Source organism: Triplophysa dalaica, chromosome 24 (assembly GCF_015846415.1).
Source record: "Triplophysa dalaica isolate WHDGS20190420 chromosome 24, ASM1584641v1, whole genome shotgun sequence".
Lineage (NCBI taxonomy): Eukaryota > Metazoa > Chordata > Actinopteri > Cypriniformes > Nemacheilidae > Triplophysa > Triplophysa dalaica.
The window spans coordinates 12,859,127-12,988,249 of NC_079565.1; the positions used below are offsets into that span (position 1 = coordinate 12,859,127).

General features: G+C 37.4%; 6 protein-coding genes and 2 non-coding genes across 8 annotated transcripts; 3 read left to right on the forward strand and 5 right to left on the reverse strand.

Moving 5' to 3' along the window:
- Positions 1–5,184: 5,184 nt before the first annotated feature.
- Positions 5,185–43,757, reverse strand: banp (BTG3 associated nuclear protein). Its single transcript, XM_056739924.1, has 13 exons — positions 43,662–43,757; positions 41,939–42,017; positions 41,774–41,853; positions 41,479–41,675; positions 40,563–40,667; positions 36,165–36,334; positions 34,713–34,952; positions 34,440–34,601; positions 32,143–32,270; positions 26,308–26,379; positions 23,305–23,355; positions 15,852–15,992; positions 5,185–7,520 (listed from the first exon to the last, which is right to left on the reverse strand). Exons 2-13 carry the CDS (start codon positions 42,009–42,011, stop codon positions 7,398–7,400), a joined length of 1,542 nt encoding a protein of 513 aa, XP_056595902.1. The 5' UTR covers positions 42,012–42,017; positions 43,662–43,757; the 3' UTR covers positions 5,185–7,397.
- Positions 43,758–45,090: 1,333 nt separating this feature from the next.
- pdcd2l (programmed cell death 2-like) lies at positions 45,091–48,799 on the reverse strand. The gene is made up of 6 exons (XM_056740112.1): positions 48,279–48,799; positions 46,969–47,132; positions 46,432–46,854; positions 45,661–45,774; positions 45,340–45,497; positions 45,091–45,256 (listed from the first exon to the last, which is right to left on the reverse strand). Exons 1-6 carry the CDS (start codon positions 48,381–48,383, stop codon positions 45,126–45,128), a joined length of 1,095 nt encoding a protein of 364 aa, XP_056596090.1. The 5' UTR covers positions 48,384–48,799; the 3' UTR covers positions 45,091–45,125.
- On the reverse strand, positions 47,740–47,812 carry trnar-acg (transfer RNA arginine (anticodon ACG)). The gene has a single exon. It is a non-coding gene; the product is annotated as a tRNA-Arg (tRNA).
- Positions 48,744–48,816, forward strand: trnar-acg (transfer RNA arginine (anticodon ACG)). Its single transcript has one exon. It is a non-coding gene; the product is annotated as a tRNA-Arg (tRNA).
- A 2,108-nt stretch (positions 48,817–50,924) lies between these two features.
- Positions 50,925–83,817, forward strand: ces2b (carboxylesterase 2b). The gene is made up of 37 exons (XM_056740288.1): positions 50,925–51,061; positions 52,325–52,505; positions 52,587–52,725; positions 53,091–53,224; positions 55,049–55,202; positions 55,403–55,507; positions 56,574–56,672; positions 56,794–56,940; positions 57,020–57,097; positions 58,531–58,678; positions 58,797–58,946; positions 59,144–59,216; positions 61,067–61,227; positions 61,327–61,516; positions 61,594–61,732; positions 62,028–62,161; positions 62,850–63,003; positions 63,956–64,060; positions 64,201–64,299; positions 64,405–64,551; positions 64,642–64,719; positions 65,115–65,262; positions 65,397–65,546; positions 68,118–68,190; positions 68,373–68,533; positions 73,435–73,624; positions 73,786–73,924; positions 78,704–78,837; positions 79,074–79,227; positions 80,375–80,479; positions 80,578–80,679; positions 80,838–80,981; positions 81,138–81,215; positions 81,370–81,517; positions 82,891–83,040; positions 83,174–83,246; positions 83,333–83,817. The coding sequence occupies exons 1-37, from the start codon at positions 50,989–50,991 to the stop codon at positions 83,514–83,516; spliced, it is 4,821 nt and encodes a 1,606-aa protein (XP_056596266.1). The 5' UTR covers positions 50,925–50,988; the 3' UTR covers positions 83,517–83,817.
- On the reverse strand, positions 71,934–73,073 carry LOC130414411 (uncharacterized). Its single transcript, XM_056740289.1, has 2 exons — positions 72,724–73,073; positions 71,934–72,681 (listed from the first exon to the last, which is right to left on the reverse strand). The coding sequence occupies exons 1-2, from the start codon at positions 73,071–73,073 to the stop codon at positions 71,934–71,936; spliced, it is 1,098 nt and encodes a 365-aa protein (XP_056596267.1).
- A 2-nt stretch (positions 83,818–83,819) lies between the features above and the next one.
- Positions 83,820–99,570, reverse strand: fbxo31 (F-box protein 31). Its single transcript, XM_056740290.1, has 9 exons — positions 99,016–99,570; positions 97,061–97,132; positions 93,620–93,696; positions 92,162–92,329; positions 91,955–92,029; positions 91,753–91,862; positions 89,559–89,712; positions 89,076–89,425; positions 83,820–86,137 (listed from the first exon to the last, which is right to left on the reverse strand). The coding sequence occupies exons 1-9, from the start codon at positions 99,404–99,406 to the stop codon at positions 85,915–85,917; spliced, it is 1,620 nt and encodes a 539-aa protein (XP_056596268.1). The 5' UTR covers positions 99,407–99,570; the 3' UTR covers positions 83,820–85,914.
- Positions 99,571–100,676: 1,106 nt separating this feature from the next.
- dynlrb2 (dynein light chain roadblock-type 2) lies at positions 100,677–101,528 on the forward strand. The gene is given in 3 exon segments (XM_056740707.1): positions 100,677–100,782; positions 101,036–101,203; positions 101,296–101,528. Coding segments are annotated over 3 exon segments (315 nt in total). The 3' UTR covers positions 101,337–101,528.
- Positions 101,529–129,123: the final 27,595 nt, after the last annotated feature.

Sequence of the window (129,123 nt, forward strand, 5' to 3'; positions counted from 1 at the left end):
ATAAAACAGAGAGATTCTTCGGGTGTTTAAGGTTCTTTGTGGAACCATATATACAAACAATGTTGTTCTATGGCATCGGGTAAGACAAAGGGCATCGCCATTGTTCAGTTACCAACAATCTTTAAAATTCTTCAATTTTTTTGAGTTCTGTAGAGAGAAGAAAGTCATATGGGTCTGAAAAAAAAAAGAAGTAAATGATGTAAGCATTTTCATTTTTGGGTGAACTATCTATCTAATGCTTTTATCTTTTAAATGAGAATTTTGTGCTTTATTTGTTTGTTTCATGTTTTCATAGTGCATTTAAGTATTTAATCTAAACATCTGGCTATTTTGAAAAACTAAATATTCTCATGGTCTGAACCTGTTAAGCTTCAATTGTTCTTCTGACTTTATTGTTGTTTTTTTAAATGTGGTAAAATTATTGAAAAAGCAATTAGAGAGCAATTTAACCTATAAAAAAGAAACAACATCCCCCCCAATTAAAAAAGGTGGGATGTCAGTTTAAACATACTTGTAGACTTGCACGGACAGCACTTGCTGTTGGCTCTTAATGTATGAGTTTTTGCTCAGATCACACATTTACAAACAATGCTACATTAAGGGACATTGTGTGTTCCCTAACCAACTCTCCTAATGGGTTGGACAATTGTTATCTAAACAATTGTGTTAATGAGCGGACTGAGTCATATCGCACATGCTTTTGGTTAAGATGCAAGTGTTAACAATGGATATCAACGGAACGTTCTGAGAGCCCTGGGAAAGTCCCAGTTACAAAGCTTTTATTTAGGTCAAGTAAGGTACAGCTGGTGTCTCTCAGCATCCCACAGATTTGAACACAGGCTACACTTTAAAGACAAAAACGATACTTATGTGTTTATTAATCGTTGATGCAAAAACAACTTCCAAACGCTTCATCACAAAATGTTTGAGCCTGGGTACCAGATGCAAGAATGGTGAAAGGTGGTCTTTTCCCACTTAAAATCTTTAACCCCGGATTATTCTTAACCCCAGGTAAACAGAATCCTGGGTTATTTATTTCACGTTTCACACTGCTCATAATTTACCAGGGTTTAAGAAACAACCCTGGGTATTCATAACTTGACTATTCGCACTGTACATCACTTAACCCTGGGTTAACATTCTTATTTGCATATTTGCGGTGTCATCAGTCATGATTGGATAAATACTGCAGCGTCAAACTGACTGAATAAAAATTGTGCGTGGACACTTTAAATAACTGAAAACCTTGTTGTTCAGCATCTGGTAAAAATGATGCCTCGCAAATCCGTTTTGGCTGTTTTAAGCCCCCTAAGACGTTACTTGCTCAAATAAATAAAAAGTCAAAGGATTGTTTACACAGCGCACAGAGTTTATGTGACTGTGGACAGCTTGTGAAATGAGGTAAGTGCCGTTTAGTTTTTGATTGGGTGTCTGTTAACCCTGCAAAAGTGGTGCTAACCCAGTCCCGGGTAAAATGTGGGCTAACCCGCTTCAAAATTTCAAGTGTGAAACGTTCATTTACCCGGGGGTTTAGAATGAAGATAACCCGGGGTTTAGCGCAGTGTGAAAAGCCCTATAGACTGCAAAACTCTAGGCGAAGTGATACAATCATAGGCAATTATAATTTTTTAAACTGTTAAATAAAGTTATGTGAAGAGCAATGTTGGACCAATTAAGTGTATGACACAGCATAAATAGAAACTGAGTTAAGTTTTAGGAGCACCTAGAGTTTTTTTTCTAATAAGTTTGATTTTAGTTATTTAAAAGACGTGATAAAAAGAGGCGTGGCAACACGATTTGTGTTTTGTGATCGAGTCTGCAGGAATAATGGGCAGGACCATCATACCACGGCTCCACCTTACCATTAGTACTGCACAGATATAGAGTAGTGCTGAGATTTTAACATTTCAGCACTCAAAAAAGATCGGTGGCTCTAAAAAAACATGGATGGGGATTCATTCACAGGGTAATTAATTACAAGGAAACATGTTTTAAGAAAGTTTGAAAAAGTTGTCGCAATTAGCAGCAGCCATTTTTTTATATATTGGCTTCATGGCGCCCATGTTTTTATGGTATGGTTTTATGGTCTATCTACTGTAGCACCTTTGCTGTTTGTGACTTAACATGTATGGTATGTAGTTTCATACACTATCTTATTTGACTTTTGAAATTATTATGAAGGTACCCAAAAAATCCTCCATCTAAAATAAGGATTATTCATGCCACCAAAAATCCCATCCTTGGGGTAACATTATCCTTTACATTAAAGGATTATAGACCCAAATTAACAATTTACCAAGCAGATAGTAGAAGGATAGACAATTCAATGGTTCATTTATCTGAGAGATAATATATAGATGATATCAGATATTAATTTCATGTGCTCTTTAAACATCTTTAGTATGTTGACAACATTAACATTCATTCTGTGCGCTTTTACAAAGTTGATTGATTCACTTTCTTGAAGATTTGTCATGTTTAACAGCTTCTAAATCTACCAAACTATTTGTTTTCACTACAAATTCATCGGAAAATAACATGAAATCTCTTTAAAAAAGTCCAAGAAACGGAACATAATTCACTACTTTAGTATTTAGGCGGAAACGAATGTTGCCATGGTAAATCTATCGGCTGCGGTTGCTGTTCATCTTATCAACAGCATGTCGATAAAATAGTCCATAAGTGTGCTTTTATAGACATCTTTAGCTTACTCATGCACACATTCAAACAACTTTCTTGCATAATTTGCCCGGAAGGGTTCAGTACTCTGCCATTAAATAAAGTAAATCTCCAGTCATGACTTTCAATGAACCTGTCAGATGAGGATATAGGCTGCACGTGAGGTCCGGCGCGCGGACGCGTTTGTAACACTGACGTCTCATTGGAAATGTAAGATGAAGCACCGGACTCACCCGTGTGGTAAAGTTTTGCTTCAGAGTACCGGGCAAACTCACAGCTGTTGGCAGGAACACCGGGGAATGCTCGGCCAGGACAACGGTCTTCTCTTCAAGCTGTTGCGCATCTCTGCGCGTTCCATCACCGCGCGCAGCGGCTGCGCGCCTGCCCCAACCACCAGTACGTAATTAAACCAGTTAACCTCTGACTGACCAGAGCTTCAGAACTCACCAACATATTATTTGGGTATTTTTTCTCCACTGTTTTAGAAACGTTTTAATATTCATTAATGATATAATGTATTGTAATAATATTAATAGAAAGATCCCTAAAATACTATTTGTTAGTCGCTTTGGATAAAATGACTTAACCTATATGTAAAATATACACAGCCCTCTTGAACTATTTTTTTGTTTATTTTTTTGACCAGATATGATCGTTCTCTGTGTTTAGTGTCTAGCTTCAGAATTGTGACAGTCTCATGTTATGTGTCAGTGCGTAATGTCTGGATCTTAACTCTCGTCCTTGTATTGGATTTTGTCCTTAAGGGAATCATTCTCTGGATCTTGTCTGGCTGTGAGCCCTTATATCGCCATGGTGCCATGTGCTTCTTGTCTTGTTGTGATTTATGTTGAAGCATGGAGTCTGGATTTTCACCATTCTTCACTTTTGTTTTGTTTCAGTTCTGTACACATTATTTTGGTTTTGTGCACTGTTCCTTTATTTTAGGTTTTATTAAGCTTTTCATTTTGTTTAAATATGCTGCATGTGCTTTAATTCTTCCCTTGCCAAATAGTGATAACATTTCCAAAAAACGCGTTCTTCACGGATGGTTTGTTTTAGTGAACCGGTTCAAAAAAGTGATTCATCGGTTCCTTACATCATCACTTAATGACATCACAACATATTTGTACCGCTCAATGTTATGCTGTATCAATGAAACATGCACATAAATCTTTTGTGTATGCATATTGCATATTATTGGCTTTCGTTTGTGGTCAAAGTTTGACCATGAACTTCCTGAAAACCAGCATAAAATAACTATTTACTTAAGATTCAGACATAGTGGCGAAACCTGACCGGCTAAAGTAATGCATACTTTTATTAAACTAAATTAAGCAAGGCTAAACGTTCTACTCATAAACCTGAATGGATTATTATTTTATTTTCATAATTAGGAAACATATTTTAAGTCATTTTCGATGAAGGAATCGGGTCGCCACAAGTACTGCCTGTCAGAACATCTCTAAAATGATGTAATGCGTTTTGTACCAGAACAGTAATTTCCTGTCACCACGTTATTGAAGTTTCAACACAAGGTCTAATCATATTACGGGGTGATATTATAAAATTAAAATATTCCTCTGACATTGCTCAAGATATATATATATCTTCATATATTCTTATTCACATTATGCCATGTTTGTTTTTTCAAATGTTTGTATTTTGGGACTTTTTTAAGAAATCAAAAAAGTTCTATCTACAAAATCGAATTATAATTTGGTGCTAAAAGTTTTTATCCGTAAAATCCAATTAGCACTTTGAATGTACACAAGAGGACCAATCAGGATCAGCTTTCTTTGTCATGTGACCGGGCTCCTCAGTGACAGGAACATCTGAGGAAACAGTGCAACACAAAACAATGTTTAAAAGAAACCTCAAGGTTGACTGTTTTATTGATACTCTTGTAAAAGAGAGCAGCTGTAACGACAGTATATTTTCTTTTGTTTTAGACACCAAGAGTCTTCATTACTAGAATAAATGTTTCGGCCATACTCATCTCCTAAAAGTAATTGATCTGTCCCACCTTCTGTGGATAATGCATTACCACGGCCTTTTATGCTTAGTTTAAACAAGAAAAAAGCATCCTTGAATATGAAATTAGAGTCATAAAAACTAGGGATGCACGATTAATGATCGGCCATATCGGTATCGGCCAATAAATGGTCATTTTTAATGTTATCGTATAAAATCAATTTATGCCGATATAATAAAGCCAATAAATCTTCTGAAATAAAATTTATCATTTCCTCTGGTTAAACTACTTTAACTGCACACTCCTTGCAGGTAAAATACAGTACAGTATCTTTCGGTCTTGATCATTCCCTTACTGCTGATGTAGGTACGGTATGTAGATAGGCCTACAGTATTTATGATGTGTATACATCATTTCAATGTGTAAATTACAAAAACAAAATCATGTTTTTTGAATCAGACTGCTGTCTGGATGCTTTCTGTCTTGAGACCTGTTTGACGTGTGGCTATTGAAATTTTTTTTGGAAGAACATCTATAATTTGTTAATTTAATTTACCAGAAAAGTACCAAATACAGAATCTGAGGGAAAACAAACGAAAAACAAAACAGAACAGACAAAACTAGAGAAACATGTAGGAGGGTGAGAAAAACAGATTTATGAAAAAAAAAAACATTCCTAAGGGGGGATAGATGGATGGCGTACAGATGAGAGCTAATATGAGACTTCGAGACTCTAAGAAAACAAAACGAAATGGAGAAATGTTTTTATCAGCGATTATGCAGACTTCTTTTCACACACACTCCAAAATACACCATTGTGTTACAGGGTGCGTGGGAAAACTCAACAAAGTTCCAAAAGCACTTGGTTTTCCTGCATAAGATGCAAATAATCGGACAGACACATCTGATTTAAACTCACCGGAGCAGCAGGACCTGATGAGTTAGCAATTTCATCTTGTACTTTTGCCATGACAACCACCCAGCGGTGCCTGTGTTGTAAAACCTGAAACGTCTGTTACAGTTCGGGATATTCCGGCCATGTTTTGATATGGGGGAGAGCTTTGCTAGGTCCCATTAGAAGCAAAGGAGTCAAAGTAGGAGTTTCACAGAGAATGTGTTGCGATGCTAGAGAACTACAACAAACTCTGAACTAAAAATACGGTATAATTCAAACACATCGGGGCAGAACTCTTTTAACAGCATCCAAACTTCTTTCAGTCGAAGGCGTTCATTAGTTTGTAACCACAACACCTGATTACTGTTCAATCACCAAACACTGAGTCATATAGTATAAAATAAATAAATCCCTTTATGTAAACCATAACACATGCTTTCAATATGTCGTTTTTTAGCATGTTGTGCTTTTATGTTTCATTGTCGCTGCTTGTTCTTTTATTAATCTTCTTTATTGGTACTTTGCAACGCCATAACCACATTAGAAAAGTGCGGTCTATGGATTTGCATTTAAAAGGTTAGTTCCCCCAAAAATAATCATTTAGGGATAATTAACTCAACCTTGTGTCAGTCATGTCTTGATGGTTTTGTTCTTCAGAATATTTTTTTGTACAATTCAGGATTATTAAAGGGACAGATCACCCAAAAAATTAAATTCTGTCATCATTTTCTCGCCTCCGAGTTGGTTCTAATCTGTCGGAGCATTGTGGGACGTGGAAGGCAATGAAGGATACATCTACCAACAGCTGTAAATTGTGGCAAATGTATTAGGTAATAAAACTATTCTATGCATAACAAAATATAAGCACGTAACAGTTACACACTTGCCCATAATCTCATACACATACACATCATTTATCACCAGACACACAGGAAGAAAAATTACACTGACCTGCCAAAAACCGCGTCTTACTAAAGTCTGTCTGGCAGATGGTGTCTAGTTGATGTCATAGTCAACTCAGGACACAGTGCATGAAAACAAGGATCATTTAATAATCCTGAAACAAAATTTTCATACACAAATATATTTATATATGTATTCATATATATGAAAAAAGTACATATTTTATATACTACATAAACACGGTGGTTGTCATATTTTTCTGTGTTTTTAGTAAACTGCCCTACAAAGCATCACAAAACTTTCAGTAGTTTTTGTATGTACGATAAAGGTATTTATTCGAACTAACCATTATGAAAACAAATCTCATATTGATGAGGGAAGAATGGGCGGCCCTTAAATATTGTCCTGGCACTACACCCGTTCACACAGCAAATAAAAAAACATCATAAACAGAGAGCGGAACTGAAAATCTAAGGTTATCAATTGATGCATTCCCTACAACGATGCTGGTTTGTAATATCAGTTAAGCCAATACGAAGTCACAAAAGGAAAGTCTATTTAAAACGTTCAATTGCTCAGTTTTAAAAAGATCATGGAAGCATCTTAAAGCTCAACCGCTCGACATGCTGTTCTTCAGAAGAAAATATCTTTCCGTTATGCTTTGTGACAAGATCCAGATAGATCCGATAAGCCAGCAAGGAATCCAACATTGCTTATAGGTTACCAAGAGGACTGGATGACTGTCGAGTAGGGGACTGCCAGTAGTTTTCAAAAGAGAAGACAAGTTAAACCAAATTGTTTTTTGCAGTACTTGGGTTGAGCCGATAGCTTGTTTTCATTAAAAAAATTGAGAATTCAGGTGTTGGCTCTCCTCGGCTGAGAATGCTTCGAGGTCCTGCTGAATATTCACGTTCGCTTGTGCGTGAGAAGGTCTGCCTGATATACGTCTCATGTGTTCACGGAGTTGACGGGCATCTGGATTTGGACCACCTCTCCGTTCTCGGCTTGCTGGAGCTGAATGGCTTCCTTCACGTCAATCTCCGCCTGCAGCGCTGGAGTCAAACCTTCTGCCTGCAAACAAAGAGAGAGTTTTATTTTTAACCGTCAGGTCTACTTGTAATGTTAGAGGTTTCTTAGCGGAATTTCGCATAATTGTTGGTTCAGATGACACAAATTCAGCCCAATTTTGGCAATATTCGTGTGTCAAAATCGCACCGTGAGCACTAGAAGCATTAAGCTAGTAATTCATTCATTCTGATAATGCGACACCACATCGGTAGACATTATTACGTTTTTGTTTGTAGAAGTTATTCAACCTCGATGACATCTCACACGTCTTTCGGGAGGGAGGAAAGACGAAAAGTTATTACTCGACAGAAAGCAATGTAAAATCTGACATTGTTTCTTTAAAACGATGTGACAAGAATTTCTTGGTCAAAGTCAATCACATAATCTGTCAAAGAGACTGTTTTAACAGACAAAATATTACATTAAATATTGCATATTACATGTGCCTTTTCTTTCAAAATTTGTCGTTAAATCATTGGCTCTTCATAAGAATCGCGATTATGCAGTCCTATCAGGAATTTCGATTTTTTTATTGTGATTTTTGTGATCAAAATAGCTGTATTTGCAGCGGTAATTTTCAATAATTTGCTGGAAAATTTGCAATGTTTTTATAACTGTAAATACTTAAATACTTCAAACTATTTATATAAATACAAATACTTAATAACAATTAATTACCCAACTTCTCTAATTAAAATAAAAGTTTTAAAGTATTTTTTTTAAATAATAAAGTAAACCACTAGTAGGGTCCTATAGCAATTCTATGATGCAGTAACATACTTCCCTAACAGTTTTCCCCTCATAATGTTTGTTCACTTTATATAGGCACATGCAGAAGGGGGGACAAGGGAGCTTGAGCTCCTGTCCCTTTGCCTAAAGTTTCATTTTTGACCCCAAAAGTACCCTTTACGTGAGCAGACGAAGGGGAACCCAAGGTTAGGAGTTTGAGAACTACAAACCAGTTTTGCTCCACTAAGTTACCCTGTAACATCAGGATATTGCTTCAACCGGTCCTTCGCCCGTATGTGAGACTGAAGGTAAGAAAGGTTCATACAAATCATTCACTCAAGTGTGCGACAGGCAACATTTGTACAGTATCTTCAATCAATCAAATTAGACAATTAGACAATTTTATGTCAAATCTATTACAATAAAATAAAATATTGCCCGAACATTAATTGTAAAACAAACTTAATTCAGTCTATTTCTGAAGCAACATTAAAACTTTTAATTTAGTTTAACTCAACTCAACTTTATTTATATAACGCTTTTTACAATTTCCATTGTTACAAAGCAGCTGTCCATGAGACATATTGACTATAAGCAAAACAACTAAAGTCATATACAGTGGGTACGGAAAGTATTCAGACCCCCTTAAATTTTTCACTCTTTGTTATATTGCAGCCATTTGCTAAAATCATTTTTCCTCATTAATGTACACACAGCTCCCCATATTGACAGAAAAACACAGAATTGTTGACATTTTTGCAGATTTATTAAAAAAGAAAAAGTGAAATATCACATGATTTTAGCAAATGGCTCCAATATAAAAAAAAAGCTAAAATTAACAAAAACAAAAATATTAAAAACAAAGGCTAATTTAAAATATTAATAAAACTACAATAAAATATAATAACTATTTATCAAAAATAACAAATAAGGAAATTTTAGGGTGTTTAAATGGTACAACTAGTTCAACCAATGACATGAATTCGGGGTGGGACGACAACTTATCCAACCAACTAGATGGTTTAGGAAACCTGTAATTTTCTTTACAAAATACTCATCAGGATTTTTGTTTTAATTTTTTCCTCATAAACAATTGCTGGGTCACCAGTGGACATCCCATGCAGAATCCTGGTCCTTCGTCTATTATTTCTGCATAGTATGTGTAACAACGCCATATTTATGGCGGCATGTTAGAAACAAATACAGCTATATGGATTGATACGACCAAAACAAAGAGTGGAAAAACAATGCGTTAGAAAGAGTGAACGAGGGGTCAGATGAAGGCTACGCTTCATATCAGGCAACGAACTTAAAACACTCCCTAAAAAACGCGGAGGGGGTGATGGAGGAGTTAGACAACGAGGGATGAGTCACATCAGAGTATGTGGAGTGAGTCATTCCTTCCTCAACGGCTGCCAGGGGAACGCACACCTGCACGCTTAAGAGATTCAGGAGTTGTGCCTAGAAGTGCCAAGAGTCTTAAAACATGTCGATTTGATACAAGACACTCGTGAGGTGCTGAGCGCAAGGCCCTCGGGACAATTCCTGTGTGCAACTACAAGAGGGCACTTATTAGTAAGGTCAAAACAAACAACACAAGGTGGATGATCATGGTTATCCGGTGCCTCCTGTGATACTAAAATCACTTTAAAGAACAGATAAGCGTTTGGTCTGTCAAAGCGTACAAAGAACAGACGTTTCTGGATGGAAACATCTCTTTATTTTGGTCAATTTTTATCAGTGCTGATCAAATGTGCAACATGGAAACTATTAAATAAAGAGAAAATCTGAAAAAATGAAGGGGTGTGAACCCAAAAAAGCATGCGTAAACGCTACCACATGTACCAGGTGAGAGCGATTTAAATAATCCTGAAATTCACACACAAAGAAGAGCTGTGACCTCAGGACGGAGGCTGGGCGCCAACTGGGGCATCTGAGCATCATCTATCTGAGGCACAAGCAGACTGTCAGAAATCATTTTGGTTTCAAATGAATGATCGACTTGCTTAAGCTTCTCTATAACTTAAAGCCAATTGCTTAAAGGAACCTAGTCATTAAGTAATATATATGATGTCATTTCCTGGATTCTTACCTCATCATGTGGTTTAAATGGATTATGCCATTCATTTTTTTCACCTCTCATGCTCATCAAGCTTTCTTGAAGCAAAAACACAGTTTAGTTTTACCATAACGGCACACCCTTGACACCATGTGCGACCTCATTTTTGAACAAAAGCAATTTGTCCACAATCACAGCCAATCATAATGTATTCGTAGCACTGCTCATGTTGAAATCTCATTGGTCCATAATCCATGAGTAAAATACAGCTATGAAGCAGATACGTGGATCTGTGAGATTTCAATATGGTTGGAAAGACTTCACAGAAATAAAAGCCAGTGTTGCGAAACAGTCTCAGTTCTGTTGGGCCCTTGTGTTCATATTTAAAAGGACAGTTCCCCTAAAAAAAATTAAATGCTTTCATCATTTATTCACCCTCCCTCAAACCTGTTTGACCTTCTTCTGCAGAACACAAAAGACATTTTAAAGAATGTTGGGGACCAAACCACACTGGCACCCATTGACTTCCATAATATGGAAACAAAAAAAATTCTCAAAATATCTTCTTTTGTGTTCCACAGAAGAAAGAGTCATATACAGGGTTTAATCCAGAAAAAAATATTTGTATTTTTTGGTTAACTGTACCTTTAACTACAGCAATGGTTCTCAACTGAGGCTGTAAGGGGGCCCACAGATTTTGTGGCATTTTTTGAAATATAGAAATTAATCATACATTTTATTCAATCAAACATCAGAAAAATATGACCATAAACCAAACTAAATTGTACTACTGAATATGTTTTTGGTTTAACAAAAATTTGAAGTTTAACATTCTAAGTCTTATTTGGAGGCCGGAAAAGTATTGCACCCTTCAAAAAGGGTCCCTTACAATGAACAAGTTTTAGAACCACTATAGGAGAGAACTGGATAATCAAATTGGTGATCACTGCATTGCATTGCTGCTTATTTGCAAAAAAGCTCTAAAATTACTCAATTTGATTTGCAATAAGGCTGCAAATTAAATTTACAGAGACAAATTCTGCACATGAAACCATCTACTTGTTTCTCACTTGCCTCACTTGTCTTCTCTTTTTCCATCTCGTCATCTTGTTAAAGTGATATTTCAACCAAAAAATAAAATTCTGTCATCATTTACTAACCTTCGAGTTGTTCCAAATCTGTATATATATATTTGTTCTGATGAACACAGAGAAAGACATTTGGAATAATTCCTATAACCAAACATATTTTTCCCCCCATTGACTACCAAAGTAGGAATAAATACAATAGTAGTGAAAAGTGCCCCAAAACTGTTTGTTGTCCCATATTTATTCAAAATGTCGTCTTTTGTGTTCAACAGAACAAGTCAATAAGGGGCAAAATCTGATCTTCCAAATATCTTTCTCTGTGTTCATCAGAACAAAGACGTTTAAAAAGATTTGAAACAACTCGAAGGAGAGTAAATGATGACAGAATTTTCTTTTTTGGGTGAACTATCCCTTTAATACTTCCCTCACTACGGAGAATCCTCATGCCATAATGGTTTATCATTTCCTGATCTGAACAGCTGTTGGATTTATTCCCTGTGACACAGCGACAGGTGTTTTGTCACAAACTTCAGTTATCTCAAATCGATTTGCAGAGATTTCCTTTGTTGGTTTGTGCCAAAGCCTGTTTACACAAGGCTCTGCTCAAGCATCAAAGTCTTTATTATCATTAACAACCTTCCCTGACAGCTTTGATGTGTTCTGCATAATTGCAGCGCCGATTTGGAAGACGTCCAGACCACCAAGGAAAGCGACAAGTGGGGCTAGAAGTAAATTTAGGATCCTCTGATGATGGGATGTCTGGGTAAGGAGGCACTCATCAAACTTTTCCCACAAGCTTGTTTCCGGGGTTTGGTGAAGCACGCTTAGATGAAGATGTGATGATGCATATTTGAGGGATGGCCAAAATGCAAGGGTGTAGTGTGTGTGTGTTTCGTGAGAGAATGGAGAGTAAGATGCTGGCCAAGCAGCACCGAAACTATACAATCAGAAAGATGAAGAACACAAGGACACTGGAAAGAAGAGCAGAAACGCGCAAGACCAGCGAGCAGGTATTAAGAAACTAACAAAGGTCCATTTTGAATTCACTTCCTGATTTTTAAGCAGGAAATTACCTTTAGGAATATTTAAACCATAAGCGCCCAAAGGTCTCTTGCTATAAAAAGGTTTTGATTGAACCTTGTCTAACCACTTTAAAGAGCAAATGTGGTGAAGGCCCAGTTCTCCTCCCTGTTACCGAATAGCTGGCATTCCCCTGTGTGCAAATGACACGCTGTGGATGCGTGTTAGCGGCGGCACTGTTTGGAGGGATGGTCCAAAACAAAGAACATTGAATTGGTTTAAAGGGAATGTCTTTAAACACAGCATCTATGCCTCAGAAACTCAAGAAGCACACTGACTCATGAGAGGAATAAAAAATAGGAACTATTTTAAAATAATCTGTTGAACAGAATCTTTTAGAAGGTGTGTTTTCTGCTTACATAATGGGTTTCCACAGAATGGGTCAATTGCAAAATTAATGTCTACTTTCAACTCCAATATTTATTATGACGTGACAAATCCAGAATTTCATTTGATTAATTACCGAATTGGGCGGTTTAAAGCAGATTTTCATCTACTGAATTGCTCTTGTGTGAATTCATAGCAGGTTAAATCTAGAAAGAATTTCAGAATGATCGGTGACTTCTATTTTTTCTGCAACCTTAAGAAAAATGTATAATTATTGACTAAGGTTTGTTTTACCCTCTATGAATCATAGTTGAAAATATGATTTTAGAAATTTTAGTAGGTAATTTTTTTGCATATTTTGCACCGTGTCTTATAGGTGGTTTCAGCGGCAACAACATGAACAAAATGTAATGTGGTCCAAATTTAACTTCCGGTTGAGTATTTTATTCAATAAAATATTAATATCTATTAAATATAAAATGAACTGCAATATTATAACCAAGCACAAATCGGAAGTTAACGAGTAAGTAGCATTTGATTTTTAAGATCCTACTTTGGTTTATGGAGTGTTCAACAACAAGTTTGTGTTCATAGAAGGTGTAAAAACACTATTATGTCATAATAATAGGTAATTATTCTAACTTTACTTCTTGACTGACTCTCAAATGATTCGTTCCGCGATTCATCCGTCTAATCCCCTCCTATCCACTAGCCTAGTGTCATGTGACTGGTCAAATGGTGTAGTCTGCTGTGATTGGTCAAACCCGTTTGTAACCAGCAAGGCGGGACTAGAGCCCTGAGGGAATGACGCGAGAGATGATAATGAGTGTCAGCAGTGTTGCACGGCTATCGCATCTCTTTGGAGGAGATTGGAAGTATAAATGGACGAACGACCGGAGTGTACAACTAGAGAGGACCAGGCCTAGATTTTATGTTATGGTTTATTATGTTTGTGTGGCATTTTACTTTCGTTTTGTGGTTTGTTTATATTTTATTAAAAGTTGTTGAACGTTCGCTGGTGACCACCTCCTTCCCATTCCTTGAACTTGTTACAGCGTTCATCATACGCCTACCATCATTGCTGGATTACGGTTTACAGGCTACATATTATATACAGCGCATAACGTTAGCGTTAAATGCGTTGGCTAAACACAGACATAAGGTAAATAAACATATCTTGAAGTTCGGACAAAAATCAATAGTCACACTTACAGGTTGTGATTCGGTGGAGCTAACAGGTCCAAATGAGGTTGGTATTTCCCCCTTTCAAGGATAGTCTTTTAACATATCCTGCAGTGAACGTGCCAAGATTATTGAAGCAATCTTCCAAGAAATGACGAGCACACAGTAAAACCCTGGGGTTATACTCCTTTGGTGTCATTTGAAAATGAATTAAAACCATTGTTTCCTCAGAAGTTCTTCCTTTGGTAGTTTAAATAAGACGCACTTAGTTTCACAACGCAAAAAACAGTTTTTTTTAGAGCGACAGTGTTTTGGGGGAGGAGATAACGAAGTTTTTTGCGGCAGTCCCAGCAAAACGTAGGTGGGGACTATGTCTAGTGATGTAGATACGCGGTGGTACTCATTCACATCTCGTTTGGGTGATTTAGAGTCGACTCCCTTTTTTACAAGCCAATAAACTTTGTTATTTATTCACCTTCGGACTTAAAACTAGGCAGACTGGTTACTTTCAAACAGGGTAACATAACACACTGGATGAAGTGTAATTTTCATGATCTAATGCTACTTACTCTTTAAAAGGAAATGTTTGTCATCATAATCTCACCTTTGAGCTGTACCAAATCTGTATAGATGTCTTTGTGCCCCCATTGACTCTCATCCTAGAAAAAAATACTTCATCTTTTTTTGTTCTGTTGAGCACAAAAGACGACATTTTGACGAATGTAGGACAGCAAACAGTGCTGGGGCGATTTTGACTACCACTGTATTTTTTCCAACTATGGTTCTCAATGGGGGTCAAAATCGGTCTGGTTATAAGCATTCTTCCAAATGTCTTTCTCTGTGTTCATCAAAACAAAGACATTTTTACAGATTTGAAACAACTTGAAGGTGAGCAAATGATGACAGATTTTTTTTTGGCCAGGCGCGTCCGATCTATAACCATCTATAAAACAGTGAGCAATCGGCGCCTGTTGCATCCTGCATGTCAGAACGTCTGTCTGTGTTTATCTGAGGCCCGTCAAACGACTGCCACAAATTCTTGCATGAATGAAACATGAGTGACCCGTAATGACTGTCGAAACTTTTAGTGTGCTCGTGGACGTTTGCACGGCATGTAGCGTCTCTGAAACGTGATGACAGCATCATAGGGAAGTGATTAGGTTAAATATACAAAACAAGGAGGGCATGAACGTCGCAAACTTGACAAGAGAGCATGAGATGAAAAGAGAGATAAAATCAAGCGAGAGGAAAAAAGGACAACTAGAGGCAATATATTATTTAGATAAAAAACAAACAGATCTGGGATACTGATTGGAATAAACTAGAGGTGCACCGATTAACCGACCACAGACCGGAATCAACCGTTTTTCCTTATGATCTACCAGGACCGATGACTGGTCGGTCAATCTCATGTCTTGCCGATTCCAAGTCGATCTTCTGTTGCCCGCAAGGCAGGCAATAACATCACAGCCGTCAGAAGTAGTTCACCTCTCGTTGCTCCATCTACTTGGGGTTTGAATGCTAAACTGATGTTTAGGAAGGCATTTAGAGACATTTGGGGAAATTGTAATGTTCAATAATTTTCAGAAAATCTGAATTGGCAGGTTTCACTTTAATATATAATCGGAAACCAGAATCATCAAAGAAAATTGCAATCGATGCATCTCTAGAAGAAACAAGAGCGAAGTAGATTGACATCGCTGTCCAGGGTTTTACATCATAAGGACTGCTCACTAAAGACCACAGTAGAGAAAATACAGAAAAAGTACAAAAATACCTGTGCTATTGGTGGTCATTCGGAGACAATAAACATTAAATAAAACCGTTAATTGTTATCTGTGTGCGTGCGTGTCTTTTGTCTTATCTTACTTGTACTCCTCCAGTGTGGTCGGTCACTGGCCCAAGCTGCACGTATTGGACCTGAATATCATTAGCCTGGAGAGGAGACGAGTCAACCCCGCCGTTCCCATCGGCCGACGCCACGGCTATCAGTTGCGGCCCTCTCAGAACCTTAAGAAAAAGCAGAAAAAAAGGGGGCTTGAATGGTCGATTTACAGTAACACAGTTGGAAAGCATTCACACAGTCATGTGTTTGTTTATGTACGTGTTTTGTCTGACTCCAAAGCTCGAGTTCAAACACACTACTGTAGTTTCCCATCATCACTGAACGTGCTTCAATTAGCATCAATATTTCTATGTGAAGACACGACTTATTAAAGTAACTATTGCTGTGTAATTTAAAAGTAGGGAGACAGTCACACTTGTTTTTGCAAACTGCAGCAACTTTTCCGTAAATGTGATGCAACGTTTTCAGGAATGTCATAATGTCTGTGCCTTTTTTTTCACAACTGGGACGTTTTCAGGAATGTCATAATGTCTGTGCCGTTTTTTTTCCAGCAATTATCTACTCACTAATATTGCAATAGTAAAAATAAAAGTAACAGCTTGATGCCGAGATTGACATTTTGCGATACATGGGATTTGACTTTTGATTGCATGGGCAACCCCAATTTGCTTTTTTACAGAATGCTGCATGCACTTATCCACGTGATGCTGATTTCTTCCCTTAACTGACATATGAGGTACGTTTGCCCATGTGCTATATCATAACACACTCCTACTCTAATCTGAAAACAGGCACATGCAACAATAAACACAATGCATGAGCGCATACTCTTGCGCATCATGTTCAATCTTTGACTCCACATCGTGACCACTTAAGACTTTCTGTTGTGGTCGCGATGGTTTTGGAACCTACGATTCCTCATCGATTACTGGCGCTGGTCTTAAACCTTAACACGAGTCAGTAATTTCTCGCTCTTAGCAGTTGACGGTTTCCACTTGGTCAACATTCATTCAAACACGGTCATCCAATATCGAATTTGAATTTCAATGAAACGTGCATATTTAGACTAAACCACTGCTAATCATTACGGCTCCCACGAGCAACATCCCCATGGCATGACACCTCTCCGCCTCATATTGGCAACATCAGCGCCTTTCAGCACCAGTGTGGCATAAACTATCGAGACTCCTCAACTAGGAACAGGATTGCCATGCACTCCCAATTAAGAGAAAGAAAATCTGATATACTGCACAAAATCCCACACTAACCCCACTTTCAGATCCAGTTCGACACCACCCGCATCCTGGTTTCAACACCAGACGTTGGCTATGAAGTTGCAGGCCCGTGGCATGCCTGAATGTTGTGTCGAACCCATAACCATTATGTCTCCGGAGGCATGGGGAAATGGTGCAGATTTCGCTGCAGCGTCTCCAAGACATGGCTGCCAGTCAAATCCTGCGGTAATAATTAAGGGCGTATGGTGACGGCTCGGTTTATGTGAGACGACACGTGATCGCATGAGACTAGAGGAAGGCCCGGCAGGTCTTAAACACAAACACATGCAAAAGTACAGAGATATGTGCACAAACATCATATGGTAATTGTGATGAGGGTAATGCACAGTTCAATCAGAAATCACAACTTTATAGATAACATGCTGGAAATTTGGATCACATCTCATCCACACCATTGTAGACAATCAAAATAAGTATGTACTAAGTCTGTATATCAAGTATCCTTAGTCCATTCTGAAACCATCCATCCAGCCTAATAAAGATAAGGAAATGCTCTTTATGCGCATTCAATTGCATGTTTGGGGATTTAGCCCTTGTCCAAGCAAACATTACTACGACAGCGGGAATTTTAAATCAGCAAGTGAGACTTTTTTACGTGCCCAGCTGTGAGACTCAAACACAAGTTTTATTATGCTGGGACAATGTCTGCGATTTTAGCAATGAAAGACTGTTCTCATTGACTGGTTTCAAGAAGACTCTAGGCTCTCTTGCCGATATGGAGAGCATGGAAACCTGATTTCAGAAGAAAATGTGAAGCTAATTCAAAACACGCATCCCACACAGAACGCACACAAACCATCATCCAACAGGTTTTGTCAAAGTGTTTTATATGGGACTTCGCTTGGATGGAAAGAAGAGGAATCCATTTGTGATGTCACAGCATGCATTTCAAATGGTGTGATTGCATGAGGCCTGCTGGCTTTGTCAGAAATGAAAAGGCTGGGTTGAGCCATCAGTTATCGATGTTCTGTTTGTCATTAACGTATAAATCAAACTCGCAGTCAACAGGGAGAACAGAGTAAATAACCAAACCGGTTGTTTGCCTTCTTCCTCATGGCTGGATTGATTTCATATAGAAAGGTAGTTGAAACTGAAATGGATCGTGCCCTTTTCTCAAGGCTTCTCCAAGATCTGTCAGCTCACAAACACCGTGCCCAGCCTGGCTTCATTGGAAAACAGACCAACTTCAAGTCTGCTATCTCTATACAGGCGAAGCTCCAAACAAATTGGCAGAGTGAGCTGGGATCCGCTGTCAGCTCGGGTTGATGGGACAGAAAATAAGCTCCGGAATAAATCTCTCGCTTACGTCGTAATGCTTTCAGCAGCAGAGCGGGACGGCGAACACATTGAGGAACTGGAGCAAAGACAACAAAGAACAAAACAACAGCAGCCTAATGCGAAAAACATTTTGTTCGGGCCCTCGCCGAAACATAACAATCAACTGTGCAAACAAGTTCTCCTCCCAAGCTCCATTTTTCATTACTGACGTTCGAGTGTCGTATGGAGTGCATGAGTAGATTAAAGTAGATAATAAAGACATGAAACCATACATTCAAGTTCCTTTTGATGTAGAACAAGAAACCTGATTTCAAGACAAACACTATGAGTCTATAGAATTGAGTGCGAGAAACTAGATGCTTCTTTTGTACAACACATCTGGGATACAAAATGGGATAGGACAAGGGATATTTCTTTTCACAGTTCAACAAACCGTGGTGTGCGAGAAGACAAGCCAGTTTCTCACCAGTAAAGCCTCAAGAGTTGTTAGCATCACAAAATAAGTCTCTTTGGAAAGGTAAACACTTCCGCCCCGATTCCAACAACACTGTGCATCTGGAGCAGGACAGACCTAAGCCAGGACAGATGTGGCCTAAGTGCACTGAGAAAGAGGGAGCAAGTGAAACAGAAGAGAGAGAGAGAGAGATAGAAAGAAGGCCAAGAAAGCATTGCACAAACTGAGTGAACTCCCGAGAGATCTACATCGCAAACCCTCTTACAATTCTACCATCAATTCTAACGTGCCGCCCATTGTAGACAAAAGATCCACATTTATAGCTCAAGTCAGTTTATTTCACCCCAAAAAACAATGCTACAAAAAGAACATCTGAACAAATGTCTAAGAATAAACAAGCAAGTATTATCAAAAACACACATGGATAACAGCATCAGCGTTGTCTTCTTAAAACCTAAAATTTTCCTTTCATTTCATCCTTTAAAAGTTAAAAGGCTTTGGTTGTCATCACCAACAGTACCGTATTCACAAAACAGTCAGCGTAGCCTTGAGTCTTGGAAGCAGAGCTACGTTCTAATGGATATGTTGGTCTATGCAGTTCCAAGTAATTATGCATTGCATTACTTCACCAAAGCTGCAGCAAAACAGGGATTTAGCGAAGCCATCCCTTCAATTTGACAATCACATGGCCATTGATCATGGGCTCCACATGATGTTCCCCTCTGGTGATGGCTGGATGAGCATTTTTGACAACTGCCAAGAGTATCCATGTGCTTTCGGTCTGCATCATCGTGGACTCGGATTAACTGTGTATTAAGGGTGCAAAAAAGCGACTATGTGGGTGTTTGCATGGTTCTGAAACTTAGCAGTTTCATGGATTTCATGTGTACGCGGCAGCCATTGTAAGACCTTAAGTGCGCATTAAGTGGGCGGAGCCACTTAATATGCCCCACCTCAACTGTTTAATAGAAATTTTGTCAATTGTATGACACCACTTCAGTATGATTTATTCAATAGACAGGCGCCTGATTCCACATTCAATGGCCAGCCAATCATGCAAAGGCAAATGCCCAGAAATAACAACTCTAATTTGCAACAAATTAAACATGCAGATAAGCCAAGCTTCAACGCTTGATCTCAGGAACGAAAAAACTGCCATTCGTCTTTGTGTCAAAGCACTTTAACCACAGTACCTTGTCTTTACTATGTTTCTAATAAGACTGTTGATCTGACAGGCTACGGTGAACATCTCCATGTGTTGTGACCCTGGAGCAACCTCCGAGTGGGAGATGCAAAGTCCAGTCTCGCCTTCAAACCTTGTTGTTTTAAACGCTTCCAATGTTAGATGTCTAAAAACGGCTATTCCTCGTATCACATGCATCAATGAGGTGAGACATAAATTTGTTGGTGTACCAGCATCCATCCATGCCATTACCACATAAGGTTTAAAAACTTTGCGATCACAAATTTGTGATGGCATAGTTCTAGAAACTAATACACTTGTGAAAGCATCATCATGCTTTTAATAAAGCCCCTTCCATAGAACGCAAGGATCGTTGGGATCACAAAAAGCCTTGGACCATTTTATTTAGCATTCTTCATTTTATACCTTGGAGAAAAACCTTCCCCCATTGTGATGGAGGTAAAAGGGTAAATTCATTTAGGAGCATGAATGTTCTTTTGTGACAAAAACTGATCGCAAATCAAGTCCTGGAAACATTAGATCCTACAGAAGGTACTTAATGGATACACGCTCTGCTCATATCTGGTTTCAATAATGGGATAAAGAAAACATGACGTTCTGGGTTGCAAATGGGCATAATTGCATACATACCAATATAAATATACACACATTTACAGAGAGAAAAAGTTACATCAACTGAACGCAACTTCAGCTTACAATTCATGTGATCATTTTTGTGAATGTAAGAAGAACAATATGATGCCTCTAAACCCCATCACTTTCATTATCAGGGTCAGAATAAGCTGCAAGGTGGACCATGCTTTCAAAGATCAGGCTTTGCGTGAGCTCAAAAACTACTTAGATACAGCCACAGCTCCTGTAAACATATTGACTGCGTTAGCTGGAAGATCCTGGATAATTCAGCACTTCAGGCACTTCACGTTCTGACCATCCAGTAACGCACCTGGACCCAACAAGAGCCAAACCTTCCTCCCCTCCTAATTCATTTCTTCCTATCTACCTACCACAAAAGTAGCCAAGGTATAGACGGCAGAATTGTGCAGAAGGCCAAACTGGTGAACAGCTGTGTAGCGTCCCCTTGTGGAAGCGAAGACTCCAAAAAGACACAAGGCCTAAAAATTCAGCAGACCTTTGCCATATCTGTCTGGAAGAATTTGCGAACGAAAGAACTCTCTGACAGGTTTAGGATTGACAGAGTGTTTAAAAACTAAGTAACGTAAACCAAAGTTGGATATAGACAGAGTATCTGCGCTGATTATAATTGCAGCAATCTAGCTTTGTTTTCCGCATGTCTAGACAGACTAAATTGATGTTGTTCTCAAAACATTTTGTGGTGAGGACGTTATTTTGCCCATGGCAATCGATGTTAGCGGTTCCTGGTTCAAGACCAGCAAGTTTAGGGAACAGTGCAAAGTCTGCTTTTCAGCCCAAACGCCAATTTCCACTTTGGAATTGAGTGAATAAGGGGAAATTGGGGCAGGTAACTGATGCACAATGAAATCAGTTTCGTGAATAATAAAGCAAAGGACTGGAGGTAGCTTCTTGAAGCAGGTTCTCAAGCTGTGCCAACAACAAAAACATCACATCTCTTCAGTTTTCTTGCCCTTATCTTTTCATTTCTACTTCTGTTGCTGTTTGGGTCACATCAGAGAACAGAAAGGAGGGGGCATCAGATAAGAACAGCCGAGTGGTCCTGACAGACTCTCACTTTCTCTCACGGAACAGGACGTCTTTCATGTGCTGACTGTGCTTACTTTAGATGGTGGGGATGAATGATATGGCTTGCCGTTATATACAGACAAGCTATAAATCACAGGCTCTTTTTCTTTATGGGGTCAGAACGTCAAGCTCCAAAGAGGACAAACAAACAAAGAAAAGCACCCTAAAATGAGCTCCATATTATTTGCCCTATGCCATCTTAAACCCTACCAAAGGTTTCAAAGAGGTGATGTGAGATATAAATAGATTCCACACATCTCTTATTCATCTACAGACGTCTTTAGTTACTGTCCCAACCATCCCTGCTGAAAGCTTTGAGGTGCCTGGAGAAAAACTCTGTTCTGAAGATCTCCTGACCTCAGCCTGAATGAAAGACAAACCTCCAGCTGGACAGGACAGAAACAAATCCAAGACCGACGAACTACAACAGATGAAAAGATAAAGGAGGGACCTGTGTGAAGAAATCCTTGGAAGGGACAAAAAGACCCGATGCAGAGGGAACTGTGGAAGTGATCCAGAGCCATCATCTGAGCTCATTTTCTTTCACTCTTTGCTTTCTTTCCTTCAAGCACATATACATGACCCATCAAAAGACAGGTCTCAAAATAATAGCCGGCAATCGGCAGCCAACACATCTCATGCGTAATCACAAATGGATGATGGGTAGTTCATATTACAGCATTGGACGTTTTTGGAAATGCTTACAAATTGTGTTTATGTGCGTGCACTGGCCTAGCGGGTACCTTCATATCTACAGCCATCTGGCCAACATCAACACCACAGGCAAAAAGACAGGAATTACATTCTTAAAAAATTGCTTACTGCTTCTGTTTAAATGAAAACCATTACGTTATGGGCTTGTGGGTGTCCGTGCAAAAGCTAGAAGCAACATAACGGCAATAACCACACAAAGTCCATACACACAGCCGAAGCCATATCATTAATAGCGAGGTAAAAATTCAAAACTCATGTTATTGTAAGTGAAACTTTGATGTTTAAGTCATGTCAGGCAAAAATAAGCATTTTCAATAGCAAACTCAGATTTTGGACCCCACAATATACACACCTCAGACGTGCACCACACAGGAAATAATTCAAAGCGATAGTGAAGTGTTTACAGCAGGCCTCCCAAAATGTGGTACGAAGAAAGCTGTTATCTCTCGCTTGGTCGCAGGGTCAGAATTGAAATAAAATGTGTGATTTAAGGCAAGAGACAGCAATGCCAAACATACCGACCTCAAACACCGGTCACTTTCTCGTCTTAATACGCAGGCCATGCAAAACCAAGTTGTAAGTCAGGGAGTTACATAAACGTGGATGCAAAATTATGAGTTTGAGAATGTGTTTGGATGAGCAGCTTTTGATCTGAAGTTTCTCTCTGATCGGACGGAAAAGAGATGTGAAACAGGAAGTGCCCTCTGTCCCAAACATCACAATCTCAGATCAAAAGAAGAAAAACACGAGGACAATGAGAAAGGAAGCAAAAAGACTCACATGGACAGAGAGTGATGATAAAGGGTACTTACGTTAACCTGTCCATCTTGACCGACGTGCACTTGGTGGATCTGTAAATTGCCCTGCAAGAAATAAAAACAAATATAAGATTTTCACAATTATTGTTATATTTTAAATTAAATATATGATTTATAGTTGTAACTATGTCAAAAATTTTGTCTACACTGAAATTGAATGCTCTTAATGTCTTAATGACGTCTGAGAAGATATTTATTTATGATTTTTTATGATGAAGTTCATTATTATGATAAATATTAAGAACTTATACTAATAATACTACAAAACAATAATACATCGTTTTAAAATATCAAAAATCCCATATGTTTTTAACAAAATGTTTGAGTTATTTGAAAGTTCATTACTGTTATAATATTAACAACGTGAATAATAAAACATCAATACGAACTACTATTAAAATTATTTTAGAAATTCCAACAAGTGTTACATCGATTAACAAAAAACAAAGGGAAAAGATTATCACTTAAACATGGTTCAGATTAGAGATACACCATATATCGGCCGATAATCAGTATTGGTTGATACAAGCGTTTTTCACACTATCGGCTACCATCACTAGGGATGAGTCACGAATTTCGATGTTTTTGGATAGTATATTTAATTATCGAATTTCGAATAGTGTGTGCGACCTTAAAAGATTCGCCATGTTTTCACGTGTAACGCGTTCATGTAACCAAAGGGTGGCGCTGCCAATACGACGCACCTAAAACCTAAAGGCTGTCAATCAAGAGACAGTAGAGCAAAACATTTTCGCACAAGAATTGGTAACGAAGTTACGCACACTGTAGACCCGCGTGGCATAACGGAAACGGTAAATTGATATCAAAAATGAGTTCTGTGTGGGGTCCTTTAATAAAATGAATGAGAATAAAGTGCAGCGCAAACTCTGGAATGCAAAGCTGGCTTATCATGGATCAACAACTACGATGCACAGTCTTCTGAGAGCGAAGCACCCAGCAGGTCCATCCACAGGTCAGCAATCAGTTGCTAGTTTTATGGTCAGACCAACCAATTTGGATCCCAAACGGGCGGAGCAAATAACGGCTCTAAGTGGCAAGATGATCGCTAAGGATCTGCTTCCGATCGGCTTTGTCGGAGGAGCGGGTTTTATAAATCTTATGGAGTTTGAACAGCCGGAGTTTACTGTTCGTCTAGAAAAACGATCTCTGCCAGACTGGAGAAACTTTTTCATGACAATAGAAACTGAAGCCTTATGAACTATTAATGCATGAAATCGCTCCAAACTGTTAATAAATGCCTTCATTCGGTTAATATGTTTTACGCGTGTTAAGTCTTGTCTAAAATCTTTATGGCTTTATTATATTTTCCTTGATTAATCACACTGCTGTTTTTAAGTTGGTATAAATGTGCATACTCATATTTAACAAGGAAATGTTCTAGCATTATGAGCGGTTGATGCTGATCGACGTACTGTTAATAAGTGCCATTCGGTTGTTAATATATTATTGTTTCAGCACGTTATCTTAATGTATTGCTTAATGTTAGATTGCATATTCCATAATACATAAAGCAGTGTGCCGTCATACTGATTTGAAGCGTAAATGTCCTCTCTCTCTCTCCGTTTGTGTGTGTGTAATACTGTAAATGCGTCCATGTGGGGGAGGGGTGCGAATTTCGAATAATTTTCGAATAGTTCTCATCGATCGTCGAATATATTTTTTGCTTTAAATGCCCATCCCTAACCATCACCAGTTTGATGTTTAATATTAATAGTCAGTATATGAAATAATAACATTCGGAAAGTTATTCAAGTTTAATGTAACCTTTAGAATTTAGATGTTGCGACCAAACTCTCGGTATTGGCAGATATCACTCTAAACGACTATCTGTATCAGTGGAGAAATTTTGTATCGGTGGATTTGTGGTTCAGATACTGAACTGAGTCGATACCTTGTTATACCATTTTTGTAGAAAGATACGTACACAATTTTTTTTATTTCAAAATCAACTTGGTAACGAAGAACTGATGCTTTTAATATCCCCACTTGCATAACAAATAATCTCAAAGCATTTCAAAACAAGCATTAAATCACCGCAGTGCAACAAAAGTTACAGACGTTCTTCAGCTCTGACCCTACACTAAAAATACACACCCGCCAAAAGTTATGGACAGAGAGGAAATAATCGTTCGATGTCTCATTTCCTTCTCAAAGCCCCCCAGATAAATAGTTTTGATGAGTCGGGCCAAATATATTACAAAGACAGTCTTTGTGAGTGGCAGTTTGATGTAACAGTACACTGTTGCTAAGCTCTGGACTCAAAAAACAAACAATGTCATTGAGAAATGACCAAAATATTTGCAGCGAAGAACATCACTACCCTTTCAAAAAGCTAGGATGCGTTCTGGAAGACTCATATTCTCATTGAATGATGGGTGGAATCGATCAAATAATGTTCACATATTTGTGAGTGCCTTTTCATAATCCTGTTCAAATCTAAGACGCAGTGAACTCGATCTTCTCAAATAGGTGCTTTGGAGGATTTTCTCTGCCAAAGGTCCCCCCAACAATGACGTTTAGAAAACTCATGGATAAGTGGTGTAGTTTAATGGACCACTTGAGATCTTCATTTATAAATAATCTTTCATTCCTCCTAATCCAAATACAAAAGGATTTGTGTTAATGTGTGTGGTTCTATAGGGTGTATTATTCTCTCTGCTTTCCAAGGTTAAATTTTTTTTCTTCTTAATGTGCTCCCCAACTAGCCAAACAAAACAGGATGCCAGTGTTTGAAAATGGGAGTTAAAGGAGAAATCCTCTTGGCATAATCAAAGATCTGCCTCTCGGTAAAATGCGACAGTGTGTGGCGTGTCCAGTAATCCTTCTATCACTAACATTTACGCGATAAAGAAAACAAAACCGTTTGGACGGAAACAGAAATATAAAGCAATGGAAGAGAGGAGTGGAGCATCTAGGAGAGGTCAAAGTGGACAGAATGAGGGCGAGATGAGAATCTGAAAAGAACAAGACGTTTACCTCGCTGTCCTGAGTAATCTGCACCTGTTCACCCTGTGGCACCTGAGCGATGTGGAGGTGTCCCTGTGGAATCTACAAAAACAACATAAAAAGAGTAAATGATACAGTTGAGAAGTGTCGGTCTGAGCTTCCCTCAAACAAAAGCCTTTATTTTAAACGGCAAACTAAGTGTCACCCTTAAAATTGCTTGTTGGTGCTTTTTCTTGCTCTTCGTGTTTGTTATGACAAGAATGGAAAAACCATGAATGCAATAAATTGACATCTCTTATATTTGTACTTCTTTCACACAACAATTTTTTGACTTAAACTTTGTATAAGAAGTCTGCGTTAAATTTGGACATAATAATCAAACAAAAATTATGACCAAGACAAAATAGTTTAAAATAAATTTGTTTGTTTAGAATTTATACTGCATTATATCCGGCCAGCAAATCTCATGACCCAAGTAACTGGCAACCAATAATAAAAAATAAAAAAACATGTTTAAACAAGTTTAGCAAACATTTACATCATTCATCATAAAAGCATCTAAAAAATTATACATTTATTCCCAACTATATTACAATATTGATATTAAATATAATACTTACACATAAAACACTTAAAAAATTAACCTTTACTAAATCCTTCTCTACAAAAAAGAAAATACAGTGACTATGTAAGCCTCCTTGTTCAATTCCCACGCTGCTACACATTTATCATTTTGTAATTAACAATGATTGCATTTCTATGTAGGATATGTATCTAATATGGTTCCATTTTACAATGAGTTATTAAACTTGACCTATTAAACTTATTAAACTTGACTTATTAAGTCTTTTCTATCATAATCACATACAAACTTCTTAACATCACCTATAAAATACATGCAACTTAATGTCACTATTATAGTAACTCGGGCGTGGGAAAATCATTAATGAAATATGATTTGGCAACATTACTTCCATCATGTGAAGTCTGGAACACCCTTTGTATTTATAAACACATACACTTACAATATTTATTATTGTAAATATTTAGGAATTATGTGCGTGTATATATAACTATGTTTAATTAATTTAAATTATAGATTGACATTTCTCTATTTTTAAACTAATATCAAGAGTGCACACATTTTTATTCTGGATATGATGAATTGATAAACAGCCTAAATGTACTTTAATACAACTGCTAAATATGAGGTAGACGTTTCTACACATCGAGTGCATTGTAGCTGAATCCTGGATGACTTTTCTATGTTTATTCTAAGAAATCCGGTAGTTCAGTGCTGCAGAGTAAAAACAGCAACGCTTCCATCATATTTATTGTGACACATTCCCAAACATTTAACATTTTTGCCTTTAATTACTCATTAGCATTTGCTGTTCCATATATCGCAAATACCACCAGATGAAAAGTTTAATTAAGGAAAGTTTGTAATGAAGTGATCGTTCAGGCCCTAGAAGCACTTATTGTTTGCCATATTTGACAGGAGAAAATTATTAATTACGTGCAAGTGATGAAAACTGAGCTATTGAGCGGCCAACGGGGCTCGACATAGCTGACCAATGAGTTGTTTCCTTAGAGTACGACTATTATGGTTCAGTTCAGAGAGATGATACACAAACAACAAATGATAGATCCGTTTCTAAGTCCGGCGGTTGCCAAGAACTCCTCCGCAGCTTTAACTCTCTTGATTGTACATTGTGTATTCTGAGTTTGGACTGTGCTGACACAATGTATGCAGCTGACGATTGAGATGGCGAACGTGTTGTGCGTGTATGGGTGGAGATGACCTCATACAGCTGTGAAAGTCAAAGATCACGCTTAGGTTCTCAAGAGAGAGCACATGATTGGGCAGAGCGGAAGTTGTTTGCAAATAAAGCTCCATTAAACCTTTCTGAGGGATTGAGCGCTTGCACACGAGCACACAAAGTTCAGAGCCCCCCCGACCACCTTACAGAGTGAAAACCAGGGGCAGATTCACAAAACTGTTGTTACGACAAAAAATAAGAGTGCGATTCTTATACATTTCTTAAGACGATCTCAAATATTTTCTTAAGAACATCTTAATTTTCTTCATAAGAATAAATGAGATGCTTTTTCAATGTTTGCACCCGTCTGCTCATGTGGTAACTGTATATATACTACATCTATACTAGGGCTGGGCAAAAAAACAAATCGTTTTTTAAAATGTGGTAATTTCAATATCATTTACATTTACGTTTAGTCATTTAGCAGACGCTTTTATCCAAAGCGACTTACAAGTGGGGTAGGTAATGGAAGCAATTGGGACAGCACAAGTACAAAAAAAGCATAAGTGCAATCAAAAAGAAAGACTGGTCTCATATAGCCTAACACAGTATACAGAATCATTCATTCATTCTTTTTTTTTTTTTGGGTAGAGAAGAAAAGAGTAGAGAAGAAAATAGGGTCAGAACAGATCAGTAAGATGTTGGCGGAAGAGATGTGTTTTCAGACATTTCTTAAAGATGGCTACAGAATCTGCAGATCTTGTAGTAGCAGGCAGATCATTCCACATAGGTGGAACAGATCGGGAGAAGGTGCCCGAGAGAGATTTTTTACCTTTATGGGATGGCACCACAAGACGCTGTTCGTTTGCAGAGCGTAAGGATCTGGAGGGTACATATGTCTGTATTAGGGAGTGAAGATAAGGTGGTGCCGAACCAGTAGTGGTCTTGTAGGCCAGCTGCAGAGTCTTGAATTTGATCGATTCTCAAAAGCTATGAATTAATTTTATTTCATATTTCCGCAAGCGCTGAACATTCATTAACGTGAATGTTATTGCTACTACTATCCACTAGATGTCACTTTTCATTTTACAACAGGTGGATGTTAAAACAGGGATCATATGGTTCATTCATTGCTTAATTAACCAGATAATGAAGGTATCCTCGAATTTAACATCACCTTCATATAAAACCCAGCGATTCATATGATTGCAGTCCCTTTTTAAAGCTAATTTAGTGAAATATCTATAGGATTTGTATTAAATCTTTAATCGTTGACTAGAATCGAGAATCGAATTGAGAGCTTGTGAATCTGAATCGAATTGGAACATCAGAATTGATACTCGGCCCTAATCTATATAATAAACATTTTTGAAAATTGTTACAATTATATTTGTTATCATACTTTTGTATGTTACTACACCAACACACATTACATTTGTGGCCCTCTGTTTCGAGTATCACTATCACAGCTAGACCTTCTCATTATTATATCACTATGAAAATTCCACAATGGTAAGTAAATGTAAAAATTACTATTCTATCTTAACACAATATACAGTACGTCACATTCTTTATGTAAAAAAAAAACAAATAGCTGTAAAAGATTATATTGACGACAGCTTTTGTTTAGAAAATGTTGGTTCTTCTTAATTTTTTACTTTGATCAATCCGATCACACAAAACGCGTTTTTCATGTTTGATAAAACCGAGGTGCGGTGTGCTGCTTTTTCGGTTGGCTTTTAGAAAAGAGCGGTACGCAGCATTTTTTTATGTTACAGGCAACAACCGAACAAGCTGTCCTGTCAGTCATGGAATATAGCGTGAGGTCTCTAGCTCTGACCGTCATATTAGCAGAAACTTTAAAACAAGTACAAGCTGAGGGTGCTCGCTCTGACCTTGCTCGGTTAACCCGCGATGCCACCACAAGTTTCTCCTCCATCATTGCAGTCTCTGGACGTTTCAAGCAACTGTAAATTTCCGTCACCACAACGGAAGCCCCGCCTCTCCATTAATTCGATTGGACAAGGGGAAAAAGGCGCATGACTGTCAGCAACCGCTTTTCTACTCAGAGTGGATTTTTTTCCTTCAAAACGCGAGGTGTAGGTGGCAAAAGCTAACTGAAAACAATCCAAAAGAGGCGTGTCTAACAGCAAAAAACGCAGTCTGTCTAATCGGCCCCATGAGAGGTTTTTCAGGAATACATAACATTTGTAATACAAAACAATACACATTGTGAAAAGCGCTATATAAATAAACTTGAATTTGTAACATTTTCTTAAAATAGAATGCAAGTCAAAAATACGTTGACAGTTGAGAAAATTTTTGTGAAGTTTTGTCAATCCGGCCCCAGGAACCTCAAAGTTTATGCAACATTTGTTTACGTTATTCAAAATAACTACAAATATGAATTAATATGTTTGTTCAAATCTCTATAGTTGGTAGTCTCTAAATGTATATGCACGGCTCTAGAGTGCGACTAATTTGGTCGCAAATGCAACCTTACTTTTCAATGGTGCGACTAAGAATAATCAGAGGTCGCACCGGTTCGACCAGCCGTTCGAGGGAGAAAAAAAGTCTCAGCAACTCTGAAAGTCTCCCTGTGATTCAACAACAGACATGCCTTAGGCCCATCTCGTGGTCTAAACCAATCAGAGATAGTGAAGGGCGGACCCCCCCTTTGATTGGCCGTGGTCCAGATATTCCTTCACATGTGAATAACAGAGGTCGCGTTAACCATTGACAGATTTTTTTTACCAGTGACGGAAAAATCTGAAGGCCGTCCGTCATTTTGGATGATTACAATGAGGGCAATTTGTAAATCCCCATTTCCCTTCAACGTGATATGCTCACGAAGCAACCTGCGTGTTTTCACCTGTCATTGTTACAGACTGTGATGCGATCTTGGAAAACCCGTTGGATGTAGCGTGGGGACACGGGCAAGACAAAAGTAAACCACATAACATGAAAAATGAAGGATTATCAATGCACATTTCCCGCCAGTCCTGTATTAACTATGGTATGCAAAGTTTTTTATACAATGTTTTCGTGAGATGACAGAGGTCCCAGTCTGCAGCACCGAGAGTTATCCCCGGTAAGCTGCTCACGCGAGCTTGACCGCTATCGCAAAACATACAAGGGATGATCAAAAGTCCAGACACTATGCACATGATAAACAACGTAAAACTTGATTCACTGCTTACGAGTTGTTGTCCGTAATGTTTGTTAATTTTCTTGTGTAGTGATAATGGCAGAGGTCTCGTTCTTTAAGTGTGCGCTGCACCATTTTCCGTTCTTTCGTTTTATTCAAACGGTTTTGTACTCTATTTTTAGGTTTTAACCAGGAAATGTTTTTTTTTTAAATTGTTATAAGACTTAGTCTCTTACCACTGTAAAGTGATTTTGCTTGTGATACTGCACTGTTGTGCTTTTATTTTCATCACTTAACTTTAAACACGGTTCATTCGACCTCAGACATAACGTTTGTTACGTACACAAGGTATGAGCAAAATAAAAACTGATTTTGAAAGGGCTTAAATATGGTATCAGAAATTGTAATAGCCTATATAAATTTGCTCCATGTGTTCGGTTTTCCCAGATCAAATCACATATGAATATAAACATTAAAAGATTAAATATATAAATGAATATAAACAACAACGGCTTTATTGGGCATTCGGTTGTATTAAAAAACAACAAGTTCCTAGACGCAAGTACAGCGTGATGACGTCCCGAACATACTTATTACCACCTAACGCCATCTTGCACCATAGTGCCGGGTAATAATAGATTATGACAGATTTTTTACCAGCCTGTCAGTCAAAATGACGGACAATAAAGAAGTGAAGCCAGGTTGTAAGTTAATCATTTACAAGTCAATTTTGCCTATATGGACATTTAAAAAAATGTGAACTGGTAAAACCAGTTAAATGCGTTAAATGCGTTAAATTCGATATTGTCGAAAATGTGGGTGCACCTTACTTTTGTGCTGGTGCACCTAAGAAAAAAAGTTAGGCGCACCAGTGCAACCAGTACAAAAAGTTAGTCTAGATCCCTGATATCTGTGTGTGTGATTTCCTCTTATAAGATGATAAGATGTACTCACGACTTGCACCTGCCCGTCTTCTCCTATGCGGTGGATCTGGACCTGTTGTGTGGCCCCAGTCAAAGCGTAATGCAAAGCCTGCTGGGTAGAGGTCTCAATAGCCGACGTCTCTCCGGCCGAGACTCCATCTGCACAGAGACACAGATAAACAAGTTCACAACACAGCCCGACTATGTGGGTCAAACCAGAAATGAGAAACCAGGTCAAACAACTGGTTTCAATAACAAAGATACTCAATTGGAACTGCCAAAAACGCACACACTTAAGCCAGACCACACTCTGTTCTCGGTCATGACAAATCTTAAATTTCTGTGTTATCAGACGAACGCCCTCGCGTTCATGACCATGGGTCGCAGGCCCTGCAGGATTTGTACGAATCTGTAAAATCTCGAACCCAAACAAATGCAAGAGCAGAAGAAGTAGTTCACATACACACACACCCTGAACTTTAGGAAAATCCCTTCCGACTTCTCCTGGACTTGATCCAGTGCATCTGCCAGATTAGAGCTTGTTTATACAGTGTAAATGGTCTCAAAATACACAACAAGGGCTCTTAACCTAGCAGCCCAAACACCCTCGTACCCCAAAACTGTACGTAAACCAACCCCCCTTAGTCTAAACAATAAGCATCGCCAACACACAACAACAGCCCAAACACTTAAAACACACGCTTACCGCATTTCTGATTGAACGTCGTCAAGTAAGCTCTGGCAAAACATTGCGGTGTTCATTTACAAAGTGGATGTGAATTTAAATCATAGTGAAAAGCCAATATGCAGGATAAAATTACTCTAAAGAGCAATGTCACGTTTTCAATTCTTTCCTCATTTCGGACGAAACATGATCGTTGACAACGTGTATCTTGGCTTGACCGCTGTTTAAAACTATGGCAAATTCTATTTTATGCCTCTGAAAGGCTCCTCCCACTAATTTGTCCTGATATCACTGGCTATTACTGGAATTAAATTCCAGTGTTTAATGACAGCGATGTTCTAAAGACAATAACGTTAAATCTTCACACAAAGTACAAATTCCATTAGCGCCTCTTAGTGGCATCAAATGGAATTGTATAAGGAAGGTTTACAAATATTTCCACAGGTGTTGTACTTCAGCCACGGAAACCATTAAAAATATCTGTCAATTAAAATCAAATAAAATATCTACCTAAATATTGTTCTAAAAACAAAGAAAAATTACACTATGTCTTCACCGGATGCAGCCCAACACAACAAAAAACAACACAACCCATCATCATTTCAAATTATGTCATGTCGCGTTGCATCAGTTGCATCCTGTGTAGACACGGTGTTAGAAACATTGCTTCAGCAATAAACTGAAAATGTTAACGTTGAGGAACTGAAATGAAGTGAAAAAAATAAAACTAAACTTAATAAAATGAAATAAAATACACTGAACTTAAATAAAAGGATAAATAAATAATGAAATAATAAAAAAACTAAATATTTTTATTTACTTATTTTTAACTAAAAATATAAAAATAAGATTTAATTCAAAATATTATCAAATCTACAATAAACTGAAAAGAACAATGCCACTAAGAAAAAAAACTGTAAAAACCAACAAAAATGCTACGGCCACAAGAGTTTTATTTACTGCCTACGCATCAATAATGAGTATTTTCTGATGCAAACACTTTGTTCCTCGCTCAGTTACAGGCCACATGTTCCTCTCGCCCTGGTCGTGGTTTTGAAAGAAGGCCAAACACCAGGTGGCTTATTCGTAAACGAGTAACAGTTTGAGCTACTGCGCAGGGAGGCCTGATACAGCTGGACCGAGAAAACTACACAAGGTGAAGCAATCCTAAGTCTATGGACCATTGTAGTGGACTAATACAGGATATTTGGGTTAGTCCGAAGCGGGTCAGAGGTGAAGATCCTTGTATCTCTGTGAGGAAAGGACAGGAAATGAGGCGTTGTCCTGTGATTAGAACCATCTGTTACGTTGGACGCATCATTCGTTACATATTTTTCCCGCACACAAACACAAGTGTGCATATGTATCCAAAGAGGTGCATGTTTACATGATGTATACATTTTGCACAAAACGCACAATCAAAGTAACATCAAGTACGCATACGCGGCTACTGCTGTGCCAAACTAACACACGCTCAATCTCAACATGTGTTTATATTTGTTTTTCAGAACACAAACCCGCTGGGTTCCATATGTTCATGAAAGATATTAAATATACTAGAAATGTCAAAGTACAGGTATTTACTACCTGTGTAATTTCAATAGCCTGGTATCGATAACCAAAAACATGTTATTTTACTGTACCTGAACTATTCTGCGAGGAACGGGTCCGTCGCGAGAAACTCTTAACCGCCAGACTCTGGCCTCGTTGTTTTCGGCGCCAGGCAGTGCGACACTTGGAGTCGATGCTCTGCTTGATGCGGTACCAGTCGGACTCCGTTATGCTAAACTTGTGAAACAGGTGACCTGGTTGCACACCAACACAAAAAATAAAGTGAAATGATAATACAGCTTTGGAAAAACGCTGATGTAATGACATTTAATGCAGCAAAAAGGTAGACAGACAGAAAGACTAACATCGAATGCCGTAGATCATGAGAGGGTCCAGCTGTTTTTTGCCATGCTTGCCCTGTCCGGAGAGGTTGGAGACAGCTTGCACCTCGCGGTGGAACAGGTAGTCCAGCAGTGTCAGCGCCATCTTCTCTGCAGTGCGGCAGTTGGTGCTGATGTGCAACATGTCGGATGAGGATACAGGGGAGCGCACGCGCATCTCAGGGTTGTTCTCATCACCTAACCACGTTCCGGTTGGAAAGTCCTCTATAGGGATAGAAGAGAGATATGGAAACAGGGAGAGATGTAAGTATGTGAACTCTGTATTACACCTGTTAAGTAGTTGCTATTGCAATTTTGAAATAGAATGTAGATGTTTTTCTGTATAAATTGGTCAGTAACAAATGTATAATACAATGCAAATGTCAATCACTTTGGATAAAAGCCTCTGCCAAATGCATAAATATAGAAAATATATATAAATATTTAAACCCAGTCGTGCCACTCGCATGAAATGCAAGAGTGCCCCCTAGAGTCCATCTCTGGTCGCTCCACCAACAGTTTACATGAGAATACTACTATTGATCTGCAAAAAAAATCTGATTGCATATTTTGTGTCCTGTACCGGTGAATTTCTTATTAGGGCTTATCATAAATGCACATTACTGCATCTCACCAAGGAAGATATAGAGGTGGAGCTCCCCGGAAAATTTGTAAAACAAAGGTGGGATCACAACAAATCACGAAGCACTGCTTGATTGACAAATCCAAAAACATGAGAAAACAGCACATTTGCAAATCGCTAAAAGCACACACGATCAACAAGCAGAGTCCAATTACAAAAACCAGGGAATGATGACAAGATTAAAGCGAGGGGAAAATGAGTAAAACGCAGAAAAACAAAAGCAAAGCCTTTTAAAAACCAAATGTAGTCATTTGATGACTGAATGTCATCACAAACAGCTGTGAATGAGGGAATATTTGTAGAGGAACGTCTTTGAAGTAACCGAGCTAACCCAGACGCTACTCCAAAACAACCCAGTCAACAAATAAGAAAAGCAAAAGCAGAAGTTAAACAATCAAAACAAAGCCTTTAATCTCAGGCCTCTTCCAGACTGGAGATACAGCTCTGAATCAGATGGCCAGACGCTTTACGCAAGACACTGGTCATGGGAAATGGACTTTGATGTGCCCAGTAGTGCCTTATAACTTAAAATAATGAAGTGTCAGAAATGTTCTTAATATTAATCAAATGGAGCTTTGGTTCAGTATACTTTAGTTTAGATTTCAATGCAGATGAAACTGTCTAGTCTCATGTTATCACATGGTTTTAAATCTATGACTATATACCCAATGCAGTGAGCATTTTATTGTTTGCTGTGTTGCCCCATTTACTTTCCTTTTGAATTACCTTCAGTATTGTTTCTTTTAAATTTTTCCAATAAAAGCGTTAAAACACACAGCTCTTTGGAATCGTACCTTCTGAGTTCAGTGTGATGAGTGTCACGTTGTTGGTGTTTTGTGATGAATGCTGACCACTGTTAGACACGGAGTCACTCGTTTCAGAGCCGCTTTCCTGATCATCATGAATCTCTTCGTGGACCGGAACCTTCAGTACGATGGTCTTCTGTCTTCCTCTCCCAACAGTACTGGAGCAAAACATTAAAGTGGCATTACATTTAAGATAAAAATATTCTCCTCACCCAAAAATTTTAATTCTGTCATCATTACATTATTTTTTCCGCAGAACACCAAAAAAGATACTTTAAACAAACCTGTTAAACGAACAGTGGCGGCACCCATTCACTTCTATTGTATGGACACAAAACTAATGCAGGTGCCAGTTATCAACAGCTTACAAAATATTAGTGGTGGGCATAGATTAATTTTTTTAATCTAGATTAATCTAGATTAATTCCAAAATTAATCTAGATTAATCTAGATTAAAATGGCTCATTTGAATTCTGCCGAAGGCACTCAGAATATGTGTGCTACCCAAATAATGACTAAAAGTAAGTCTTTGAGAACGGGTTTCTCAAGCCAGGTGGCGCATTAGACCAGGGGCTCATCTACTGTTTCCAAAATGCATCACAAACTGCTTGAGAAAGCTGTTCTACTATGATAATTGGTGATGAAAATTAAATTATGTTCAATAAGATGAACTTGTGTTTACTTCCGCATTAGCTAAGGGATGATTTCCATTTAGGTGGTACTTGAGACTGGAAGAGCTCCTATAGTACATTTACATTTAGTCATTTAGCAGACGCTTTTATCCAAAGCGACTTACAAAGAGTGAGGGAGCAACAAGCGATATGTCATACAGGAGCCATAATACATTAGGTGTCAATACAAAGTTACTGGTTTCAACTAAAGCTAGACCAGTACCTGTTGAGAGAAAGTGTTTTTTTTTGACCAATTCCGCATTGCACAAGGTGCAAACAACCTTAGTCTTGTCGATGTTTCTATTGGGAAGCTTCTTAAAAATTAATATTCCCTGAAGCAAACCCGGCGGCTTCATAGCTGCATCCATGTTAGCACGTCACGTTTAATGCGGTAATTTCACAGTAACGTTATGTTGTGTTCAGACCAAACGCGAATGGCGCGTCAAGCGCGAGTGATTTATATGTTAATGAAAAGAGCCAATAGACCTACTTGCTGCGCGAATCGCGCGAATGAAGCCCTGGTTATGAGATGATGAGGCTGCGCTAAGGACGCGAATGAAGCCCTGGTCATGAGATGATGAGGCTGCTTCTGCTTCCGCGAATGACGCGAATCACGCGAGTTGAAAAATCTCGTTCTCGCCCCGTACAGTGCAGTTAAGCTGGTATACATCCGCGCTAAAATATCAAGGTGAAAGTCATCATAGCTTGCGTAGTATAGACCCAGCTCCCAACCCAACTTTGAGAATAGATTAACGGCGACAATTTTTTTAACGCGCGATAATAGTCTCACTGCATTAACGGCGTTAACGCCGTTAACGGCCCACCACTACAAAATATATTCCAGGGCTCAACATTTTTTCGAAGCTTGTGTGGGACATGTGAGAGAAAAATTTATTTGCCGGATCGGACAAGTAACTTAAAAAAGAAAAGGTGCATTAGACAGAGCTGCGGGTTTGTGTGAAGTGCGTTTGTCGTGGTTGTGCTTGTTTGTGTGCGACAATTATCAATAGAGCACCGAGTCCATGTACATTAACTAGATGCAGACGCGGAATCCTGTTATTTAAATGTCATCTGGCTGTTCTGCATGTCTGAGTGAATTATGTTCACAGTTTAACATACAACACGAGTGGTCAAGGATTAAGCTGTGTCTGCTGTATGAGGGTATGAACACATGAACTTAATCTCCAGTCACTCTTAGAGTTTATATTCCGAGCGTTTTACTGTTTGAGTGAAAAATCGAATGACTTTTTTTATCTTTGGACAAGTAATGTTTGTAATAGTGAATGACAAATTTACTTGTCCGAAGGACAACCACATGACAATGCTTAAATAGCACGTTCCCCACACGATCACATTTTTCAACCTTTAGTTAGTGTGTAATGTTCTTGTTAGAGCATAAATAATACCTGCAAAATGATGAAGCTCAAAGTTCATTGCCAAGCTAGAATTTAACAGAATTTGCTTTTCAAGGACTACAGATAACGGCTTGATCGGACTAAAGCCCTCTACTTCCTGGGTATATGATGTCACTGTTCCGAGTGCTATTAATAAACACTGCCCAAAGGAATACGCCAAAAAAGGGGCGAGGTCTTACTTAGAGAAGAGAAAGAGCCACTGGAGTAGTATTTGGTTATCAGAGATTGTACACATTTGACTGAGCTACGCACTAAACTACTTTCACTTTCATCACAGTACTACAGCTGGTAATAAGAATTCAGCTACAAACGTTCTAAGATATCCAACGGTCAAATAACAGCTTCCATGACTTTAACATCGGCTCTGAAAGCTGTTCTGTGTGTGTATGTGTGTGTGTGCGTGTGTGTGTGCGTGTGTGCGTGCGCGCGCGCGCGCGACCTCTTAAACACTTCTATGAAACGTCCATTGATGTCCTGCTTGCAAATGTATATCCAGGTCAATCTGGTTGTTTAATTATCCAACTCGGGTCCAATATAAAAAAGCAAAACTAACGCTTCTGTTAGAACTGTCACTTAATATAACCATTCGGTCCGGTGTCATTTCTAGGCCTGTAGCGACGCGTCGATGACGTCGCCATTTTTACGTCTACGCTTCGCAGCAGCTCGCCACACACACGTGGGAGACTAAAACATGGGTATGGGAATACTTCAAAATTAGTCCCAAACGTGTCGGTATTTGCGCTCTTTGCCAAATGGAGTTGGCATACCACGCCAGCACAACAGCAATGTTGGAGAATCTGAAACGGAAGCACCCCATTTTCAATCGTGAAGGAGACAATAACAAGTAAAACGTTGGCTAAATTAATTACATGTTTGTGTAGTGTAGCTTGAGCTCTGCGCACTTCGGTGGAGTTAGCTAACTATCTTAGCTCTCCGTGCAGTTTGTTCGTACTAGGTAGCTACTGGCGCCTGGACCGCTGTGTTTAGCTAACGGTAGTTATCATCTAATGTTGGCTTGAATAGAAGCTAGCTTAAGTCTGCAGAACACCGCTATCTATAGTAGCTGACGTTAGCTACTAACCTAGCACGAACAAACTGCACAGAGAGCAGTTGATAAGATACGTTGGTTAATTGGTTAGCCTAGCACCACAAAATTGCAAAGCTGCTAGATAGCCACGTTAGCATTCAAATAAACTAATCATAGCATAGCACCACAATGAGGTTAAGAGTAGATTTAAAATATCCTACAGACAAAGCTGTTGTTCTAATATGCATTGCTTTCGTGCTTTCTAGGACAAAGCAAAGAACCTTGGCGTCCTGTCCTGAGAAAGAGATGCAATGCACGCAAAAACAGGAATTTTTATATTGTGTATTATACACTACAACTTTAGAATTTTTTGAACAAGAGAGTTATGCTGGTACTGTAAAGATTAAACAGGCCTTTTATTTTATTTTGTATAACAGTAAAATATTTTTATTTATTTAATTTTGTGTAAAGAAGAATATTTTTTGCTGTCCTATCTGTTGTTTAATAAAGTATATTATTAAAAAAAATTGGTATTTATTTGAGATACATTATGGTTTTTACTAATCGAACAACAGAAAAAAAGCATTAGATTGATTGTCCAAATAGTTGTTAGGTTAGTCGACTAATCAATAAAATAATCGTTAGATGAATCGTTTCATAAATAATCGTTTACCGCCAGCCCTAGTCATTTTCCCTTGCATATTGCAGTCTCTAACAAAGACTGACGTTTGCTTATGCACTAATAGACCTCCCTTACAATTCGATCGATCCACATGTTTTTAACTGATAAAGTGAAGTTAACGGCATTGTTACCGTTTATTAATAAAGGCCAAAGTTTAAGAATACACGTGAGAGGGGCACCTACCAATCACAACAGACTGAGAAGCGGAAGACAATCACGAAAGACCTGGTCAGCTTTACCAATCAGAGCGTTTCGGAAGGAAGGACTTTATTTAGACCGGAAGAAATCCAGTCGTTTTGTTAGAAATGGGACAGCGATGAACAATAGACTTTGAACAATAGATCTATTTGACAATAGAACATTCATTGTTAAACACCCAAAAAACTTAATCAAGCCTCTAAAACACCCAAAGGCTGGGTCCTTTAATGTCAAGCCCTGTCTTCTTTTGTATTCTGCATTAGAACAAAAGTCATACAGGTTTGAAATGACAAAAAGGGTGAGTAAATGATGAGAAAATATTCATTTTTGGGTGAACTATCACTTTAAAGTGTCTTCATGACGTCATGATTCTCTTAATTTTTGATCACTCACTTGCTTAGTAAATTCTCCAAGGAGTCTGCAGGGCGTGACACAATCTCCTCCTTCATTGTCTTCGACCTGTCTCCGCTCACTATGACGTTTGTCTGGGGAACAACGCTGTGAGCAAAAACAAACCATGAATGTGTCAAATAATACAGTTTGTTATTAATACTAGCAGTTTACAGCTTGAATAATATTCAGGTCCATCAGCATAAGTTAATACTTATTAAGACGAAATTAATAGTGTTAAAGCTCCAATCTGTAACTTTTTTGGGGGGGTTAAATTTGAACAGTTAAAACAGTTATTGAGCAAGTAAATAAACATATCTGTGCTTAATAGTATAATGCTCGGTAAGCTAATATTAATTCTGCTTGACCAATGAAGCTTGACTAATGACATTCTATAAACACAGGCTTTTATTAAAGAAGCCATATGTAACATTGGCAGTCAAAATTGAAAATATTTACAAGGGTTTTTCCCTGCCCCTCCTCCTCAGAATCCACAAACACAGAAGTTGCCAGACACTTACAGGAGTTAAATGGAAAGCATCAAGTCTTAAACTGTAAGTTTAGCTACCAATTTATACGTTTGCAGTGGTATTGTTGTTTGAAAATATAACTCAATCACCAGCTCGTTTCAGAGGTTACGTCCTCCGGAGGTTGCATTTACATATTACGGTCTCGTTTAAATAACCATTATAAAAATGTATATAACTCCTCGTAATTAATAAAATAATATAATTATTCTTTCTAAGTTTGCACCGTAAAAGTACCGGAATCTGCACTGACCCAGATTGTTTGTTTGCTTTAATATGTTGTGATCGTTGCCAACTGGCAACCAGGCTGTTGAAATACACTAGTGGGTAAATCATTCCGGGCCTTTAAGGTTTATCTGATAAAAACATTGCATCATCTTTGGTGCACTCACCACCGCACTTTGTCACAAGTTTGAGTGGCTCCAAATGGAGAGCCGGCGACCATGGGCACCTGTATTGCCCCCTGGTTCTTTCCCAATGTGTCCAGTTTCTCTCCCAAACCTCGACAAGTTGCTTCTAAAAGCTGCAGCTTGGTCTCCATGCTGTCAAGCCGCTGGCAGATAGCCTGGCTGACCGACAACAGCATCGCCTGTGGGGGGTCAAACAAATAAAGAAAACAATCATAAATACAAATTGTATAAAAACTACTAATATCCTGAATCACATGAAGTGAATTAAAAAGGCTACTTTGAGAGACGCCTCATGACCACTGTCCATTCTTGCACGTTTTCTTCCTGGATGATCAGATTCATCGTTGTCCAGGTCGTCTGTTAAAAACAGTGAAGATATTTTGGTTAGGGAATCATTAACCATGTATTAGCCCCTCTATTTGGACCCCTGAGCAGAACTCACCTCCATGACCCTCATGATTCAAATCATCCACTGCGATCTGGACTATCTCCACCAAATCTTGATCAGACATCATTCAAATCTGCCATTTAAAGAAAGATTTTAGTTAACTGCAGGGGAACTTATAATTATAGTGTAACGCCTACTTTGTGTGGGAAATCCTATTGTTTTATGTTGCAGAAATTGTTTCCTAAGAAGAACATTCGTATTAGAAAACGAGAAAACATGAAATGTGGTGCCTGCACAATCGTATATCTTTGGAACGCTCATTGATTGGTGAAATAGCCAGAGAAGTTATTAGAGAAATTGGGTATTTAAAATGTAAGGAACTCTGGAAATAACATGATTTTTTTATGCAAAACAAAGCAACATGAAATGACATAAAATTAAAAATAAGTATTTAAGATCCTGCATAATTTCAAGATTACTAATATAACACATGAGCAACACTGATTTAATAATGCTTAATGAAATCTTACTTAAGTTTACTTCCATTCATGCTTATTAACACATTACAGAAATAGTTCACGAAAAAATTAACTCACCATCAAATTGTTCCAAAACCTGCATACATTTATACATTTTTATAACTCAAAAAATATAAAAAGGCGGGAACAGTTCTGGGGCACCATTGACTACCATAGTAGATTTTTCTCATACTATAGTATTAAATAGTGCCCCAGAACTGTTAGGCTGCAAACATTCTTCCAAATAACTTTCTTTGTGTTTACTCAACTCAACTTTATTTATATAGCACTTTTTACATTTTTCATTGTTACAAAGCAGCTGTAATGAGACACATTGAATACAAGCAAAACAACAAAATGTATACAGACTTGAAACAACTTGAGGGTGGTAATTAATGACAGAATTTTATTTTTTGGGGGAACTATCACTTTAAGCCACTAGTGTCATGGTTTTTAGGATAATAATTTTTTTTTAATGCTCTACATTTTTTTTATCTTGATTCATGGATATTTTTTAATTAATAAAATTATGAAAAATATTTCGAGCCATGCACTAAAAGTCACGATTTTCCACAGAAGGAAACATATGCTTAAAAACGACTAAAATTACTATTATAAGATTCACCTCGTATTATATTTACCCTTAAAAAAAACTGTATCGTTATCAGAGTGTAGAGATATAATCATCATAACTTATATTATCAACTAAACATTTACTATATTCATAATAACATTTACATAATACTTTAAACCGTGGACAATTTTCATTGTGTAACGTTATGTTAAAAAGCCTGCTTTTCCATGACACTTTTTGTAGGTGGACTGAAAGGAGCATTCATGATTTGAACAGTAAAGCAAATGTTAAATTGCTGGCGGGATTAGACCTGGTCACTCAAGACTCATCTAGCTTCAATATAGCTGAACAAAATGGATAAGCAACTTTAGAAATCAACTTAGACTTTTTTTAAATAATTTCTCATAAACCCCCGAAAAAATGATAAAATATTTCTTCAGCACATTTAGCACACTGCAGCTAACATGCTCAATGTAGCCCGTTAGCTCGCGCCTGCTAACAACCGCAGAAAGGCATTAAGATGCTGCAGTGAAACGCTTATAGGCCTCATTTCTGCCCTTGCTAGTGCGCAAGGAACTATTGGCACAAAATCTGCAGCATAATTTATATTTCTTGAATGCACAGCGCCGTATTTTGACGAACACAGAGATCAGGATGCGTTGCGTGTCAGAATGGTTTATATTACCGTGTGAATGACGAATTCTCGTGTTGTTTGTGAGGATTCCGATAATGGCGTCCTTCCTCGCGAGAGAAAAGCTTGAGCATTGAACCGCGCTCGCTGGTCTGACTGCGCATGCGCAGAAACCGAATACTATTCATCAAGCTCAAGCTGCTGCTCGAGTTACTCGTACCTATGCATGAAGGATTGTTATTTTATTTAAAGCATTAATCTTTAGGTTTTCTGCATAATATACAAAATATCGGATCTAAATGTTGTGAATATTGGAAGACACCAACTAAACAGTTGCCAAATATTATAGTTTTTTTATTATTAGAAAAGTGTAAAAGTTGAGGATAATTTTCTAATTATATATTTAATGAGTATTGAACTCAAAATTAATTAATATTTGTATATATATATATATTACGTTATATTTTAGCTTCTACAAAGCAGTCACCCTTAGAATAGAATTTGTATAAATGAGTTAGTATTAAATGGCGGTATATCCACACGCTGAACTTAACTCTTAACACAGTTCAACTGGACCACACGTACACACTGCACTAATAGAACAATCTATCTGCTACCACTGAATACTATCCAATGCACATCCATGACATTAGCTTATCCAGTTTATGTATTATCAGCTGCACCTTTGCATTTTATTGTGTGTTCATAATGCAGAATGTGTACATATGGTGTATAATGTGTATGTGTAAAGTATGTCTAATAGTACACATTGTGTACTGAGTATATGTATATTGCACACTATCACCTGTATGAGTCTGTACAAATGTAAATAGTACTGTCGATATGTAGATTTTTACTGCACTTTCTGGAGCACGTTCTCAAGAATTTCACTCACCAAGGCACTTGTGCTGTGGTGATGTGACAATTTGATTTAAATATATATATATATATATATATATATATATATTCATGGCTCTTTTTGGCTTTTCTTTTTGGTATATGTCATCCATTTGAAAAAATAAATAAATCTTAGCATTGTAATGAATAAAATTTATGTTTGCACAATTAAATTTTGTCTAAAAACTCATTTTGAACATTTAAGCATATACATTATTGCCCGGTTTCACAGACAAGGCTTAAACCTAGTCCCAGACTACAATGATTGTGTTACCTGTATTATCTGTATATTACTTGCCCAAAAATATCTTAAAACATATCAGTGCCATTGTTTTATCTCAAGATGCACACCAGTAATGTATACTTCTAAGGCATGTTTATAAAAGCGACATTACAATCTTACTTCATCGAAGGCCTAGCCCTGGTTTAAACTAAACTGTCTCTGTGAAATCGGGCCTATAAACAAAATTACAGTTGTGACTCTAAGCTCATGACCTTTTAAGATTTAAACAATTAATTTATGGAAGGTTAAAACCTTACTTCCAAAAATTTAGATACAAAACAAATAAACGTCAAGAGAAAAATATTTAATACAATGTGTTTATTGTGCTTTTTTTATTGTCATTTGAAAAGTTTCTGGTCTGGGTCAGGCTGTACAAAGAGAAACTCCTCCACTGGAACTTTCGATCCAGATTTCCAGCAACTGTTTTTGCAGGTGTAAACCAGAACTGTTCCAAACTCCAGTGCACTCTCTAGAAAGGAAAAAACATATGTTGATCTTTTTTGTAAAAAGGAGCACAAATGTAAATCATCATCATCATCTCTACATACTAACCTGAACTTTTGTCTCTGCTACAGAGCAAACTGACCAGTGCGGGCATAAGCTGAAACTCAAAAATTCTCAGCCCCCCGCAGTGACCACAGCACGGCACCATTTCTTTAATATTGGTAGGTGGATCAGTGATAAATAGCGGTGTTCCACTCCAATTGTATCTACAGTATAAGTTAACAGAAATTAATTTGTTTAAATAAATGTATTTTTAGCATCCCAGGCAGGAAATAAAAAACTATTGTTTGTTAGGCAGAATTTATAGTTGAGTAGCCTAAAACGTTCAGCATCTCATTCTTACGAAACAAAAATATTAGAGTCAGTTACCGTAACACTTGTTCAGGACAAAGAGAGATTTTCTTCATGAAATGTGTGAACACTTCATCTCCATGCTTGGCTTTGGCTGTCTCATATTCCTCTGGTGCTTCCCCGCTTTCACAACTGGAAGATAAAATGATAAACACATTATTTAATTTTAAAGCTTAAAGTTTTGTTCCGTATGGAGCAGTGATTCTCTACGGGGGGGGGGGGGTTTGTCCCTCAACGAAATACCAAGACATGCCTTATTATTTGGCCATTTTTCCTATAAATATTTTTACATTCAAGCTCTAAACTATTTCATTTTGGTAGAAATTTTGAGTTTTTGTGAGTTAGAGGGGGGCCTTGAATAGTATTTGGTACAGTGGGGGGCCTTGAGCCAAAAAGGTTGAGAACCCCTGCTATGGCTGCTGCTAGTGACCATCCAGTTTTTTCCCATTTCTTTCCCTTTAAAATATCCTCAATACATTATCATGTTATGAAGTCATGATTCAAACCCACAAGCTATGAGATAAATACCAATATTAAAAACTTTGATTCAATGAAAACATAACAAATCCATAAATATAGATAAAAACTATTATCTTATAGTTAATGATAACAATACAGAAACAGTACATTGTAAATGTATTGATTACATTATATGCAAAAGTGGTTCATTATTACCAACTGGGAATTTTTTTAAAAATCATCTGCTAATAATTCATTTGTTCATGAAATGAATGGGATTTTTACTTCCAACTTTTCTGTCGTGCTCCATTGCACCATTTCGATTCTCACCTTCCAGTCTCCCCAACGGTCACTCCCTCCCTTTCCTCATACTGTCTAAGCAGTTCATTTTCATGACCAGTATCCCGAAATCCATATAAATCTGTTTCCTCCATAACGCTTAAGTAGAACGACTTAAACGTGGGCACATCTGTATGCGGAAGGGCATTTTGATGATCCACTCCTCCATCAATGCACAGGCCCTGAAGCTTGCTGCTCACATCCATTCCAACACTGATGCTGTCTATCAAAGTTTGAACTGGATCTGAACAGGTATGTGTGTTCTCTTCATCTTCCACCCCCCAATCATCAGCTTCATCACACCAGTCTGTTCTGGACATTGATGATTCTTTAGATGGTGCGCTACTGTTTTCCTCTCTCCCTGATAAGGCTTTGATGTCATCATCCAGGCACTGAGAGCGCAGGACAATCCAGCTGGGTATGTAGAAGCCACATGGTCAGTGCATTACGAAATAAGAAGCGTAGTATAAAAGTATGCAACGTAGCATGCGATACGAAAATTCTGCCAAAAAAAACACAAGATTTTACCTTTCTGATTTGCCATAGCACTGTGGATTGGTGCAGGCAAATACATTGATTGTTCTATGGTAAGGAGATGCGGCGAGGGGACAGTAGACTTGCACGACATGAGACAGGGTTTTCTGGCACAGAGTGCATGTGGGATATTGGAGAGTGATTACCGGCAGTAAATCCTGGAATTATTAAAAATGCAATGAGATATATATGTTAGGGTTGTTCCGAATTGCAATTTTTGTTTAGCTTAATAATACAGAATCAGCACATACAATGTATACAAAATGTTTTAAAACAACAGAAACAGACCTATTTAACAAGAGTAATTAGTCAACTTATTGACACAAATGTTTGAAAAAAAACATGTTTAATCAATTAAGCTTAATCAAATTAAACATTGTCAATTAAAAATAATGTCACTATAAAAACAACATATTGTCACATTTGGCATTAACAAAATGTACTCATACTCTATAATTCTAAATATACTTATACACTTTATAAGTATGCTTTATAAATATTTATCACTATTCGCGTTACCAGTTTCACACATTGCACTGATGAAAATAAGAAGTAGGTGTTGGGACGATTCAAATTTCAAAAGAATCAAGTCTGCCTTGAGCCGAACCAGGAATCTTCTGAACCGTAAATCAGCCGCGTTATCCATAATTTAAAAAGTACGTATATAATGTATTTATATTTTCCACTATTCTCGTTACCAATTTCACACTATTGAACTGGTGTAACTGACAAATAGGTGTGGGACAAAACGAAATTCAAAACATTCGAGCCAGCCAGGAGTCGAACCTAGAATCTTCTGATCCGTAGTCAGACGCGTTATCCATTGCGCCACTGGCCCGTTATAGGTCGTACAAATATATAGAGGAACTTGTTCCGTCGTACATTACTCTTCTTCATTTCATCGTAGAATACTATTTAGAATGTACTTTATTGTAGAATTTACTTAATTAATGAACGGAAAAACGTTGTGACCCACGTTTAATTGCTCACATTAAGTTCATTTAAAGTTAGCATGGTTTGCTACTTAGCTGATTTAGCCATTCTGGCCAACCAAAGTCTTCTTTGAAACACTTTTAAACCTTATATTTAATGTTCATTTCAGAAAGCAAATCTTCTGACAGCATTTCGCTCATATGTGAAATTAATCTAAACGCGACAGAAGATCAGTTAACGTTTAACAGTTAACATTATCAACGAGCGTTCATGCGGATTCTGTAACTTAGCTTTGATTAGCATGATACATGCCTTCGGTATACGTTTAATTTATATAATTAATTAACTGAATATAAATAACACTTCTTTACCAGAATATCTCCAATTTTGTTCGTACAATACGAAGTGTTCTTGTCAATGGCTCCATCACATATTCCTATGAGAACTGTCTCATGTGCTGCTGTTGCCATTATCATTTAACGTTAGCAAAAAACTGCAGGCAGCTGTCCATGTGTTTCTCTAAACACGTGTAGACTAAACTTGACTAATTCCTTTAACCTTTATTGATCATCTACATTTGCGTTCTTTATCTAATTTACGTTTGTCCAAAATAGACAAACAAAATGTCTATCCAACATCACAGATTATAAAGATTGGACGAAGCCATTTGTTAGAATAATATAAGATGATTACAAACAGGATATGATTCATATGTTGACACTCATCACTCATCGTTTTACTAGTTTTGAATGTTATTGTAAATATATATTTTTTAAAACCTTTTTCGGAACAGTTGTAAAATCCGAGTTTTACCATGTAATGTTATTACCAACGTCGGGCCAGTGGCGCAATGGATAACGCGTCTGACTACGGATCAGAAGATTCTAGGTTCGACTCCTGGCTGGCTCGGTTCTTTTCTAGGTTCGACCCCTCGCTGGGCTCGGTTCTATTGAAATATGATTCAAACTACAATGAGTCATGGATACAGCACGCACAAATGACTTTTTTATGATTATTTTTTTATTCATTTTCAAGTATTACACTTATAATTAACCACAATATCACAAATATAAATAATTATAAAAAATAAATAATTAACTGAAAAATAAATAAATTAAAAAAATTAAGTGGTGTCGTCGGCCAGCTGGCTGATTATAATTTGTCTGTCGTCAATTCTAACACCTTGCAAATTACTACTGAAAATATTAAGAGCTAAAAGTTGAGAGTAAAGTAATATTAAATATGGAGATATAGTACTTGTCTTACTCCGCGTGACAAATCGAATCTACGCACATATTTGGGTATAAATGATTCAAATAACCCATTACCCCGAAACTTATTTTTATTAAAACAAAAATAGGCGTACAATTCCATTTCTAAATATACAAACTACCAGCAATATCCTTGGTTGAGTTTAGCAATAATACAAAATAAGTACAGTTTCATGAACTAAAGAAAGAACTAATAAATACATAAATATAAGAAACAGAAGAGAAGTATTTGGACTTTTGCTCTTGTTAATAATATTGTGTAAGTCTATAGTGCCCTCTCGCGGTATCTCCTGGTCAAGGATAATAAGCGCAGGGCAAGTGTTAAACTGAACTGTGACAATGTCATCATCTCTATAACCGTTATAAAGATATCCCTGCCTGGATAGTGTGATCTCAAAATTGTATACCTTGAATTTTTTGAAAATTCACAAGATGTTACATTTCTGATTTGCAATTAACATTACAATGTGTGAACTGATTCACGCCAACGTTAATCAGACTTAAACGAAGCCACGAGGGGGCAGTAAAAGATTGTCTTGAGCAAACTGAGCTAATGATTTACTTTGAAAATGTTCCTACTTGTTTTTTAATACTACCAATACTACTGATGCTAATAGTCACCAATTTATCAAGAAAGTGTAAAAACAATCAAACATCAAAATAATTTTCCAAAATGAAATCTTCGCATTAATACTCAAATATGTGTGTCCCTTATCTATGCAGTGCTGTATAGGACAAACAACCTTAAACGGAATCAGAATTCAAAGAGAATCGAGCCAGCCAGGGGTCGGAACTAGAATCTTCTGATCCGATTTTACTTTGAATGATAAAAATAGGTGTGTTGGACTTCGTGTCCCGCTGCGAAAACGATCAGTGTATAACACCAAAGTGTGACTCAAAAGCAAGTTGCTCCATAATGACATCGAATCACTCACGCGGTACATTGATGTTATATTTTGTTCGTTCTGCGCAGCAAGCACACATTTTCTTATACAACTAATCCACAACCTATACTGAATCACATAAATGATTTTATATTTTATAACATTCACAGCAAATAAACCAAAATCGCTAGACATCGTTTCTCAAGTACCTGATCAATTAGTATGTTATTGAGAAGCTTTATATTCGCTTTTAAAATCTTAACAATGGTACAAACATTATAGAGCCAGGATACTCTTTTTAGAACAAACTTGCTTGTTTTATCCATAGGCTGAACGCTTGAGCGTTAAATACACATCTGTTGCAAAGGTGTATTGTAAATAGGTCCATGTAAAATAAATAACAAACTCCTTATCACTATGAATATGCACTAGGGTAAAGGTGGCGTCTGATTAAATAGGCCTAGCCATCGCAGATTAGGGTGTGTTGCCAGATTAAACGAATCTATACAAATAATTATAATACTAATAGTCACCCAATGTTATTGTGGTGTGCAGGGAGGGAGATGTTGCCAGTATTTAAATTGTGATTTTGCAAAATGTACAATTTATGTCATATATATGTCAATATTTAAGTCATCACAGAGCTCGTCATATGAGGTGGCCTGTGATTTGAGAAAGTTTTTATTTATAAAAATAATAGTTGACTCCAAGTGACATCTTTTTATGTCATGGTGTCAATCCAACCCAAAATGCACCGAGTTTTAAAATCATTCGTGAAAGGTTTTTATCGAGGTATCTGGCAACCACAGTTCCTCAAGCAAAGTTCAGTTTTTATTCAGGCCAGATTGCGCAATTCACCGGGACAAAACTATTCACAGATCGCTCGTAGACGTCCGTTCTTCTGCTGTGCTACACTGAGCGCGAACATGAGAAGATCTGCGCTATTGTTACTGTGCATAACTGCACTGACTTTACAAAGCACAGTGAACGCAAGTGATGGTAAGTGAGCGCACTGTTTGATTTGCATATACGACATTAAGAAGTGCAAAGGGACCGTCTCTGTTATATGTTTATTCTTAATATTTAACTTCATCATCACTGAACAGGGAAAATTTTAATTTAAAAGTGCATTGAACATCTTTACCCTTTTGACAACATGTAAGTCTTCACACCGGGAACTTTAAGTAGTTTAACAGTTATATACGCATAATGGAAGACATTAACAGAAAAATGAAAATTGTATCTTCCCAGGTAACACAGTACGTTCTGTCAACGTCGCCAGTTCTTTTTCATTTGGTCACCGTGACATTTGTGACCACGTTGTGAGGAATTTGGCAACGTTCCATTTCTTAGAATTTTTGCTTACGTTCCAGAAACGTCCTAGATACGTCCTTAAATAACGTCGTGATTTAATCCTACGGCGAACGTTGCAGCGACGTGATGTACTCGTCCTCAGATAACAGGGACACACTGGTCATTTGATAAATTAATCTGGTCATTTTTCGCTCATGTACCAGAAAAGTCCCACCCATGTCCTTAAAAAACGTCGTGAAATAATCCCATGGAGAACGTTGTAGCGTTGTAGCGTGTTACCTTATTGCCTGATTTTACTTAAGCGGTTTATTAACATCCTTACTTCACTTTATACCTTACAGATGTGAGAGTAAACACATATTTTACTGATTTTCGATCGATTTGGCACGTTAAAATGTAACGACCCCTGATGACTAAAGAAGCTTTTGATTGTTGTTTCTGAACACGGACAACCTAGTTAATTTATGTGGTAAAACAAGAATATAATGTTAAGCCTAAACATAATATTTATTGATCTCTGTCTATAAATATCTGCTTTAAATCCTCTATATTGTGTTGAAGTCTTTGATAATTTATGTCATGTAACGTTACTACATTAAAAATAAAATATCTGATTGTGATGTACAGTGCTGTGAGTTTTTATAATAGTGTGCTTTATACATATTTGAATAAGAATATTTTGCACAAAACTGAATCTTTAACGCACAGATTATATCACAAATGAATTTAATCTTCCATGTGAGGAATGATAATTGTTTAATTAAATAAAAAAAACATTTGACAACGTGACAGTTTGGTCGACATGCTCATCACATCCCATAAACGTTTTTTGGTACATCGCTGCGACGAATATTGCACGACCCAGGTATGTCTTCAGGAGGTGATCACCATGTCCCAACAACGTCCAATGTTAAGGGTTTAAACTCTCTTTCTACTGAATGTACACAGGACCTGTTGTACAAACCAAATCTGGATCCCTGAAAGGTGGTCAACTCACCGCACAAGGGAAGGAAACAGTGATTTATACTTATCTGGGTATTCCTTTTGCCAAGCCGCCCTTGAGACTGTCTCCACCCCAACCAGCAGATACATGGACTGGAGTGAGAGATGCTACAAAACAGCCACCCATGTAAGAATAAAACAATAAACCGATCAACCTGTACATAAAGGAAATGAGTAGAATTAAAAAAGTCAAACATTTCTGTTTCAGGTGTATGCAGGAGAGACAAGTACTTGTGGATTTGATGTCTAATGTTTCTATGAGTATGGAGATTCCTGAAATATCAGAGGATTGTCTTTACCTCAATGTTTACACTCCATCCAAACCTGGAGACAATGCAAAGTTGCCTGTAAGTAGTTCGTCCTTAAATTATAGATTTCAGATCTTTTCAAATCTGATCAGAATCAAATCAAAAAACTTTTTTCTGAGGAACAGTATAGGGCTTATTTTCTATAAAATGAAACTAAAGGAGGACTAGTGTAGAGCACAAGCACCAAATATTCAAACAAAAATATAAAGGTGTTAAAACAAAAGACATGTCATTTATGTATCGACATATCAAGAGAAATTTTGGTGAACTGTTCCTTTAACTGGGTGGAGTCTGTCTCAAGGGGACGGCTTGGCAGAACTGGGATGTACTGCACATTATGTTCAAATATGTATTTATGTTTATTGTTGTTTAAATCAATTGATTTATTGTCTGGTGTGTTAAAGGTTATGGTTTGGATCCATGGTGGAGGATTTGTTTTGGGATCTGCGTCGATGTTTGATGGACATGTTTTGGCCGCCTATCAGGATGTAGTTGTGGTCTTAATTCAATACAGACTCGGCTTACTTGGATTTTTTAGGTAAAACATCTCAAATAACTTGTTACAAGGCTTCTGAGGTACTAACAGTAGAGCATAAACAAAATGTTAAGCAAAGTTGACATTATATTTATGTAAATACAGTATATACTACAAACGATATATCTATAAATATGAACATCATGCAATTAATCATCTATCTGTCTACAGTATCTATCTATCTATCTATCTATCTATCTATCTATCTATCTATCTATCTATCTATCTATCTTCCTACCTACCTACCTACCTACCTACCTACCTACCTACCTACCTACCTTCCTATCTATCTTCTTTCTGTCTGTCTATCTGTATTTATACATACTAGGGATTCATTATATATACAGTATATATATACTCATACATACTCATACTCATATATACTCATACATATATACTGTATATAGTCGTCCAGATTTGTTGTTTATTTAGAATGATGTAATACAGTGTCACAACTTCATTACCCGTGAGTGCAAAACTGTACTAAACACTAATCTTTGAACACTGTTGATTTGATAGCAGTAAGATACGGTACAGTTCCAGATACAGTTAAGGTCTAAGGTCTAAAACGGGCAGACATGATAAATAATAATTTACCCAATGAAAGGAACCATGACTTCATTTCAGTTTTTCTCAGTGGCTTTGGTGCATTTTTCAAATCATTCTTTAAATTTGCAAAATAGTAAGTGCATTTCTCAAAACAATTCATGCAAACAGCACAACATCATGGAAGACCTGCAAAAGACTGTCAATTGTTCAAAATGATTAGTTCATCTCTCAAAAGGACATTTTTACATCAAAGAACATGTCAGTGCCATAAAAATGACATTTTGAAATCAAAATGTTTAGACATGTTGTCAATATAACGGGGGCTTTATTTTTTATTTTTTTGAGTGTTTTTGGATGTAAACGATCGCTTCAGTTTGTTATGCCACTGATTGATAATGCACAAGACTGACTTATTTCACTTTCAAATGTACAAAGTTATACGTAACTGTATGTGCGACACTGATAGCAAAAGATTGAACAGGATTCACTTTACACTTGTTCTGTTGGTCTGTCAACAAACTGCACATCAAGCATGAACAAAGTAACTGAGATGCAGAAAAGACAACATTATTTTACAGAACAATGGGAAAAATTGCAACAAAAAAAAGGTAAACAATAGGAAAGACCCCTCAGGCAGAACTGTATGCAGTTCTGTATGAGGCCTCAAACTACATATTTTCTACTCCCCTTTTGGCTTTGGGATGTCTTACTCTTGCAACGCAGCAGTAAAATGCAATGATATCCGAAATGACCACATGCTTTTTGTAAATCATTTGAAATAGAGCCCTATCATCATCATAGATGAGATCCTTCAGGAAAATCACTGTATGAGTGTGTTGTATGAATGAAGGATCTCAGTTTCTAACATTGAAAACACCTTGTAAATGTATGAAAACTGAATATGCCTGACAGATTATGACAACTGGTCTAACAATTTTGCATTGCATGACTAAGACGATGATCAAATGACTAGATGTATAGAGGGGTAAGACAATTGCACAGAGAACTATATTTTACATTTTAAACTACACAACATGATAATGTATGAAACAACAGGCAATTGCACATAACCAATTGCATGAATGTACTGAAGCAATTGCAACTTGTTCAAAAGAATAAAAAACAACTTTCCTGATGTGCACAAGTGACAATGATGTGAAGGTTGAATAACTAGTTTTGAGAATTTCATTTCTGATCTGAGAAATGCGCCAAAGCTACTGAGAAAAACTGTAACTATTCTACACATATGTAGTTTTATGATGAAATTCTGTCCTTTAGCACAGGAGATGAGCATGCAGCAGGAAACTATGGCCTTCTGGATCAGGTAGCTGCACTTCAGTGGGTTCAGGAGAACATTCACAGCTTCGGTGGAGATCCTGGAGCTGTCACCATCTTTGGAGAGTCTGCTGGAGGAGTCAGCGTGTCCTTACATGTAGGGATTCAACATCCAGAATTTTACATGAATGAAAAATCATTCTCCATAATAGCAGTTTTGCATCTTGTGGGAGGAGTTGTAATATCAAATATAATGAAATTCATTCAACGTATAATAAGTAGTCCAACCTTAAGGATGCTTTCAATAACATAATTGATCAGAAATAATGATGGTTATCCTCAACATCTCTTTCATAGGTACTTTCACCGTTGTCTACAAACCTCTTTCATTATGCCATCGCAGAGAGTGGCACAGCGGCAATGGATGCTATCGTTGATACCAACCCTCTGTTTACAGCCAAGGTAAAACATATCTTTTCTGTTAAGATGAGGTAATGCACTCAGTTTCTGCCAACCTCATATTAATCTTAAGTACCTATATAGTAGTATTGCATACTTCGTATCTTTAGTTTGATCAAATTTATAAAAGACAGATACAGCTGTACGATGTTTTCCGGAAAAAACAAGTGCCTGGAGGCGTGCAGAAGGGACGGAACTACAGCACAAGCACACAATGCATCATCACATTATCCCCCAAAAATATAGAAAAAAAAACTCTGCAACGGTGCGACCCGTGGCGGAGTGAATCAAGCACAGAAATACTATGTAATACATTCAACTTGTTTTTTGACAAGTCGGTTTGAGAACCTAGCACGTTTAACTTTCTAAAGTCAGAATGCATGAAATAACTGTCAGGAAACTGGCTGGAGCAGGAATCAAACTCAGGTCTCCGGTGTGACGAATTCCCGACTCCACCACTGGGCCACAGTAGGGACAAGTGAGACAAGGCAGGAGAACCCAGATCCAGGCAGGCACAGACGTGAGGGTAAACAAATGTATTTATTATATTTAACAAAAAGGCAAAACAAAACCCGCGAGGGGGAAAACCAGATAGAACAATTTAAATATTAAAAAAAAAACAAGAACAAGGACTAACTTAAACTACGAAACAAACTCTAAACATACTAAGACTGGGGAACACGAACCAGGAACAAGGAACATCCAAATAGAAACACAGCAAGGTACAGGACACATGCAAGACACAGCTACAGCAAGGTAGATGTACAGCGTATAACGTACAATGAACCAGCACGGGACAAAGAACACAAGGATGTTTTAAAGGGGAGCAAATCAAGAGGGAACAGGTGCAAGGGATAAACTATTTAACACAAACTAGGAAACAGGAGGGTAGGAACAATGACGCAGACTAGAGAAACAAAGGATCCTGTATGATTCCACCTCAAGACCAAGAATTACCCAACCAGAAGAGGTGGAATCATGACAATAGCATGTTACATCCAATTTAAAGCAGAATAATAAAAAAAAGGTTGAGTAAGATTAATTTATATTACCACATGTTTCTCCTCAGGCTGTAGTCAATGCATATGGCTGTGATTTTTCGAACACAAAGGAGATTGTCGACTGTGTCAGGCAGTTGTCAGAAGAAGACATCTTGAAGATAACTCATGTAGGCCTCTTTCTATTTATTTATCTGTCTGTCTGTCATTGGGTTTCACTTAATGATTTCTCTAAAATTTGCAAACACTCCTCTGTGCTACATTTTTGCATGTGTTCGACTTATAAAACAGGAGATTCCAATGTTTCGTCTTGGAGTGACAACAGATGGCCAGTTCCTTCCTAAATCGGCAGAGGAGCTTCTTCAAAGCCACAAATTCAACAAAGTGCCTTTCATGATCGGAGTTACCAATGATGAGTGTGGATACATGCTGCCTGATGTAATAAAAATGTGTTATGTCAAAATGCCGAAAATTACAAACCTGTAAACATATTAAACAAAAGTTTTTTTTCTTATAGTTCATGGCAGGTCCAGGATGGACGGATGGCATGGACAGAGAGCAGATCGCACAGTTTTTGCCAATGTTTAATCCTGATGTAAGACACAAAATACTCTCAATTTCTGCATAATTTATTGAGGCATAATGCCATCAAAATGAATTAAACACAAGTACACAACATTGATGTAGACCTGAAAGCAATGAGTTAAGGTAGATGGGGGAATTTGCCGTTATCGTTCTGAAGGCCAGTGTCAGAGATTTAAACTTCATGCGAGTGGCAACTGGCAGCCAGTGAAGTGAAATCAGGAGTTACATGGGTTCTTTTAGGCTGATTGACGTGCAGCTGCATTCTGGATCAATTGCAAGTGCATGACTCCATCGGCCAGTAAATAATTGCAAGACTCCAGTCTTGATATGACCAGAGCTTGGACAAGCAGCTGAGAGGCGTGCTCCGCCAGGAACGGCCTGATTTTCCTGATGTTGTAGAGCACATGCCTGCCAGTTTGAGAGGTTGCTGCGATATGGGAGGTGAATTTCAGCTGGTTGTTGAACATCACCCCCAGGTTCTTCGCAGACTTGGTGGGTGTTACAGTTGAGGATCTGAGCTGAATAGTAAGGGTGTGTTCAATTGATGGCTGGGCCGGTATAACTATGAGTTTTGTCTTGGAGAGGCTGAGTTGTAGGTGATGCTCTTTCATCCAAGAAGAGATGTCCAGAAGGCAGGCAGAGACACGGGCAGAGATGGTGGGTCATCTGGCTGAAAAGAGAAATAAAGATGCGTCTCATAAAAAGCGTATGAGAACCCATGTACCTTAATTATTGGACCCAGGGAAGTGGTATTTAAAAAAAAGGATAGGAGCAAGAACTGATCCCTGAGGAACTCTAGTTGTCAGCTGGTGAGATCTTGATGTCTCGCCTCTCCAGGATACCTAAAAGATCTGCTTTTGAGATGAGAGTCAAACCAGTTGCGTGCTGTTCCAGAGATGCCCAGTTTGGAGAGAGTGGACAGCAGGATCTGGTGGTTCACAGTGTAAAATGCAGCAGAGAGATCAAGCAGAATAAGGACAGAAGACAAAGAATTAGCCCTTGCTGTGGGTTTTCTACGACAGAAAGGAGACCGGTCTCCATAGAATGTCCTTTCTTGAACCAAGATTGCTGACTATCCAGAATGTTGTGCTGTGAGAGATAGACAGAGAGTTGGTTAAAGGCTACCCTTTCGAGGGCCTTGGAAATGAATGGCAGGAGTGAGATTGGTCTGTTGTTGCTGATCACCGAGGACCCCTGAGTGTTGGTTTCTTCAGTAAAGGTGTTACTAGGGCTTTTTTAAATGAGGTGGGGACAGTACCAGTGGGGATGGATATGTTTATAATGTGGGTATATTCATGTATTTCATGAATAAAGCCAAGTGACCTTCAATTTGTAATGCACTTGTTTTAGCTTTGAATTGAATTTTTGATTCTAAATAATTAACCACTGGAAGAAAGCTAATATTTATTTTGGAATGAATCTATTTCTTTATATTGACTTTAGCTTCAAGATCCGTTTCTTGCCGAGCTCGTGTTAAATGAATATCTGGGCACATCGAGCGACAGGATTAAAAACCGAGATGGTTTTCGAGAGATCTTGGGTGACTTTTTTTTCAACATCCCAGCTCGCAAAACTGCAAATAGCCACAGAGGTGAGACTTCCCTCAATATTTTTACTTGATTGACGATCCATAAATGTTATTTTAGAAAAGCATTTCTCTTGGCTATGCTTTTTAACTTAAACCTATTTAACTATTTTATTCACGTTAGATTCTGGTGCACCAGTTCACATGTATGAATTCCAGCATCCTCCCAGTATTTTTCAAAAGAAAAGACCCAGTTTTGTTGGCTCTGATCATGGAGATGAACAAGTTTTTGTCTTTGGTTATTGTTTTGGAAAAGGACATATTAAAATAAAAGGTACATTTAATGTAAACATGTTATTAGAAAAACATAGCAAATGATTTAGTAGTACTTACATTTTAAGAAAATTACAATCTTTTCATTTAAATTATTCTCAATGGATTTATTTCAATTTTTATTGTGTTTTAGACATTCTTTAGATAGAGATATGAGACATTTAGCTCAGTGTTTTCCTTTTTTCTTTTATACTTTAGAGAAATTTACAGAGGAAGAACATGAACTTTGTAAAACTGTCATGGCTTATTGGGGAAACTTTGCTCGCACTGGGTAAGCAAGGATTTCTATATGTTGCCCAAATGATACACCGGCATTTAAGATTAAAGGGCCGCAATCCCAGGTGTTTTCTGCAATGTAAAAATAGTCAGAGGTATCCACAGAATGTGTCTTTCACGTTTCAGCTCAAAATACACCACATATCTTTCATTGCAAGATGTTGAACATGACCATTTGTGGCTGCAATGGAAAACGCGCTAGTGTGTGTGTTTCTTTAAATGCAAATGAGCTTCTGCTCCACTCCCCGTATGCAAAATAGGAGGTAGAGCACTTACACTTGTGCTCTGTATGACATCAACACAAAAGCAATACAGCAGAAAACGTAATTACGTCTGTAATGCCCTGTCCAACCAAAACAATACATTAACTGCAATAAAAATCACCTTAATCCCTTGTTCAAAAATAAGAATTAAATGGAAAGACAAAAACATAGATAGAACAACATATACTGACCATTTGACGTATGAAATGTTGGCCATTGCTGATTAATCATGTGCATGCATATTACTAACAGACATAAACAAGGGTACAGGCATATACAGGTGCTGGTCATATAATTAGAATATCATCAAAAAGTTGATTTATTTCACTAATTCCATTCAAAAATTGAAACTTGTATAATGTATACATTCCACACAGACGGATGTATTTCAAGTGTTTATTTCTTTTAATTTTGATGATTATAACTGACAACCAATGAAGACCCCAAATTCAATATCTCAGAAAATTAGAATATTGTGAAAAGGTTCAATATTGAAGACACCTGGTGCCACACTCTAATCAGCTTATTAACTCAAAGAACCTGCAAAGGCCTTTAAATGGTCTCTCAGTCTAGTTCTGTATGCTACACAATCATGGGGAAGACTGCTCAATTTACATAGAACAAAAGCCACATTTGGTGTTTCTAAGACATTTTGTTGCTGGCTAGTGGCTACATCTGCTTTTGCCTGAAAATGGCGGAGAGCATGTCTCTGGCGGATGGTGGAACTAGGCGCTCATAAGGCGGAGTCTGTGAGTGGCCATGGGCAGGCGTAAATCAATGTGACATCAAATTATAAGGGGTTCCCCAACAGCCTGTTTTGTGTCACTGTTGTGGTTAAAAGGAGAATACAAAAAGAAGAATAGTTGGATTTGTATAATTACAGGGTATTTCTGCACACACGCTGGCGACTCAATTACTGAAAGATCCATCCATTTTCTACCGCTTATCCGAACTACCTCGGGTCACGGGGAGCCTGCGCCTATCTCAGGAGTCATCGGGCATCAAGGCAGGATACACCCTGGATGGAGTGCCAACCCATCGCAGGGCACACACACTCACGCACTCACACCCTACGGACAATTTTTTTCCAGAGATGCCAATCAACCTACCATGCATGTCTTTGGACCAGGGGAGGAAACCGGAGTACCCAGAGGAAACCCCCGAGGCACGGGGAGAACATGCAAACTCCACACACACAAGTCGGAAGCGGGAATCGAACCCCCAACCTTGGAGGTGTGAGGCGAACGTGCTAACCACTAAGCCACCGTGCCCCCCTTACTGAAAGATAAACATTTAAAATTGCATTTTCTGGGATTGCAGCCCTTTAAAGGAACAGGTCATCAAAAAGGCATTATTATTACTTTCATTCAAAATTAAGATTTATCATAAAACAAACAATAAATTATGGTAAATAGTCTTCTGCAACGAGATAGTCCACATTGACTTTATACTGAGAAGCATGACTGATTAAATAACCAGAAACAGCACAGGTGTATACAGTCAGTTTTCCAAATATTATCAAGATAAAACCAAATTTACTCTTAACTATAAGCCGTTTGCCTCTGTTTGAAACTGGTTGCAGGTCTCCAAATGGTCCTGGTCTCACAGAATGGCCTAAATATGGAGCTGAAGCTGAATATCTCAGCATTGGACTTCAACAGAAACCTGGCAAAAATCCAAAAGGAAAACATCTTACTTTTGTAACCGAAACACTTCAACAGATCATAAAAGAACGAAAAGAAGGCAAGTGATCCGTGCCAGAATCGGCTTTAGAATTCAGAGCTGGTTTACATGTGTGTATTTTTTACAGGCAAACCCCTTTAACTCTCTGAATGTACACAGGAGCTGTCATACAAACCAAATCTGGATGCCTGAAAGGTTCTCATCTCACTGCACAAGGGAAGGAAACATTGATTCGTACTTATCTGGGTATTCCTTTTGCCAAGCCGCCCTTGGGTCCATTGAGACTGGCTCCACCCCAACCAACAGATACATGGACTGGAGTGAGAGATGCTACAAAACAGCCTCCGATGTAAGAGCAAAACATAACTGATAAAACTGTATACCGTAACTGAGTAGAATTAAAAAAGTCTGACTTTTCTGTTTCAGGTGTTTGCAGGAGAGACAAGTAATTGTGGATTTGTTGTCTAACATTTCTATGAGTATGGAGATTCCTGAAATATCAGAGGATTGTCTTTACCTCAATGTTTACACTCCATCCAAACCGGGAGACAATGCCAAGTTGCCTGTAAGTATTTCATCTTAAAATTATGTCATATTCCCTCACTCATATGTCTTTCCAAATCTGTACGACTTTTTCTGAAGAACATAGCATAGAGCTGTTTTTTCTGTATAATGAAAGCGAATGAGGACTGGGGCTCTCAAGTGCCAAAATGTCAAGTAAAAATTAAATACAATTTGTTAATACAAAAGACATCAATTTAAGACGAAGCCTTCTTTTAATTTATTTGAGTTTTGTAACATATAATGCATACATATGTGCGTGTATTAAATCAATTGATTTATTGTCTGGTGTGCAAAAGGTAATGGTTTGGATCCATGGTGGAGGATTTGTTTTGGGATCTGCGTCGATGTTTGATGGACATGTTTTGGCAGCCTATCAGGATGTAGTTGTGGTCTTAATTCAGTACAGACTCGGCTTACTTGGATTTATGAGGTAAAATATCTCAAATAATTTGTCAAAAGGCTTTTGAGCCTCTTTTAATTTATAATCAAAATCAAATAAATACAGTGTTGTAATAATAGGAGGACGTTACCTAGTTTCAATGCTACTGTGGCACTGCTAGTGCCAGCAAATGCAAAAAAATATTGATATTTGTACATTGTTGATCTCATAGCAGTATATTGTAGATAGAGACACATTAAAGGTCTGATGTGGGCGTATGTGTCAAATTATTTGTAATTATGATTCAACCAGTGTAAAGAGCAATGAAATCATTAATAATAAATATTCCACACCAGAGTTATTATAGTTTTGATTTTATTTAGTGTTATTAATATTTTAAATGTGCTTTTATTTTTAGAACCTTATTTTTAGGTTAATTTTTGTATATGCTTTTGTCTTTTTATGATTTATTTGTTCATTTTTTACATTGATATATAATATTAATTAATTTCTATGTTATGTTTATTATTATAATTTTAGTGCTTTAAACTTATTTCAATTCATTTTTGAGGCAACACTTCCAAAATTTTCTTTAGTAAAGTTTTTACCATAATTTTTAGGTCAATATTTGATTTGACCTCAATGAACAGAGACGTTTTCAAAGTTTTAATATTAGTAAACTAAAATAACATTGTTCCACACTCTCATATGTAGTTTTATGATGAACCTCCCCCTTTAGCACAGGAGATGAACATGCAGCAGGAAACTACGGCCTTCTGGATCAGGTGGCTGCACTTCAGTGGGTTCAGGAGAACATTCACAGCTTCGGTGGAGATCCTGGATCAGTTACCATCTTTGGAGAGTCTGCTGGAGGAGTCAGCGTGTCCTTACATGTAGGGATTCAAAATCCAGAAATATACATGAACAATATTATAAAAAAGGGACAATCGTTTATGTTCCATTTTATTGATTTTGCAGCTTCTAAAATGAGTTATATTAACCAAAGTGAATAAATTAATCCACCTTAATAAGTTGCACAACCTTAAGGTCGTATTCACACTTGACTTCATTATATTCCTATGGAGTAAACCGTGTCTTTTGAGGTTGAAGAAAAAAAATGAAAAAAAAGGCCTACATCAAGTACCTTTTTAACAGCTTACCAATGACAGAGAGCTGTTGTTTCCATAACAACATGCGAGGAGACTGATTTGTCGAAAAGGCACAAGCTTGAAAAAATAAAATGGCGTCTAAAACGCCCATTGGTGCATTGTTTTTCATAAAGGTAAGTTTAATTTTCACATTTCAATAACTTCTGATTGCATTTCTAACGAGAAATTGTGATTGGTTATTGCTTAGACGCTCTTTGTTTATAATTCAAATACACTTCCATTTCGTTGCCTATAGGTTGTCTTTCTTAGGCCCGATTCACATTTCCCGTCTAAAACTCTGCAGAAAACGCGAGCCGTGCACTTTCTCTCTTCAAATGACCCGTGGTGGATTTGTGGCACACTGAAAATTTGATCTATTTCTATCTTGATGCGCCACTGACGTGCCTAGAAAGATGTGCTCTCCCTATTTGTGCGCGCATGCCCACGCGTCTGCGTTTAAAATATCAAATATGCGTGTGGAAAAGATGCGAAATGTGAATCGGCCCGAGCTGCCTTCGAGCACAAATGCTATCTTTGATCATTGCCGGCTGCTATTTGTAACCACAATGTTGCGTTTTTTACTAAAAATGCGCCACTGTCAACTTTTTCTTGTCAAAAATGAAGTCAAGTGTGAACACGGCCTAAAGGATGCTTTATATAACAAAATTTTTAGATTCTCTCAAAATTTCTTTCATAGGTTCTTTCACCGTTGTCTACAAACCTCTTTCATAATGCCATCGCAGAGAGTGGCACAGCGGCAATGGACGCTATTATGAACCCCTACCCTCTGTTCACAGCCAAGGTAAAAGAAAAACAACAGCTCAGGTTCACTTAGGTGTGACTATACTGAAATTTGAATGTGGCTGTGATTCAAGTCATTGAGAACCTTGTATTGTGCTTGACAAATATGATTTATTTACAATATCACATGTTTCTCTTCAGGCTGTAGCCAATGCGTCTGGCTGTGGTGTTTCCAGCACAAAGGAGATTGTCGACTGTGTCAGGCAGTTGTCAGAAGAAGACATTTTGAAGATAACTCATGTTTGCATCTCTCTGTTTATCTGTCTTTCATATTGAGCTTCACTGTTTTAAGGATTATCCTGATATTTATAAACAGTTCTTGTATGTGTTTGACTTATATAACAGGAGAATCCATTGTTTCGTTTTGGAGTGACAACAGATTATCAGTTCCTTCCTAAATCGGCAGAGGAGCTTCTTCAAAGCCACAAGTTCAACAAAGTTCCTCTCATGACCGGAGTTACCAATGATGAGTGTGGATTTATGCTGCCTGATGTAAAGAAAGAATTCATTATTTTGAAATGTAAAAATGCTTCGGCTTATTAAAACATAACCCTGTGTAAATATTCTGTTTTATTCTCATAGTTCATGGCAGGTCCAGGATGGAAGGATGGCATGGACAGAGAGCACATCATACCGTTTTTGCCAATGTTTTATCCTGATGTAAGACACAAATTACTTTTGATTTTTACATACTTTATTCAGGCATATAAAAACAATGCCTTAAAGGCGTAGATCACCCCAAAACAACCCCATTGTTTCTACACACCCTCATGCTATCCAGGGTGAGAAATTTCATTTTGGGTTGAGCTATTCCTTTATAAGTGAAAGGCCTTATTCATGAAACAAGCAGGACAAAACTTGTTTATATAAATCATAAAGCCATATATTTTACATGAAGAAGCAATTTTGTTTTAACTCATTTTTACAATTTTAAAAGCATAAATATTTTGGATTGTAATTAATTATTTAATAGTTCATTTTTTGTTTATTTTCTCTTGTTTTTATTTGACATTATCATCACTTATTTATTGAGTTATTTTTATCGCCTCCTTTAGCTTCAAGATCCGTTTCTTGCTGAGCTCGTGTTAAATGAATATCTTGGCACATCCAGCGACAGGATTAAAAACCGAGATGGTTTTCGAGAAATCTTGGGCGACCTCTTTTTCAACATCCCAGCTCGCAAAACTGCGAATTGCCACAGAGGTGAGACTTTCCTCAATATTTTCTCTTCTTTGTCATTTAATGAATTGTGATTTCTATATATTTACATATTGAACTCATATTATGCATCACGACTTACATTACAAACCTGTTGAATGATTTTTTTATGATGTTAGATTCTGGTGCACCAGTATACATGTATGAATTCCAGCATCCTCCCAGTGTACTTCAAAAGAAAAGACCCAGTTTTGTTGGCTCTGATCATGGAGATGAACTTTTATTTGTCTTTGGATACTGCTTTGGAAAAGGACATATCAAACTAGAAGGTACAGTATAAATGTTGTTTTAATATAATAAAAGATTTTCAAACTAAGGGTGTGTTCATATTTGTAGTTCAGTTATTTTGGTTGTTGTGGTCCGGACCAAATAAAAAAAATGATTAAGTCATGGTTCACTTAATAATCAGACTGGCATTTTTACAGCGAACCTAAAGATATCGAACCTAACCTTGGAAAGCTTTTATGATTTATATTTTAAAACTGAATTTACCGGACATCCAAAAGCAAGCTGGTAACTCGCGAAGACCTCATGAAGTGTTTAAAGCAGTCAAACGGCGCCAGGAATTTCTCTGTTACACGCACAAGTGCAGATCTAATAAACACTCCTTTTATATTAGCAAATCACTTGATTTTTGGTTCGTATATTTGTTATCACTTCCTGTTATTGTTTCGGTGCTGCGTTCATATTTCAATCGAACTGCGCCAGTGTTCGTTTGAAAGTGGACCGAGACCCATCTTTTCAATGGTCTTGGTCCGCTTGTTTGGTGTGCACCAGAGTTCGGGTGGCGGGTTTCACACTAACACAAATAAACCGCTCTAACAGAGCAATCGCACGAGACCTTTTAATTGAACCAAACATGGCATTTGTGAACACACCCTAAATCTAATGCTGCGTCCCAATTGGCATACTCCGTAGATATTATAGAAATAGAATTACGAAGTATGTCCCAAATCTTAGTATGTTGAAAAGAGTATTCCAAAGATTCACGGATTGTCTTCTACTTGCGGTAAAAATTTGAAGTGCTGAACGATGCACACTCTAACTGCTGATATTACCCACAACTCGTACTTGTTTCAAACATATATATATATTTACATATATATATATATATATTAGTGGTGGGTATAGATTAATTTTTTTAATCTAGATTAATTCCAAGATTAATCTAGATTAATCTAGATTAAAATGGCTCATTTGAATTCTGCCGAAGGCAGAAAAGACCCAGTGTGCTACCCAAATAATGACTAAAAGTAAGTCTTTGAGAACGGGTTTCTCAAGCCAGGTGGCGCATTAGACCAGTGGCTCATCTCCTGTTTCCAAAATGCATCACAAACTGCTTGAGAAAGCTGTTCTACTATGATAATTGGTGATGAAAATTAAATTATGTTCAATAAAATGAACTTGTATTTACTTCCGCATTAGCTAAGGGATGATTTGCGTTTAGGTGGTACTTGAGACTGGAAGAGCTCCTACAGTACATTTACATTTAGTCATTTAGCAGACGCTTTTATCCAAAGCGACTTACAAAGAGTGAGGGAGCAACAAGCGATATGTCATACAGGAGCCATACATTATATACATTAGATCTCAATACAAAGTTACTGGTTTCAACTAAAGCTAGACCACTACCTGTTGAGAGAAAGTGTTTTTTTTAACCAATTCCGCATTGCACAAGGTGCAAACAACCTTAGTCTTGTCAAAGTTTCTATTGGGAAGCTTCTTAAAAATTAATATTCCCTGAAGCAAACCCGGCGGCTTCATAGCTGCATCCATGTTAGCACGTCACGTTTGATGCGGTAATTTCACAGTAACGTTATGTTGTGTTCAGACCAAACGCGAATGGCGTGTCAAGCGCGAGTGATTTATATGTTAATGCAAAGAGCCAATAGACCTACTTGCTGCGCGAATCGCGCGAATGAAGCCCTGGTTATGAGATGATGAGGCGGCTTCTGCTTCCGTGAATGACGCGAATCACGCGAGTTGAAAAATCTCGTTCTCGCCCCGTACAGTGCAGTTAAGCTGGTATTCATCCGCGCTAAAATATCAAGGTGAAAGTCATCATAGCTTGCGTAGTATAGACCCAGCTCCCAACCCAACTTTGAGAATAGATTAACGGCGACATTTTTTTTATCGCGCGATAAGAGTCTCACTGCGTTAACGGCCCACCACTAATATATATATATATATATATATTACTTATATATAAACAGTATATATTTTTATTTTAACTTGAGCCAGGTTCGGCATGGCACGTTTACAATTTCTCTATAGCTATCCTGGAGTGGACGGAGTTTAGTGACATTAAATGAAATAACTTATGTGTCACTAAATTAATAAATATAACTGTAGAGTTATTCAAAGGCCGCTTCCGTTTCCTGTTAGGAAGACCCAGTGCTTACAAATTGTTTTTCTACACACTTAAATGTATATACGTTTCCATAACAAAAACAGAACATACTTTTAGAAGTAGACGAATTGGGACACAGAGTATTTCTGAGTTGGGCAGTGTTGGCTTGCTCACTGGGAGACTGCATTTATTTATTTATTAATTAGATATTATTTATTAGAATGATCTTGCTTGTTCTATAAACACCATGCACTGTGCTGTGTTTTACCTTTTCTGTTTTTCCTGTTTGCCCCTGTAAAGCTGCTTTGGAACAATGCACATTGTGAAAAGCGCTATATCAATAAACTTGAATTGAATTGAATTGATTCAAGTTAATCTCAATATTTTACCACATTCATCTATTTCATTAGATTTGAATTGTGGATAAGATTCTGTAGATAGTCAATAGCGATAATTAAGTCCAGTGTTGTTTCCTTCTTTTATACTTTAGAGAAACTTACAGAGGAAGAACATGAACTTTGTAAAACTGTCATGGATTATTGGGGGAACTTTGCTCGCACGGGGTAAGCCATATTCGCCATGTGATAAACCAATGATACCCCATTCCTTTAATAAAAGGAACAGTTCATCAAAAAAAAAGAATATTGACAAAACCTTGTTTCTTCAAAATTTGAAAATTACTATTTATACAAATTTTTTATGCTATAACTATGAGCTCCTTTCTTTTGTTTAAAACTGGTTGCAGGTCTCCTAATGGTCCGGGTCTCACAGAATGGCCTAAATACGGAGCTGAAGCTGAATATCTCAGCATTGGACTACAACAGAAACCTGGCAAAAATCCAAAAGGAAAACATCTCACTTTCGTGACCGACAAACTTCAACAGATCATAAAAGAACGAAAGGAAGGCAAGTAATCCGTGCCAGGACCAGCCTTCAGAATCAGCCGCTTAGATGTTCATTTAAGAAGCTTATAGATTTATAATAAAACCATTGACTTTGTGCTAAGAATGGTTTAAAACATCCATACAATCTACAGGCTAAACGTCTCGGGTTACATCTGTAACCCTTGTTCCCTGAGAAGGGAACGAGACACTGCGTCGCCATGGCAACGCTTTGGGGAATGCCTCGGCGTGACCAGCTCTGAGCACGTGTTTCAACATCTTCCAGTTGTGAAACGGCGATGGTCTGCCAGAGGCCTCATAGGCAATAGAGATAGTCTCAACTATCCATCTGCTAATGGATTGCTTGGTTGCCGAAAGACCTTTCTTCGGTGAACCAAAACATACGAAGAGCTGCTGCGCTTTCCTCCAAGCCGCAGTTCTGTGTACATACGAGTCCAGTGCTCGCACTGACAAATTTAACCTTTCCTGGTCCTGGCTCCTGAAAGGTGGAGGACAGAATGCTTGCAAGGTAATGGGTCTCGGTACATTATCCATAACCTTAGGCACGTATCCTGCCCGGGGGAAAAGGAACGCCTTAACCAAACCAGGAGCAAATTCCAGGCACGTAGGGGAAACCGGCAAGGCCTGAAGATCTCCCACTCTCTTGAGAGAAGTTATAGCCATCAGGAAGACTGTCTTAAGAGTGAGAAACTTAAGAGCGACTGAATCAATCGGTTCAAAGGGAGGAGCTGACAGCCCCTCAAGAACTGTAGCCAGGTCCCAGGTAGGTACCCTAGTGTGGCTCACAGGCCTCAACCTGCGAGCACCACGAAGAAACTGTAGAACCAAGGGTCTCTACCAACAGGTATGCCCCCTAGCCGAACATGAAAGCCAGAAATGGCTGCCATATACACCTTTAAAGTAGATGGGGATAAGTCCGCAGCAAAGCGATCTTGTAGGAACTCAAGCACTGTTGAAACTGGGCAGTTTACAGGGTCCATGCGGTGAGCTGAACACCAAGTAGTGAAGACTCCCCACTTCAAGGCATAAAACTTCCTTGTAGAAGGAGCTCTGGAATTAAGTATGGTCTCCACAGCCTCAGCTGAGAGACCAGTGTCTAGAAGGCTAGCCCTCTCAGAGGCCAAACCCATAGTTTCCATAACTCCGGGCGTGGGCGATGTATCTGACCCTCCGCTTGAGAAAGGAGGTCCCTCCTCAAAGGAATCTCCCATGGAGAGTTCTCCAACAGGTCTATGATGTCTGAGAACCACACTCGGGCCGGCCAGAACGGGGCTACCAACAGTAGGTGAACTCCGTCTCTGCGCACCCTTTCCAGAACTCCCGGGAGTAGAGCGATCGGGGGAAAAGCATACAGGTGAAGCCTCGGCCACACCTGCGCCATAGCATCCAGCCCTAGAGGGGCTGGATGTGTCAGGGAAAACCAGAGCCGACAGTGCTTGTTTTCCTGAGTTGCAAAGAGGTCTAACTCTGCCTGGCCGAACCTCATCCAGATCTGCTCCACCACCTCTGGGTGGAGTCTCCATTCCCCGGGCCTTAGCCCCTGTCTCGACAGGAAGTCTGCTCCTCGGTTTAGGTGACCGGGGATATATACTGCCCTCAGGGAGAGCAGCTTCCCCTGAGACCACAGGAGGATCTGATGTGCCAACTTGTATAGTTGCCGTGACCGCAGACCCCCCTGGTGATTTATGTATGAGACCACAGCTGTGTTGTCTGTCCTGACAAGCACATGTTGGCCTCTGAGTTGTGGGGGAAAGTGTGTCAAGGCCAGAGACACTGCCATCATCTCTAGGCAATTTATGTGCCAAAATCGAAACTGGCTCTCCCATCGGTTTTGGCTCCATTGGCCTTCCATAACCGCTCCCCAACCTGTGAGTGAAACATCGGTTGTCAGTGCAACGCGCCGACAACTGCTTCCCAACACTGGTCCTTGGGAAACGAACCAAGGTTCTTTCCACATTCTCAGTGTGTGCAGGCATCTGCGTGTCACCTTGATAATGCGCAACGGGTTGCCCCTCGGGGAAAACCCTTTGGTTCTGAGCCACCACTGTAGATGTCTCATATACAGCAGGCCGACAGGAATTATGTTGGACGCAGCTGCCATGAGTCCCAACAGCCTCTGAAAAAGCTTTACCGTCAGTGATTGGCCTAGCTTTATTCTGCAAACGGCTGACAGGATTGCAACAATACGAGCAGACGCGAGCCACGCCTGCATCGTGATGGAATCCCATACCACTCCTAAAAAAGTGGTTCTCTGTACTGGAGAAAGCACACTTTTCTTGGTATTCAGCCTCAACCCTAGTTCTTTCATATGTGCGAGAACAACATCTCGATGTTGAACCGCCAGATGTTCCGATTTTGCTAGAATGAGCCAATCGTCTATGTAATTTGACACTCGAATGCCCTTCTTGCGCAGCGGAGCTAGGGCTGCATCCACGCACTTCGTGAACGTGCGTGGAGACAGAGCCAGGCCGAACGGGAGGACACGATATTGAGAAGTCTTTCCCCCGAAAGCAAATCTTAGGAACTTTCTGTGACGAGGAAAAATGGAGACGTGAAAATACGCGTCCTTTAGATCGATCGTGACAAACCAGTCGTCGTCAACATCTTGAATTTGAGTCATTGCACTGCCCGATTTAGATGTCGCAGATCTAAAATCGGACGTTATCCCCCGTCTTTTTTTGGAACAATAAAATACCGTAGGTAAAAGCCTGAGTTTCTCTCGTGAGGATGTACAAACTCTATTGCCTCCTTGCACAAGAGAGTTTTTACTTCTTGTTCCATCACCAGAGTCTGCTCGGGGCACACCTCGGTGTACAAAACTCCGTTGAAGCGGGGCTTGAAATTGGATCCGGTAACCCTGCTCTACCGTGCGCAGGACCCATTGTGACACATTTGGTAGACTTTTCCAGGCTGCTAAATGGTCGACTAAGGGTACTAGCCTCTCGGGGCCAGCCTCTGGTGATATTATTACGGGAACCGCAACGGCTCGGCAAACCTCGATTGGCAGAGCCGGCTGAACCATCTGGGGACACCGAGGAGGAACGGGCACTGTATAATGAGGTGCGAGCGCACGCTCCTCGGGGGGAAATGGGCTGTCAGGACTTTTTCTTGTTTTCCCCTTTCCTCGCCTGAATGACTGCCCTCAGGTCAGTCCTAGGTTTGTAAGGCTGCGGGTGATATTTTCTTCCTGAACCCCCATCCTTCTGGTGGGGCTTCTGACGCTCACGATAGCTAGTGGAAGCCTGTGGCTGTTCTCGCCCCGCCGCCTGTGGAGGTTGTCCGCAGCGAGGGAGATAAAGTTTAAATGCCGCAGCCTGTTTCTTAGCCTCCTCGAACCCTTCAACAACGGTGTCTACAGCGTTGCCGAAAAGGCCCGTAGGGGACAATGGGGCATCAAGAAGAAATTATTTGTCAGATGGTTTCATGTCTGACAGGTTCAACCATAAATGCCTCTCAGTGGCTACCATAGCGCCCATGGAGCGGCCCAAAGAACGGGCAGCTTCACGAGTAGCACGGAGAGAAACATCCATAGCATAACGGACGGGTTGTAAAACATCCGCCGCCACCAGTCCTGTGTCGACCAATTCACGTAGCGCATCCGCCTGATACGCCTGAAGTAGTGCCACAGAGTGTAAGCATGCCCCGGACTGCCCTGCTGCCGCATATGCCTTGCCGATTAAAGTCGATGTCACCCTGCATGGCTTTGATGGCAAGGTAGGGGCTTTTAGGGACGAAGCCGTGGATGGAGACAGATAGCTCGCAAGCGTCTGTTCTATTCTCTGCATCGCCCCGTGACCTCGTTCTTTATAGCCCTGAACATTAGAGTAAATGCAGGTCTGTGGCGTGAACACTCGTGCTGTATAAGGATGCTGCCAAGACCTACAAACCTCTTGATGCTGGTCAGAAAAGAAAGGGAGTTTGCGTCGTGTGGGCTTTGTGCTATGCTTAAGACATCGCTCGTCCATCTTATTCTCAGGACGAGCGTTCGGTTTATCTTGCGGCCACTCTATTGTCAGTTGGGCTACCGCAGCTGTCATGACTTCCACCAGATCGGCGTGTACCGAAGCAGCAAGAGGGGGAACATAATCTAACTCTCCTGCTTCGATACTAGTTATGTCTACATCCTCAGATGCAGAACATTGCAAAACCGGACTCTCTCTCTGAGCGGGAGAAACCGCAGTGCGTGCTCCCGACTCAGCAGAGAGAGAGGTGGAAGCCACGGAGGGCAAAGAGAAGCCGGAGCATGTCTCTTCAGCCTCCGTGACGTCCATCTGCGAGCCCCACGAGCGAAGTTTCCGCTCTGCCTCGGCAGAAGCGGGACCGCCACCACGCGGAGCTCGCACCTGGCCGTGCTTATCAAATAGTGCCAAGCGGGAACGGAGCGTACGCTGTGGTAAAAGTCCACAGGCTTCACAGTCAGCTCCCTCGAGCGCTGACTGTGCATGCTCCGCTCCCAGACAGACTACACAGAGATCATGCGTATCATTGCTCGTGATAAAACGCGAACAAGGAGGAGCACAATGTCTGAAACTTTTCTCTGACATGTTAGCAAACTGGCTAACCAAACACACTTCTTCACAAACACACTCACGCTGCTTTTAAACAAGAAACACACACACTACACGCAGAGCCGTTGCTGTGAAGAAAAGAGCTGACTGTTTCGGATGTTGTTTTATACCTCCTGGTCCATACGTGATCCATGACGTATCGTTTCACTACTGGACAATGTTGACACACGTGCTCAGAGCTGGTCACGCTGAGGCGTTCCCCAAAGCGTTGCCATGGCGACGCAGTGCGAGTTCCCTCGAAAGGGAACTGGAACTTTATACCCAAACAATACCAGATCACATTTACTCCAGAGTCATAGAATTGCGCCTCATATGATCTATTTGGTCTCTTGAGCAGGACCTGTAGTCCATACCAAACTAGGATCTCTAAAAGGTTCCCTTCTGAGCGTGAAAGGGAAGGAGACAATCGTGTATAGCTATCTAGGCGTACCGTTTGCTAAACCACCTGTGGGACCCCTCAGACTGGCCCGACCCCAACCTGCAGACACATGGGAGGGAGTAAGAGACGCCACCCGACAGCCACCCATGTAAGGTGTCACAAAATCTTATTTTGATAACATGATGTTGTACCCTTCACATGTTAGATGTTGTCTATGTTTTGAAGATACATATGTATTTAACTTGCATTCATTAAGTGCATTTTAAAACCTTTTTCTTTTCCACTGTTAATGGTCTCGTGTTTGTTCAGGTGTGTTCAGGACAGGGAAGGAATTTTAAGTGAACTAGAGTTTTTCTCGATGAGTCTGGAAGTTCCAGAGGTTTCAGAGGATTGCTTATACGTCAACGTTTACACTCCATCTAAACCTGGAGATAATAACAATTTACCAGTGAGTTATGAAACAATACCTGAGATCAACCAACTAAGACCTTCTGTGATGCAGATATGGTTGTTTAATTATGATTTTACTGTATATATCAACAGTGTGTTTTTAAAGATACGGTCTGTAATAAGGCCACGTAATTGTGGGTTTATGTGAAATTATATCATACGAACATTTTCAGTTTCCTGTGAAATGTGACCGGACAGCATCATTTATAAATCTTTATTATAATTTTAAAAGGGTTATAAATTTAAATTGGGGTAAGTTTTTAACACTGATAACATATGAAGAGTTTGGTTCCAAAGTGAGATAACTCCATTCCAATTAATATAAATCAAACTGCAGTTGGTTCGCTTTAATTTAAGCCTAAATTACTAGAAAATACTGCTAACTAACACAATTAATCACAGTAAAAATATGATTACATGTTAAAAGACATGATTTTTAGAGAATTTTTTAGTTTGGGAATCAAACTATTTATTGGTTCCAAAATGAATATATAATATATAACATACAGTTGAAAGAAAAAGTATGTGAACCGTTTGGGCTTACTTGGATTTCTTCATAAATTGGTCATAAAATGTGTTCTGATCTTAATCTTAGTCACAACAATAGAGAAACACAGTCTGCTTAAACTAATACCGCACAAACATTATACGTTTTCATGTTTTTATTGAACACAACATGTAAACATTCATAGTGCAGGGTGGAAAAAGTATGTGAAACCCTAGGCTAATGACTTCTCCAAGAGCTAATTGGAGCCAGGAGTCAGCCAACCTGGGGTCCAATCAATGTGATGAGATTGGATGTGTTGATTAAAGCTGGCCTGTCCAATGAAAAACACACACCTGTTATGAGTTTGCTGTTCTGAAGAAGCATTGTCTGATGTGAACCATGCCTGGCACAAAAGAGCTCTCAGATGACCTACGATCAAGAATTGTGGACTTACATAAAGCTGGAAAGGGCTACAAAAGTATATCTAAAAGCCTTGATGTCTATGTGTCCACGGTAAGACAGATTGTCTACAAATGGAGAAAGTTCAGCACTGTTGCTACACTCCCTAGGCGTGGTCGTCCTGTATAGATGACTGCAAGAGCACAGCGCAGAATGCTCAATGAGGTGAAGAAGAATCCTAGAGTGTCAGCTAAACACTTACTCAACTCAACTTTATTTATATAGCGCTTTTTACAATTTTCATTGTTACAAAGCAGCTGTACATGAGACACATTTAATACAAGTATGAATTCTAAAGCAGCCCCCCCGGCCAGGCAGATAGTGCAAAACAATATGCAAACGGTGGTGAGGAACCCAAAACTCCCATCGAGAAAAAAAACCTCAGGGGAACCCAGGCCCAACCAGGGGATTCCAGTTCCCCTCTGGCAAAAGCTGCTGCCTCTGCACAAGCTCAACAGTGCTTGCACAACAAGGCTTAATAAAAATATAAAAATTAAGGATTAAAGATTATCATTAACAATCTAATAGCATTTGAAATGTTGTAGGAAAAACAAAGTTGTCGCGTCCTTTATCCAGCTCTATCCTCTTAGCACTTGTCAGGTCACCGCTTCCCATTCTCAGCTCTGCCATCAGGTCTGGGAATGAACTGCATCCTGCGGTAACCTTGGAACAAAGAGACAAGACTGGCTGAGAGTAGAGTACTGTTCTGCACTCTTTGATGCAACAAGTAAATCATTTGTTGTTGGATGTGTTCCTGGTTCCGGTTGATCTAAATAATTCAGCCTAAATCCTCTGAGGATTAATATTATGGAAGTGTAGTGTATGCAAGATTAAAAAGATGAGTCTTTAGTCTAGATTTAAACTGACAGAGTGTGTCTGCCTCCCGGACCGTGCAGGGAAGAATATTCCAAAGTTTAGGCGCTAGATAAGAAAAGGATCTACCACCTGCACTTGATTTTGAAATTCTAGGTATTACCAACTGACAGGACCCCTTAGAGCGTAATGTACGTGGAGGTCTGTAATACAATAGAAGTTCATTCAAATACTGCGGCGCTAGACCATGTAGGGCTTTATAGGTAATAAGCAAGATCTTAAAGTTAATGCGATGCTTTATAGGTAACCAGTGCAAGGTTGACAGAACCGGGGTTATATGCTCATACTTTTTTGTACGTGTAAGAACTCGAGCTGCCGCGTTTTGAACCAGTTGCAGTTTTTGTAATAGGCCCACAGGGCAACCACCTAGAAGTGCATTACAGTAATCTAGTCTTGATGTCATGAATGCATGAATTAATTTCTCTGCATCTGACAGTGACAGCATATGACGTAATTTAGATATATTCTTAAAATGGAAAAATGCAATTTTACAGGTGTTTGCGACATGGCTTTCAAATGAAAGAGTACTGTCGAATACAACGCCAAGAGTCTTAGCTGATGACAAGGATTTTATGGAGCATCCGTCAATCGTTAAGCAATATTCTTGGTTGTTACGCATAGCAGTTTTCGGTCCAGTAAGTAACACTTCTGTTTTGTCCGAGTTTAGTAGTAAAAAACTGTTATTCATCCACATTTTTAAGTCAACTATGCAATCCTTTATTCGATGAAACTGCTGGTTTTCATGAGGCATCGAGGAAATATAAAGTTGAGTATCATCAGCATAACAGTGAAAGCTAATTCCGTGTCGCTTTATTATATCTCCTAGAGGTAGCATGTATAATGCGAAGAGCAGGGGTCCCAAGACTGAGCCATGTGGTACACCGTACTGGACTTGTGATTTGCGGGACACCTCATTGTTTATTGCTACAAATTCAAAACGGTCGGATAAATAAGACTTAAACCATTTCAATGCTATTCCGTTAATGCCGACGTAATTTTCGAGTCTATGTAGAAGTATGCTGTGGTCAATGGTGTCAAATGCAGCACTGAGGTCTAGCAGCACCAATAACGAAATACAGCCATGGTCAGACGCTAAAAGCAGATCATTTGTAACTCTGATCAAAGCAGTCTCTGTACTGTGACATGCTCGAAATCCAGACTGGAATTCATCATTAATGTCATTCCTTTGGAGGAAGGAGCATAATTGAGTTGAAACTACTTTTTCCAGAACTTTAGATATAAAAGGTAAATTCGATATTGGCCTGTAATTCCCTAGTTCTTTAGGGTCGAGTTTGGTTTTTTTTTAAAAGAGGCTTTTAAAAGGGGCTGCTTTGTTGCCTCAGGCCCTGGACGGATTACTGTCATCGATGGAAAAATGAATTCCAAAGTTTATCAAGACATTTTGCAGGAAAACTTAAGACCATCTGTCCGCCAACTGAAGCTTAACAGAGGATGGACGATGCAGCAGGACAACAACCCAAAGCATAGAAGTAAATCAACAACAGATTGGCTTCAACAGAAGAAAATACGCCTTCTGGAGTGAACCCGATTGAGATGCTGTGGCATGACCTCAAGAGAGCAATTCACACCAGACATCCCAATAATATTGCTGAACTGAAACACTTTTGTAAAGAGGAATGGTCCAAAATTTCTCCTGACCGTTGTGCAGGTCTGATCTGCAACTATAGGAAACGTTTGGTTGAGGTTATTGCTGCCAAAGGAGGGTCAATCAGTTATTAAACCCAATGGTTCACATACTTTTTCCACCCTGCACTATGAATGTTTACATGTTGTGTTCAATAAAAACATGAAAACGTATAATGTTTGTGCGGTATTAGTTTAAGCAAACTGTGTTTCTCTATTGTTGTGACTTAGATGAAGATCAGAACACATTTTATGACCAATTTATGAAGAAATCCAAGTAAGCCCAAAGGGTTCACATACTTTTTCTTTCAACTGTATATATATATATATATATATATATATATATATACGTTAATATACCTTTCCACAGTTTAATTAATATTAAACCCATCTAAACCATGAAATAGCACAGCTGTTGAAATTATGTTGTGACTTAAAGCATCCAAAATAAATGAACTCAATGTTATATTTTAGCATCGTTAAAGTACACTTTGCATTTTATCATCCAGTTTCTCGAGGTTTCAACCTGGGAGCTTTTTATACATCTATGCTGGACTCTTATGGACTCCTTTCATTTATTATTTGGTGTAGATAATCCATTTAAAAAAATCTAAAAAAAAAAAAAATGCTTGTACAATCATATTTTTGTCTACAAAAGTGATTTCAAACATCGAAACACACAACTCCAGATTAATAGATTTTTAAAATCATGAGATTTTTTTTTCAACTAATCCTAAACTTTTGATCGATAGTGTATACACCTGCCTTAAAAACATTTTTTAAATATATTTTTTTACCTTTTTACATATTGCAGCTTTAAAGATTTTTTTACTTTTACTTTATTTTTATGATTAAGAATTACATACTGTAGATAAAGGGTATGAAACTCCCTTAAATGATCAAAAGAGTGTAAATCAAGAGTACATGTCAATTTAAAATAATTGGTTGAAAACGATTGGTTTCTTTTTACAAAGAAGTACAAAACATCATTCAGTATTAGATTTTGAGTCAACACAGTATTCAGGGTGCATCATCGCCACAACTCAATAGAAAAACAAACTGAGGGAGAATGAATGCATTTTTATTTATGCTACATTGTTTTCAAGTCGAGTATAGTTGAAAAGCAATAAAATACACTTTTTTTAATTTGTAAAACCGATACATTAGATCAAATGGTATGAATATGTTTCTGCATTAGACTTTATCATCTCAGCTGTCTCATATTCCCTGCTGTTGGTCACCTATTGTGTTGACCGATGATCTTTAAGTTCCCTTAGTAGCAAACGTGACAGAAAGCTTTCTGTGTGTTCACAGGTCATGGTTTGGATTCACGGCGGAGGCCTTACTTTTGGTGCCGCCTCTTTGTATGAAGGCTCGGTTCTGTCAGCTTATGAGAATGTGGTTGTGGTGCTCGTTCAGTACAGATTGGGCTTGTTGGGATTCTTCAGGTATGTCCCAAACAAACACAGCTGATGTTTCGCACATGTTCAACGCAGGTTTAATGTCAACATCACTTTGTTCTTTACCAAGAATTAGTTTTGCCTTCAGTTATATCCACATAGAACAGCAGCTCCTTTATTATCAAATGACTTCAATAACAGTAAACATTCAGATGACTAGGTTTTGGGACAGCTGTAGTATTTTTGTTTTTCTGTATTGATTTAGATAAGACTTTGTCTTGTAGCACAGGAGATGAACATGCAGCAGGAAACTACGGCCTTCTGGATCAGGTGGCTGCACTTCAGTGGGTTCAGGAGAACATTCACAGTTTCGGTGGAGATCATGGATCAGTTACCATCTTCGGAGAGTCTGCTGGAGGAATAAGCGTTAATTTGCTTGTGTGTGTTCATTTTTTGTATATAAAGTATATTTGTAAATACACTGTAAAACTTCACTGTGGTTTGGAAGAAGGTTTGCCGGTAACCTACAGTAGATTTAAATACTTTCCTATTAGTACTGTTTCCAATTTGAGTAAAACTTTACTTTATTCAAAATCGAAACACTTTGCCTTTACTTTTGAGATTCAAAATGAAGAAGAGACTGGTATTAGCATAGCAACGCTGCAAAAATGACATTTTTCCTAAGCATTTTTTGTCTTGTCTTTTCTAGTAAAAAAATTATTAAAACGTATTAAATTACGATACATTTTCATAATAAGAAATGTGACCTAAGATATTTAGTCTTGTTATATGAAAAAAAATATTAGATAAAGTTAAGTTTTTGTTTAAAACTTTTTTTATTTTTATTAAATCTACTGTAAGTTATCGGCAAACATGTTGCAAAACTACAGCAAAGTTTTACAATGTAAGTATAAAGTGTATAAAGCAAAATTTCCTCAACAATCCAAGCAAACAGCAAGACAACAAGATCAACTAACAAACAGTATGGAGAAGGAGCCTTTTAGCTTACTGACTTTGATTTCAGCGTGTTGGTTTCGTATCATTCTTCTTCGTCAACGGCACACAGCACACTCTGTGTGGGTATTGATCCTAGTGGCCTAGTGCTTTTTTTTGCGCATGCACTGTTGTACGCGGCATGGTCTCAAAAAATCCACGTGGTCTCAAAAAATGCGTGCAGTGTGCAGATGACCTCGGAGCCTTCTTATGACGAAAATTACGTCATGCGGACAACACGCGAACGTGAATGGATGGACCATACTTCTGCCTTTATTCACCCTCATGTGGTGTATATGACACCGTCTTCTGCAGAACACAAAAGAAGCTATTTTAAAGATATTTTTCCATACACTGGAGTTCAGTCGGGTACAATGATGTTTGTGTCATTAACATTCTTCAAAATATTTTCTTTTGTGTTCTGCAGATGAAGGAAAGTCATAAAGGTTTAAAATAAGATGAATGTGAATAATTAACGTCAGAATTTTTCATTTTTATGCGAACTACCTGTTTAACTGTATTTGTTGTTTATAGTTTTGCAGATTTTGACAGTCTCTAAGAAAATCTTGAGTCGCTTCTTTTTGTTTTGAAGATGCTGTCCCCGTTGGCCTCGGGTCTGTTCCATCGTGCCATCGCAGAGAGTGGCACTGCTGTGTGGCACGGCCTTGAGACCTCCAATCCTTTAATCTTAGCTCAGGTATTGTTTATTTTCCTATTCTTCTTATATACTATTTTATTATTTATTATTTTTATTTAATAAACCTTGCTTAGTCCACACGTTGATCTACATTTCAGAATGTTGCCATATCATCGAACTGTGACGGCAGGACATCATCCAGTATTGTGGAGTGCATCATGCGCTGGTCCAGTGAGGAAGCTGAGAAATATTCCAGTCAGGTGGGAGAACGCAGGAACATGTCACATTACATCATGCTAGAGTATTCACTAAACTGCATGATCTTTATATCATACATTGAATTGAAGGAAATGTGCTCAGTCTCTTTGGCATGCGCTTTTATTTTGTTAGTTGTGTCATACGATTGTGTTGTTTCTAGTACAAAATGCTGCACTTCAGAGTTGCTGTGGATTCTTATTTCCTGCCCAAACCTATTGAGGAGATCATAGAGAAGCAAGAGTTCAGCAAAGTTCCTCTTATTACTGGCATTACTGATGATGAGTTTGGCTTTTTATTGGCCGCAGTGAGTAAACATTTAATTTATTTTATGACAGTATTAAATATCGACTGGATTTATTCTTATCCACACAGAACTGTATTGTATCAAGAGTAGGTTTAATTCGATATAATTTATACGTGTATATGTTACTTATAGATATATGACTGTTATTTCCCATAGTACTTTCAGGGTCCAGGTTGGATTGATGGCATGACAAAGGAACAAGCCACAGACGCATTGACTCTCGGGTATCCCGATGTAAGATTCAAGACAAAATTACATTTTGCATATATTTAAAATGATCATATTTTTTTTTGCAATATCATTTTGGTTTCAGTCATGACTTTCACTTTGCAACATATTCTTCTACCATCTATTTTAAAACTCTTATTATTATTATTGCTCTCAATAGCCTGATGATCGATGGATCCGCGAACTGGTGGCAAAGGAGTACATAGGTGATACCAAAGACTCCATACAAATCCGAGACAGATATAGAGAGATGATGGGAGATGTGTTTTTTAATATTCCTGCTCTCAAACTGGCCAAATACCACAGAGGTGAGAATTGATTATTTTTTTGTGTTGGACTTTATCAGTCAGATAAAGGCATATTTTTAAGAAATGGGGTAGACTGTAGAGTCTGAAGAGGCAAAATGGTTAAAGCGATTATAACACAAGCAGTTTCTGCCAATCTCATATTAATCTTGAGTACCTGTAGAGTAGTATTGCCTACTTCGTATCTTCGACGAGTCTTTAGTTTTATCACATTTATAAAAGACAGACACAGCTGTTTGATTATTTCTGAAAACAGTTCTGAACACGTAGATCCCTGGATAACTTTTGATTCAGTATACGTTGTTGTTTACATTATGCACGTACACGGTGATAGCCAACAAAAAACATACATATGACTCAGTTTCACATACGCTTCATGTCCGGCATCTTTAATTGCTGGGACTGCTCCATCTATCAGTATCAAACGTTTATATAACATTCATCACCGAAATGCAGTGAGCAAACAAATACAGCTGAACGCAGTGCCCTCTCTCTCTTGCTCCAGCTGGTTGACGTGTGTGCATGCTCCTTCTCCCGCTCTCCCAGGTTGATGCATGGGATTGCCCTTTCATCTTGCTCTCGCGGGTTGACGTGTGGGTGTGCTTATCCGGGAGAATTGTCTAATAATAGACTAAGAAAAGTTTTTACGTAAGGGAATTTCACGCTCGGAAAAACTTTCGGAAACCTATTCGAACGCTGTGGGAGTGTATCGAGCACAGAACTACTATGTCATACGTCCAACTCGTTTTTTGACAAGTTGACCATGTCAAGCATGAGAAGCCAGCAGGTATAACAGTGTAAAGATGTCAGAATGCATGAAACACTGGGGCACCTCTCCTTTAATGAAATTTACAGTATAAATGTATATAAACCTTTATTTAAAAAAATCTAAAGTATGTAAATGTGTATCCATCTGCACTTAAATGCAAGAATCATTAAGGTTAGGAAAGTAACCAAAAAATAACATTTAGACATTTGTAACGCTTTACAATAAGGTGCTGTTTGTTAAAAGTAGAAGATGTAGATGAACCAATTGTTCACAAATAGCACCTTGCCAAACATCAAACATCAAAAATAAGTAATGCAATTTATTACTTTTTGTAAATTTCTGCAACACTGTTAATTACTAAATTATAAATAAGACCATAAATCAAATATAAATAATAAAATAATATACATCCCTCAAAATAATAAAACCATAAACCCAACTATGTTATGTGAGACCAAAGTGTTAAAAAAAGTAAAAAATTATTTTTACTCTAGCCTCTACTTTTCATGTTATCTTGAAACTTGAGTATGCATCAACTTTTAGTTATGTAGTCATATTTTTAAGTCATGGTTGTTTTAAATGTTAATATTAACGCAATGCATTGTAGCTTCGGGAGTGCCTGTTTACCTGTACGAGTTTCAGGATGCTCCAAGTGTGATCAAGAAGAACAAGCCAAGTTTTGTTGGCGTCGACCACGCAGATGAGCTTTTCTTTATTCAGGGTTGCTGCTTCACAAAAGCCCATATCACGATTACCGGTAAGACAAATGTATCTGAAACATCCACCTATAAAAATACGATTTGCACTGCATCGAAAAACACTGACTTCTCCTGAAAGGTTTATAAAAAGCGGAAGATGGTCTGTCATGCTTCATGTTTTAATCCTTTAAGGTGCGTTCACAAAGGAAGATGATGAACTGTGCAGAACAGTGATGGCTTACTGGGGGAACTTTGCTCACACTGGGTAAAATATCCAGATTTCTTTACCTGAATATATATGCTCACATAATAGTGTGATTTATTGTTTCTTATGCATTTCTGGATCTCCAGGTCTCCTAATGGTCCGGGTCTCCCAGCATGGCCTGAATACGGAGCTGAAGCAGAGTATCTAGGCATCGGAGTGCAACCAAAACCTGGCAAAAACCTGAAGGCAAAACACGTCAAGTTCCTGACGGAAACACTTCCAGAGCTTGTCCGTCTCAAAGAAGAGAAAAGAGAGCATTTGGAGCTGTAGACAGATCGCTTGCCCCTATTCGTAACAAACACTATGCACTTGAAAAATACATTTAAAGGGTGATGCTGATACACAATAATTGTGATGAAGTAACTGTGATTTTGACCAAATATATAATAATAATATGATTTTACTGTAAAGGGACCACCTTAGAAGGTAACATTTTTTTTTGTATGCCATGTGTTGTGGGACTCTTTAAACAAATGTCAAGTGATTTGATCAACTGATACATTGACAAATGTTCTTATTAATCTGATTCACACGTAATAAATGTAATGTAATAAAACACAGAACCAGACAACATTGTTTTTATCTCCATTTTATTGAGAACAAACGAAGGCTAAAGCTGCAAACCTCCCTGAATTTGGCTGCATACTAGTCATGAATTTAAAACTGGCAAACATACATAGACAGCTTTTGACAATATTAACACATTGCCAATGAGGAATATGCTTTATCGAATTATTCTATATTCCTGTGGTTTGCTTTATAATTGTAAGAAAAAAAAATGTTAACACTGCCTGATTCTCGAATTACATTTATAATGGAGTTAACATATTTTCCATTTCAGTCAAAACATAAAGACCTCAAAAAACGGGACAAATAAGTTGGAGGCACAGTGTTTTGCTCAAAGCTACATCACAGTAGCGGCACGAAAGAAAGAATGATATAATAAATAATGGAGGGAAAGTCAAAATGAAATATCATTTGCAACCCATTGTACTTTTATAAAGCAACATATTTATGAATGAAAAAGTATATCAAGTTGGCTTTTCACCTGGAACCAGACCCAAACATGGTTTCTATTTTGGAGAGCAAATGTAGCCAATATAAGACAGGATTTTAACCCTCAAGAGCTTTTCGATATCGCACCTTTATCAATTAAAAAATTATTATTGCTTGAAACTTAAATATATGCGCTACGACTGGCAAAATTTTAGAAGGTCTGCTTACATAGAACATTAATCTAAAACAATTCCTCAATTGGTATTGGTTATCATTAACCAATAAGAGGTGTGTTCTTGGTGACATTATCAAAATATTAAAGACGTTTCTGAGGAAGACAAAGTGAATACATTTTAGGAAGACAAAATGTATATCTTCAGAAAAATGTGCACAAATTAATTTGACAAAAAACATTAGGTATGTGTTAAAGTACAACGGGGCAATTTATGGTGACTTTTTTTGTAATATTGAAGGAAAGATAGATAATACATGGGAATATCGGTGAAATAGCAGCCCACATAAACAACTCAAATCACAAATCAATTCAATTTAAAAAAAATTGAAATTGAAAAAGTCAATTGAATAAAATCAGTTGTACAACATCAGTACACGTAAACATATTCAAAGCTATGTGAATAATCCACTTGAAACAATTCTAGAGTTTGTAAACACAGGCGACATACTTAAAATTAGTATATGGTCTTATATACAATCGTCCCTAAAACAAAGGTGAAATATAATTATCAGTGTTTAAATATTTTTAACGCATTTATATTATATATTCAGTTTACATTATACTGGTTGATGATTTTCCAATGCAAGTAATGCTGCAGTCAAATACAAAAGTAGAGGAATCTTTCCTCGGATAAACATCTACGCTGCGTAGGGAAGAGCACTTGGAAGAGAGCAGCACAGCTAGATGAAAAGAATCGCAATGACAATGAAACAAATGTTTACACATGGGTGTAAAATGTGCTGACAACTTAGAGCAGACGCCAAGATCAAATTGATCCCAAAAATGAAGCCATTGTAAGCCAATAATATTGTTGTGGAATAACGTGTGAGCATTATAAATCAATTAAGAGTAATACTACGTTTACTCCTGACAGTGTTTTGAGATAAATTTACATTTATGCAAATGAGCAGTGATGATTAAGAAAACTTGGAATCGCTTAAGCAAAAATAAGTCTTTACTTAAAAATAAGGTATTTACTGTTCATTTGTTTTTTGTCAATGTGAATTCTTTCAAGATTACTACTTTTATGACAATACCAAAAAACTGAAAGAGCACTTGCATGTCACAATGTTTGTCAAATACAGTCTGGATTTTACAAATAATGTTCACAAGAAAAATAAATAACATATATTACATTGATTTAAAGATGACAAACGCAGCTAACGTAATCTAAAACTAATTCTAAAACACAAAACCACAGGATTCTGGGTATAGATGAAATCAGAGGCACACTCAGCTTGTTTCAGAGTACACGGGTGAATTTTCACATCATGGTATTCATCATCACCGTTTTCCGGTTACAAAAATAAATTAATTAAAAAGCTGATAAGAAAGGCTTAATATAATACAACCTTTATGTGCATGCCGCCGTAAACACACCTGTGCAGATGCAAGCAGGAGTGTGTGCGTGTCTGATGGTGGAAAAAATTAGTGCTATCAGGATGTCCATGACTGCATGTTGCGGAGCATTGCCTCGAAGCGCTCTATGTTGGGGGCCTGAGCGTGGGTCAGCTGATCCGTCAGGCGGCTGTAGAAGCTAAAGGATTTCAGCTCCAGCCAGATGAAGCCGAAACGGTCGTCGTCAAACAGGACGAACAAACCCGGTGTGCGCTCCGGGCTCGTGAAGCCGTGGCCGGCGATCAGGCCGGTTCCGTAAAAACTGAAATGTACAAACCTGGTTACTCATTTTTTATATTTTAGCATATCTGTTTAATATACATTTTTTTATAAACAACATCTATTATAAGACAGATTATGTAATATTACATATAATAAACATAAAAAGCATGAATGCATTTAAATAAAATAATATTGAGAGATGCACCGATATGTCCTTATTGGACGATAATTCCCTAACATTGGAAGCCGATAACCGATATATTGGCCGATAAACAGTATCTAAATATGAATATAAAATTCCCTTAGACTGAAACAAAAAGTAAAAAGAGGACAACTGCTTTTATTTGAAAACATTCACTCTAGAAGACAAGGTTACTATAAGTTCTCCTGTTTTTCCCCTGAAAATCATGTACCTAGTCCTAGCCTACTTTACACTAGTTAACGATTTTTTAACCTTCAAACTTTTCTGGTATATTTTTTATTTAATAAACAATTGATAGATTTTCATCCAGAGCAACCCAGAAAAATAATAGCCACATGTCTAACAGGTCTCAAGACACTAAGCATTCTGACAGCAGTGTGATTCACACAAAACGTATTTGTTCCTATAATTTACACATTCATAAATACGGTTTCTACATACTGTACCTATATCAACAATGTTCTGTTAATAGCAGTAGGTGAATGATCATGAGAGGAAATACAGTAGGTATCACTGTTCTTGATTTTAACTGAATAGCGCAGTTGAACAGCTTAACCAGAGGCATTGATTTAAAGAAATTTGGCTGTAATTTTAAATTCTGAATTTAGGAACCACATTCCCATTAAATTACCACAAATTGTACAAAACTGGATAATATGATTGATGTGCATTATTGTCATTATATATAATAATAAATGTAACTACATTTTAAATGTTGTGTTTTTATATTTTGTAGCGTTTCCATCATTTCCGGTTATATTAAAATTTTAATTAGTGGTGTATATTGGTTAAAATCTAAAACTAATCTAAACTAACATTTTCTCAGCAATAAAATGAAATAAGTTCAAGATGAGAAACTAAAATGATTAACTGAAAATTAATATAAACAAAAAATATATATATATTGAAAAATATACTTATAGCAATACAAAAATATCCAATAACAAATTAGTAAACTTTACAAAAGTCCTTAAAATTATACTAATATAAACATAAAAACTACAATAAAAACCAAAGATAATTCTAAATATTAATAAAACTAAATAAACTAAAAACAAAATTACACAACTCGAATTAAACATTTTAAATATACAGTATACAGCGGGGAAATAAGTATTTGACACATCAGCATTTTTATCAGTAAGGGGATTTCTAAGTGGGCTATTGACACAAAATTTCCACCAGATGTAGCAATCAAGCCAAATATTGAATTCATACAAAGAAAAATCAGAACATTTAAGTATACAAGTTCAGTCATAATAAATAAAGTGAAATGACACAGGGAATAAGTATTGAACACACTTTATTTAATACTTTGTAGAAAAGCCTTTGTTGGTGATTACAGCTTCTAGACACCTCTTGTATGGAGAGGCCAGTCGTCTGCATTGCTCTGGAGTGATTCTTGCCCATTCTTCCGCACAAATGGTCTTTAAATCTTGAAGGTTCCTTGGGCCTCTTTTATGAACTTTGATTTTCAGTTCTCTCCATAGATCTTCTATGGGATTTAGGTCAGGTGATTGACTAGGCCATTCAAAGCAGCTTGATTTTCTTTCTTTGAAACCACTTCATTGTGTCCTTGGCCTTGTGTTTGGGATCATTGTCTTGCTGAAATGTCCACCCTTTTCATTTTCAGCTTTCTGGTAGATGGCAGCAGATTTTTATCCAGAATGTCCCGGTACATTTCTCCATTCATCCTGCCTTCAATAATATGAAGTCTGCCAGAACCCCTTGATGAAAAGCAGGCCCAAACCATGATGCTTCCACCCCCAAATTTAACTGTTGGTATGGTGTTCTTGGGGTGGCGGACAGTGCCATTTCTTCTCCAAACATGGTGTGTAGAATGACTGCCAAAAAGTTAAATTTTGCTTTCATCTGACCATACTATAGTCTCCCTATAATCCACAGGCTTCTCCAAATGCTCTTTCGCAAACTTTAACCGAGCCTCAACATGCTGTTTGTTCAGCAATGGAGTCTTGCGTGCATGGATGCCATGTCGGTTCAGCGCATTGCTTATAGTTTTCTTTGAAACAACAGTACCTGCTGATGCATGGTCTTCCTGAAGTTCTGCCCGAGTGGTTCTTGGCTCTTGGAGAACTCTCCTGATTATTCTTTGGACTCCTTGGACAGGGATCTTACGTGGAGCACCTGACCGTGGCCGGTTTATGGTGAAATGATGCTCTTTCCATTTCCGGATAATGGCCCCAACAGTGCTCACAGGAACATTCAGCATTCTGGAAATGCGCCTATAACCATTCCCATCAAAATGCTTTTCAACGATGAGATTACAAAGATCTACAGAGTTCTTTGCTTTTACCCATCATGAACTTTTTCTTGTGTGCCTCCTAGGTAATGAGAAGCCTTTATAGGCCATCAATTAGGACTGATAGGGGGCAGGGTTTCTCTCTCAATACTGACAGATTTCAGGTGATCTCCTGCCTTTCTATGCCATTTTGCACCTTGTTACCTTCATGTGTTCAATAGATATTCCCTGCGTCATTTCACTTTATTTATTATGACTGAACTTGTATACTTAAATGTTCTGATTTCTTTGTATGATTTCAATATTTGGCTTGATTGCTACATCTGGTGGAAATTTTGTGTCAATAGCCCACTTAGAAATCCCCTTACTGATAAAAATGCTGATGTGTCAAATACTTATTTTCCCCGCTGTATATACAGTGTATAAATATATATTTATCCTTTTACTATTCTGTAGTCCTCTACTCAATAGTTATTAATGTTCATCACAGAAATATAATAACACTGGCACACTCACCACATCTTACAGGTTCGAGGGTACACTTCATTACGTGCCATGACTCCCAGAGGAAGTACAAATGGTTGTGTTTGAGGTGTGTCACTGCACTCAGCAGCTACTTCCCCGGCACTCTCCTCTCCATCAGGGGGAGCTGAATCTGAGCCCCCTTCTTCCTGAGGCGGGCTCGCCTCTGCACCCTCTGGCGGAGCGTCCCGGTCCTGTAAACCCCTCTGGGCCTCCACGTGCACCCCCATCACCAGGCGTGAGAGCTCGTCCATGTTCCTCTGGTGCTCCAGGTCTGGCAGACGTAGCGGGCGATTCAGGTCTATTTCTAAGGTCAGCTGACCTGCCGGGACGTTAGGATCACCCTATAAAAGTCAGAAAAAAATTAGAACAATGTATATGAAATAGTTCAAAGTTTACAATAAAAATTTAGGATTGAAGATGTTAAATCTGTTATTTTATATCTTTACGGTGATTTTTTTTTACAATATTACTTACAGTAAGCTTAGTGGCTTTGGCCTTAGAATCATGGAAGCTTAGCATTATAATCTCCAGGCCGTGACTTCCATACGTCCCTTTAAAGAGACCCGGCTGTAGGAGATCTGAGGGGAGGTACGGGGGCAGATAAATCCGCCGATACGTCAGGCAATTACTAAAACCAGAAAACAACATTCAAAAACATAAAAGTTCAGTTGCTTGTCAGTAGCGTGGTGCAAGTCTCAAAAAAGATTTCATGTTAGCAGGTTGCTAATTTAATTCTGTGATTAACATAATGCACAATGATGACACATTCGGTTAAGAAGCCCATTTGAATGTGTTTTACATACTTTTTAGTAGGGGTGTAACGATACACTCAGCTCACGATTCGATACATATCTCGATGCTGGGTTCACGATACGATACACATCTCGATATTTTGAACAAAATGAAAAAATGAAACTGAAATACAAATAACATTTATTTTCAAAATATTAACAATTTAGTAACTTTTTTGTTGTACATACAATTTAATAAAGAATTTTTAACATTTTAAGGCTTAACTGTAATTAGAATTAAGATCAGTGTCAATTTGGACAGCAAATTTTGATTTAGTTTTAGTCTTTTGACTAAAATGCAATTTAGTTTAAGTCATCCCATTTTATCATAGTCTAGTTAATAGTCCTTTTTTGTCTACTTTTAGTCAACAAAATCTACATTACATAGGTCTACTATAATCTATCTGGATTAACATTTAATTGGTGTAATTAAATGTTCTATACAAAAATGTAACTGTTTTGACATAATTTACTTTACCTTAGAATTAAATTAAACCAGGTCATTGCCTTTATTTTTCAGAAAAGTTCAGTAACTACTGGATTTTCATTGTCGCAACACAAACTCATTAGACCATGAACGACATGTACTTGTTCATTCAGTCCCAATTTGACTCAATTGACTCGTTCGTGAAGGGCGTATTCATTCAGTACGTTCAACCAATGAAACGCTCTGATAGAGCACACACTCAAACGCCATTGGCTGATGTCTTTGCACGGTCTTTGCTTGAGACGGTAATGAATGAGAAATATCTAATCTTTCAAAAAGGCAAATTACTTAAACTGTATTACATTTCTTCAATTATGCAAATCACATACTTTTTTTAGCATGTCATTCAATCTTTTAATATACAGTACGACTCACTTCATCACTTCTCTGATCGGAACAGTGCTGGTGTCTTTTGGCTTACTTTATGTTGAATATCACGGTATGCAACAGCTCAGAGTGGCGGATAAATGAACATTGGCATATGAACACGTTTGTGCCTGACTTTGTAATGAGTTTCGTGGTGACTCGCTTGCAGTCACGCTTCAAATTCGCTGTGTTTTACCAGCGATTTTGAAGGAAAGTAAGACGCTCTTTAAAGAATCTGAAGAGACAGATTGTGTCTTCTTTCAGAGACCCTTCTCTCTATCGAATATTGTGAGATAAGTACACGTGACGTGCTGGCGCAGAGTAGTGTAGCGTCTTGACCGCTCAACGAATAGAATTAAACATATCGTAAAATATCGCCATCTATCCACAATGCGCAATCGTAACATTTTTGTATTGCGAAATTTCGAAATACAATATATCGTTACACCCCTACTTTTTAGTATAAAAAATAAAATATTTAAAACTGACATTTTTTTTAACTCAACCACTATCCTAAACCCATCATAATGCATTCTGGGATAGCATTGTCTGCATCATAATGTCGCAATTTAAGAATGTGCATATAATAGGAAATGCAGTATAGGTACACAGCTCAATTGGTTTTGTTTGTTTGGAGTTTTCAATGTTTATGTTTTCTCTGTAGACAGATTCAGCAGCAAAAGATAAACAAACATTATTTGGCACGAACTTCAAATTCATTAGGCATCAGCTAAGATTAAGCTTTAAGTCATTTCAACTGATTGTTTTAAAAACTGACCAGTGATGAATTGCTGTAACTTCTAAAAATAAGTTGAAATTGCTTATTTGGATTAGTTGAATTAATGTAAAAAAAATTGGTACTTAAACATTTACAGTATTGCCACCAAAAAATGTAGTGTAGAGAATATTTCAGTTGACTGATTTGGTTAGCTTTTACTTGTAAATATGAAGTAATCAAAACCTATAATAAAGACATGAATTACACAAATAATTATATAATTTGACTGTTCATGAGAAGACTCACTCATATTGGCTGGTGTAAATGAACTTCATGAGGATCAACTCCTGCATGTGCTCGTGAAAAATATCCTCCAATGTTCTTCCCCATTCCTCCTCTAACCATGTCCTGAACTCCTACATACAGAAGACCTGGAGCTCAGTGTGCATCCAAACTTTGCTTTGCCATCTATAAAGGACTGAAATGCAAATCGTTCGGAAGTTTCTACCTCTTGTCTGCCCCCAGGCATACGATGGTGGTCTGTCTGGTTGCACTTGGTGGAAAACTCATCTTTTTTCACAGTCTGAGGAACAAAATTTGCAATCTATTGAATTACTTCTCCAAGTCTCTTTGGATAAAAGTGTCTGTTAAATGACATTAAGGCAGAAAGCAGACGTCAAGTCATGATGTTGACTAAAGTATAGGTTTCATTTACCTGAATATCTCCTTTATGAGGGCCTTTGTGACCGTACATACATTCTACCGTGGCTTTGTTTTTCTCCCACATGTGGATGCGGAAAAGGGGCCGTCTGCGCATTGGGTCCTCCACACGGGGGTCATGGGGTGGGAGATACATCCAGCCTATGATGAACAGCCCGTCGACCTAAAAGGTTTTTATCAGAAGATGGAACGATTGAAACAATGAAATTATCAAATGTTGGTATCTGCGATACATATATTGTATTATAAACATATTTTATATAAAGCTGCACTCAGTAACGTATTTGTGACCAAAAATCAGTATTCCAAACAGTCTTCTTATCTTACCCTTATTTGTAATTATAAGCTTCAATAATGATGTATAAGTTGAGATGTCTGATATGATTTTGGTGTCCTTTAACCTCGTAAATTCACCTGCAATTCTATGTTTCAACCACAGATGGCGATAAAAACAAAGTTTACGGATTACAGCAGCTATTTGTAACTGAAAAAAAGATACATGATGATACACAAACAGATGTTGGGTAAATATTAATTTGTGTACTATCAGTACAATTTTGTAGGCAAGATTATGGGTATACAATAAAAATCATGCAGTACTATGTTGAAAGCTACGTGTCAAAAATATCTGAATAGCCAACTGTCATGTGAACGTTTCATATGTACAACATGAATGAAAAACGTTTTGTGATGTTTTTTCATCAATTTAACTGTACAAAAATTGTGAATGTAATTTGATTAAATCATTTTTGTCAATAAAAAGAATATACAAGTATGAATATTTGGCTAGCGCAACCTTTGCAAAGTATTTTGTGTGTAATGTAATCTAATCATGTTTCAAAAACGTTTATTTATTTTATATTATGTCATGACACTCAATATGCAAATACACAATGATATCTTGAGGTTGCTACCAATGTGAGTACATATTCTTTAATCATCAGTGCTATATAAATGGCTCATTCATTCTCTCATTCATTAGCACAGAACTTTTTTCAAGTGAATTTTAAAGGAAAAATTAATCTCATAATCAAAATTGTGCTATTTTTTACCCACCCACACGACATTTAACGTGTTTTAAGACCTCCCAGCTCCTTCAAAAGACAAATAAAGAATATTTAGGTGACATCCGAGAGATTTCCATGCCTCCTCCAGACATCATGGTTATAGTATCTTCACACTGTATATCTGCACTTGCTAATTGCACTTCTGGTTAGACCTAAACTACATTTCGTTACACTGTACTTGTATATGTGTAATGACAATAAAGTTGAATCTAATCTAATCTAATCTAATTTGTGTTCCGAAGACGCCGGAACACGTCTTAAAACATGTTGTGCATCATGTGGTTGAGTTAAAAATAACCAAATTTTGATTTTGAGATGAACTTTTCCTTTCAATGATTGAAGACTATAATGAATCAGTAGCTTTTGTTAATAATGCAGGATCTTACCACCACATTCAATAATCCTCCATATGGGCCAATATCAGGCTGCCAGAGACCAAGGATGTGTCTGTATGGATGTAGCACTGAAAAACACATAAAATATATGCATTTAAAATGCTAAGGCACAGCAACCCCAGAAAAATAAAACGTAATATATCACACACACATGCAAGACACACAGCCGTGCACTGCGCTCGACAAAAAGTTGCTCTCGTGCTTCTCCCAGAACGGATTTTTCAAGTCCTGCCAAAAATATAACGATTCATCCCAATCTGCAGACTATTCGTTAGTATGCCAGACTACATGAATAGTATGAGATTAGGATGCACAATTAAAAAAAAATTACAATTAATTTGTTTGCTGATAAGAGACATTTGTGACTAAATTCGATAACATTTCACAAAAAAATGACGGATAAACTGATAGCAAATTGCAAAAAATAGATTTTAAGGTTTAAATGCTCAGAATAAAATTCTAACATAAAAATTAACCAGGGCTGTTCAACGATTAATTGCGATTTATTGCATCCAGAATAAAAGTGACGTAATATATGTCTATGTACTGTAAACAATGTTTTGTATTTATAAACACATACATACCGTATACATGCATATATTTAAGAAAAATAGAAACTATAAAACTGAATAAGTTTATACAATTTAAATGAAATATATACATGTAAATATTTCCTAAATATATATACCGGTTTAAGTGTATGTGTGTGTTTTAAAAACAAAAGAAATATGCACATTACACAGACGTATATTATGTTAACACAAAGGTTGAGAAATATGTAGTTGACAAAATATGCCTTTGGTGTGACAGCAAAAATCTAGAAAACAAACTGTTTATTATATATAATTTTACTATGCATCATTATTCATACTGATTAAATAGCACAAGAGAGATTTATCTTAATTGTTAATTTTTACATTTTTTTTGCTATCACATCATAGGACACATCCAGTTTATTTGTCAACTACCCAAATATCGATCACAAATATTTGATAATACAGCAGCGTTTTATTTAATGGTTAGAAATATGATGACTGAAATGTGTCCAATATTAAAACACATATGACAGGGATGAGTAGGAACTTTTGACTCATTGTGATAAAATAAGACCCCTTAAATGTGAAACTGTCTGAGATCAGCAGCTGAGCATCTCCGACCGGCACCTTTCACAGGCAGCGATGTGATTCGTCCACCACACGCGCATACAGTACATACAGTGTTTGTACAAGTCCCGATAGTCCATATGCTCATAATCGGGGAGTAGCTTTATAAAGCGCCCTGACTTCACCTGCGTGTTCACACCTGGAGAGGTACACAGGTGGGTGTGCCACAGGAAGAGAAGAGTGGCAAAACAGCACAACAGCTGACCACACAAACGTGGATTTACACTGCATGTCCTGCTGTCAATTGTCAAGAACTACAAACAGTAGGGGTGTAAACATTCTAGAATACCCTTTAAAACAACTAAATTAACAAAGAACCCTTGAAATGGTGCATTGCATAATGAATAATTTAACAAAAATAGGACACTAGCATTATTAGTTTGCCTTTGTTTGTTTAAAACGATGATATAACTTCCTGTACGTAATTCAAATAAAACAAACCAGACAAAAGTTTTCAATCAGAAAGTGTCACAGAGAGCTAATGTGAAGGTGAAAAATGGTATCAATGGCGATCAAAGCGATAGTTCACCCAAAAGTATCATTCTGTCAGCAGTTACCCACCTTCATTGTTGTTTTACCAGTGTGACTTTTCATATTCCTGTTTTGGTTACTTTCTTTTAGGGTTGTCAAGGTTCCATTAACATATCTTACGATACTATGCTTTATGAAACATCACGATACCAAGTAGTATTGGAATGCTGTGTCATGCTCATAAATAAAATCTACTAAATAGACCAAAATTCCTTACTACACAGATCTAAATGAAACATGTTGTATTTAGTGAACTGTATTATACAGCACATTACAATATTTGTAGTATTAACAGTAGTAATTGGACAAAGTTCATTGTAGTAAATAAAAACAATTATTACACTGGAACTAATTCAATCAATGTGCGACAAATTGCATTTATAACAATGCTTATAAACGAAAATGTTAGGCTTACTTTAAATGTGATAAAAAATAAACAAACAAACAAAATACCTTAGCTTTGTATGCTGTGGTAGGTTATATGAGACCAGTTTTACTGAGCTTATGCTTTTTGTTGTCATCATGTTGTTCCACATGCTTCCATTGTTTCCCTCATTTGTAAGTTGCTCCGGATAAAAGCGTCTAGTAAATGACTAAATGTAAATGTAAAATGACCAGTAGGTAGCGTCAATTTATTTGTGACAAACCAACTCATTCAAAACAGCTGATTCATTTAAAAACGAAGCAAGCACTGAATCATTATCTTGTCCAAGTCGTTCAAAACACGGATTCTTTTAGGAGAGAAACACTGCAAAAAGACAGATGAGAGTGTTCAAATGAACGTTAATGTGCCTATGCGACATTAGTTACGGCACTAAGATTTAAAAACAGAGCGGCATCACAGGAATTTTGAAGCTTTTTTACCGTAGCGGCGGTACACTGTGCAACCACACTTTCTTTACTGTAATGAAAAGTTTTGAAAAAGAATGAAAAAGTTTCGAAATGTAATAAAAAATAAGGCATAAAAAGGTCTCATTAAAAGTGTCTTTGAGAGCCTTTAGGTTTAAAAGCGTAAAAGCTTCATACATTGACAACCAGCAGTCTTCACAATAACTCATGTTGTGTTCCATAAAAAAAGTTTTCCTGGCTAAAAACAAAGGCGAGAAAATAATGACAGAATTTTAGGGTATTTTAGGAAATGAAGTAAGCCAAAGGTGTTCCCCTCTTCCACGATATCGAAACCAAATAAGAGCATTGGATGGGTGTTTTTCAACCACTTCACTTGATTTGTTGACAACGAGTGGGCAGCTCCTTGTTGGGTGAGTGTTTCCAGAAGCTAAAAGAACGTCCACACATTTGATCCTTTACGTCTGTTTTGAGCCAGACGCACAATAGTCAAATATGAAGAAGTTAACGAACATTAAGGGAGAGAGATTGTATGCAGGTTATAGAGTTTTCTTGTAACCAAAATTAAATTGTAGACTTAACTATTTACGCAAGTCAATAAAGGTGATTTATTATTACATTTAAGTATGAGGTCAAATAAAAAAGAATATTATCTCTAATCTCAAGCATATACAGTACAGGTGTACATGATGATTAACAGATGTAATTTTTAAATGTTGTCTGATTTTATTGGTTGGTTGAATAAATACCCATCCTGTTTGAAAACTGTCATTTTTTTTTTAAAACCGTCGAGAAATATAGTTGCACAGAAAAACACACTTCACTTCAATTCAATTCAGAGGGAATGACACGATCAGTGACTTTGTGGTTACTGTAACTTAAAATGACTTACTTTTAACATAAAGCTCTCGGCTTGACATACCCACAATCTCCATCTTCCGCAGGTCATCTTTCATACCGAATTCTAAAAGAAGACAAAAAAAGTGACAAACGGTAGCTAGACAATACAGACCAAAAAATATCTTACATTTAAACAACTTTAAAACACATGCACTGGTCCATTTTATTTACAGCTGCGCATCTTATACAAACGCCTCAGATTTTGCCCAGATTTTCAGTCTGGACTTGTTACAGAAAGTCTGTCCCAGTCTACAGATTTTATCAGTTAAGAGTGTCTCTATCTGAAACTTAAAAAAGTCTGCAAGTGTATGATGTCTAGTTAAAAAAAATCTGTTCAGATTTTAGAAGTCCTGTGATGTTTTCCAGCCATAAAATACAGCTGCAAAAATAAATTATGACATCACAACACCATGCCATCACCAACAAAGTTTATATAGTCTTCAGATTACAGTAATTTTATAAAGTACAGTATATATATAAAACTTTATATATAAAAAAACATATTTGGGTCATTATATTACAGTGTGGTACTGTTTTTGAGTAGGGGGGTGAAAAAAATAATTGTAGAAACTGCTGGGGTGGGTTTTCATGTAGGCCTACTTGGATTAGACATGGACCGAATATCAGTTTCAAGGTATTCCGAGGTTTGAAAGGGTCAAGGATTCAAAACCACAGACAAATTTCTGTGATACCGTTTCTAAGGTTTGAGCTGTGTTTACGCAAAAATACATAATTAAGTCATGTAATGCAATGTTTGATGTCTAGGCCTAATTTATGGACTATGACCATTTTTTTGAAAGAGAATTATAATTTAAGGCTTTATTTTTACTCGACATATATTATATGTTCTATGAATGTTGGTTAAAAATGTATTTGTGTCCAGTTGAAAAGTTGTTGTTTGTATACGCAGATATTTGAAAATTACAGACTTTAAGTGTTGTAATTAAAATACCATGAAACCGTGGCAGGTTTGCGAAAGGTTATCATATCGTCAAACTAGAATACCGGCCCATGCCTAATTTGCATACAAAGACCCTATATGCTGTTTAGGGGATCTGTTACTGTTAAATATTTCAGTGCAGGACAAAGTGGTTTCATCGAACACACGAACCTGGCCCGAAGTTATCTTCTGGTTTGCATTTGGTTATTATATAAAAATATATTTTAAACTTAGTTTCTATTAATAACACAAATTAACTTAAATTAATGTTTTATTGTATATTATGAATCCTACGAATCCTCAACAGTTATGGATAAGTTGAGGAGGTCTACCGGAAGTTACGTTTGGGCCACATAACGTTTGTATTGTTGCCACTGAAACGTCTATTAAATATATATATTACATGCTGGAAATGATACTTTCCAATTCTCTGATGTTAAAAGTATTATTATTCTAAGGTTATATTGACTATGTCATATTTTCTCAACAAATCCTCTTTATTAAAACGAGGACACATTTGGCCATGTTAAACAGATGGTTAAACAGATGGTCGTTGTGTATTAACTGTGGGAATTATGATAAAAAGCTGACCCCCACTCACAAGGTCACTAAAATGTATTTGAGCAAATTTAAACAGGTTGCCACGTATCAACAGCTTGAATTAACAATACGAATCTCCCAATCTCATGCATATGCAATACAACTTGTGTTCAGGAGTTACTTATTCAATTGATTGTTATTAATTCACCTGCAACATTCACCAAAACGCAACTGTTTTCAGAACCTAGTAAGCTATACCACATTGACAGCCGTTTTAAATTCGGGTGCCGATGTTGCCCATATTGTTATATATATAGGAGCTGTCAACGCACACACGGACTCGCGCAGCTTTTTGTCCTCCTTTAAATCCATTTATATACATTTCTGTAAATATATTATATACGGTTCATTGTCCTATACTGACTGTATAAGGCACTAATGTAAACACAGACATGGCATGTCATTACCCTCTGTACATCTCCTCCTCCAGATTGTTTCCGTATTCATGATCTGCCTGAATTTCCGGCACACCAGCGCCAGATTCGGCAGCGACGTGCCCGGTAAAGACGAGAAGATCTCCACTAAAATCTCCGGGGGCAAATCCAGCAGCGATTGCGGATGAGGCGGCCCCGCAGAGGCCTCGTGTCCACCGCTAGGCCCCGCACCGCGGGTCTTATGACAGCTGCTCCCATCGAGGTCGTCTTTTAGTTTGCCCACGACCCTCTCGTCTTCCTCATCGTCCATGTCCATCTCCGAGTCGCTCTCTCGGTCCGCCTGGCTTTGCCTTTGCCGCCGCCTGCACCGGCGAGACTGACCCACTCCACATAGCCTGGCACACACCGCCATCCGTAGCAACATTACATCATCATCGTAGACCGCTGTGACACCTGCAGTGCTCCTCTGTGGCGCGCATTACGTGACCGGGCGTCTACTCGTGATGTAACCACGTGACGCCATTTGGCCGCCATGTACGTTTGGCGTAACCCTTGCGGAAGACCACGAATCGGTACATATTCGTGTGATAGATTGTGTCAGGTGTTACTTCTGGCAGCAGAATATGTAAACTATGTAAAAAACACATTTTAAACCTTAAAATATATATTTTGACGTTTTATTTTTGTCTCAAACACCGCCCCCCTGAGGTCATCTGTTGGTCACTTGTGTAATTGCAACCAAAAGGTGCTAGGAAATACCAATATATTTAAATAACGTGAAATTGACTATATTTTAAAGGACAATGAACAAGTAACCTTATAAAATAATTAATCGGATAGATATTAAACACACATGATATGTTTTAAAATAAGCTTGTATTAGCTTAATAGGTCATGGCGGAAACAATTAATAAAATGCTAAATATATCAATCAAAATCGTGTAAAATGTCATGAAATGTTTTTCCAAACCATATCCACTCTTGCCTGTTTTTATTTTTTTCTAAATCATAATGACTAGGTGTTTCACTTTAACAAGTATATTTGGGAGCATAAACAAAATGGATGAAAAAAGTCTAAATAATTTAAATACCACTTTGTTACATCTGGTTACTGCAAAACAATAACATAAAACATTTGAATACGCTAAATATGTACACTGAAGTTGTATAAACATATTATTTCCTATAGGGGGCGGTTGTTGGCTCCCTTTGTCTCACTAAATTGTAATTGTCCTTAAACTCTGCAGATGCTCGTTTTTTTATTCAATATAATTGTTTATTTATGTATAAAATAGATTAAAGCCGTTGTACAATTATCAGAACATGGCAAGACCAACGGGACTTTTAATTTGTATATATTCACGTTTGCGATGAGATACGTAACACTAATCCTCTAGACTAATTTAGCATCTTTCTGACATTTTATTTAACCGCAAGAATAATTCATAGAAAAAATATCATAACACAATTAACTTGTTTGCTTTTTCAATCTTGTATCTGTTAATCGCACTGTTGCAAAAAATATGTACTTCCGTTTCCATAGCAACCGGAACTCTTTTTTTTTAGCAACGGGAATTCACGACAGAAGTGGTCTCTGCTTTGCGTCATGGTATTTACTTCAATTACATCTATTTTTAAAGTTTCCGTACAAAATGTAGTTCTTGTTTATTTTTATTGTTATCATTGTTATCATCATGTCTGCTTGTCTTAATGCTGTTTTCCAGGCTGAAGTCGAGGACACTTTATAGAGAATTCAGAGCCATACGGGTGTTATTGGCACAATAGTCGTTAACGCAGAAGGTATACTGTATTTACTATGGTTTACTGTAGGGATACTAGCTCACTACCCTCATATTTGTAGTGTAGGCTTTAGTTTTGTTGTGTTTTGCTTTCTGTTGTGTTTAGTTATTCATAACAAATACAATAACTTATACACACCCAATAAAAATCTACCACAGAGAACTGTAGTTACTAAGCTTTTCAGGATGTGCACATTCAGATTGATCTACCTGATTTGAATATATGTTTGTTTGGATTTGTAATGTGTTTTAAGGTATTCCCATCAGAACTACACTGGACAACTCGACCACAGTGCAGTATGCAGGACTGCTGCATCAGCTGACTGTGAAAGCCAGGAGTACAGTCAGAGACATATACCCTCAGAATGACCTGACATTTCTGCACATCAGATCCAAGAAACATGAGATCATGGTGGCGCCAGGTAGGTCTCCTCATTATCAGATGGCTCTAGCTTTTCAGTCTTACTGTTTAAAACATATGAAGCTCCCACCTTTCTCCTGTTTTTTCTCACAGATAAAGAATACCTGTTGATTGTCATCCAGAGCCCAAATTAACAGTTAATTGCAATGAAAAAAGAACACACCGTTTTGATCTCATGTGGATACTAAATGTGAAATTCTTTGAACATGGTCCTGAACATTTTCTGTTGTTTTTCTTTGTCTGGTGTATACAACGTTTAAAATAATAAACCACAACATTGCTGTTATTAAATTATTTGCACAATAAAGATTGATTTTCCAATGTCATTGAGTCATATAATGTTAGGGATATAATATTTTTATATGATACAAAACTTAAAAACGTTAGTTTATGAATTAAATCAAATGACAAGTGACTTGAATTGTCTAGTTTTGAAATCTAGTTGCATTCATATAACTGAATTAAATTGAAATTGGTTATTTTGATGAGTTAAAGTAATGGAAAACATGTATTAACATGACTTATGAGCACAACATTTTTATGGTGTACTTACACAAATGATTCATGCCGTTTGATGGTGTGATTGATTTGTTTTTTACAATATGGCTGAGTTTGTTGTTTTCCCAGGAAAAGCTGTTTTCCCAGCTTTCCTGTAGCTCGGTGGTAAGAGCATTGCGTTAACAACGCAAGGTTGTGGGTTCGATCCATGTAGGTCGCTTTGGATAAAAGCTTCTGCCAAATGCCTAAATGTAAATGTAAAATGGTAATGTAAATATGCACGCTGCATATGCAAGTGTAATTCGTATAATGTCCAACAGAGAGCAGTATCTCATTCAGAATCTGCAGATGCACAACCTGTTTGGTTTCTTTCAAAAATGCTGCTTTAACAAGTTGTGACTGTCTGCAGCAATCTGGTTTATTATGCACTTTTGTTAGCACCAGGGTAATTGGGCGTGTATGCGTTTGCCTGTTGTTAAACCGATTTTTTCCATAAGCAAATTAAAACACACACATTTAATACAGTAGAAAAATGCTGCATGGATAAATAAGATGTCTGGTTCAGTTTGGCCAGTGTGTTTCATACAGAATGCTGAAATGACACAACCCCCATAACCTTTGAATGAGTTCATGCTATTGAGCTGATTTGCTTGTTGTTTTGTTTTTTCAGTGGCCCGTGTGTATTTGCCTGCGGGTGAATGTTGTCTTTTGAAAGGAACAATGTAGCCAGAACATTTGTGCCCTAATTATTCTTTTCCTCTTCTGCCTCAAGCTTCTTCTGGTATCTGGATCTGGCACATGTTAAATTGATGACCCACTGCCTTTTTCAAAGCAATAGTCATAAATGTCACGTTCTGTAAAAAGAACAATAGACAATTATTAGTTGCCCATACATGTATTAGACACATAAAATTGCAAAAAATATAGTGTCAGAATTAAAGATGCATTCTATCTAAAAGCAAATGCTCAACCAAGACCTTCCTGAAAAGCCTTGAGTTCCCACACCCCCAAAAATCTATGTCAGTTCGTGGTATGATTTGACTAAGACCGCCCAAATGCATACCCAAGTAAGGTGGGCATATCTGTCAGTACAATTGCTTTCGAACCAGATTTTCCAAATATGGTGAGAGGCGTCACATTTCCGTCACGCGCTTGCAATCAACCAATTACTACGCACCGGTTAACTGGCCAATCATAGCATACCTCACTTTTCAGAGCGATGAGCTTTGTAAAATATCTGTGCGTTTCAGAGAGGCAGGTTCAAAGAGAAGATACAAACATGCTCGGTATGTGGAAAATATAGCGTTTTTTAACCTTAAATTGTGTATACACCTTGCATTACATCTACAGCAAATGATAATATTCGTTTTAGCCCTGTCATATGACCCCTTTAAGGGATCAAAACATTTAACTGTACATATATAGTTCATTGTACACAATACTGTACAGTAGGTCTTTGGGGTACACTTACCTACTCAACTTTGTATGTTTTATACCTGTTGAGGTACACACTAATATTACCCTTTGAAGCGTTTCTGTTTACCCAGTCATCATCCCCTGCAGTCGCATACCTGGAGTGTGTTTGCTGAAATGTGAAACCCTAAAATGATACTGAGAGGAGGGTCTGGTAATCACCTGCTCGAATGAGCCTCGTTTGAGTTTCTCACTGCTGGACTGACCTCTGTTCGGCTTCCATCTGCTCTCTGCTTTACATGCCCAGCGCTGCCAATTGGCACTCTCAGCATGGGGCAAGAAGCCAGCAGGTGGGTACAGATCTGATGTTCTGAGACCCGCTCTCGTGCCGAGCACTGTGAAAGAGTATCTCACCGCTAGATAATTACACACGGAATATATGATTGGGTCAATAGTGGAGTATTAGGGTGGAAACCATGGTGACAGTGGGGTTTTAGTGGTGGGCAGTGAGTTAAATACCAGCAGTGCATGATGTTTTTCTATTGCTCTATATTTAAATAATACTTGAAGGTTTTTTTATGTATTGCAGATGCATCAGATGATGTTTTTGTGATGTCATAATGTATCAGTACGAGTCTCAACCAACCACTAGGGGGACTTAACAAACATCCAATGGGGCCTAAAGAAGATTTAACATGATTTAAAATATGACAAAACAAGAATGAAAATAAGCAAAAAACTGAAAAGGAAGACATTTCATACATCTTTTAAAAGCTCCAGAATTTTAATAGGTTCAAATTGTGAGTGCTGGGACAGACTTCAAATGTTGTGGAAAGCGGGGGTCCTTAAAATCAAAAAGGTTGAGATCCACTGGTGTAGACTGTAAAAGCCATCAGAAAGTTACCATTAGTTTTATGATTGAATAGCCTTTCACAAGAGGCTTTGTTTCTCATTCATTTATACTTTCACAATTCAGTATCTTTATTATAATGAAGTTCCAACCCCTCTTTATTACTCTAATCTCATTTGCAAAGTTGTTTTTTAAAGGGATACCAAAATTAAAATTCTTCCTTAATTTATTCATCCTCATGTCATTTCAAACCGGAACCAGAACACAAAAGAAGATATTTTGAACAATGTTGGTAACCGAACAACACTGACCTGCATTAACTTCCATTGTATTGACAAAAGCATTTTTCAAAATATCTTCTTTTGTGTTCCAAAGAAGAAATTCAATTCGTAGCCAGTGAAGCGATGATAAAACTGGGGTTATGTGATTGTATTTTCTTGGTTTACAATTTTATTGTATTACAATCCTCCACGTGCATTACGCTCTCAGGAAGATATGAGGAAAAAAGAAGAAATGATCATATACAGGTTTTTAAATACACGAGGGTGACCTATTAAAATCATTACAACCACATAGCAATGCCCTAGCAACCGTGCAGCATGACACTAAATCTAGTTATAACCACACCGTCATTTCAACAAGCGAATTAAGTTAACAAACAGTCAATCCAACAACAATCACTCTTTTGTTGATCGGTGTAGGATTCAGCAGCAGCTCTTGTGTGATGAGTTTATAGCAGCCACTAATCTGACAGCTGTTATGAGAACAGGTGATAGTCTACACCCCGCAGGACACACTAGACCCCTTATCTAACAGTGCTCTTACAGGATTAAAGCTTTTGTTTGGTCAGTGGAATATATGATGTGGTTTGGGTGGGGCCATGTTTTAATGTGTACCCTAAGCATGCACACTTGGCTTTGTTTGATTTTATTGTAACATGGAGACAGTTCTGTGTTCTCTAGAAATGTTTAATTTCAAATGTATATAATATATATATATATATGTATATATATATATATATATATATATATATACAATATTTGTATTTTCGATGAATCATTAAGAACATTTATTTTTATTCAAATTATTTACCTAGAGTGTATCATATATATTATATATATATATTAATAGAAATACCATGGTCATTTTGATATAAGCATGTTGTTGATTAATTGAAATTGTACTCAAAGGTACTTACAGAAATTCCATAGTACCATTGGGGTATCATATATGTGAAGACTTCAGATGCAAAACCCTCTAAATCTGTCAGCGACTTTTTGTTTAAATGAGTTTTATATATATAACATATATACAACATATAAACAAATAAACCTATATACCATAATCCTATGGAAAACATAAACAATTCTGGTCTTGTTTCTGTCAACACAATTACAAACGTTGGACAAAGTATAACCAACAAAACATTATATATGCAATATTAAAAATAATAGAAGTGCTGCTGGACCCGTGTTTACATCTTGCAAAGTGATCTATAGTGTATGGTATGGTGTACCTACACTGTACTGTGTGTACATGTACACTGTTTTTTTGTAAAAATATTTTTCACATATTTTTGAAATACAGTAAAAAACCAACTGCATAATCAAAGAAAAAGACTGCAAATTTACAGTTTACAGGATTTTACTGGTGCCCCAGCGGCCAGAGTGTTTACAGGATTTTTTTACAGTGTAAATGTTTATTTACAACAAAGTACTGTTATGGTAGTAGATGGTTAAACCATTATACTTTGATATACTATGGTGCCATGTCCAAAAACCATATTAGTATCACTGTGAAGATGTCTGTTACTCGGCTTCCCACTTGAAATTGAATTTCTGTGTATTTTTATAATTACAAACAGTGTTTTAATGCCCTTCTACTTTATTACACCTACTATACATTATACCCTGCTGAGCCGGCACACTTCCATACGCACCAACTGTCTAACAGTTATCTTGTTTATACTTTCAGTCTGTCTAACAGCTGTTATGTTTACTTACATCTCATCCAACTTACAGTTTCTTTAAACAGTCTCTTTATAGTAATTACTAACCATATGGACCTTAGCAAGGCTAAACTAGGAAATCAAAAAATAGCCATTTAACCTGAAAAGTTAAATAAAGGCTTAACGCACATATTTACATATTTTTAGCACACCCAGTTTATAAGGTTATATTGAACTGGAATATAATTTGTTAGTTTCATACAAGCCTTATGAATATAAAAAACTTTTTTTCATTTCAATGTCAAATGTAAAATTACAGAAAAATACTGCAAATTTACAAGAAAACGGGGAAACAGTTTGTTTCATCATGAGACAGATTATGGGGTTAGCAACTTTAGAAAAACATTCATGGTGTAAAAAGGTTTGTCACATACTGTATATTTCAAATTTCACTAGACTAAATGCGTAACCCAGTCACCCCCACCCCTGTCTTCCCCTGTTTTTATTGGCTCAATATTATGGGTGAGGTGCGAGTCGTACCTCCCCCAAACTCCCTAGGGAAAGACAAGGACGCTCTCCAGCTGTTCCAGGAATAAAGGCCCATGTGTTGCTATGTTCATATAGAACACTGAATAAAGTCACAGGTAAGCAAAAGAGTGTAATAATATAAAATAGAAAATGGCTTTATAAAAACAAACTATAAACAGAAAGAAAAAGTTAGCACTCATACATACACATACATCATTTCTAGGCCCCTCCCATTTGACCCTATTATGTTAATGATTCCTCAGTAACGTGAGTCTTTTGACTGGCTCTGTCTGCTGCATTGTTCAGCAGATGGTGCATTAACATCAATTAGCCTCAAATCTTCACCATTGCACACTTTGCGACACCTGGACATGAGCACAAACCTGAGGCCACAAGAGCCAATTATAACAGACAAACACAGATGCAAGACTTGTGACTGAAGACTAGACATCATTATTAGAGGAAACATGTGTAAATCAAAATATGGCAAGATGTAGATCATACCTGCACTACAAGGGGTTGTTTTGTGTTAAAACAGCAAAAAGTCCCACTGTTTTAGTTGAGGATGACAACTGTTAACAGAAGTAAACATTACTTACTTTTCAAAAAGCTCTCCTGTGTTTCCAAGGTTATCACAACAGTTTGTAGGGTTTGGAACAAAAAACTTATCTGTAAAATGTATATGTAGGCCCTGTAAATTAATATGCAGAGAAACTCTTATATAGGGAGATGGAAGGGTCTGCAATACTTAAGCGTAATGGCTAACCTGGATCACGTGAGGCACCCTCAACTGATCATATAATGGCAGGGGCGTCAGTAGCCGGAGTTAAGTTTTAAGGCACTTTACATTGTACAATTTCATGTGGATTTGTTTTTCCATAATGTCAATAAATATTGCACAAGAAAAGAGATTTTCTTGGTTATCCTGATGTCGCATAAGATAGACCACATGACCAAAATTGTAATTATAAATATATTTTTTTGATAAATCTGCAAGTCAGTGAAACCACACCTTTATATTTATTTATTTTACATTTAATTGCATTTAATATCATGACCAATGCAACAGTCAAGTCATTACATTTCAAATGCATTTGATGAAACATTTATATTTTTTATATTGCTCATGTCCTTTTTCATAAAATTGCATCAGATTCATATATGCATACGTGCTTTTTATAGTTAATATAGTTCAAGTTTTCTCATAACTGCTGAAACCCGAAAGCCATCCTTCAATATTACATTTAAATCTATGATAATGCCGTAAGTGAGTCCTGACTGTCGCAACATTCGCTTCTCTGCCTTCTATTAAAAGAATATTTTTTTTATCATAGTAGAATCCACATATTGCTCCAAACGAAACTGTTTAACATTAATGGACAGACAGTCGATTCCTTAAATGAACAGCTGTTTCCTCACAAAAGCGAATTATTCAGTGTAGTGAAGCTTATCTTCCATTGACATCCATTCCAAAAAACTCCTTTTTCCTTTCCTGCGTAGGCCTATACCGGCCTTAGCATTAGCCATTACGCGTTTTTGTGAAGTAACGTCTGTCTTTAGTCACAAAAATTGAATTTTGTCAGCGTTTTGTAATGCAGTCATTTATACATATATTGAAAGCTAACAAATTCATACTGAAAGCAAAAAAATTCAATTTCATAGAGTCTTTAATAAGGGTATTCCATTCTGAATTTGTTGACATTATAATTTGACCCAGAAGTTTACTGTACTGACATTCCTTAGAAAAGAAGGCTAAAATAAACCCTTAATATGGTGCTTTTGATAAGACGCTTGCAAAAAAACGAGCCATTATGCTTTCTATTTTAAAATCATTACCATGAGGGATGGGTTGAAGTATCAACCAATTGAGTTAATAGTTTTTGCCATTTGGCCATACGTCTGTGCACAGTCTTTATAAAGCTTGTACAATTTCAGGGAGCTTTATTTGTGCACTTTTGTCATTATACTAACCCTTGAGCTTTCTGTGTTTACGTTTAATGGATTTCCAGCAGGGAGAGAGAGGGAAAGTTGCAACTCTGGGCACTTTTAAGAGCCCCCGCTGTTACGACAACATTTATCAGGGGAGCGTTGCACATTTCTTTGGCTGTAGGTTGATTTTTGTCTTGTGAATTGAAGAATATATTGGTAATGGAATGCTTTCCATCATTTCACCGAATTCTGAATAATGACGTGAACAAAAATGTACAATAATTCAAAATCCGACTCACAATGGACCAAATCACATTTAGCTTTAAATCTATTAATGTTCACAGTTTTTAAGTTAGGTTTAGAAGAAAGAATGTCATAAGCTGGGTCTGAAAATAATGGCTAATTAAGTCTATGAGACCTATATTTTTGTCTGTGGTCGTACTTAATTTACATTCACGTTTATCAGAGACAATATAAAGTAATTGAGAATGTGTAAAACATGGTGATAAAGAACTCATCTGTGTTATGCATTTGGGTTTCATCACTCAAAACAAATTGACTAAAGTACTTCACAAAATTCGAGGCTATAAATCAATTTGACCTGAAAATGTGAATAAAGTTTTGCTCTGTGAGTCTATTGTCTATGCAGTGCTAACAGTTCAGTGTTTCTGGAGACTGTTGTGAGATTTTTTTGACATGACTTCTCACAGACACTCACTTACTCCTGCAGTAAAAGGTTGAATTCAGGAGGCTAATGGTCCTTCTTAATAGAAGTCAGCTGGAGATAAATGAGCTGTTAGCAGAGCTGATGCTGTTGAGATAAATCTTGGATAGGGGAACTGGGGTGATGTCAATCTCCACTGGATTACTTATTAAACTTGTTTTTATTGACAAGTAAAAGAACCAAAATTATAATAAATTTAATCATGAGAAAATATGAGGAAAACATTTTACAAGCTTGCAAGTACATATACAAAATATACAGTCTGTGAGGGGGGGGGCTCTTAAGGGAGGCTTTCGAGAACCAGTCATCTACATCTTAATTAGTAGTGTAGTGTTATGCTCCCTTTTTCTTTAAGCAAACACAATTTTTCAATACTTTCCATACATAATTGCAAGCGACCTCAGTCACATGCAATAACGTTCATATTCGGCCAAGCGCTCTAAATCTTGCAAGAAAACAATTTTTTTACAAGGTGGCAATTTCATATGAATTCTGAGTAGATCACTCAAATTCATTTGAATTAGCCAGATTTCAAAACAGTTATAAAATGCCATGACATTGTAATACTGAATGTTACGTTCATCTAATCTGCTGAATCTGTCTGCTGAAATTTCAATGCAAGTTGATAGTTGTACATAGAACTTAACATATCTTTCTTCAAACCAACATCTTTCGACTCAAAACTTTTTCATTCTTACTGTAAAGGTCCTAAAACTAAAAGCCATCCATTGTCTGAACCTACTAGACTTGTAACTCATTTGAAAGAGAGGCATTGCTTTTTTCATTTAAAAATCATGCAGAACAAAAGCAAAACTGCAATATTGAAGCATTTTTCCGGACAATTCAAAATTAATATCAGAGATCATTCTTTACATGTCTGAAGTATGTTGCAGGAGGACATTGCTGAAAAATTTAAGTACAACAAAATATTTTCCTCATATTTCACACCATATACATGACAAGTAAAAAATTGTGCAGGGTTGCAAAGTTCACCTTTTTTCAGCAACTTTCAAATGGTTGCGTGCATCGTTCTCAAGGTAAGATGGAATAGTGTGCATTGCGTATGCTAGATCATAGAACATGTATTTAGGAGTGGCATGTTTAGAGTTTTAAGACTGGGGTTTAATTTGCCATTGGACTGATTTTAATGCAGACCCGCCACCCTGGATTTGTGACCCTTTTTTAAATAAAAAAATATTGTTCCTATGTTTCTGCAGCTCAAGAGCATGACAGAATGACAACGTAATGGCTTAAATTTCCATGAAATGCATGGACTGATCAAATGTATTTCCCTGATGCACCGTGAGTCCTAGATGAAAGCATCGGCTAAATGTTAAAACGTAAAATATATAAATGAAATATAATACAAATATTTAAATATATCTAAATGATCTTAAACAACAGTGCTCTTCAATATATCTCTTGTATCACAATAGACCATTCCCATCTATTTGTACATTAAATAAATAACAAAATATTGAGCATATTAGATGAAAACAAATCACTCATGTTGAAAACTGAAGAATGGGTAGTAAATGAGAAAAGACTGTGGTGGAGAAAGCAGGAAGGATTTTAGATGTGATGCCTCATAACTTGCCCCTTACAATGAGAGTAAAATGAGATTAAAGTGATGTGTTATCCATCACATCTCATAGTGATGATGCTGCTAAGAAAGAGAATGATTAAAAATAGTGTAATAAATCTGGAGTTTAATGCTTACTGCCTAATGTGAGCTTTATATGCAATCAGTTTTTGCTTTCGTGGATGCATTTATTTTTCACAATCACACGGTTGACAAAATATGAAAATGTATTACTAACATGTGTACAGCTAACATCGAAATCACTTGGTTAAAACAGTATTCTCTCCTATACAATTCAGAAGCACAAAAATGCATTCCTGTTTCAAACTCAGTCCATGATTAATTCCCAACCAAACACAGATATCTATGCGGTCACAATGTCAGAGTTCTGGGCCAAGGGTCAGGTCACACGGGTCACTCGGTGATGTTTAATAGTCATTTAAGGTCAGCTGTTGACGTGAACCTGGAGAATGATGCTCAGGCGGTGAAGGTTAATTAACATATCTTGGAGGAGGGCCGTCACAGATCGGATTCCAGTCGAGTGCAGGATCCCAGAGTCAATGCTAACACCTGTGCCTTCCGCTGGGACCAAACACACACCGACACACTCACAACACCCTAACACAATCCAGACGCACACACACACACACAGATTTAATCAAACCCCCACACCACCACCAACGCTAGTGTTTTTCACATACAGACAGGCAGTTAGCACACACACATGCTAATTTCACACTCAGTAAGTGTGAAGCCTGTCCGTCCGGGCTCAGATGCAGTCACAGATGGCCGAAGGGAATGGGCTTTTGATATTGTATCTGACGCCCCTTTTTATTGTAGCAGTTCTTGAACCGGCCCACCATGACCATGAAAAAATAATACATTTAAATAAAAATAAATCATATTTGTCATGTTTTTTTGCCCAAATACATCAATATCCTTGAAACTGAGAAACACAATTGCATTTACTACACCCTTTTATGATGTTCGAATTCATTTGCAAAATCATATTTTAAATTATTTATTTTATTGTGCATTCCAATTGATATGAATCAAACTGCAGTTTACTTGATTTGATTGAGTTAAAATTAACTACAACAAAAAAACAGCTAACTAATACAATAAAACATAACATCATAAGAAACTTTTTTGAATAATAAATAATACAATTGTAATATTTTTTTTTTTTTTTTCAAAATTTACAGTAAAAGGTGAATATCTGACCCATCTGTGAAATCCAGGCTAAAATCTCATCATCTAATTATGAGATAATAAGCATCAAATTTTAATTTCCACCATTAATTTCACTATGATCTCAGTCTTACTCTGTTAATATTAAAGATATCAAGATAATATTTTCCACAGAATGTTCTTTACATCGTCACATTTTTGACTTTCCACTTTATATTGTTCCTACTACAATGTGAAAGAGTCAAAACCTTTATTTACCTTGATTTATTTCTTTATTGATTAAAAGACAATAACAAATCAGTCTGTATGCACAGACTCATTATTAAGACTTCAACAATGAAGCCGGCCACCCATGTCTGAGTCTAGATCAAGTAGCAACAGATGGATCAATCTGTGGAAAATGCTAGATGAAGCTTCAAATTCCCTGCACAGGTTTGCCAGTTGTTTCTGCTGTCATATGCACACACTTCACCCTTATTTATTTATGCATTTATGTAAAGAAACACATCTAAATATACACTCACCTAAAGGATTATTAGGAACACCATACTAATACTGTGTTTGACCCCCTTTCGCCTTCAGAACTGCATTAATTCTACGTGGAATTGATTCAACAAGGTGCTGAAATCAATCTTTGGAAATGTTGGGCCATATTGATAGGATCGCATCTTGCAATTGATGGAGATTTGTGGGATGGACGAAGCTCCTGTTCCACCACATCCCAAAAATGCTCTATTGGGTTGAGATCTGGTGAATGTGGGGGCCATTTAAGTACAGTGAACTCATTGTCATGTTCAAGAAACCAATTTGAAATGATTCAAGCTTTTTATCCTGCTGGAAGTAGCCATCAGAGGATGGGTACATGGTGGTCATAAAGGGATGGACATGGTCAGAAACAATGCTCAGGTAGGCCGTTGCACGCAACGTTTTTACAGGATTTTCCTTAAAGTGTAGGGCTGTCTCGTTATCAGACATTCACTTTGCGATTATAATAAGGATCTGTCAATTCATCATTAATTTGGTTAGGGTTAGGTCTTCTTTTTTGGCCAATGAATCAAAATATGAATTTACAGTATATGGAGATAAGAGAGAGTTTGTAACCGTTGTATGCTGATCTATTTACAATATTTTCATTGAATTAACACAATATTGATAATCACAGTTAATAATATCACCGTATTGCCAATACCGGTATATTGCGATACCCCCTGCTGTGTACATGTAAACAGACCTTAGTTATGTTTGTAAAGCAGCTCATTGCGCATTTGGATGCTAGCAGGGCAATACTAATCACGGTTGACATGGCAGGATGAGGCAGGGATGAGGGTCTGTACCATCCTGGTCTCAGAAATACCCACACTAATGCCAGGCTTGTTAGTCTCTGGGCTGCAGCTGTGCCCGTTGATGGGTTATGCCATCTGCCAAACAGGCCTCTGGGACTGAGAAACACACAGAAACCTTTAATTGGGTTGTGAGCATGGAGAAATCATCCCGGTGATATGTTCCAGCAGATAAACTGATGCTGGTGTATTCTCACTGAAAGGTTCGAAAGCATCTGCAGCGCGCTTAATAGGATCCTATACTCTGCACTTTTGTACCATAGTAGGTCCTCTAATGTCTAATCAATGCTAGTTAAGGTTTCATGCACTTAAAGCAATAATTCTTTACTCTACATGAAAGAAAATAATCAATAATATTTCGTCTAATTTTCATACCCGTTTTATAGACTTCTAGAGTAAATGAGAATTTGTATTATCTGCACTAATAGAACATTCTTTGTTTATTAGTCTAAAGGGATGGTACACTCATAACAATTCTTCATTATTGGTCACCATCATGTCATTTCAAACCTGTATGACTTTCCTTCTTATGCATGGTACAAAATAAGATATTTTGAAGAATATTGATGACCAAACAACATTGAACCCAATTGACTTTGATTGTTTGGACAATGTGTTTGATGTGTTAATAAGGCATCACTATCATCTCTTTCCATCCCTCACCGCCTGCCTGTTCCACATGGTTACATACAAAACCAAAGCTTTGTTGTCACCATACACATACAGTAACGCTGCCGTTATCCGCTTCATCACTTTAAAAAGAGTGTGAGAAGAAGTGAGTTTGCACTCCACACAGATTCAATCTGTCTCTACCACCCAAAGGCTCTGGAGCTTTTAATGAGTCACAATAAATTTCACCTTATCTCCTCTGCCAGCTGCTTAATGTAAACAGACACCATCTTGCAAACCCTTTCCACCATGGTTTGAAGCTTAGCTTTAGGTCTGATAATAGTGTTGCATGCGAAATGACAAATCTGGCAAAGTGCAATTTATTTGAGTGTATTTTAATTCACAAGTAAAGTGTAAATTGGGTGATTTTGTTTAAAGGGGTCATATGGCACGAATACGTGTTTTCTATGTCTTTGGTGTGTTGTATGTTGCCCATTCATGTATCAGACATGTAAAATTGAAAAATGTAAGTGTCAGAAACAAAAGATGCATGCTATGTAAAAACGAATGCTAACCCAGACCTGCCTGAAATGCCTCATGTTACCACACCCCCACAAATCTGCGTCAGTTTGTTGTATAATTTAACTAAGGCCACCCAAATGTATAGGCAAGTAAGGTGGGACTATACCTTTCAGTGCAATTGCTTTGGAACCTGATGTTCCAAACATGGGAAGAGGTGTTACATTTCATTACAATCATAGCACACCTCGCTTTTCAGAGCGATGAGCTTTGTTAAAAATCTGCGCGTTTCAGAGAGGTGGGGCAAAGAGGAGATACAAACATACACAGTATGTGGAAAATACAGCGCATTTGAACATTAAATCGTGTATACACATTGCATTACATCTAAAACAAACAATAATTCGTTTTAGCCGTGTCACAAATGCGGGTGTTTAATGTGAGAAATTATCCCATATTAATGTTTAATGTTTGTAAAATATTATTTGAGTGTTATTTGGCACTGTCAAAGTTGTGTATTTCAAGATTCCTAAAATAACACGACAAACTGAATTGGGAGGGAAGCTTTTTATGCCTAGAGAGAAATTTTCTTCATTCTTTTATTTATTCCCAAAGGTATCACTGATATTAAAACTAACACTTAGATCCAAAATGATCTGTGGCATTTTCAGCTTTGGCTGTGTTTCAGTGGTATCTCATTAGTAAGGTTTCCTAGATGCAAATCGGATTTGGGTTTTATTTCCCTAGTGAAATTATTATAGGCTTTGAACAAGATTCAATAAAACAAAACCAAGCACATTTCACACATTTCCTCAAACCCTGCAAGCTGTCCATCCAGATACACTGTTAAACCAGTATAAAAATGGTCTTTGTTCATATGTGGATCTTTTTCACTTCTTAGAGCTCTGTGATTTCAGTTCAGTTACATGCTTTTAATTGTATTTTTCATATTTTGGTATTTATTCATTATAATTTTTTATGGAAGGTGAACGCTATGCAAATTCTTTATATTCATAAATAAGAAGCTGTCTTTAAGGGTTCGATTTAACCAAAATTTTACCATTTATTCACACTCATGCCATTTCAAACCTGTAGGACTTTCTTTCTTCTGCAGAACACAAAAAAATACATTTTGAAGAATGTCGATAACCAAACAACATTGGCCCCCATTGACTTCCAAAACCAACTTCCAAAACTTCCAAAACCAATGGACACAAAACCACTGAGACATTTCTTAAAATATCTTGGATGAGTAGAATTTGTGTTTTTGGGTGAACTATCCGTTTAAGTAAAAGCTGTTCAGCTACTTATTTCAGAAATCACCGTCAGTGTGTTTTTGTGGACGACATTGTTTTCTCTCACTCTTCCTACAGTCACTTGTGTGATTATGGTTGAATAGCTTTTCAAAGGGGGAAGCTTCTGGATAATGGGCTCGCCTCTTTGAATGCATGACCCATGAAGAACCAAGGCTGTATCAGGAGAACAATAACAAACAGGATGTCGGAAAAGACATATTATGAAGCCTCTTAATCAAACATTATGATTTACATTCGAATGGGAGAACTATGTTTTTATGCTCGAATTTTACATCTTACTATTGGAGCTGCTCTTTTAACGACTGAGTCACCACACAGAACACCCTAGCAACCACAAAGTGTATTTTATATTTGTCTTAGATCTGTCATGTGGATTAAGATCATATCATATATTTTTTTCATAAAAAGTCAACATTTGGTTGAACCGAATAGAGTAAATGATGATAGAAGTTTCATCTTTGAGTGAACCAACCCATCAACCACTAGCTGAGTATTGCTCTGGACACGACCTTTGACCCACTTTTCAAGAGTTACACAGGGGTCACTAGCTTTTGATAACCCAACCCTGAGAGAGTGGCGAGACAGGGGTCAGGTCAGTTGATTGTTAAGAAAAGACCATCTGTTGTAGTGTAGACATTGTTAAACTCTAGTTTTGAGGCAATGTGCTGTTTGACCGTCTGAAGAAGATAAGAGGGAGACTGAGCAATATTCAGCACTACTAATATTTTTGCTCCTACTTTTACATATTTATTTATCAAAGATTTAAACATACCCCAAACTCCATGTAATAAACCTACATGTTACTTGCACATGAATGGTATTTCAATTGCACGGCTTACTGAGGAGAATTGAACTGACTGAATAACCTGAGCCATGTTTAGAAACCAGAATATCATAGATTTTGACTTGGACAGCAGAAACTCCATAGAAACCACTCAGAACACCCAAGCAACATACTAGCAATGCTCTGTCAACCCATTGAAACACCCTAGCTACTGCATTGCAACACCCTGGCAACCACTTGAAACCCCTAGCTACTGCATAGCAACGGCCTGGCACCCTCTTGAAACACCCTAGCTACTGCATTGCAACACCCTGGCAACCACTTGAAACACCCTAGCTACTACATAGCAACCCCCTAGCAACCACTTGAAACACCCTAGCTCCTGCCTAGCAATGCCCTTGCAGCCACGAACAAACACTATTAGTTGCAGAGGCGGAGCCAGAGGGGTGTCCTTTTTAAGGGAAGATTAATGATGTTTGACATCTCATATCACCACTTGCTGAAAAAGCGTCCGGTGCCGCGTGCAGCTTTCAAATTAATCAAGGACGAAAGTGACGCGAGTAACAGAATAAGAATGAAATTTCGCATATAATGTTAGTTTTAAGACTAGGCATCGGGATTTTGTTTGCGGAAATCATTTTGAAAGTGAAGTCGCTGTAAACATGAATGTTGGCGCTAGACGGGTTAATCAGATAGGCTAACAGAGATCGGTTCCCGATTTAGCCTAAACATTGTGTTTAACCTTACATTTGTGCTAGTTATATACACATAAACAGTGCAGTGCCAATACATTACACTATTGGCCTGTTTACTTATAGGCTAACGTCAGCTACATTCACCACCAGTGTTTAAATGTTAAGCTAACTTTGAAATTCTTAAGCTATTTATCTGGTCGTGATACTCAAAAGATTACCTCAATTGCAAATAGCCTGTTTACATATCATAAAGGGCTAAAAAAATACAGCTAAGTTACTCCATGTACGGCCAGCCATGTAACGAATAGTTGTGTGTTACGAGATAGAGACTCTGACAATTCATAGTATGTGAATATTTTTATTTTATTATATTTTATTTATTATATTTTTAAGCCAAATCACGTTACAAACCCCAGGTTAATTAAATTATTATTTCTCTTTTGACACCTAGAGATGCGCAGATAAGCTAAAATGTCACCGGCATGCGCTGCTTCAAATAAATTATCCAGCCGCCAACCGCCCGCACGTATAATTTTCTCTGATATAGATATCCGCACCCTACCCGAATCGGATCGTCACTTCAATTACTCAGTACATTTTATAGCACTGTCTTTGTCTGTAAATACTTAAATCTAATCTTTCGATTTAGCACATACATGATGTACCATATAAGAGGTACCAGTCTTATGGCTTTCATATACATACAGTGCCTCACAGCCGTTGCATATTACATACCCAGCACTTGATTAATCCATGTTAACCACTTCGCTAAAACGCTCCCACACGGTACTTTTCTTTCCTACCTTTTGTTTTGTTTTTATTTCTCCCTTTTAAAATTTCTCTCGGATCTGTTTTGCCCCCATATCTGCTTTAAGAAATAGACCGTACTCTACCGCCACCACACGCGCATTTATTTTAAATTACTGCAAATTAGCGCCTGCTTTTAAATGTATTTAAAAAAAGAAATTTTGTTAATATTGTAGATGATATCATCCACCCGCAATTAATGAGAATGTATTTTTGTATTACCCGACACACCTGTCCCGCGGATCCTCCGCAGCGCCCGCGGATTTAACCCCCATCCGCGCATCACTATTAAATACTGACTTGCTATCATGGACACCTGAAGTTGCCTTGGCCACCCCCAGGACACCCCATGTGAAAAACTGTAGCTCCGCCACTGATTAGTTGAAATGGTTTCATAACCAAACAGCCTTGGCCCCCGCTGAATTTAATTACATGTAGGCCTATAACAAAATCACTGAGACATTTCTCAAAATATCCTATTTTGTGCTCCTATGAGTCATACACAGTTTTCAAACCATTTGAGAGTAAACAAATGATGATTGAATTTTTACTTTCGAAGAACTCCCCCCTTAAGGCTTTACTAAACACTAAAACGGAGAGAAAGTGAGAGATATTCAGGAGGAGAGAGATCTGGGTGGGAGAGAAACAGCATCCCTCTCTCTCTTGCTATATCTCTCTAATGGAGTGATATTAGTGGTGTTCAATGACAGATTCATGAGCAAGCATTTGGCATTTCGAAATCAGACATCAATAATCCCTCTGTGCTTTGCAGATGTCTGCCATTGATTTATCTGCCTGTACAAATGGGGCCACGTCCCTCCCCTTCCCATTTTAATAGACTGAAAAAATATTGCTTCCTGTGCTAGACGTGGGGGCGGGTGGAGGTATGGCTGCTGTGTGACTGTGCTTTTACAATAATACGATTCATGCTTTTATGTTAGCGTTTCAACACTTGATGACAAATGATCAGTGTGAAGATCTGATCATCTGTGTGAACTGTTGAATGTTTGTTGGGGATCTCACTGGAATTCGCAACTAGTTTACGAGTTTGCAAATTGTGTTGAAAAACATATTTTTTCTCTTTAACCATGCAAATATTCCAGTTATCATTGCATATACCATATAAGTGTGCAAATATATACATGCTAGTGTGTTTTTTATAGTGCATCCACAGTAAACCGTTTTCTTCATGTCATCTCCAGATATGCTTTATATTTAATTAACCCCATGTGGAAAATAAATAAAACCTGAAAAATAGAATCAATTATTTTCATTTAATATTTATTTATTTTTGGATTAATATTTTTTGAACACCAATTCAGGATGAGATATTCACACTTTGTAAACAAAATATTTAAACCATTATATATCAAACAATTAAACTGTGTTTTTGTTCACAACTAAGACAACCTGAATGTACAGAGTATAAAGCACATCTGCAAAAATCATACACCTATCTGTCATTTAAAGGTTGATAAATTGAGATTTGTTTTAGCCCACTATGATGTATTTAATCCATCAGGAGTCTATCAGACTAGGTAAAATATATTACACGACGAAAACAAATCTGTCAGCAAGCCAAAGTGGCTGTTTTAAACATGATCTGTACTTTCAAGTCTGCCTAAAACATTTCGGAGCCTGTGGTAATTCGTGGTAGGAAAGACAATGGTTTTAATGAGTTTTAACATGTCACTTCCTTTGGTTTGACACTTCCTCTGCTGTCAGCTAGCGGTTAGCGAGAATAGCAGCTCTGCCTTTTTGCACCGTGACTAACTGGCCCGAAGCCAGAATGTGTCTCTCTCTTAACTGTTGTAATGAGTGTCAGAGTAAAGATAGCCTTGTGCGGCCATGACACTGCTGTTCGTCACATAGAAACTTCCACTAAAAGAGCTAGAAAAGGAAGATAACGCAAAGAAAACTCAGAGAGGAGGAAATTAGCAGCATGCTGCAGTGAAAGATAAGCGCAAAAATGGCAAAAGATGAGAGGAGAGAGATGAGCGACGTGTTAAGACGAATGTTCAGTCTGACAACGTTCTCAGCATTGTATTGTGGACATAAATCACTCTGTTCATTATAAGAGAATGGCTGTTACTTGCAGACCTACAAGCATAGGGTCTGTTAGAATAAAGTCTACACTGCAAAAAATGACTTTCTTACTTAACCATATTTACTGGATAACAATACAAAAATACTAAGAATTCTTGAATCAAGATGCTTTTCTTGATAAGCAAAATGACCTGTCTTGTTTTTATACAAAAAAATATAAAAATTTCAGTTAATTTGTGCTTAAAAAAAGCAAAAAAATGTAATAATATGACAATGGGGAAAGAAAAATCATTTTGAATTAAAGTTGCCTTTTTTGTCACTAAATTCAAGATTATTTTTCTTACCCCATTTGTGGATTTTTTGCCTATTTTAAGCACAAATTTTTCTTATCAAGAAAATGCATCTTGATTGAATAATTTTTAGCATTAGTACTGGAAAACAAGACAAAAATGATATGTAAGAAAGTCATTTTTTGCAGTGTGGTCGAGCTTATTCTGGTCAGGAACTGCCTGTTTAGACAGGAAGAGACTGACATGTGAAAATTTGAACAAAAATGTGTCATTCTAAAATCAATAATACTTCAAAAGAATATGGTGCAGAAAAATGTAGAAACAGATCAAAAAGCAATTATTAAAAAATGAAAATTCTGTCATAATTTATTTATTATTTGATGGTCATTCAAAACATGCTTGTGAATCTTTCTCATGCACTGAAATTCATTTAGAAACTGTAATTTTTCAGTAGGTGGTGCAGAAAAAAGGTAAAATAACATTATATATAATTAAATGTACATGTTATTTTTAAAAGTTTAAAAGTTATTTTACTACAAATAATTGGCAGTCTATTTCTGTCATTTGCTTTCAAAATATGCAAACTCAGTGGTTTTGTGTTCATACAAAGGAAGTCAATGAGGCCCAATGTTGTCTGGTTAACAATGTTCTCCCAAGAAAACATATAGGTTTGGAGGTAGTTTCATTCAAAGGTGCCTTTATACATTTAATACTATTAATCTTGCACTTTATGTAACATCCCAGTAAATCGCAATATGTTCATAACAATTGATGTTTCTGGGTTACCAAATCGATTGAAGTGGGCCACCTGTCAACTCATATCGCTGTATGCACATCTGTGTCTTCAACAAGAGAAGCACCCTAGAAAGAAATCCCTCATGCTAATGGTTATACTATCTCCACCTGCTCCTCGGATGAAGATGCCACTGCAAAAGAGCTCACACAAGCTGTAGAACCACATTCTTCATCCTTTTTTAAATAAGAAAACATTGTTCCTGAAGTCCTCATGGTTTAGCATTTGTTGTATCAGAGGATCCTTAAGGAAGGTACAAAGGAATTTTATTTGGTTACAAAGCACAAGGTCAAGCTCCAGAATGGTGCTCCCAAACCTGAATTCGGCAAGTTTGACAGTACTATTGACTACAGGGGCGATACGAATGTCCCAGTTTCTCAGACATGGATTAATCCAGGCCATCCCACAACCAACCTTTGTGCACCTGCATTTACCACGAACCCAGGAAGGTCATAACGAACTCCTTCATTGCGACAGATCTTAACTTACAGGGTTTACTGTACATCATGTGCACAACATTTTCGTCTGCAGTTCAATTTTAGCCGATTGGTTCAAAAATAAATAACAAGCTATTCGGCCAGCAATCTAGGGATCTTCAGGACTGGTGGTGGATAGCACAGACACCAAATCAAAATAAAGCTCCTTTAACAAATAGTCAGAAATCCAATTCTGTAATGTAAATTCAATATGAATTTTTTGATCTCTGTTGGTTTTTATGTCAGCAATTTGTCAGTTTCTCCATCTCCATATATTTAATGTTTGAGGCCATCATCCATGCACTTTCAAAGTCTTTCTACTGAATTGATTTCTCAGCTTAGACTTGATCACAATAAAGTGCTTCGCTGATCTCTGAGGCATTCTCTTGAGATATTCTCTCAAGGTTTTTGGGCTTTATAGTTTTTGCAAGGTCATAGACAGTTTAGCTTTGGCTTTTTAAAAGATGTAATATATTCCCCTGCTCGGTGGTACTTTGCAGAAATTCCACCATCAAATTAGCTTTGAGATGGCTTTCTTTTCGTTTGACTTTTCAGCAAGTTTCTAATAAAGTGCCAAAACAAGACCTTCCACTTTCTGTCCAGAGGCCATTGCTCTAGACATCAAGACATTGTTCTGACCTTAGTTTGTTTATTTGGAGTTAAGGCTTCACTTTGAGCATCCATGCATGTCAAAGTTGACCTCAACAAGACTTTCAATACTTGTTTCAAACATAAAATCTTGTTTTTCTTGTGACTGTAAAGAATTTCTGAAGTATCTGTTGGTCAGCTTTCGGGTTCAACTATGGCTGCTTTTCTACCATCTGACCATTGAAACGTTACGGTTATATTTTTACTTGTGCCAGGTTCACCATGGCAGGTTTACGATTTCTCTCTAGCTTACCAAACGTGCTATAAGATTCAAGGTTAAAAAACGCTGTATTTTCCGCTTACTGTGCATGTTTGTATCTCCTTTTTGCCCCGCCTCTCTGAGTCACAGATTTTTAACAAACCTCATTGCACTGAAAAGGTAGGTGTGCTATGATTGGCAGTTAACCACTGCGTAGTGATTGTTTGAATACTTCAAGCATGTTACTGAAATGTTACCCCTCTTACCATATTTGGAACATCAGGTTCCAAAGTAATTGTACTGAAAGTTACGTCAACCTTACCTTACCATACATTTGGGCGGTCTTAGTCAAATCATACCACAAGCTGATGTAGATTTGTGGGGGTGTGGTTAGACGAGCTGTTTCAGGCAGGTCTGGGTTAGCATTTGCTTTTAGAAAGAATTTTCCTTTTTTCCAACACTTACATTTGTTCAACTTTATGTGTCTATTACATGCATGGGCAACTAACACACCAAAGACATAGAAAAACATTTATTTGCGCCATATATTACTCCTTTAAGGTACATTCAATGATGCTAATGAACTAGCAGTCTCCACTCATCTAGTATAAAGTCTTCAAAAACCTTTCATTTAAAACTTTATTTCTCATTTGTTCTCAAGTTAGAATTGATTTGTAATCTGCTGTAGTGACTCATGGATGATATGGACACTGTGTTATTTGCAAGGTTAAGGCCAAGTGCTGCTCTGTAATAGGATGTGACAGTAAAGGAAGTGTGAGGTTACTTTCACTCGTCACACATTTCACGCATCAACAAACCCATTAAACAGTAAGGCAGCCAAAGAGAAACATAGCAGCTCTTTTCCAAAACCTACTGAGGTTCCCGTACCTAGACAGCATTTTAGAGCATTGTTAGTGTGTTTCCAACATAAAACGTGTTTCATAAGGCTGGTGGCAAAATTTATCTTTCCCTGATACTTACATAGGTCTAGTCCATCCAAACAGACTATTTAAGGCCATGTTTGTTTGTTAAGCATTGAATTTGCTTATTAAATTTTCTCAATTCAATTGTAATGTGCCTTATAATACAGATGCCTATGTGTAGGAAGTACGCACCAAGGTTGACTTTAGAACTGATCTAGTATGCACTGTACCTAACTACAGGGGTCTTCAAACCGGGGTCCTTGGGGTGATCAGGGATTTTGCAGAAAGTCCAGAGAAAACTATTATTAAAAAATATGCCTAAATAAATAACAAATAAACTATATAAAAAAGTGTTTTGTTATATCTTACAGAATTTTCACAAGTTTTGAAATGTGACAAAAAATGTATTACATAAATAAATTGCAAATGTAAAGGTTTGGTGTAAAATATCATAACAAACGTAAAAAAATGTGTGGTGTCCAAGCTGACGGATTTTTACTGTTCTATGGGCATTTCACACTAAAATACAAAATGTGGTCAAACTGACAACAGAGTTAATTATGGTTTTAATATATTATTTATATTATTATTTATATATAGGCTCATGTATGCATGTATGTGTATATTATATTACTTATATTATAGTTAATTATATTTTTTTTGGTTTTTATTGTCCCATTAATAGATCACTTCCAGCCTGAATTTACTTGGTGGCTAATATAATTCATATGAATTTGTACAAAGTTAATGATATAAAACCATGTGATTATTGGGGAAAAAGTAAGCAATAACCATCACTAGTGCAAAAGGAGATTGTAATAAAAAAGTTAAATGAGATGTAATAAATGAAATTATCCACCGCATAAAAAAGTTACAGATTGCCATCAGATTGTTGTCTGCTGTCAAATAAAATAAAATTGTATTTTGTGGTTCCTATGCAGTTTGTGATCATGTGTGTATCCCATGTTCATTTATCCTTTTGCATTGTATTTAACAATATATGAAAGCCTTCCATTTAGACACTGACCTTGTCTTTAAGAGTTACACATATCTCAGTCGTCTTTAGTGTCACAGAGGGGTTGTTTAACCTCAGGTTATTTAGACAAACTCCTCTTGTGACAGTGTGTGTGTGTGTGCGTGTTTGTGTGAGTGTCTGTGTGCGCGCATGTTTGTATGTGTGCGAGTGTGTGTGTGTGTACAGAGAGCCTCTCTTTATCCACACAGTTGCCTCGGAGCGGTTTGAGGTTAAAGGCCACTCGCTTGATGGCACAATTTTGACATGTCAGTTGTAAGTCTTCAGCCATCCTTAGTTTTTTTGTGTCGGTGGCCTACAAGACCTCACCATACACATAATAAACCCCTATTACTGTTGCTTATAGTCAATTTCATAGTTTTCTTCCTGACAAGAGTTAATTCGGATCATGAAATCTTCCTGCATTTTCACAGCAGCTATTAAATAATATATAGCTATAAATAATTCAAGCTGTAGCACTTTGCTGTAGTTACCTTTAGATGTTCCCAATGGATTACATTTTTGGAGAATATGTACATGCAGTACTGGCTTTTGAAGTCTGTAGCTTTCACAGATAAAGGCAGAATAGGTGATCCTGTCCAGAATTTTTTTAGTCATCCTGGTTGACAATCTCTTTACATCCTGATATCAATCAAGAAGTATAGTGGTCAAATAATATTTGTATAATTATATATCGTCGTTGAAAGGCGTAGGACCCAAAACTTTTGCCCAATTCAAAACGTTCTGGTTGAACGCTTTGACTGGTCATATGTAAATTTTCATCCAAAGCATTTTGCATACCACTGCGCACCCTTTTCACTCAGACATCATACGTCATAAGCGCTTACGTCCGATGTGTCAATGTAGGGAGAATAGCGGACATTCAGCAACAACCAAACTTTCCTGCAAAACCGACCACAAAAAAAAGCAGTGACGTAAAAACGTCTGGATCATGAAAGAGGAAAACTCGATTTAACATTGGTTCAGCTTTTACATGACGGAGAACTCTGGCAGGAAAAGGGCCTGAAAGACAATATCCCTGTTGCTCTCTTACTTTTGGACAGGTATGTAGATTCTTCAAGAAGAATATAATTGATTAAGGTTGTAATTTGTAACGTGGATTTACGAAATACATTCATCATAAAATTAGCACCTTTCCAAATCAACCACCCCACCTTTAAACCACATTATGTTTGGACTATTCTGGCAAAATCTATTTATTAATCCGTAACTTTATATTTCTTTGTATAATATAGACAGAATATACAGTTCACATATTTATATTTGTTTAGAATTTTTCTTTGCATATTTTTTTAAAGGGTCATATGGCGCAAATACGTGTTTTTCTGTGTCTTTGTTGTGTTATATGTTGCTCATGCATGTATAAGCCACGTAAAATTGCAAAAATGAAAGTGTCGAACAAAAGATGCATTCTATCTAAAAGCGAATGCTCACCCAGACCTGCCTGAAACTCCTTGTTTAACCACACCCCCACAAATTTGCGATGATTTGACTAAGACCACTCAAATGTATACACAAGTAAGATGGGCGTACCTGTCATTACAATTGCTTTGGAACCTGATGTTCAAAATATGGTAAGAGGGGTTACATTTCGTTACAATCATAGCACACCTCACTTTTCGGAGCGATGAGCTGTGTGAAAAATCTGCTTATTACAGAGAGGCGGAGCAAAGAGGATATACAAACATGTATGTGGAATATACAGCGTGTTTTAACCTTAAATCGTGTATACACCTTGTATTACATCTAAAACAAACGATGAAATTTGTTTTAGCCGTGTCAGATGACCCCTTTAAAATAACACAAAAAGCTATAGCCTACTTCTTATGTTCGACCAATATAATACAAGCAATTGAATGACGTCACAGCCCTGCTTTTCGAATCAAGATCCATTTGTTTCATTCTTGAAAGAAGATACATCTAGATGATAAGCAAAATGACATTAGGTGTCTCTGTTTTCAGAAGAATAGAAGAAGAGTTTTTATGCCTTTAAATAATAAAGAATTTGAGTTTATCAAAAATAATATAAGTGTTTGTTATATCTGCTTGTGTTTTTATTTCCATATGTGTGGGTCTATGTGTTTGTGTGAGAGACTTAGAAATACTGTGTGTGTGTGTCAGATCTTCTCTCAGGGCGCAGCAGATATCCTGCTGTTATCTCTATAACCCCCCTCATTCACACAGTGAATGGGCTCATGACCGGGTTCCTGACCGCCGTTGCCACAGCGACCGTGTCAGACACATGCTATTTTCTCAATAATTACTCAACAAGGGAGAGGAGGAGATTGGAGGACTGGAAAGGAGAGGAAAGCCGCTGCTGCTTCACTACGTGCTCCATTTCCCCAGGATTAATGGAACTGTGTGCTGAGGGATCAGCGATGATGCTTAAATAAAGAGATGATTTATTAAGAGAGATATAGAAGATGGAGAGAAAGAGAGAAATTAATGAACGCAAATTTCTTCATACTTCATTATTTTGAATAGCAGCATGCATGCTGATGACTTCTTTGAGTTATGTTTGTGTAGAATTTGAAAGGATTAGATAAAAAATAAATTAATGTACTTCAAACTGGCATCCTGACTTCATTCATGAATGTGGACTGGGTTTGTCAAGCTCCAAACATAAAAAAGCATAAAAACATAATTAACGTGACTATGGTTACAAAGGATTGTTTGATTGATTGATTGTTTGTTAGTTTATTTATTGATTTATTTGTTTGTTTGATTTTTATATTACAATTTTTTTCAAAATGTATGTAAATAATCTACATGTGCACAGTAAGATTGAATAATACTTCTCTTACTGCAGTAAGAGAGTTTTGTTGTGCTTGTAAACTACTTAGTCCATTTTCTAACTAACCTGACTATTACAGTTTTTTTCCGATGAGTTTGTTTGTTTGCTTGTTTAACCTATTGTTGCGTGAAGTATAAACACTTTTGGGGTTATTTCAACCCAACGGGTAGAAACCAAAGGTAAATTATCCTATTATTAATTTGGAACACACAGAACAATAGCTTTCACAAAAGGTTTCTTTCTTTTTTTATGCACATTTTTGATAAACATCCAGATTTGATTCATGTGTGAATATCCATAACAGTTGACGGATTTACCTATTAGTATTGACATGCAAAACAAATGCATGCATTTTAGCAGATGTTGTGGACAGAATGTTCATGTTAACAACAAGTCTGATCATGTCTCGGGTTACAATGAAGCGAAATGCCGGAGGGCTGCTAAGCTTTGAGCAACAAACGTTTTGTGAGTAAAAAACTATGTAGCCATTGGCAAAATCCCCATTTAAATGTGTTGCATCCAAAAAACACATTGTCAGAAATGGAGATGATTGTCGATGGTGCTTCAAAATCATCTGTATTCTTGACCCCGGTGGTTTTAGCAAAATAAGAGCAACGATAGGCAATGTGAGAGTTCAGCTGCCAGATAAAGAACAGCCGAGGACATTGTCATTAAACCAGATGATCTTGTTAAACTGGATGATTTAACCACTGAGGTTATTGTTCGTCTGGATTAATAACCTTTTTAAAGGGACCAGAAACAGCTGTTAAGTGTTAACAGAAATATGTTATTACACCGCAAAAACTGATGGGATGACCACCATCAGGGACTCACAACACTTACAGTAAAGTGTTGAAAACCTTCAATGACAGCTGTGATACTAACTGATGTACAAGACTGCTAACACCAGAAAATCATCATAGACTTCCACTGAGGGTCTGTTCACATTGATGGGGAGAAGATTACTTTTTTTTACAAAATGTGCAATTCCAGCGTTATGGATGCGACATTTACACTCAACCCCAAAAAATATAAATTCTTAGAGAATGTATTTATTACCAGTAGGCCTATATTGAATAATCTGTTTATATTTGACCTATGTTGATATAGTACAAAAATGCCAGGATTTCTGTTTAAAGGGGAAAAATGTATATGTTATGGACAAAAAATATGTTTTTTAAATAAAATTTTCATACTTTGTAGGATTTCTCTGTGAAATATGCAAGCTAGAAGCAATAATACCAACATGTGGAGAAGGGATAGCTCTTTATTAAACATAAAATAGTTATTTTATGTTCATTTTCATGTGCCCATTTATAAGGAATATGGACCATTATGGATGAGACAAATTTGTGGATGTGACAATTCACTTACCTGACTATGGAAAAGTATGCTTTAAAAACACAAAAAGCTACTTTAAAAACTTTAAGAGAGACTTCACACGGGGCTCACCAAATATTGACATCTGATCTGTCAGTATGGTAAACATTTCTCATTTCCATGGAATTGTCCAAATAGGAAAAGTGTCAGATTGGCACAAAAAAGGCATTGATTTTTATAATCACAGATGAAATCTCTTTTACATTTCTATTATTTCTCCGATAAAATGAAATGGAGAGCAGATTAAAACTTTTGGTTGTTTTTTGTGAAAAGCCCCAGAAATCTCAAAATGTGCACAAACGGGACCAGCCACCATTTCGCAAATGATTCTTATTTAAAATGCAAAAATGCAAAAAAGGGTTTCTGTAAGGATTAGCTACAGGGTGGTGTTAAAGGTCAGGTAAACCCTATTATGTCAGGAAAAACAATAGATGTCTATTGCAAGTCTCCATGAGGATAACATCACAAACATGTGTATACTGTATTTGTGTGTCTCTCTCTCTCTCTCTCTGTGTGTGTGTGTGTGTGTGTGTGTGTGTGTAAGAGAGAGATAGAGCGAGAGAGAGTATGTCTGTGATCTGAGCTTTTTAGTGAGCAGCAAGGTCA

Coding starts and splice junctions, on each gene's coding strand:
- banp (XM_056739924.1), bottom strand. CDS start 42,011: ATGATGTCTGATCAAGATTTGGTGGAGATAGTCCAGATCGCAGTGGAT. Junction 23,356..26,307: donor AGATTACTCAGGACAGCGAG/GTAAACGTCTTG, acceptor TATTTCTTGCAG/GGCAATTTACAGATCCACCA. Junction 7,521..15,851: donor ACCACACTGGAGGAGTACAA/GTAAGATAAGAC, acceptor CTTTGTTTGCAG/GCAGAAGGTTTGACTCCAGC.
- pdcd2l (XM_056740112.1), bottom strand. CDS start 48,383: ATGATAATGGCAACAGCAGCACATGAGACAGTTCTCATAGGAATATGT. Junction 45,775..46,431: donor ACCGTTGGGGAGACTGGAAG/GTGAGAATCGAA, acceptor TTTATCTTCCAG/TTGTGAAAGCGGGGAAGCAC. Junction 45,498..45,660: donor TGTCCTGAACAAGTGTTACG/GTAACTGACTCT, acceptor CTTATACTGTAG/ATACAATTGGAGTGGAACAC.
- ces2b (XM_056740288.1), top strand. CDS start 50,989: ATGAGAAGATCTGCGCTATTGTTACTGTGCATAACTGCACTGACTTTA. Junction 63,004..63,955: donor GAGTCAGCGTGTCCTTACAT/GTAGGGATTCAA, acceptor TTTCTTTCATAG/GTTCTTTCACCGTTGTCTAC. Junction 80,480..80,577: donor ATCCTTTAATCTTAGCTCAG/GTATTGTTTATT, acceptor TCTACATTTCAG/AATGTTGCCATATCATCGAA.
- LOC130414411 (XM_056740289.1), bottom strand. CDS start 73,073: ATGTCAGAGAAAAGTTTCAGACATTGTGCTCCTCCTTGTTCGCGTTTT. Junction 72,682..72,723: donor TCCACCTCTCTCTCTGCTGA/GTCGGGAGCACG, acceptor TCAGAGAGAGAG/TCCGGTTTTGCAATGTTCTG.
- fbxo31 (XM_056740290.1), bottom strand. CDS start 99,406: ATGTTGCTACGGATGGCGGTGTGTGCCAGGCTATGTGGAGTGGGTCAG. Junction 92,030..92,161: donor CTCATAAAGGAGATATTCAG/GTAAATGAAACC, acceptor TTTGTTCCTCAG/ACTGTGAAAAAAGATGAGTT. Junction 89,713..91,752: donor ATTTACACCAGCCAATATGA/GTGAGTCTTCTC, acceptor TTCTGGTTTTAG/TAATTGCCTGACGTATCGGC.